Here is a 114,794-nt window from a genome sequence, read left to right on the forward strand (position 1 = left end):
AGACATCACAAGAAGAGTTGATGGCATGAAGTGACATCGAGGTGAAGATATGTAGGTCCAGCCGTGGCTGGATGAGAGCTGTTTAAAGATTAAACAGTAGCGTCATCAAGATGGCGTCAGATGGAAAAATGGTCTACATGAAAGTTGTGCGCGTCGTCGAGACGAACAACTTTTCTTTTGGAGTCATCTCAATCCGAGGTCGTATGCGGGCCCCACGGGCCAAATACTGACCGGGACAGAGGAGTCCGTGTTGGATTCGGATTCGGTTTAGGGTTGCGAATTTTCCCTTATAAATAGAGAGCATCCTAAGTAGGGTTTTAGCAAGGACGTGAGGGAACTCAAAACTTTGGATCTAGATCAATTCTTGGAGAGTTCTTGGATGCATGGTTGCATCTTTTGTAATCGATCGACATCGTTGCAATAAAGAGATTCATTGGCGGTGTCATCTCTGTTCTTCTCGGATCTTCGTGAAATCTTCGTGCTAGATCTTTCTAATACTTTGGTGCAGGTTTATCACAAGTTCATAATACTTTGCTGCAGGTTTATTACGAGATCAAGAGAAGATTGCGATTAATTCATCTTTCTTGTTATTCCTCGAAATTGGTTTTAGATTAATCCTCGTAACTTTCTGTCAGCTGTTACTATTTTGATCATATCTTTTGATTGGTAAGTCCGATTGAGCTGATTCTTGTTGCGTTGGTTAGATAATTTTAATACCTTTCTTTTCCATACTCTTACGTATTTTTTGGTTCATCCAATCAAAAGTTACGGCTATTTTACTATCACGGACAGAAAGGTGATTTAGGGTTTGAACTTTCGGGAAAAGTTTTAATTTTCTTCCACGCAATCATTCACCCCTCTCTGATTGCCTATCTCGATCTCACAAAGTCCGTTCCTCGTCTCCTCCGCCCCCTATCCGTTCAAATCCCGGTCTGGTCCTGGGCGCCCGCGGCTCGCCTGACCTCCGTGGCGGCCTTGTCTCATGGAGTGTGGCCGCGGGAAGGTCAGATTCGGGGCGGCGCCCCGGGAAGGTCGGCTTCGGGGCGGCGTATCGGCACCCCGCTCTGGCGTCTGGGGAGAGCGGGGGAGCGGGGGTGGGGAGGGAGGCGGCGGAGGAGAGCGGGGGTGAGGTAGAGACCGGGGGTGGGGAGGGAGGCGGCGGAGGAGAGCGGGGGTGGGGAGGAGACCGGGGGCGGCGGAGGGAGGCGGCGTAGGAGAGCGGGGCCGTCGGAGGAGACCGGGGGTGGGGAGGGAGGCAGCGGAGGAGACCGGGGGTGGGGAGGAGAGCGGGGCGGAGGAGAGAGGCGGCGCAGGAGAGCGGGGACGGCGGAGGAGAGCGGGGGTGGGGAGGGAGGCGGCGGAGGCGACGCGGGGAGAGCTAGAAAGGGGGAGGCGTGGAAGAAGCTTGACCGGGGGCGGGGGAGACGAGGGAGAAGCCTCCAAAAAGTGGTCACGGGTGGCAGCGTGGTCCTCCTCCAACGGTAAGAACTCCAACGGTAAGAACCTAGGGGCTAGCGTGCGTAGGCCTGCAAGTGGGCAGGTTGAACAGCAGAGGGCAGCTTTATGGGATTCCGCAAACACCCTCAGATATCAGAATTGCCGAGAAAATGATCTGGGCTGCGAATCGCGAGGAAGCATCCGACGGCTGCAGCTGTATCAACCGGGGAGGACGTCCATACTGGTACTTCTCACTATATATATTGCGCGACCGGCCGCGCGTACAATCTAGCTGGGCATGTCATCGTGCGACCTTGTACGTGTCGGTGAACAGCTGCACGTACGATCCAGCTGGGCCTCCAAGCAACGACTCATTTACTGATCCTAAAAGCGGGCTGCATCCTTTCTAACCTAACACAATAACGAGAACCTTTGCTAATTTGGGTTGGGCTGCATGGGACTAGGACTTTCTCTATTTTCACACATCTGCTTGGTTCTCTCACCAACAAATTAATAAAGGAATGGAGCAAAAAACTACATAAAAGTAATCAAGATGAGATCAAGAAATACATTTAAAAAACAAAGAAATAGCAGTAGAGAGGGCATAAAGTTAGCACTCAAATGCTCAGACCCCTAGCTTTTGACTTGTCCCTAAATCACTCGAAAATTTTACAAATTTTAAGGATCCGAGACAATTTCACATAGTTACCATAAGGCAATACTTGAAGCTACCACATGTTCAGGCTATGAAACATAAATTTGCCAATGATGTGGAATGCAAAGTTACCGTGACATGCACTACGAACCTACACTCCATGGGACACAAAGTTACCATATTAAACACAAAAGAAGTTACCATTCCAGCTTTGTGATTATCACATCAATAAGACCATAGTTAAATACGTTCATCCATTTATTTGCTTGCATCATAATTAAATTCGTAAAAATCATCATATGGTCTCAGTTCTAAAGAAAAGATAGCAAACATGTCAGTTTGATATGCCTCGTGCGAAAAGAAGAAAAAGAATACCACACAACTAAAAGTTAACGTGCTATCGAACGCAAAGTTTCCATGGCATGCACAAGGAAACTATAATTCCATGGAACACAAAGTTACCGTGCTGCGACACAACCTCCGGGGGAAGGGGGGGGGGGATGTGCAAAGTTACCATGGCATGCACTAGAAATCTACCATTCTATGGAACATGAAGTTACCATGCTGTGACACAACCTTCAGGGAAAAAAATACCGCACAGAAAAGTTACCATGCTATGGAACGCAAAGATAACATGGATTCACTAGAGAGTTACCATGACATGCACCAAAAAGCTACCATACTATGGAACACAAAGTTACCATGTTCTGACACACAAAGTTGCCATGCTTTAGAGTTTGATATGCCTCCGGGGAAAAGAATACCACAACCGAAAGTTACCATGCTATGGAATGCAAAGTTACCATGGCATGCACTAAAAAGCTGACATTCTATGGAACACAAAGTTACCATGCTATGGAGTTTGATATGCCTCGGGGGAAAAGTATACCACACAATTGAAAGTTAGCATCCTATGAAACACAAAGTTGACATGCTATGGAATGCAAAGTTACATGGCATGCAATAGGAAACTACAATGCTATGAAGCACAAAGATGGCATGCTATGGAGCGGGAAGTTACAATGACATGCACTAGGAAGTTACCATGCTATGAAACACAAAATTGCCATGGCATGCACTAGTAGGCTACCATTATGTGAAACACAAAGTTACCGTGCTAAACACCAAAAAGGTTACCATTCAAGGCTTTGTGTTAACTTATTACATTAATAGTATCATTTTTTACATGCCTTCATCCATTTAACAATTTTACTTACATCATAAATTCCTAAAAGCATCATATGGTCTATGTTGTGAAGAGAACATAGCACACATATCATTTTCGTATGACTCTGGAAAAAAAACACAATTGGAATTTATCATGCTATGAAACACAAAGTTGCCATACTATGTAACCAAAGTTACCATGGCATGTAATACCAAGCTACCATTCTGTGGAACACAAAGTTGCCATGCGATGGGAACCCAAAGTTACCATGGCATGTAATAGCAAGCTACACAGATATCAGTTTGATATGTTCAGTGAAAGAACAGCACAATCGAAAGTAACCATCCTGTAAAATACAAAGTTACCATGTAACATACTAAGAAGCTACCATTTTGTAACGGTGATATACATCAACAACCACAATTAACTACCATTCTGAACCAACCCAACCGGTCATGGATAATCAATCAACACTAAACATTTTGGCCACACAAAAATTTGCATCCATTCTAACCAAACCCTGCAACCACCTTACAACATTAGATGAGATCCACCAAAATTCCTGAACAAATCCACCCACAGCATCCAGTGCCTCCACCCCCAAATCCACTCAACGATTACCATAGCCATAACCCCTCCCTGTATGAATCTCCTAACAGAGAAATCACACGTGCTAATTATCGCATTGTTGCGGGAAAAAAAAAAGCAACAACATGAGCCATGTCACATTTGGAATCATCGCTATGACAAGATCATCCGTCACGTCGTCTACTCGATTCACCCCGGAAGCAAAAGAATCGTCTCATCCCCTCTCTGCTCACAGATACAACATCACACAAGACTGCCCCTCCATCCTAGCTACTTGTGGAACACGAGGACACTCCTCTGAACCCTATTCTTCCAACTAGGCGCCACCAGAAATTCCATTACCAGTGCCTCCAACCAGTGAATCAACATAATCCATGACTTTTCCTTTGCTCGGTCTCATAAATAAGTCTGACTGCACAACCATGGAATTAACCCATGTGTCCCTTCCCTCTCCCCCATCCAAATTCCACCAAAATTCATCCAAAATACCAACCCGAACGTCGGAGCACGGTCTCCGACACCGAGGATGCCGAGCACCCCCTTTTTGGTTCGGTGGAGGGCGAGGTGATCGCTCCGGCGATCGCCGGCGTGGCGATAGACACGAAGTGTAGACACGAGAGTTTATTGATCCGCGCTGAACGCCATGCAGCGCCCTATCTACTATACACGGTAGAAAAACCGGTTCGCAGGGTAGTCGCCCTAGCCTTGCTCAGCAAGACTAGGCCTGCCGATAAGACTCCTGTCAGTGCATTAAATGCACTGCGTCCGCCGTTTTGTCCTGTCTTCACTGTTCTGCGGGTCCCGCCTGCATGCCCGAGCACGGGTTGCTGGGGTGCCCCTCCTCGGCTAGCACACCCGGCTGGTTGCCGGGAGGCATTCCTTCAGCTTCCCGGGACCGGGGTTCCCGGGGGCTTCTTGTATTCGGCCCTTAGCTTCACCTTCACCAAGGGTCGTCTTCTCGAGGTAGGCTTCCCGGATTCATCGCTTCCCGGGAGGCCTTCCTGACTGGGCTTCGTCACTGGCGACCCACACGTCCCGTATCAGTGGGACCCCGTGGGCCACTGGTACGACAGTAGCCCCCGGGCGTGGGCCGGCAGCCTTGAAGTTCCTAGCAAGTGCTATCCTCGGTCGGTTGCCGGGCTACGCCCTATCCGACACGTGGGTCCCAAGGGGGGGAACCCCCTGGCACCCGGCCTCGCGAGCCGCATTTGTAGTTCCACTTCTCCGAGCGAAACGGTCGGGCGCACGATTTCGTGCCTTATCCCCCTTGATCACCAGATAGTTAAGGCCACGTCGCGCGCACCCCTCTTAATCTCCGATTCTTTAGGGCTCTTTATTGCCGATCGTGGGGGGTGTCCGTTGCAGTCCGCCATCTCCGATAGATACCCAAGGGCAGCGGCGGGCACCCCCCATTGTCTCTCGCTCCTGCCATTGCCTCCTCCCAAGCTCCCCGCTCCCCAACTCCAACCAAACCATCTCTCCACCTCCACCAGGGAAGAAAAAGATCGAGCACGAATGGCGCCGCGATTGGTGCTGGGTGCGCACAGACGAGCTCCAGGAGTTCCACGAGGAGCCCCTCGGGCCTCCGAAGGGCTCTGACGCCTGGCCGCTCCGCGACCAGAAGGACGAGGAGCTAGCCCCGATCTATGCGAAGATCAAGGCGCTCCGTGAGGCTGGGCTCACGGACACGGATGGGGCGCGCCACTTCATCGGGAGGCGCGTGGCCCCCCTGCAGCGGCGCTCGCATCCGGCATGGATGTACACTGGGGCCGGCGACCGGACAAGGCTGCAGCGCACGGACCTCCTCCCGGATGAGGTGCAGTTCTGGGTGAAGGGTATTACCGGCGAGGACGAACCTTACCGGCTGGCCCCCGCTTGGAGCACACCCGCTCCACGCTAGGATCCCGAACCCGTGAGTCTGGGATCTCCCACTCTGCGACGAGTAGAGGATCATGGAGTACCCCTCGGCGCAGCCCTCCCCCCCGCTGCCCAGGCCCCTTAAGGGCAAGGAACCAGCTGCCGACTCGGGGAAGGGGGGCCCAGGCCAGGCCTCCGCCCGGGCTGAGGGCTCAGACTCTGACGACTCCTCGCTGGGCGTCAGAGGGGACCTCAGCGACGACGACGACGACGACGCTCCCCCGGCAGCCAGCGGGGTCGCGCCGGAGGAGGACGACGAGGAAGACGACGTCCCCCTGGTGAGGCGGTCCGCGGCGGAGTGGGCTGGCAAGCGGGAGGCCAGCCCGCAGCCTTAGGACCCTCACGGCGAGCAGGGGCTGGGGCCTCCGGTGGCAGCGATGCGGCTGCAACAGCCACCCCGACCACCCCGGCGGCTCTGACAGCTCGCCCCGCACGAAGCAGCCCTCCAGCGAGGAGCATCCTGGCGGACAGGGTGCTCAAGCTCAAACCGGCGGGGTAAGTCCAATGTATCCAGGACACCTTTGATTTCACAAATTTTTCGTGTGTCTGACTAATTTGTTCTTGTGCTTTTCTGTTCGTCGAGGAAGAGGGGGTAGACCAGCACGTCGCCGACAACCCCGACCAAGAAGCCCCGCCCGGCATCGGGTGGCGGCGACCAAGATGCCGCTAACGCGGCGGTTGTGACAGCGGCAGCGGCCGCTAGGGACCCAAGGGTCGCAGGGCACCGGCCCGGCGGGAGGCACGTGCGAGTTCCAGCGTTTCTTCTATCTATTCGCGCCATTTCCCATGCTTGACGTAGGTGCTTCTTGTGCAGTTGACGGAGGGGTTCCGGCTGCGCCTGTGCCTACAGAGGTGCGGGTAATCGACGTCACTGGCGAGGTCGACGATGATGCTCCGGCGGAGGTTGCCTCCGTCGGAGCTCTCCAGCAATCGGTCACGGCGCCTGCCGGGGCTGTGACTGCTGCCACAGGCGACGCCATGCAAGGGGCGTTGTCTGAGGCGGGTGACACGGAGCAGCCTCCGCTGGCCGGAGCGGGCGGCGGTGCCCTGGAGAAGCCCCCGAGCCCCCAGCTCGCCCCTTTGAATGAGCAGGGAGCAGCGGGGCTCGGCCAGGCCGGGGGCGCGCCGTGAAATCCCGACGCACCCTCGGGATCACAGACGGTCGCAGCAGGGTCATCCTCCTCTGCCAGAGCCGCCTTCAGCCCGGGAGCAGGGGAGCTCGCCGGGCAGACTTGGGGTCTGATCACCTTCGACCCCAGCATGTTCCAGCAGGGACACCAAGTGATCAACAACATCTAGCAGCAGTAGTGGATGTTCGTCGATTTCTTCAACAACGTGCAGCAGCATCATGCCCGCGTAGTGGCGGAGCTGGGCGCAGCACGACAGGAAGCGGAGGAGCAGCGCACCGAGCTGCAGCGGCTCCAGGAGGAGTGCCAGCAGGCGCGGCAAGTCAGGGCGGCGCCTGCTGTGCAAGGGGTGCCGGAGGCGGAAGTTCTCCAGCAGCCGTGGGATCTCCAGCAAGAGCACCAGTGGGAGCTCGAGCTGGTGAAAGCCACACACGCCAAGAGCGAGGAAGAGCACCAGGCGGCTCTGGACTCGTTCCAGAGGCATCTCCGGGAGAATACGGACTTACCGTCTGGCTACTCCCTGGAGATCCAGCGTCTCCGTCATGAGGTCGGGGAGCTGGAGACGGCGGCTGCAACGGCAGCCGAAGCCTCAGCGTGCCGGGAGAAGGACCTGCAGGACCAGGCTCGCTCCCGGGAGCGCGAGCTTGCGGGGCAGCTCAAGCCGCCCAAGATGCCAGCTCGTCCCTTCAGGGTGAGCTCGACATGGTGCGGCAAGAACTTCTCAAATCGACGACGACAACACCAAGAAGGCTTCCGAGATCGGCAGGCTGAAGTCCGAGTGCCATGAGCACAAACTACAGGCCCAGGAGGCTCGTGGGGTGTGCACTGAGCTGCGGGCCCACGGGACAGGGGAGGTGGCCAGGCTGAAGAAGCTACCGACTCGGCGGTGGAGGCGGTGCAGGGATTCGACATCCCTGTGGCTTCCTTCGATGGAGCAGACATGGGGAGCTTCACTTCATTCTTCGCAGACTTCGTCGGCCGGCTGAGCGGCCTGCAAAGCTGTGTGATGGCCTTCAGGGACTGGCAAATTGGCCTTCGGCCAAGCAGGTCGCCGGCAAATTCTCACCCGGGTTCACTCCGCCCACCCTGACTTCCCGTTCGAGTCGGTCTTCGACGCCTGTTCGGACGAAGAAGAAGCAAAGACCCAACGGGAAGCGGTGCAGGGCGTCGTGGACGAGATGGTGGCGCGGATGCAGAGCAAGGTCGATGAAGACGAAGCCGCTGCTAAGGAGGTTGCCGGAGAAGCCCCCGATGCCGAGGATGCACCTGACACCGACGCAGCCGCCCCGGGAGCACCTCCCACATAGTTTCCTCTCTTCTTCTTTTTTTCCTGCAAGTGGCACGTGGCGCCTTAGAACTTTTTATGTCATCTTTCCCTTGTCAGTACCAGTGTTACTCATTAACTCGTTTTGCTCAAGCTTCAACATATATCCAATGCTACTTTTACTTGCTTCTTTGCCTAAGACTAGTTTGCCGGGGAGGGGCTCTGTCCTTCTCGTGTTTTAGCCTTGCGTACCCGGGGACTCGCCAACCACGTGCTTGGCCAGACTAGGGACCCGGGACGGACCCGCGGTGCCGACCTAGGACCAAACAGCAGCGGCTAATCACTCCGCCTGCGGATTCACTACCCCAGCACGCACGCCTCCGGGACGGACCCGTGAGCCACGTTTGGGGGCTGTCCTCACCCCGCAAGCATCCTTCCTATGCTCCGGCAACACGGGGACCGAGCTTACCCCAGCAAACCAGTGTTACTAAAAGGAAAAACCACTGGCCCAAACTGAGATACTTAGCTTCCCGTTCTTTTTGGACTCCTTGCACCTTGTTGAGAGCGGTGGCAGTGCGCCCTCCAGCAGCACCCTCGGAGCCGCGGAGGCATGCACCACCACCGCATCTTTACGACGCCTCTCGCTTGTCTCATCGCCATTTCTGGTGTCGTTTCGTAATAGATGTGGCAGGGCCGCAATGGTGGGAACACCCTTAGCGACAAGCGCAGAGGGATGCACCACCATCGCCTCTCTGCGACATCTCTTACCTTCTTGCCCGTTGCTGGTGCTGCACTTGCCCCGGTCTCTTTAAATAGCCAAAGCACAGCTCTTGCCTCCACACGCCCGGGACCACCAGTCGCCGCGTGGAGGCACTGGACCTGTCTCAGTTTCCTGCATCAAGCTTCGAAGTAATTGCCATATATGTACAACTTACTCGCAAGATGACGACACCCGTGACCACCCCACGAGCGTCACAGTGTGCCTTCGCCCCATCTTTACCCTGCATGTCAGATTTCTGCAGTGCCCAAGGTACATAGCAAAAAAAAATCGAAATGCACAAAAAACAGTATAAACTGGATAACCTCCTGCCTCCCAGCCCCCGGGCACAGAAGAGTCGACCTCAAACCTGGTTGCGAGGATCTTTACATTTCCATGGTGCCTCGCCGGCACGTAGCACGTTGCGGACGGGTCCACCAACTGCCGGGCCTCATTCCGGGGCGTCCTGGTAACGAGCTTGGTTTTCGGGGTTCCGGCAGTCCCCTGCTCACAACCAAGGATGAGGAGACAATTCTGTGCGCCTAGAGCAGGAGACAGAAACATTCATAAATAGCAAGGCACAATATCCACCACCAGAACACTTATCTTTATTCAACTTTGTGCTAGCGGATTACAATCGGGCCTTGCCCGGCTACACTAGCTTAAAGAGGCACGCTGCCGCAGCGTCACCCGTGGGTAAGGCACCACCGTTTCACGGGTAGAACTTGTGCAGGTAATCAATGTTCCAACTATTGGGCACCGGCAAGCCTTCTTCGGTTTCCAACCAGCCAGCCCCCGGTCGGGTCACCTGCACTACCCGGAAAGGGCCTTCCTAGAATGGAGCCAACTTGTTCCCGGCCTTCATTCCTTGTATCTGGCGCAAGACGAGGTCTCCAACCTCGAACCCCCGGGGATGGACTCTCCTGTCGTGATAACGATGGACTCCCTGCTGGTAGCTTGCAGCTCGTACAGCAGCCCGGCATCGAATCTCCTCGATGAAGGTAAGGTCATCAATCCTCTGCGTGTGTTGGCTCTTGTCGCTGTACGCACGTACCCGAGGTGACCCATACTTGAGCTCGAGGGGCAGCACGGCTTCTGCCCCGTAGACGAGGGCAAACGGAGTTTGACCCGTCGCTCGACTTGGTGTGGCTCACAGTGACCAGAGCACGGGCTGGAGTTCTTCAAAATAGTGTTTCCCGTGGCCTTTGAGCTTGTCAAAGGTTCTCGTCTTGAGCCACCGCAGCACTTCCACGTTGGCTCGCTCCACTTGCCCGTTGCTCCTCGAATGAGCGACTGAGGCAAAGTGAATCTTAGTGCCCATGTCCTCGCAGTAAGCTTGGAACACCGCACTAGTGAATTGCGTGCCGTTGTCGGTGAGGATGCCGTTAGGCACACCAAACTGGCACACAATGCCCTTGAAGAACTTGATGGCCGCCTGCGCTGTGACGGCTCGGACAGGCTCCACCTCGATACACTTCGAGAACTTGTCGATGGCCACGAGCAGGTACTCGTAGTTGCCAACTGCTCTCGGTAGCTTGCCGACAATGTTTGGCCCCTAGACTGCGAACGGCCACGAGGACGGGATGACTTGCAGGGCTTGCACTGGTTGGTTACTCTTCTTGGCGTGAAACTGGCATGCCTCACAGGTCTTGACTAATTGTTCGGCATCGGCTAGTGCTGTCGGCCAGTAGAAACCATGCCGGAACGCTTTCCCAGCTAGTGCCCTGGAGGCCACATGGTGTGAGCATGTGCCTCGATGTATATCTTCCAGCAACGTGCGCCCTTCCTCCTGGGGCACGCAGAGAAACATGACTCCGTTAGGACGCCTCCGGTAGAGTTCTCCATCCACCAGGGCGTACACCTTAGCTTGCCGGGCTACTTGCTCTGTGGCAACGCCTTCCTCCAGGAGGGTCCCGTCCCTGAGGTAGCGAATAATATCCGTCCCCCAGGGTGGTGGCTCCCAGCTAGTATATGCCACCAACTTGGCGGCATAGTCCCCTGCAGCTGCAGGGTCACCTCGAGTTGCCGAAGGGGCTTGCCCGGCAACTGTCTTGGGGTCGACAGAGGGCTTCGACTGCCTCTGCACGAACACCCCAGGAGGCACCTTGCTGCGTTCCGTTGCCCACTTGGACAGTTCATCCGCAACAAAGTTGTCCTTGCGCTTGATGTGCTCAAATCGAAGTCCTTTGAACTTGGACTCCAATTTCGCACTTCCTCCACGTACGCCGCCATCTGAGGGCAGTCGTAGTCCTTGTTTACCTGGTTGATCACGAGTTGGGAGTCTCCGCGATCAACCAAGCGCTTGATGTTGAGGGCGATCGCCGCGCGCAGCTCGGCAAGTAGCCCCTCGTACTCTGCCGTGTTGTTGGTGGAGTTGGCGAAGTCGAGCTATATCACGAACTTGAGCTGGTCCCCGGTGGGCGACTCGATCACCACTCCGGCACCGGCGCCGTGCAAACAGAAGGCGTCGTCGAAGTACATGACCCAGTACCCTTCGTCCAATCTACCGGGAAGGCTCACTTCCGGCTCTTCTTCCTCTATGCCTATCGACGTCCACTCCGCGACAAAATCAGTGAGAGCGGTGCTCTTGATGCTCTTGGTGTTTGCGAAACGCAGCCCGAACTCCGCTAGCTCCATTCTCCACTCGGCCACCCTTCCGGTGGCTTCACGGTTGGTGAGGGCCCTCTCCAAGCAGAACCCCGACACCACTGTGATGTTGTGCACATGAAAGTAATGGCGCAGCTTCCTTGAAGCGAGCAGGATCCCAAGCAAAAGCTTCTGGACCTGCGGGTACCGTACCCGGGCATTGCGCAGCACCGTGCTAACGAAGTACACGGGATGCTGCACTAGCCGCTTGCGGGGGGCAGTCTACGTGGGCTGTCCCTCGGTTCCAGGGGCAGAGGAGGTAGCCGGGGGTCCTTCGGCTCGCCGGGAGCCCCCGCCCCTTCCGTCTCAACCCCCGGGACTTGCTCTTCCCTCTCGGCAACGAGCACGGAGCTCACTACCTGGTCCGTCGCTGCTATGTACAGCAGCAACGGCTCGCCCGGCTTGGGGGCGATGAGGACCGGCGGTGACTTCAGGTACCTCTTCAAGTCCTGGAACACCGCTTCCGCCTTGGGGGTCCAATTGATTGGACCCTTCTTCTTCATCACCTTGAAGAAAGGCAGGGCTCGCTCGCCCAGCCTTGAGATGATACGCCCAAGCGCCGCAATGCACCCGTTGAGGCGTTGTACGTCTCTAATCTTGAGGGGTGCCTCCATCTTCTCGATCGCTTTGATCTTCTGTGGGTTGGCTTCGATTCCCCTGTGAGAGACCAAGAAGCCCGGCAAGTGTCCCGAGGCCACACCGAACGTGCACTTCTCGGGGTTAACCTTGAGCTTGATCCTGCGGAGGTTGTTAAACGTCTCCTGCAGGTCGCCGACGAGCGAGTCCCTACATTGCGACCTCACGACGGTATCTTCCATGTAGGCATCGATGTTCCGGCCTAGCTGGGGCCCCAGACACTCGCGCAGGGCGCGCGGAAATGTCGAGCCCGCGTTCTTCAACCCGAAAGGCATGCACGTGTAACACTAGCAGCCAATCGGGGTGATAAATGTTGTTTTCTCCTCGTCTTCGACTGCCATCTTGATCTGATGGTAGCCGGAGAAGGCATCCAGAGGCACAAAGACTCACAACCCATTGTATAATCTACTATTTGATTAATATGGGGTACAGGGAAGGGGTCCTTTGGACATGCACGGTTAAGGTCGGTAAAATCTACACAGATGCGCAATTTATTTCCAGCTTTAGGGACTACAACTGGGTTTGCTAACCAAGTAGGGTACAACACTTCCTTGATCGCCCCGGCATTCTTGAGCTTCTTCACTTCCTGCTGGATGAAGTCCTTGCGTTCTTGTGCTTGCCAGCGAACCTTTTGCTTGATGGGCGACGCGTCCGGCCGCACCGCCAGCCGATGCTCGATCACCTCCCTAGGGACTCCAGGAAGATCTAAAGGCTCCCAAGCGAACACGTCAGAGTTCTCCCAGAGGAAGGCGACGAGGGCATTTTCCTATTTGTCGCTGAGGCTCGCACCGATGGAGACAGTGCGTGCCTCGTTGCCAGCATGCAGGGGCACCTTCTTGACCTTGGTGCCCTCCTCCTTCAGCTTCGTGCCCTTGCTTACGCGCAGGCTGGAACTGGAGCGGCCCCCGGCATCCTGTCCGGGAGCGGCGCGCGCCTTCTTCCGTGTGGGTTGCTCACCGGCAAGTGGATCTTCGGTCCCGGCAACGTCGTAGTCGCCGGGATCCGCCATTGCGGAGGTCTTCACGACCTCGCCCACGCACCAAGCAGCGTCCTTCAGGTTGCACTTGATGGAGAGTACGCCGTATGTTGATGGCATCGTCATCATGCCGTAGGCGCAATGGGTTGCCGTCATGAACTTGATCAGCGCTGGCCGACCAATGATCCCGTTGTACAGCAACGGGGTGTGAGCCACATCGAAAACGATGTGCTCAGTCTGGTATGCTTCCCGGGAACTGAAGGTCACCGAGAGCGTGATTCGCCCCATGGGCTGCACCACTCCGGGGTTGATCCCTCAGAACGGGTCGGTGGGCTTTATCTGCTCCAGGGGCAGCTGAAGCTTTTCCACCAGCTTGGCGGACAACAGGTTGAGGCTTGCCCCGCTGTCCACCAGTACCTTGGTCACCGTCACATTGTTTATGATCGTGACACTACGAGGGGGAGCACCCCTGAACACAAGGGACGGATCGGGTGATCGTTCGAGTTGAAGGTGATCGGCACATGTGACCACCTCAACGGCTGCTGCGCCTCCACGCTGGGGAGGAGGGCGCAGACCTCACGCGTGAGCCGCTGCACTGCGGCGTGAGACGTGAGAGCATACGCTCCCCCGTGGATGCAGGCGACGTCGCGAGGCTCCTGGAAGCCGGGCTCGTCGACGTTGTCGTCGCTGTAGACATCCTCGCGCTGCTCAGCGCGAGGCTTGTCGCATCCCCGGGGAGACCGGTCCTTGCCGCCGCGGGCCTGACCGCGCCCCCCCGTGGGTTCTCCTTTGTTGCCGCCGGCTGTGCCCCGGCTGGCTCCACTGCGGGGGTTGTTCGGGTAGTCCCCGGAGAGGTGCCCGATGTCCCTGCAGTAGAAGCAAGCCCCGGCAGCGCGGCGTTCCTCGAGGCGCTGCTCGCGCTTCTCCTTGATGGTCTGGAGAGTGCGGCAGTCTTGCGCGTCGTGGGTGGCGTTGGTGTGGATGGGGCAGCACGCTGCCGCTGCCGACTTGCTACCCGATGCTCCCGCCGACGCCGCCTTCTTGGCGGGCCTCTGGGGAGCCCCCGGCTCTGTGGCAAGCACTTCCTTCCCGCCGCGTTTCTGGGGGGTTTGCTGTTGCTTTGGCGGCAAGCTCGGTCACCAAGCGCCCTTCCTCGACCATCGCGCACTTGTGCGCGAGAGCAAAGAGATCCCTTATGGTCCAGATCCGGTGCGTGTTGAGCTTCTCACGCATCTTCGGGTCTCGGACGTTGATGGCGTACGTGTTGATGACGGCGGCCGCTTCCGGCTCAGGGATGGAGTAGGAGAGGTTGGAGAACCTGTTGGTGAAGTCCCGCAACGTCTCCCCCGGTTTCTGCACGACCATGTGCAGTTCCGCCATGGTTTCTGGGTGCTTGTAGCCGCCCTGGAACGCATTCACGAACTGCTCGCGCAGGTCGGCCCAAGAGGCTATGGACACGGCGGGCAATTTTAGCAACCAAGTCCTCGTTGATCCTTTGAGGACCATCAGGAACCAGTTGGGTCTGACCTTGTCGTCGGCGCCAATGACGTGCATGCCCAACGTGTAGGTCAGGAGAAAATCCTTGGGGTTCACGATCCCGTCGTATGTCCCGAGCGTCGGCACTCGAAACTTGCGAGGCCACGTCACCCGGCGCAGCTCGCGAGTGAACGCGGCACAGCCATCCTCGGCGCCCATGGGAGCATCTTCCTGCTCCTCTGGGCGCTGACGTTCTGCTTCACGCCGACGCCGGCGCTCCAAGCGTCGGCGGAGGTCTTCCTGCTGGCGGGCGTTCAGGACGCCTCGCGCGTCAGCCCGTGTAACGGTCGGTGACGAATCCGAGGACCCCACGGGATCCTCGCCTCCTTGCCCTCCCGGCGGGGGAGGGTGGTTCTCCATGTCCTGAGACCGGGGCGCTACTCCGCGTCCCGGGTTCTGCCCCCGGCCTGAACCAGCCGAGGCGCCCTCGCTATCCGGCTTCTGGGCGGCGAGTGCGAGGAGCGCGTCCAGCTCCGCACTCCACGCTTCATGCACCAGCGTGCCTTGCGGTGGCTCGTAGCGCATCATGACACGTGCGGCTATAATGGCTTCCGCCGGGGTTTGGGCGGGAGGCTGCCGATTCTCCGACTGGCTGCCCTCCGCCCTGTCACCCGGTGCCCTCGGGTGATAGGGGCGAGACTCCTTCGGCATCGCACGCGACGCGTTGTGCTCGTGACGCAGCTGCCGCTGCGCGTCTTCGGCCCGCAGGCGGCCACACAGCTGCGCGCGCCGGCCAGCGTGTCCACAATTGGAATTTATCATTTTCGTATGACTCTGGAAAAAAAACACAATTGGAATTTATCATGCTATGAAACACAAAGTTGCCATACTATGTAACCAAAGTTACCATGGCATGTAATACCAAGCTACCATTCTGTGGAACACAAAGTTGCCATGCGATGGGAACCCAAAGTTACCATGGCATGTAATAGCAAGCTACACAGATATCAGTTTGATATGTTCAGTGAAAGAACAGCACAATCGAAAGTAACCATCCTGTAAAATACAAAGTTACCATGTAACATACTAAGAAGCTACCATTTTGTAACGGTGATATACATCAACAACCACAATTAACTACCATTCTGAACCAACCCAACCGGTCATGGATAATCAATCAACACTAAACATTTTGGCCACACAAAAATTTGCATCCATTCTAACCAAACCCTGCAACCACCTTACAACATTAGATGAGATCCACCAAAATTCCTGAACAAATCCACCCACAGCATCCAGTGCCTCCACCCCCAAATCCACTCAACGATTACCATAGCCATAACCCCTCCCTGTATGAATCTCCTAACAGAGAAATCACACGTGCTAATTATCGCATTGTTGCGGGAAAAAAAAAAGCAACAACATGAGCCATGTCACATTTGGAATCGTCGCTATGACAAGATCATCCGTCACGTCGTCTACTCGATTCACCCCGGAAGCAAAAGAATCGTCTCATCCCCTCTCTGCTCACAGATACAACATCACACAAGACTGCCCCTCCATCCTAGCTACTTGTGGAACACGAGGACACTCCTCTGAACCCTATTCTTCCAACTAGGCGCCACCAGAAATTCCATTACCAGTGCCTCCAACCAGTGAATCAACATAATCCATGACTTTTCCTTTGCTCGGTCTCATAAATAAGTCTGACTGCACAACCATGGAATTAACCCATGTGTCCCTTCCCTCTCCCCCATCCAAATTCCACCAAAATTCATCCAAAATACCAACCCGAACGTCGGAGCACGGTCTCCGACACCGAGGATGCCGAGCACCCCCTTTTTGGTTCGGTGGAGGGCGAGGTGATCGCTCCGGCGATCACCGGCGTGGCGATAGACACGAAGTGTAGACACGAGAGTTTATTGATCCGCGTTGAACGCCATGCAGCGCCCTATGTACTATACACGGTAGAAAAACCGGTTCGCAGGGTAGTCACCCTAGCCTTGCTCAGCAAGACTAGGCCTGCCGATAAGACTCCTGTCCGTGCATTAAATGCACTGCGTCCGCCGTCTTGTCCTGTCTTCACTGTTCTGTGGGTCCCGCCTGCATGCCCGAGCACGGGTTGCTGGGGTGCCCCTCCTCGGCTAGCACACCCGGCTGGTTGCCGGGAGGCATTCCTTCAGCTTCCCGGGACCGGGGTTCCCGAGGGCTTCTTGTATTCGGCCTTTAGTTTCACCTTCACCAAGGGTCGTCTCCTCGAGACAGGCTTTCCGGATTCATCGCTTGCCGGGAGACCTTCCTGACTGGGCTTCGTCACTGGCGACCCATGCGTCCCGTATCAGTGGGACCCCGTGGGCCACTGCTATGACAAAAACACGCCCCAATCGACCGTACCTCAAAAATCCGCAACCATGAAATCCACTGCTGCGCCGTTCCCCACTCCCCCACCTCAATCCCACCAAAATCACCCAGAGAAGAGATTCCGCGGACGGTCGCGGAAGGAAAGATGGTCGGCCGGGACGGCCGGCGAGGAGCTGGGTGCGTCGATGGTCACCAGGAAGGAGAGGAGCGAGCGCTCCAATGGTCCGCAAAAAGGATTGGCGAGGAGCCACAGGGAAGGCCAGGAACAGCGAGCGCGGATGCAGGCAACGGGAGTAGCAGCCGCAGAAATGGAATGGAGAGGAGTAACGGCAAGCTACAGTGGAGAGCAGCACATGAATAAAGAACTCCCTGTTCTGGCTCCCGTGTGAGAAGCCAGCCAAGAGGCAAAACAAACACGTGAACTGGACTCCACGCTGGCAGCTCGACCAACGAGAATAATGCGCTTGAAGCAACACAACACAATAAAAAACGTCAGCTCTTTGTAATTTGGGTATATATATACCTACAAGCTAAAGGAACCGGTTCCTGTTTAACTAAACAATAAACGATCTGAACTTTCTCGCCTACACGAGTGAACTTTCTTTGCTGCGGATGTGAACCTCCCCTCCGTGAGCTATACTCTTTACGCGCACGCATTACACGAGTGGTCCGTGCAGACGGTAATTTGAAAACTTCTCTTAAACCGTAAATAATTAGCAAAAACGTTATATACAAAAAAAGTGCGCCTGTATCATAACTTTCCAACGCCATATTACTTGCATCATTCCGACAACCGATTCAAAAACAATCGTAAAAATACCGTCTGTCCTTTTTAGATTGATCCGATTTTGGTATTTTTGAAATTATTCTTAAACCGTAAGGAATTTGGAAAAATATTACATATGGAAAAGCTGCGGATTTTCAGTAGCTTTCCAACGGTATATCGTTTGCGCAAATTCGAAAAAAGTTTGAGAAACGCGAAGAAAAATCAGTACATCCTACGCGGCAACACGGCATGCATGTTCTGAACTTTCATCGATACACGAGTGAACTTCTGTTTTATAAACTGTGAACTTTCTGACGGTCTCTGAACCTCCGTCGGCTGTAATATTTTGCCCACGCCGGAGAAGGAGGAGGTGTCCGGACGTGAATGTACTGAACTTTCCTGGTACAAGATTTTATAGACCGTGAACTTCCCTGGTACAAGATTTTTGGCGAGGAAGTTTTGTCAATCCAGATTAACAAGGGCATCTGAAGTTCGCAGTCTAAACAAGGGAACTCATGATGCCTTTGTTCTCCTCTCCTAACTTTCCCTAAATACATATTCATGTGGCTCTTGGTGGTCGAATAGAATACGAGCCCTCATGATGCCTTTGTTCTCCTCTCCTAACTTTCCTATGTAGCATGCACGGATCTGACGGGCGACATAATATTACTTCACATATGCAAGCTTTGGACGGCAACATGATTTTATTACCAAACTTGAACAGCATCCTATGTTGTTATAAGCTGTAACGTAACTTTCTTACGTCTCATGCAAGCACAGCGGACACTCGTCACAAATTATGCTCCCTGCCGCCTCAACGTAAACTTCTTACGGTGCATGCAGAGAAACCGAAGCAGATGTGCGCTCGGTGCTACTACGCCCTGGCGTGAATTTGTTACGTCACATGCAGATTAATATTGATGCTCGGTGCGGGGCGGGGTCGTGTGGCGCGGCGCGGGCGGGCAGCCTAGCAAGCCTGGCGCGGGTGCAGAATATTTGCAAGCCTGGCGTGGGTGCAGAATATTAGCACCCAGGGAGTCAATAAATATACCGCAAAATGCAATATTAATAAATATTAGCTACGTTAATATTCAGATTATTTCGGCTAATATTAGGGTATATGGTAAAATAAATATTTTAATATTATAATTATCTTTTTGCAGGATCTTTTAAGGCTGGTAAGGCCAACGGAGCTACCAATGGTTTGTGCAGTGGTGTATTAATTCTATTCAGTACTCACCGTATTTTTCACTATATTGCTTCAGGAGTAGCTAAGTTTATTTCCCTAGGTGTTCTTAGACAGGGTTATATGGGTAATTTCTTATCGTCTTCCCAGACAGTTCCACCCGAAGGAAACCCTTCTGTACAGTTACAAGATTCTCATTCAAACGCCATACGAGAGGTTTAACAGAGAACTGCAAGCAGAGGTTTCTCCTATAGGATCCCTAGCATAAGCACCCATCCGTATAAACACGCTAACAAGACCGAGGGAAATACTAAATTATTTCATTCCACAATATAGCTTACATACGGTTTTCTCTTTCGAGAAACCCCGAAGGGTTTACACAAAAATAAAGTAATTATCTTACTACCTTCCCGTCCTTATATTACACTGCCTTGATTATATTGGCTTTCTTACAGTGGGAAGATGTACTACTACTACTACTAGAGAGCAGATAGTTTGCTCGCTAGCTGCTCACTCTCTCTGCTACTGAAGGCTTGTGTTCTCAGAGATGTTGTGTGTCCTCCGTTGCAGCAAGAGGCTCCTTTTATAGACAATATGGTTGGCTCAAATAGTGATCCCATGCATTATTTACCTCTCGTATCTTCTTGGTCATGATGCATTTCTTTATAGGTCTTAGGCCTTTTTATAGCCTCTTGAGTGTATGCATGCATGAAGAAGACGAGGTTTTTTGGCTGCCACTTTAGTCTTTGGTTGCATACGAACGTGACTTCCTTCATCCTGAGAGTAGTTTTGCGCTGATAGTGTCCACGACACACTGTAGCTTTATTGTCTACTTCCTTTGCTATTCTTCGTCTGCATACCATAAATCATAAGATCTCATGCATTTGTGATCTTGTATGTTGATGATGGGTCTTATATGCCTAATACATGCTAACGATGGATCTTAAGATTTAATATTTTTCATAAATTATATATATATTATATGCCTAAACTCTATTAGGTACACAGGGTGGAGAATAGTTATTCTGTGCCCCGGTCAGTCTAACTAGCCACGCCCGGACTCCACCCGATCGAACCTGACGCGTAATTCATCTTTGTTTTGTTTACAACGACGGTTTTCTCCTGATTGAGCCCACCTTCCGCTCGAAGAAAAGCCCAAAATCGTGCGTGTGGTTCGGTCGGAATCGGGGTGGCGTTTCGGCGGCGACTGGCGAGCGGCTGCAGCTGGAATTGCGGCGAGCCTAGGTGGCAGCCGCGGCTGGGGAACGCGGCTGAGAGGGGCGCGAGAGCAGACGCTCGCCGGCGCCGGCGCCGGCGGTTGGGGAAGGCGCAGGCGGCGGCGGCTGGCTACCACCACATCACCGGCCACCACCCCAAGGTCCTCCGCTGCCAGAAACCAGCATCCTATCGACGATGTCTTCCCAGAACTGCAGCGACGAGATGGAGCTTAGAAGAGCTGGATTAGGGAGGGTTGTCATGGCTAGCTGCGGCTCTTGTTGGAGGTACCGTTCTCTTCCCCTTTGTGCTCTAAATCACCTCATCTTCCTCTTCTCCACTTCGTCTTCTTGCTCTGCATTTCTGTAAATTTTCTTCTCAACTCCTTCCTGCTGCCGCCACCTAGGGTTTCTCGCGCCGTCGCTGCTTGCTGCTATAGCTGCCGGCGCCTCTGCCGGCGCCGCTGCCGGTGCCGCCGTAGTCTAATCTTGCCGCGGCCACAAGCTCGAGGCCCACTACAGTACCTTAGGCGGCGCTGCCTTGGTCGGCGGGTGCGCCTTGCCCCGTGCGGTGTCATGCCCAATCGGGATGAACAACCAGAGATACAGAGAAAGGGGATGAGGAGCAGAGAAGTTTAGGTGAGGGTTCAGAATTCTTCCTTACATCGATAAGAAAAGACTGAGTAACCAGGGCTGGCTTATACAATGCCAGCTTCAGACTTAAAACTGGAGCCCAAACCTGGATGGATTACTCATCACCTGCTCCTCTTGACTTGGTGGAAGACGCCTTTTCTTCCGTTGCCTTCTCCTTGTGGCTGATACTTCTAGTAGCTGTATTTTCCGATGCCTTTTCTTTATGATTGAGTGCAGGTTCAGTTTCTTCAGAGTCCTGAGTGTTTGCTTCAGATTTAGATGCACTTTGTCGTCGCTCGGTGCTTCGACACCGGGGACGTGCAGCCACGTCCCTCTTTTAGGTTCGGTAGGAGCGTCTGGGGTGGAGACCAGATGACTGCCGGCACGGCCGATGAGGCCCTATGGGGCCGGCGAGGCAAAGTGCTAGGGGTACGCGCTAGTCCAAGAACAGACACATGCACGCTTTTTACCCAGGTTCGGGCCACCCGGAGGTGTAAAACCCTACGTCCTGCCTGTCTGAGCTGATATTGATTACGGATAAAATGTTTACAGGTTGCCGGGCAAGCTTCCGGGATTTCTCTCAGTGGCTAGGCGCTCCTCGCCACTCTCTGCTGGCTGCCTACTGGAGCCAGTAAGCATCCATCGAGCGAGCTTCGTCCGAACTAACTAACTGACCAACTGACTAACCTCCCAACTGTCTGACCCGTCAACCCTCTAAAAAACACCCTTTGACCGTTGGCATGGGTCCTCCTTTTATACACAAGGGGGTGCCACATGTGCCACGGTGCATGAGCTACAAGTGTCCAACGGGGAGGCACGCAACTCCCCCTGGTGAGCTGGTGGCATGCATGGGTGCCACCTCCGCTGCTAGGGGCCTAAGACCCTAGGGTAGGTGTGGACAACCACTGTTCCTTAGATCGGACGGGTAACTACCCGTCGGTCGGCTCGTTTACTGAGCCGCGCGCCTTACTCCTTGCCTTGGTGGGACCGCGCGTTCCGCGCCCGTGTGGTGCTGTCCAGTGGGCCCCACGACCCGAGGCGGGGCCACGCGTCCGGGAACCCCCAGTCCCCGCAAGTCGGCCCTGGAAGCACCCGGGAAGCTCCTCCCGGGAAGCAGCTTCCCGGGAGGTGCCTAAGCGGGAATATTCCCAGAAGCCCCGCGAGCCCCTTGCGGGCTGCCGGAAAGCTCGTTGGCGCTCCCCGGGATGAGACCTTCCCGGGAACCCGGGGGAGGGGGCCACGCGTCGCGCAGCGGTGGTACCCCGGGTGCCACTGGTGCGACAGTAGCCACCGGGCGTGGGCCGGCGTCACCTGTTCCCGGAAGGGTCTCTTCCTAGTCGGTTGCCGGGTTACGCCCTTAACCGACGCGTGGGCCCCCGATCAGTTGCGGGCCCGCGTCCCTTCGCTGCCCCGTGTACGGCGCTGCCAAAAGCGGAGTAGTGGGCGCAAGATTTCCGCCCTAACCCCCCCCTAAATAGGATCGTTAAGGCCACTCCGCGCATTACTCCCAGTGATTAGGAGTTATCCCTGCGCACCCGTACGGTACGGAACATGCCGTTACCAAACGACCGGGCGCCATAAAGCTTCCGCTGTTGGCAACGGGGAGCAACACTTCGCCTTTTTGCCTCCATCCTCTTCCGCATCTCGCATCCCTGCGCTCTTGCCAGCCTCCGACCTCGCCCCCCATGGCGCCCCCACCACCAGGAAGGGGAAGGAGGTCCAGTCTTCGAAGAAGCCCGCGACCAGCAAGACCGAGGCAGCACTCAAAGCGGCCGCCGCCAAGGACCAGAAGAGGCGGGAGATGCGCGCAAAAGTAGCCTTCTTCCGCCCCGGCTACAACGGCGAGGCGCTGGGGAAGCTCCGGCACGCCGTCGCCTCCAACTTCAATGAGCACGGGGAGACGCGGATCTTCCCGGCGGGTGTCGAACACCAGAATAACGACTTCCGGGTGTTCGCGTGCTTCCTCCTCTACGGCATGGTGCCGCCCTTCTCTCTGTTCCTCCATGCGCTGATGGAGTCTTATCAGTTGCGGGTGGCGCAGCTCCACCCCACCTCGCTCTTCCTCCTCGCCACCTTTCAGTTCCTCTGCGAGGCGTTCATGGGGGTGATGCCGTCGGTGGGGCTCTTCCACCATTACTTTTACCCGCGCATCGACAATGCGAAGGCGATGTCGTCGGGGGTGGTTTTCCGCGGCCGCGACCAGATGAAGTCGGAGTTCATCGTTCGGTCGGGGAAGAAGATCGAAAAAGAGTGGCGGGGCGACTGGTGCTGGGTCCGAGTGGAGGACCCCCAGGAGTTCATCCAGCCGCCGACGGAGCTGTCGGTGCCCCAGATCGGCTGGCAGGATAGGTACCACCGCGATGCCGACCTCCTCCCCATCGTGGAGAAGATCAAGGCGTTGCGGCTAGCGGGGCTCACAGATGTCGACGTGGCGCGCACCTTCGTCCATCGGCGCATAGCCCCGCTGCAGTTGCGTTCCCGGCCCGCGTGGATGTACACGGGCTCCGGGGACAGGACACGCCTCCAGGCGGACGGCATGGACTTGGAGTCCCTCAAGACGTGGGTGAAGGGGATCTCCGGCGAGGTCTTCCAGTCGATAGAGTTCCCGCCGGGGGTCTCCGCTCTCCATGCCGGTGTCAAGGCGCTCAGCGACATCGTCGGCGCCTTCCCGCCCTGCAACGAGTGAGGCTGATGGATGACACCCTCACCCGCGTCCCGCACGCTCCTCCGCAAGCACCCCGCGGGAAGCAGGTGCTCGAGGAGAGCGAGAGCAGGTCCGAGCCCAGCTGGCCCTCCCTCCGGTCGCTGGACGACGAGGCGGGCTAGGTGGCTGCGTCCCCAGAAGTCGTCGCCGCGGAGGACGACGACGAGGAATGCAGCAACAGTGTGCCCCTGATCCTGAGAAGGTCGAGGGCGTTCGCGGCGGCCGCAGCCACTTCCTCAACAGCGACGTCCGCCCCGGCAGCAGCCCCCAACCTGGCGGCGGCCGCCGCTCCTGGGGCGCCCGTTGGTACCACGACGGCATCCGCGGCAACAGGGGCCGCGAGTGCCTCGGCGGCGGCCCCTGTCTTGCTGGCGGCCGCCAGCTCCACGGCGGGAACCGGCCTCGGGGTGCTCGCCGGTACCCCGGCAACGTCAGCACCTGCGGGGGCCATCGGCACCCCGGCGACGGCCTACGCTCCGGTAGCGGGGGCCTCCGCGAGCTTGGCGCGCAGCGTCGCGGCGGCATCGCCGTTGACACCTGGAGCTCTCCGGATCACGACGACACCGCGGGCGCCCACGGCGCCGCCTGCTCGGGGGGTCTTCCGGGGCTTCGCGCTCCGGCGCAACCCTCCGAAGTCCTCCTCGCCGGCGGGCGCCAGCAAGAGGGCGAGGAGTGATTCCCCGCCCGGCTCGCCAAGCAAGAGGACGCGCGCGGACGCTGGCGACGCCACCGACCCCGCTGCCTCGGGGGCCAGCGTCGGCGCGGGCGCGCCCCTTGGCGACCCTGCCCAAGCGGAGACAGAGCTGGCACCAGGTATGTCTTCGTTGATTCTCTGCAACCGCAATTCCTGCTAGCCAAATTCACAAACATACCTTCTCTTTCTGCAGCGAACGGCAGCTCGCCCGCGGCAAGACCCTGGGACGCTCCCGCTGGCGTAGGCGAGGTAGTGGAGGCTGCACCGGCAAGCCTGACGGCCACACAAGGTAACCGCCCCGGTCGCCCTTATTCGCCTTCGATAGCACCAACCATCGCCGACCCTCACGCTTTTCCACGGGTGCCGGCACAAGTGCGCCCGCGCCCGAAACAGGCGCGGCCGTGGTCGACCCCGACTCGGTCGTCGGGACCGCGGGGGCGGAGGTGGAGTCGGAAACGGCTCCCGTGTCCGCCCCCGCCGCGATGGACACGGCGGCAGCAAAGGGGACCGCCGCCGCCGCCGTGGCACCCGGCGACGCGCCCAAAGCCGCGGACGTGGCCGGTCGGGCTCACCCGCCGTCCAGCAGGGGACGACCCCCGCCGGAAGTAGGGAGCCCTCTCCAACCCCGGTGTCCCGAGCCTGGGCGCGGGGGAAGTTGTCGGGGAAGGACGGCAAGACCCGCGGGAGCAAGTGGGCGACCTCGCGCCCAGCTCCACTTCGGCAGCTGGGGCTTCATCATCCTCGGGGGCCCTCCCCGGCACCGACCTCGGCACCCTCGCCGGGGTCGCTTGGAATCCTCTAACCTGGGATCCGAGCGTCTTCGAGCAGGGGCACCGGTTCCTGGACGCCGTCCAGGACCAACAGTTCGCCTTCGTCACCTCCTACAACGAGGTGAGGGAGCGTCACACCGCCGCCAAGAATCAACTCGGCGAGGTGCGGGAGGCTGTCGAGAGAGAGCGGCGCGAACTCTCCCGGCTGCGCGAGGAGGCGCGCCTTGCCGAAGAGGAGGGGCGGCTGGCCCGGCAAGCCCTGGAGGCTGCTCGGGAGCCGGTAGTCTCGGAGACTGAGCTCCGTCAGCAACTGGAGGTCAAGCGCACGGAGCTCCAAGGCAGGCTCGACGCAATGGCGGCAACCCTGGAAGCTTCCCGGAAGGAGCATGCCGAGGTGCTCGCAACGGCCCAAGCGCGGCTGGACGAGAAGAGCGAGCTGATCGCCAACTACCGCGGCGAAATCAAAGGCCTCCGCGTCTTGCTGGAGGTGCAGGTCAAGGCCGCCGAGGGCGCGGCGAGAGCGGCGACTCAGCACGAGGCCGAGCTCAACTCGGTCAAAGGCAAAGCGGCCGGGCTTGAGGACAAGTTGGCCGCTGTCCGGGAAGAGCTCGCCAAGGCCGGCGAGGCCAACGCGACCCAGGCCTTAGAGCTTGCGAAGCGGGAGGGCCGTGTCAGCAAGGCCAAGAAGGCCGTGCAAGACGCCCGACTCCATCACAGCACGCTGATCGGGCAGCGGCAGCTTGAGACGGAGAAGCTGGCGAAGATCGCCGAGTCGCTGCGCAGCCTGCTGCCCAAGTTCGAGCTGCAGGCGGCGGAGGTGGACGGCACGGACGTCACGACGCTGATCCCCTTCTTCTCCGACTTGTTGGGGAAGCTCGGGGCGCTCGACGTCTGGATCGCCAAGTATGGCGCCAACGAAGTCGCCAACTGCGCCCGGGAGGTTGCCGGGACAATGCTCCCGCGGATTCATCTCCGGGACCCGGAATTTCCCTTCGAGTCCCTGCTGGACGCTTGGTCCGACAGCGAGGACGAGCCCATGCACACCCAAGCAGTGCGCGAGTTCGTCGACGAGGTCGTCGAGCGGATGCAGATGAAGCCGGAGCCTGAACCCCCCGTCGACCCCCCGGCCGAAGACGGCGACAGCTCGCTGCCGCAGCCCCCAGCTATACTCGTTGCTTCCCCTGTACCTCCTTCTTATTTGCTTTTCCTGCAAGTGTGGCGCTTAGCGCCGTTTGGACAATGACCTTTTGATTAGTCCATGTAACCACTCGACACCTAGTCAATCAATCTTGTTAGTTTGCTCAATTTTTGTCCTTTATTCCCGAGGCCGCCTCGCGGGGTGGTTCCCTTAGCCTGTGCGTGTCTTGCCTTGTGTTGCGGGGGGGCTCGCGCATGCCTCACCCTTGACCAGACCAGGGACCCGGGATGGACCCGCAGTGCCGACCTGGGGCCAAGCGGTAGCGGGGAGTCACTCCGCTTGCGGGGTAACCACTCCAAGCTGTGTCCTCCCGGGGCGGACCCGGGAGCCACACGGGGAGCGCACTCCCCCCGCAAGCGTCCCTTCTAACACTCCGGCTACGCGCGGGATCCGGGGCCGCACCCAGCGGGGCAGTGCTCAGTTTCGTTCAGCTCTTAGCGAATTCAGCGTTCATGTTCAGATACTTAGCTTTTCCGTTTGGTCCAATGTTCCGCGATGCTCTGCGGTAGAGTGCAGACGGGGCGCTACCTTGGCAGGAAACCATCCGGGGTACCTGTTCAGGGGAAATGATCTCGGAGGGATGCGGCCGGAACGCGGGGGCAGGATCACCGCCGGCGGCAACCGCCGCCGACGATGCTACCACCACGCTCACGCGGCAATCCTCGCTCTCAGGGGCGGACCCTGGCCTTCAGGGACGAACCGAGACGGCTATAACGTCCTCGGCGTCGGCTTTGCCACACCTCGAACGGCGGGTACGGGTGACGAGGAAGTTATAGCCTTCAAGCGACAGCCCCCCGCAACTGGGGAGACCTGGGTTTTCTCTAGGGGGCTCGTCCCAAGGGATGCGACGACCCTTGTTACCCGGGAGCTAAACTGCTCGAGGGCCGCGGCAAGGACGCGGTGAGGGGGCCGGAACGAGCGAGGAGCGCCGGCACCGGCGCCATCACAGCGTCCTCGCAACAACCCGCGCCTGAAAAAGGCTCTCTCAAAGGGAATGCGGCCGGGTCTCTGTGATAGTGCACCCGCCGGCACAAGGCACGGATGGCACGCATTACCATAGAGTCTCCGCAGCCAACCCTGCTCCTTGCGGAGGTGTCCTACGGAGGGGGGTGACAAGGGCACTGTGGCAATGCACCCCGTCGGCGCCGGACGCGGACGGGATAACGACGGAGTCCCTGCTGGTAGCGCGCGGCTCGCACAGCAGCCCGGCACCGAAGCTCTTCGATGAAGTTTAGATCGTCGACCCTTTGCTCGTGTTGGCTGGTGTCGCCGTACGCGCGTACTCGGGGAGATCCGTACTTGAGCTCGAGGGGCAGCACCGCTTCTGCCCCATAGACAAGGGCGAAAGGAGTTTCGCCCGTTGCCCGACTAGGTGTGGTCCGGATGGACCACAGCACGGGCTGGAGTTCTTCGATCCAGTGCTTCCCGTGGCCTTTGAGCTTGTCAAAGGTTCTCGTCTTGAGCCCCTACAGAACCTCTGCGTTGGCTCGCTCCGCCTGTCCGTTGCTCCTCAGGTGAGCGACGGACGCGAAGCGCAGCTTAGTGCCCATGTCTTCGCAGTAGGCGTGAAACGCCGCGCTCGTGAATTGCGTGTCGTTGTCGGTGATGATGCTGTTAGGAACACCAAACCGGCACACAATGCCCTTAAAGAACTTGATGGCTGCCTGGGCGGTCACCTTGCGCACTGGTTCCACCTCCACCCATTTGGAGAACTTGTCGATGGCCACAAACAAGTATTCGTAACCGCCAACCGCCCTTGGTAGCTTGCCGACGATGTCCAGTCCCCAGACCGCGAACGGCCATGAGGACGGGATGACATGCAGGGCCTGGGCTGGTTGGTTGCTCTTCTTTGAGTGGAACTGGCACGCTTCGCACGTCCTCACCAGCCGCTCTGCGTCGGCCAGGGCCGTGGGCCAGTAGAAGCCATGCCGGAAAACTTTGCCGGCCAAAGCCCGGGAGGCCACATGGTGGAAACATGTGCCTCGATGTATGTCTTCCAACAGTGCACACCCTTCTTCCTGCGGCACACAGATGAGTTTGACACCATTTGCACGCCTGCGGTAGACGCTGCCGTCTATCACAGTGTACATCTTGGCTTGCCGCGCTACGCGCTCCGCGGCGACGTCATCCTCCGGGAGAGCCTCCCCTTTCAAATAGCGGGCGATCTCTTCCGCCCAGGGAGAAATTTCTCTGCCAATGCATGCCACCATACCAGCGGCATAGACCCCTGCTGCTGCAGGGGTTCCTTCGGTTGCCGGAGGGGCGTCCCCGGCAGCCGGCCGGGGGGCGACTGAAGGAGCCAGTTGCTTCTGACAGAACACCCCCGCCGGAGGCTTTCGACACTCTGCTGCCATCTTGGCCAGCTCGTCAGCAGCGAAGTTGTCCTTCCGCTTGACGTGCTCGAAGCGCAAACCCTTGAACTTCCGTTCCAGCTTGCGGACCTCTTCCACGTACAGCGCCATTTGAGGGCAATCGTAGTCCTTGTTCACCTGGTTGATCACAAGCTGGGAATCACCGCGAACAACCAGGCGCTTAATGTCGAGGGCGATCGCTGCACGCAGCCCGGCAAGCAGGCCTTCGTACTCCGCCGTGTTGTTGGTGGAGTTAGCGAAGTCGAGTTGGACGGCGAACCGCAGCTGGTCCCCTGTGGGTGATTTGATGACGACCCCAGCCCCTGCTCCCTGGAGACTGAACGCACCGTCGAAGTAGAGGACCCAGTGGTCCTCGTCCAGCTTGCCGGGAAGGCCGGTCTCCGACTCACTTTCTTCTACGCCCGTGGACGTCCACTCCGCGATGAAGTCCGCCAGGGCCGTGCTCTTGATGCTTTTGGAGTTGGCGAGGTGGAGGTCAATCTCCGACAGCTCCATCCTCCATTCGGCCACCCTCCTGGTGGCTTCACGGTGGGTGAGGGTCCTCTCGAGGTAGAACCCGGACACCACCGTGACGCGGTGCGCCTGGAAGTAGTGGCGCAACTTGCGGGACGCAAGGAGAATCCTCAGAAGGAGCTTCTGTACTTGCGGGTATCTTGTCTGCGCGTCACGCAACACCGTACTGACGAAGTACACCGGCTGCTGCACCAACCGCTTCCGCGGCGCCGAGGTTGCCGGCTCTAGGGTGGTCCCCGGGTCCGAGGTGGTTGCCGGAGGCTACTCAGCCCCCTGCCCCGCCGACCCAATCCCCGGGACGTCTTCCTCCCTCTCGGCAACCAGCACCGAGCTGACCACCTGGTCAGTCGCCGCTAAGTAGAGTAGCAACGGCTCGCCCAACCTGGGGCGACGAGGATGGGCGGTGACCTCAAGTATCGCTTGAGTTCCTGGAGCGCCGCGTCGGCCTCGGCAGTCCAGTCGACCGGACCCTTCTTCTTCATTACTCGGAAGAAAGGCAAGGCACGCTCGCCCAGCCTGGAGATGAAGCGTCCAAGCGCGGCAACGCAGCCGTTGAGGCGCTGGACATCTTTCACCTTGCGGGGGGCCTCCATATTCTCGATGGCTTCTATTTTGGTCGGGTCGGCCTGTATCCCCCGGTGTGAAACCAGAAACCCAGAAGCTGCCCAGAGTTGACACCGAAGGTGCACTTATCAGGGTTCAGCTTGAGCTTGATCTTGCGGAGGTTGTCAAATGTCTCCCGCAGGTCATCAATCAGCGAGCCCCTACGCTTCGATTTGATGACGATGTCATCCATGTAGGCCTCCACGTTGCGGCCTAGCTGGGGCCCCAAACATTCTCGCAGGGCACGCTGGAATGTGGAGCCCGCATTCTTCAACCCGAAAGGCATGCATGTATAGCAGTAGTAGCCAACCGGGGTGATAAACGTAGTCTTTTCCTCATCCTCGACCGCCATCTTGATTTGATGGTAGCTGGAGAAAGCATCCAGAAAACTCAACAGGTCACAACCAGAGGTAGAATCAACTATCTGGTCGATGCGGGGTACAAGGAAGGGATCCTTGGGGCATGCACGATTAAGATCGGTAAAATCTACGCACATGCAAAGCTTATTCCCCGCTTTGGGCACTACTACAGGGTTAGCCAGCCAAGTGGGGTACAAAACTTCCTTGATCGCCCCGGCAGCCCTGAACTTGCCCACCTCTTGCTTGATGAAATCTTTCCGCTCTTGTGCCTGCCGCCGGATCTTCTGCTTGACGGGGTGCGCGTCCGGGCGCACCGCGAGCCAATGCTCAATCACCTCCCTGGGGACTCCGGGAAGGTCTGATGGTTCCCAGGCGAACACGTCGGCGTTTTCCCGGAGGAAGGTGACGAGGGCGCTTTCCTATTCGGCGGTCAGGTTCGCACCGACGGTAACGGTGCGCTCCTTGTCGCCAGCTTGGAGGGGCAGCTTCTTCACTTTGGCGGCCTCCTCCCGGAGCTCGAGCCTGCGCCTCCTCCAGCTAGCCCTTGCGGGGTGGCGCGGGCCTTCTTCGTTGCCGGGGTGTCACCCGGCACGACGTCGTCCTCGACAATACCTTCGCCGCCGGCGTCAGCTACAGCAGCGGCCCGGACGACCTCGCCAACGCACTAAGCAGCGTCTTTGAGATCGCACCCGCCTCCGCCTCCGGGATAGAATAGGAGAGATTGGAGAAGCGGTTGACGAAGGCCCGCAACGTCTCTCCCAGTTTTTGCACGATGGTGTGCAGCTCCGCCATGGTTCCCGGGCGCTTATAGCCGCCCTGGAACGCGCTCACGAACTGCTCGCGCAGGTCTGCCCAGGTGGCGACGGATCCGGCGGGCAGGTTGAGCAACCAGGTTCGCGCTGATCCCTTCAGGACCATCGGGAACCAGTTCGCCCTGACCTTGTCGTCGGCGCCAATGGCATGCATGCCCAGCGTATAGGTCAGGAGAAAATCTTTGGGGTTAGCGGTCCCGTCGTACGTACCGAGCGCAAGCGCTCGGAACATACGGGGCCACACCACCCGTCGCAACTCGCGCGCGAACGCGGTGCAGCCGTCTTCTGGCCCAGGGGAGCGTCTTCTTGCTCCAGTGGGCGCTGGCGCTCCACCTCGCGCCTGCGCCGGTGCTCCAAGCGCTGGCGTAGATCCTCCTGTTGTCGGGCATTCAAGATGCCACGCGCATCGCCCATAGGGACGGTGGGCGATGAATTCAAGGACCCCTCCGGGCTCCCGTCTACCAAGCCCCGCTGAGGAGGGGGAGGGTTCTCCCCCTGTCACGAGGCGGGCGGCGCGCCTTCGCGCTCTGAGTTCGGCCCGTGGCCGGAGCCTACCGGGGCGCCCTCGCCTTGCGGCTGCTGTGCGGCCAGGGCGAGAAGCGCTTCCAACTCCTTGCCCCACATCTCGTGCGCCGGCGTGCCCTGCTGCGGCTCGTACCGCACCATGACGCGCACGGCGACGATGGCTTCAGCCGGGGTTCGCACGGGGGGCAACCGGTTTCCTGAACGGCTGCTTCCCGCCCTGGCCCCGGACGCCTCCGGGCGTCCAGGGTGCGAACCTTCAGGGGTCGCCCGTGACGCCGCGTGCTCCGGGTGCCGCTGCCGCGGGGCATCCTCGGGTCGCGACTCCACCCGTTGGCTGGCCCGGGCGACGCCATGCGTGCTCGCCCGACTGCCCCCAGCGCTGGGGGCAGCCGGTCCCCTCGGCCGATTGTAGGTCGACGGTCGGGGAGGCGGTGGAGGCAGCTGCGTTTGCTGCACCCTCGAGGGCTCGGGATTCTCTTGAGCTCCCGACTCGGGTCGCACGTCATGCGACCGCGTGTGCGCCGCTGGGGCCTCACGCCAGTCTATGCGTGAATCACCAGCCCGCTTGGGGGGCATGGTGACAAGGCTCGTCGATGAAGAAGAGTGAAGCCGATGCCGATGGGAACTTCTGCTGCCGGCGATCTCCGGCGCTGTCCACTCCCGCGCCCCCTACCTGGCGCGCCAGATGTCATCGCTCGGTGCTTCGACACCGGGGACGTGCAGCCACATCCCCCTTTTAGGTTCGGTAGGGGCATCTGGGGTGGAGACCAGATGACCGCCGGAACGGCCGATGAGGCCCTACGGGGCCGGCGAGGCAAAGTGCTAGGGGTACGCGCTAGTCCAAGAACAGACGCACGCACGCTTTTTACCCAGGTTCGGGCCACCCGGAGGTGTAAAACCCTACGTCCTGCCTGTCTGAGCTGATATTGATTACGGATCAAATGTTTACAGGTTGCCGGGCAAGCTCCCGGGCTTTCTCTTAGTGGCTAGGCGCTCCTCGCCGCTCTCTGCTGGCTGCCTACTGGAGCCAGTAAGCATCCATCGAGCGAGCTTCGTCCGAACTAACTAACCTCCCAACTGACTAACCTCCCAACTGTCTGACCCGTCAACCCTCTAAAAAACACCCTTTGACCGTTGGCATGGGTCCTCTTTTTAGACACAAGGGGGTGCCACATGTGCCACGGTGGATGAGCTACAAGTGTCCAACGGGGAGGCACGCAACTCTCCCTGGTGAGCTGGTGGCATGCATGGGTGCCACCTCCGCTGCTAGGGGCCTAAGACCTAGGGTAGGATTGGACAACCACTGTTCCTTAGATCGGACGGGTTATTACCCGTCGGTCGGCTCGTTTACTGAGCTGCACGCCTTACTCGCCTTGGTGGGACCGCGCGTTCCGCGCCCGTCACGCGCCCGTGTGGCGCTGTCCAGTGCGCCCCACGACCCGAGGCGGGGGCACGCGTCCGGGAACCCCCAGTCCCCGCAAGTCGGCCCTGGAAGCACCCGGGCCCAGCGCACCCGGGAAGCTCCTCCCGGGAAGCAGCTTCCCGGGAGGTGCCTAAGCGGGAATATTCCCAGAAGCCCTGCGAGCCCCTTGCGGGCTGGTAGCTTGCCGGGAAGCTCATTGGCGCTCCCCGGGATGAGACCTTCCTGGGAACCCGGGGAAAGGGGCCACGCGTCGCGTAGCGGTGGTATCCCGGGTGCCACTGGTGCGACATTTAGAGGTTCGTGCGCGAAGAAATCGGAACGGAATCGTGGGCGACTCGGAGTCGAGCGTGGCCGGTTTTCTCGGGAAGCAGTTGAGGAAGAAGATGACGCGCGGGTCCCACCGGTCAGTGAGAGAAGCCGGCGGTTCGGGCTGGGCCGGTCCGGTTCGGTCCGGTTTAACTGGTTCGGACGGTTTTTCCTTTTCTTTTATCTATTTTCTGTTTTTGAACCTCAAAATTGATTCGAAGCTCCAAATCACTCCAAATAAAATGCAACAAAAATTTTAAAATCATATTTTCATATGATCTAACTTTTGGAACAAGAATTTCCTCAAAATAAAATATTTAAAAATACATTTGTCTATAAAATGGCTTTTATGGTCCCTTAGGCTATCAAAACAAATTCTTTTTTAAAATAATTTCAAAAGCCAATTTTTGGGATAGCTCTATATATGCACTAAATCCCTTTTTATCGCAATACCCTCATGGGTTAAAATGCAAATACTCAAAAGAAGATCAAGGTCCAAAATCAAATAAAGGCATCTTTGCAAAAGAGTTTTCTGGGCAAATTTTATAGTTTTGAAAGTGATCAAATGCAAGGGTGACATGACGCTTATGATATGCAATGCATATGAAGAGTTTTGAAAATTGGGATGTTACAGCCCTTTTCTTCTCTTCGGCTTCCTTCTCAGCCTTCTTCTTCTGCAATTCAGCAGCTTTCTTCTCCTTCAAGGCAGCTTCTGCCTTCTCCTTCTCAACATGTTCCTTCTCATCACGGTCTTCTTCTTCTAACCGCCTGGCAACACGCAAACTGCGGTTCTGCTCCCATTCTTCAACCCGAGTCTTGGCAACAATCAGGCCTTCAACATGGCTCATGAGGGAATCCGGGAGTGTTCCTTCATTGAAAGCAGCAAGCAGAACTAGATGGAGTCTTGGCCTTGCCCTTGGAGTCTTCACTGGGCTTGTTGCGAGGCGCAAGAGGAGGCAGTGAAGAACCTCTAATCCTGGATGCTCCGGCAGGACCGCGCAATTCAACGGCAGGTTCAGACAGGAACACATCGCTGTCTTCAATATCTGAAGCCTTCTTGGACTTGGGCTTCTTTGAGAGGTCAACGTAGTTGATATCTCTGATGATCTGCAGAGCTCTTCTATTGAATTCCTCACGGTGAGGTCCGCCTTCCTTGCGGGCAATCTTGAAGTTTCCCAGCTTGGGAGCCGGAAAATACAGGTTGGCACTCTCCGCTTCCTTCGTTTTTCTCCGAATCTCAGCGGCTAACACACGAGAGTGCTTGCAGATTATGTGCTGGAGACGGTGCTTTCTCTTCATTCTAGTCTCCTCTTCCACATCTTCTTGTGAAGAATAGAAGACAAGGATTTCTTCAGCAGTGGGAGCAGGCACATCCTTGAACTTCTTCACCTTCTCCTTCTTCTCTGCCTTGGGCTTAGACGCCACTTTCTTTCCACGACTGGGCAATACTTCACCAGGCCGTGGGGAGTTGATGGCATACTTCAGGCGCACACCAGGAGAGGGTGTCACTCTCAGAGGCACAGGGTCTTCAATTTCTTCATCTGAGTCTTCAATGTTTACTCTGGGAGAAACCGGCGGTGAGGGCTCAGGCATTGAGTCAAACTGGTACCGTTCTTCTCTGTCAGAGTCATTGCTGGAGCGGGTTGAATCAGACATGGTGACACCTGTGAAGTAGAGGATACGAAGAATAGGCAAGAAGTACACAATTTCTCAGCAACAAAACGACTAACAAAAGTTTTTAGTTGAGGCAGATTTACTACGTTTGTGAAGAATGACAGCTCTATTCTTCAACGAGGACAGCTACACAGATCTAAACTGTAAAACTACTAAAGCTTCAATCTAGATCTGTTTAGCTAGAACTTCGGAAATAAGGAGCACATCAATCTACGCAAACATAGCAATCTACAGGAGTGAGAATTCATCTAATGAAGATTTGAAGTGTACCTAGGATGAGCTTGGTGAAGAACAGAGGAATCATCGAAACCCTAACCGCAAAGCCCTAACTCGGCGAGAGCGATCAATCTACTGCAGCAAACGAGGATTTTAGACGCGTTTGCTACGCGGAATCGATCTAAGAGGGGGAAAACGACGCTTGCCTGGAATTCCCGACTTGAATCAATGTAGAACAGCGACGGCGCTGAAGATCCAAGCTTGAAGATTGCGTCCGGGTGTAGGAGGTGGAACTCCTTATATAGGGAGAAAAAGGAGGATCTTACCGGTATCCTTTTATCCCAAAATTTCCGTTAGGATTTCCCCGTACGGTTTAAATTTCCTTAGGGATAAGATTTTACCGTTCGAAAAGATTCGTGAAGACTACGGCTAAAACGGAGATTCCGTTGAAGTTGTATTCTTCAGAACTTTGAAGACTGACGGTTTTACTAAAAACAAAACTCGTTTTTGAAGAATGAAAATTCTTGCATCACTGATAAAGATTTCGACGATACTGGAATTAAGATGAACAGACTTTGTGTACAGACAAGAAATAGATAAGATAGATAGGTTCTAAGGTGTCCTTAAGTTTCATTTTCATCTGTCAGCAAGAGATAACAGCAGTGAAGAACAACTGTGCAGATGAATTTGAAGAAAAAGGCAAATAACAGGCTTCTAAACCTACTGAAGACAAACGAAAAACGAAAAACAGATAGCACAAACTGAGGAATAGAAGAACTGAAGACAATGCAGGTGAAGTAAACATGAATGCAAGAGTATTCACAAGTATGCAAGTCTTCATGAGACATTCCGGGAATCCAAGATTTTTAATTCACTCCTCAGCTCACAGAATCTGATTTTGTCAAGTGGTTTGGTGAAGATATCTGCGAGTTGTTTGTCTGTCCTCACATGGTTTAGGGAAATTTCTCCTTTGGACACAGGATCTCTGAGAAAATGGTGTCGAGTGTCAATGTGCTTCGTGCGAGAATGTTGGACATGATTGTTGGCAATCTTTATGGCGCTCTTATTGTCACACAGAAGAGGAACGGCATCCACTGAGATACCAAAATCTTTAAGAGTTTGTCTCATCCAGAGAAGTTGGGCACAACAACTACCTGCTGAAACATATTCTGCTTTAGCCGTCAACAAAGCAACAGAGTTCTGCTTCTTTGAAAACCAACTTACTAAGGATCTTCCGAGGAATTGGCAAGTGCCGGAAGTGGATTTTCTGTCAACTTTGCAACCAGCATAATCTGAGTCAGAATAGCCAACAAAATCAATAGAAGCTCCTTTGGGATACCAGAGACCAAAGAATGGGGTGTGAACTAAATATCTGAGGATTCTCTTCACAGCCATGAGATGACATTTTCGGAGATCTGCTTGAAACCTTGCACACATGCAAACACTCAACATGATATCTAGCCTAGATGCACAAAGATAAAACAATGAGCCAATCATGGAACGAAAAACCTTTTGATCTACAGGTTTACCGGTGGTGTTGAGGTCTAGATGACCGTTTGTGGGCATTGGAGTTTCAATTTCCTTAGCAGATTCCATTCCAAATTTCTTCAGCATGTCTCTGATGTACTTCGTTCGAGAGATGAAGATTCCATTCTTCATTTGCTTGATTTGAAGACCGAGGAAAAACTTCAATTCTCCCATCATAGACATCTCAAACTTCTCCGTCATCATCTTTCCAAATTCTTCGCTGAAATCAAGGTTAGTGGAACCAAACACAATATCGTCCACATATATTTGACACACAAAGAGATCATCATTTAATTTCTTTGTAAAAAGTGTTGGGTCAATTTTACCAATTTTGAAACCCCTTTTGACTAAGAACTTTCTGAGGCATTCATAACAGGCTCGAGGTGCTTGCTTCAAGCCGTAGAGTGCCTTATCAAGTTTATAGACATGATTAGGATGTTCTGGATCTTCAAAACCAGGAGGTTGTTCAACATAAACAAGTTCTTCAATTTTACCATTTAAGAATGCACTTTTCACATCCATTTGATATAAACTTATGTCATGATGATTAGCATATGCAAGAACAATTCTAATGGATTCAAGACGTGCAACAGGGGCATAGGTTTCACCGAAATCCAAACCTTCAACCTGAGTGAAGCCCTGTGCAACCAATCGTGCTTTGTCCCTCACAACGATTCCGTCTTCATCTTGCTTATTCCTGAAAACCCACTTGGTGCCGATGACATTATGTCTTGGCCTTTCCACAAGGGTCCAGACTTCATTTCTCTTGAAATTGTTCCGTTCTTCATGCATAGCCATTACCCAATCCGGATCCGACAATGCTTCATCCGTCGTCTTCGGCTCAACTGAAGACACAAAAGAGAAGTGCTCACAAAAATTTGAAACACGTGAGCGAGTTTGAGTACCTCTTTTGCAGATCCTTCTGGATTCTTTTGCAGATCTTCGAATGAGGTACGTCACCACCAGCAGTGCTAGGTTGTGCTTCATTTGAAGCAGCAGGTCGTTCTTCAGATGGGGTGGAAGTTCCGTTTGGGTTGGGTTCTTCAGCTTGTGAAGCGCCTTTTTCATTGTTGTTTCCGGATTCACTTTGCTTGATTTCTTCTGGACGAATATCACCAATGGCCATCTTTTGTATATTTCCTGAAATTTCTTCAATATCTACAGACATTGGCAATTGCTCTTCTTGGGAGCCATTAGCTTCATCGAACTGCACATCCTTAGTAATTTCAACAACTTTGGTAGTGTTGTTGAAGACTCGATAAGCATGTGCATTCGAGGGATAACCCAAGAAGAAACCTTCGTCACATTTAGAATCAAACTTAGCTCGTCTATTCTTCTTGTTGAGGATGTAGCATTTGCTTCCGGAGACTCTGAAGTATGATGCATCGGGCTTGCGGTTGGAGATGAGCTCGTACGGAGTTTTCTTCAAAATTCGATGAAGATACAGCCGATTTGAAGCATGACAAGTGGTGTTGATGGCTTCAGCTCAGAATGGTCAGGAGTCTTGTACTCGTTCAACATCGTCCGGGCCATTTCGACCAACGTACGGTTCTTTCTCTCTACCACTTCATTCTGTTGAGGAACATGAGGTGCAGAGAACTCGTGCTTCACGCCGTACTCATCGAGAAATTCTTCCATTTGAAGGTTCTTGAATTCTGTTCCATTGTCACTACGCACGCCCTTGATGGATACTTCAAACTCATTTTGGGCTCTTCCTGCAAACTTCTTGAAGATCTCAACTACTGTTCTCTTATCATCCAAGAAGAACACCCAAGTGAAACGTGAATAATCATCAACAATCACAAAGCCATATGATTTACCTCCTATACTCATGTAAGTTGCAGGACCAAAAAGATCCATGTGAAGCAGCTTGAGAGGTCTTGAAGTAGACATGACGTTCTTCACGGGATGAGACGCTCTGATTTGCTTCCCAGCTTGGCACGCACTGCATAAACGATCTTTTTCAAAGGAAACGTTCTTCAAGCCTCGGATGTGGTCACCTTTGACAAGCTTGTTCAAATTCTTCATGCCCACATGACCGAGTCTTCTATGTCAGAGCCACCCTAGTGAGGATTTTGCAACTACACACGTAGGGGGTGAGTATGAGGAGTTTTCAAAATTTACAAGATAGAGGTTACCCTTTCTTTGCCCTCTGAAGACAAAGGAGTTGTTATTCTTTTCTGAAGTAACATACACATATGGTCTTGTGAAGCAAACGATTAGTCCATTATCACATAATTGAGCAACAGATAGAAGATTATATCCAAGTGATTCAACAAGAAGTACTTCATTGATAGACATGTCATTTTCCTTGGAAATAGCAATTTTGCCGAGGCCGATTACCTTTCCCTTACCATTGTCACCAAAAGTGATATTCTCATGATGTTGAGGACCAAGTTCTAAAGCGCTAAACATTTTCTTCTCCCCGGTCATGTGATCTGTACATCCGGAGTCCATGACCCATTCTTTTCCTCCGGATGCATATGCCTACGAAGAAAGTTAGGCTCGTTTAGGCACCCATGTCTTCATGGGTTCCTGCATGTTAGTAGAAATTGAAGAACACAAGGCATTACGGAAAAATGTAATGACAGATTTTGGCACCCAGATTTGAGGTTTTGCATGTTCTCCACGCATTATGGTTCCAGTGAAATTAGCTCTCACTTTATTATCCTTACCCATCTTCAGAATGTAAGATTCATTAACATGGAATATCAGGTAAGCACGTGAAGTATCGGAACGCTTTGAAGCATCCTTGCGGGGGTTTAGATTTCCCACAAATGGAGGAACCTCAGTATACTTCCCTCTTCCTTGGACAAACTTTGTAGCGGGATATTGCTCAGGGAGCCAAGCATCACCATTAACATTGTACTTCCTCTCAAAACCGATACCATCCTTGCGTCAGCGAGGAATTTGAAGACCAAAAATCTGGTTCAAGGTTTCAGTCCCTTGGTGACACTTGAGGATACCAGTCTCAATCTTCTTCTTCAACTTAGCATTTTCTTCAGCAAGTGAAAGATCACTCGGTGAAGGGTTAGTGACAACAAAGCAAGATTCACCAATGGTAGTAAAGCTAGAAGTAATATCAGGTGAATCAGGGAAATCAGTTTGATTCACAGCATGTGAAGTAGTGATTTGAGGAATGTTGTTCAATGAAGAATTGCATTTAGGGCATACTTCAGAAGAATCACCGTGTTGAGGTAAGTCAACTATCTTCGCATTGAAATCAAGATTCTCAGATTTGAGGTTCTCATGAGAAATCTTCAGATTTTCATGCTCGAGTTTAATCGAAACATAGTTAAGACTAATCTCAGCATCAGTTTTCTTTAGATCCTTATGAGCCTCTTCCATGGCCCAAAACTTAGACTTGAGTCTTTTGAATTCATTAGCCATGTTAGTGTTCTTCTTGATCTCAGTGATAAGCAGGTCTTCTTGCTTCTCAACGATGAACTGAAGTCTTTCATATGTCATGGGTTCAGATTCTTCATTATCAGTTTCATCATTATCACTAGAGTTTATTTCTTCACTAGGAGATGATACCTTAAAGGATTTTTCCATGAAGCATGATGGTGAGGAACGATCGTCTCCGGAGGCATCTTCTGATGAATCTGCAGAGTCAAACAGTGAAGTCTTCTCTTTGGCAGATGTAATAGCTATGGCCAATCCGGCAAAACCGTCTTCAGACTCAGAGTCAGATGATTCTTCAGATGATGAAGAATCTGAGTTCCATTCACCAACATGTGCTCTAGAGTAGTACTTGTCCTTCTTGTGAGCAGAGTCCTTCCAATCCTTCTTCTTGTGACGATCATGGTTCTTCTTGTGAGAGTGCTTCTTGAAGCTTTTCTTCTCCTTGTCTTCATCAGCTTTCTCGGGGCACTCAGCAATGAAGTGGCATTTCTTGCCACTGTTGAAGCAAGCTCTCTTGGCCATATCAGACTTCTTCCGATGAGCTGATTTTCGAAACTTGGAGGAGTTGGATTCACCTTGATACTTGAGTTTGTTTCCAAACTTACTTCCAAATTTCTTATTGAACCTCTTCACAAAAAGAGCAAGCTCGTCATTGGATTCTTCATCAGACGAAGACGATTCTTCAGATTCTTCACTGGAGCTGACAATCTTTTTGGACGATTTCTTGGCCTTGAGTGCAACATTGTTCTTCTTCGAACTGGATCCCGAACCATGGATCAATCTCTTCTCTTCTTGGTCAAGTTCATAGGAAACGATTCTTCCAAGAATCCAGGTGGGAGTTAATTCCTTGAAGTCTGGCCTATGCTTGATCAGCTCACAGACAGTAGTCTATTCCATGGGAAGAGCTCGAAGAAACCTTCTGTTTTGCATCAAGTCAGTGATATTGTGATCATCGAGAGTATTCAGCTCGTTCACGATGGTGCTCATGCGATCGTAGAGTGAAGAAACGGTCTCATTGGGCTCAAGCATGAGACGGTCAAACTGACTGATGAGGCGAGTAACTCTAGAATCTTTGATAGTGGTTGTCCCTTCGTGGACTTCAGCGAGAAGATCCCAAATCTTCTTTGCATCAGTAAGATTGCTAATCTTGTTGAACTCACCATCACTGACAGTTGATATGATGTGAGTCTTAATGCGATTTTTCCAAAAAGCATAATTGGTACTGCTAAGAACAGGTAACTTCCCTTCCTTAGTCATACTTCTTCCTCAGGTGGTTAAACCAAAACAAGAAAGCCTTGCTCTGATACCAAGTGAAAGATCGAGTATGTCATAGAGGGGGGGGTTGAATGTGACCAGTTTTAATTCTTTTTTCAAAATGAAGACTGAAGACTGAAGACAGTCACAGTACTTCAACAATTTTAGAGTTGCAGCGGAAAGAAGAAAGATGGACAGATTCATGGTAGCAGCAATGAAGACAGAACACAATGAATCAGTTATACTTCACAAAGTAAAAGTTGAGGAACGAAATCACCAAGACTGAAGACACAGGGATTTGTTTCCAAAGTTCAGATTGTTGGCACAATCCTACGTCTCCGTTGAGGGGGTTGAGTCACACAAGACTCGCGGACACACAAGTCCACCCAATCCTCCTGAGCTAAGACCAAAGTCTCGCCCAGTTACTCGTGGTAAATCTTGAGGTGATCTCCGAACCTTCACAGACTGATTGATGGCAAATCACAATCTTCGGTTGCTCTTCAACACTGACTCCTAGCTGTCTAGGTGATGCCAATCACCAAGAGTAACAAGTTTCAAGTGCTCGGCTAGAGAGGGGATCCCATTCTTCACGCTCAGTTCAGCTCTAAGGGTTTTATCAAGTGTTTTTCAAAACAACTCACTCGGCATCACCACCGAATTTTTTCGGGGTGGGTTGTCTTATATAGCCTTGGCCACGGCTGATCTAGCCGTTGTGACCCATTGGATAAAGTGAACTTTGAGCCTCCAGCTCACACTTTATCACTTCGTCTCACAACGGTTAGATTAGGTAGTTAAACACGAAAGCGTCAGATTTTCAAACACATTTGAACTCAGAGTGAAGACTTCACGTGGAAGTTTCTGTGAAGCCTGAAATGCTTCATTCTTCACTCCGACGAAAAACACACACAGAAAATGGTTTTCGCCTAAGCTGAACATGAAGAATAAGGTTTCACCTAAACCAGCTCCACACTTCAAACCCCCCATTAATAGGACGGCGTTCCTATACTCAAGTGAAAGAAAAAGCTACGGAAAGATCTATGAAGGCTATGCTTCACGTTCTTCACCGTTATTCACTGAGTTCTTCATACTTCACGCCAGTACCTGTACTTCAATTTTTAGGAGTCATCGATGCTGGTTAAACCAACTCTTCTGAGGAACTAAAACCTGAAACACTCAGTGTAACTCATTAGTTCCTCAACCATGTTGTCATCATTCATCAAAACCCATACAGGGGCAAGGTTTCCCTTTCAGCGTACAAATCCCTGGTGGTCCGGATCCGGTGCGTGTTCAACTTCTCACGCATCTTCAGCTCACGGACGTTGATGGCATATGTGTTGATGACAGCGGCCACTTCCACCTCTGGGATGGAGTAGGAGATGTTGGAGAACCTGTTGGTGAAGTCCCGCAACGTCTCGCCCGGCTTCTGCACCACCGTGTGCAGCTCTGCCATGGTTCCCGGCGCTTGTAGCCGCCCTGGAACACGTTCACGAACTGCTCGCGCAGGTCCGCCCAGGAGACAATGGACCCGGTGGGCAAATTCAGCAACCAAGTTCTCGCTGATCCTTTCAGGACCATCAGAAACCAGTTGGCCCTGACCTTGTCGTCGGCACCGATAGCATGCATGCCCGACGTGTAGGTCAGGAGGAAATTCTTGGGATTCACGGTCCCGTTGTACGTCCCGAGCGCTGGCGCTCGGAACTTGGGGGCCATGTCACCCGGCGCAGCTCGCGGGTAAACGCAGCGCAGCCGTCATCGGTGCCCACGGGAGCATCTTCCTGCTCCTTGGGGCACTTGCGCTCTCTCTCGTGCCAGCGCCGGCGCTGCAAGCGCTTGCGGACGTCTTCCTATTGGCTGGCGTTCAAGACGCCCCGCGCGTCACCTAGCATGACGGTTGGTGACGACTCCGAGTAATCCTCGGGGTCCTCACCATCTTGTCCCCCAGCGGGTGGAGGACGCTACCCTTGTTCCGAGGCGCGGGGAGCATCCCCGCGTCCCGGGTTCTGGCCTCGGCCTAAACCGACCGGGCCACCCTCACCCTGCGGTTGTTGGGCGGCGAGCGCGAGGAGCACGTCCAGCTCCCCGCTCCATGCTTCGTGTGCCGGCGTGCCCTGCGGTAGCTTGTAGCGCACCATGACACGCGTGGCGATAATAGCTTCTGCCGAGGTCTGGGCGGGAGGCTGCCGGTTCTCAGACCTGCTGCTGTCCCCCCGTTCACCCGGAGCCCTATGTTGAGATGGCCGAGAACCCACTGGCGTCATACGCGAAGCGCTCTGGTCGTGACGCGGCTGTTGTTGTCCGTCCTTAGCCCACGAGTGGCCTCGCTAGCTGGCATGTGCGACATTGAGGTCGCCCGTGCGGCTGGCTCCGGTGCTAGGCGTCGCAGGTCCCCTCGAACGGTTATCCGTCGACGCCCGAGGGGGTGGCGGTGGCAGCTGCGGTTGCTTCTGGTGTTGTTGACGCCGGGGGGACCCTTGGTCCCCGTGACCTCGCAACGCCCATGCGGCATCGCGGGATCGAGTGCGCATGGCGAGAGTGTCGCGCAAGTCGACTCAGGGCTCGTCTGCCTTCTTGGGCGGCATGGCGAGCTGACAAAGACAATGTTGTTGGTGACGAAGCTGATGACGCTGGCGGTCACCCGAAGTTCTCTGCACGTGCCCCAACCTGGCGCGCTAGATGTCGGAGCATGGGACTCCGGCACCGGGGATGTTGGACAACCCCTTTTTGGTTCGGTGGAGGGCGAGGAGATCGCTCCGGCGATCGCCGACGTGACTAAAGACACACGGTGTTGACAACGCAATTTACCCAGGTCCGGGCCACCCGGAGGTGTAACACACTACGTCCTGCTTGGAATTGTATTCACAAGTTTGAATGCGTACAGATCACCCAGGGGGTTCCCGGGTTGGCCGCTTGGATGAATGCTATGCTATGTTCTAATAACTGGAGTTGGAACACTTTGACCAGTGGCATTGTTCCTCCTTTTATAGCCAAGGGGATACCCCAGGTGCCAAGGGATGCAGCGTGACACGTTAACAACACGCATGTCATCGCCACAAGAATTTCCCTACTGTTGTTCCACGCTGGGCTACATGCAGCGCCCAGGCCACTGTATACGGTAAATAAAATGAACCCTAGGGTAGCCGCTCTAGACTTGTTGAGCAAGACTAGCCCTGCCGATGTGACTCCTGTTGGTGCATTAATTGCACTACGCCTGTTGTCTCGTCTTGTCTTCATTGTTCCGTCGGGCCCACCTGCAAGCCCAGGCTCTAGTACCCGGGAGGCATCCCAATACCGTTGCCTGGCTAGCTACGGGGGCAGCGAGCTGATAACCTGCCGGGATGGTGCTTCCCGGGTAGCCGTTGAGATGGTTGTCCTTCTTATCCTAGTCTCGGCCTTGATGCCACCAATGATATCAGTACCTCTATGGGACGGTTCTGCCGGCAAGCATCTCTCCATGTCCCCCCTTGGCTACTTCCTCGGGGCTGAGCTTCCCGGGTTTGCCCTTCCCGGGGAGCCAGACTAGCGAGGTCTCGTCGGTTGCGACCCACGCGTCCCGTATCAGTGGGGCCCCGTGGGCCACTAGTATGACACCCTACGTCCTGCTCTGAGATGTATTCACGGGTTTTAGTGTATACATGTTGCCGGGGGGTTCCCGAGCTTTGCTACTTGTCCCTCTAAGGACTTGTCTACTTAGGTGAATGCTGAGCTAAACTCTACTGGACTCGAACCCTTTGACCGGTGGCATTGGTCCTCCTTTTATAGTCAAGGGGATACCAGAGGTGCCGATGCATGCAACGTGACATGTTAACCACACGTGTGTCAACACCACAAGGTCTACTCCACTGTCGATCCTCGATGGGCTTCATGCAGCGCCCAGGCCACTGTACGTGGTAAATAAAATGAACCGTAGGGTAGCCGCTCTAGCCTTGCTGAGCAAGACTAGATCTGCCGATGTGACTCCTGTCAGTGCATTAAATGCACTGTCTTCACTGTTCTGCTGTCCCGACTTGTAGGCCCGAGCACGAGTTGCCGGGAGCATTCCAGCACTGGCACCTAGGTCGTTGCGGGGGTAGCGAGCTGTTACCTTGCCGAGACCAAGCTTCCCAGGTAGCCGTTGAGGTGGATATCTCTCCTACTCTGGATCTTGGCCTTGACGTTGTCAATGATGTCAGAGCTTTCAACCTCCAATGTGATGGTCTTGCCAGTGAGTGTCTTCTCACAACCCCGTTAGCTACTATCTCGTGGGTGGACTTCCTGGGTTCGCCCTTCCCGAGGAGCCGGCCTCGCGGGATCTCATTCGTTGCGACCCACGCGTCCCGCATCGGCGGGACCCTGTGGGCCACTGGTGCGACAGTAGCCCCCAGGCGTGGGCCGGAAACCTTGAGATCCCGGGTAGTGTTGTCCCCGGTCGGTTGCTGGGCTACGCCCTATCCAATGCATGGGTCCCAGGAGAAAGTCCTGGTACCCGGCCTTGTTGGCTGCATCCTTGGTTCCCCTCAACCGAGCAAAACGGTCGGGTGCACGATCTCCTGCCTCGTTCCCCATGATTAACAGGGAGTTAAGGCCACATCGCACACCCCGTCTTGATTTCTCCGAAACTTTATGGCACTTAATTGCCGATCGTGGGGGTGTCCATTGCAACCTGCCAGCCCCAGATAAATACCCAAGGCCAGCGGCGCCAGGGCACCCCCATTGCTCTCGCTTCTGCCATTGCCTTCCGAGCTCACCGCACCCCAACCCTTGCCAAGTTCGCTCCTCACCCCCACCAATGTCTTCCAAAGGCCAAAGTCGACCCAAGGGCAGCACCAGCAAAGGGGAGAAGAGCGAGAAGGCCTCCAAGAAGGAGCTGTCGGAAAGAGCGCGGAAGGACGAGGAAATGCGAGCCAAGTTCGCCTTCTTCTCCCCCGGGTACAACGGCGAGGGGGTGGAGAAGCTTACCTTGGCGCTAGCCACCAGGCACAACGAGTACGGGCCGACGCGGGTACTACCCGTCGGCGCGGAGCGCGACCCGCAGTACTTCCGGGTGTTCGCGAGGTTTGTTCTTACCGGGTTCGTGCCACCGCACTCCTTCTTTCTTTCTGCCATCATGGAGACATATGGGCTCATCCTGGCCCAGGTTCATCGTTCAGCGCATCCAAGAATCTCTCTCGACGCTTGGCATCCGTGTTAACCTCGTCCGGCGCATAGCGGGTGAGACTGTTGAACTGGTCGATGAACTCGACCACTGTGCGGCTTCTTCAGATTAAGCACCCCCGCCGAGATGTGGGCGGTGCGGAAGGCTTCTTGGAACATATCCCATGTGACATGCTCAATAGGGGTGGTGATCTGGTAGTTCTCCCACCAGGATGCTGCTGGTCCTTCCAATAAGTGAGCTGCAAACCGAACCTTTTCCTCCTCAGCGCAGTTGATAGTCACTAGGTTCTTATTTACAGAGCGGAGCCAGTCGTCTGCCATGATTGGCTCTGGTGAGCTGGAGAAGGTAGGTGGGCGCAAGCGCAGAAACCTTGTCAACATGTCCACTTGAGGTGGATGGTGCTGCTGCTTGTTGTTGGGGTTCTGCTGGTGGTTGGCATTGTTGTTGGCTAACTGCTGTGTAATCATCTGAAAGAATTGGGTCTGGGCAGCCAACAGTTGCTGCATGGTGGCAGCGTTTCCTTCAGCTTCGGCATTGTTAGCCTCAGCGTTGTTGGCGGGGTTCCGGCGTCTCGGAGGCATCTGTTTAGGGTAGCATAGATGAGGAAACAGATAGAATAGAGCTAAGGATAACTAAACCCTCAAAACAAGGTAGTAACTCAAACATATATCAATCATACACTCATCAAACATAAAAGGTTTTGAAAAAAAAAAATAGCAAAACACACTTGTTTATGGTGGGACATTGCCCATAAAGAAAAGAGTATGAGGAGAAAGCAATCGACCTGCATTGCCATACACATAGGTTGTATGGTCAATGACTAACTCGCACACTGATAACGATAAAAACTAATATAAGCTGGTAGGCATCAATAGATCTAAGGGAGTGTGGCTGTCGGTGCGATCCCGTTCGCCTTCATCTTGGAGCGGGTGTTTGTAGCAGGGGTGTCCATCTCGTGGACCTCCTGGGGCTCCTCCTCCTCAGTCGGCTCCTCCTCCTGAGGCTCCATCTCCTGATCCTGTGGTGGAGGTGGGACCTGGTCTGGTGCCGGTGCTGCAGCTGGTGCGGCTGCGGCTGCGGCTGCGATGAACGCCTAGAACTGCTCGCAGTAGTAGCGAGCCTGGTCCCTCTCATACTGCAGCTGCTCGATGGCGTCTCCCATGTTGAGGACAGTGTTCTCCAACACGGCCTTGTCCTCCAGCCACTGGGTCTTCTCTCCCATCAGGTTACCAACATGCTCCTCAGCTAGGTCGGCCCTTGTCATCTCGTGTTCAAGGCAAGACTCCAAGTCCACAGTGTTTATCTCCATGTTCTCGAAGTGGGTCGTCACTGGGGTTGCATCCTCGTCGTTGGTCGTAGCTACTGCCGAGCATGCAAGATTCCGCCTCCCAAAGAGGAGGAAGGGGGAATCCTCAGGGAACTCGTGCCGACAGTCCCGGCACACCTGTGCGAAGGCGCACTGCATGACGAACTGAAGGCCCTGCTCGAAGGTGGGGTAGCGGCCGATGAAGGTGATATCCGGCGTAGCTGGCGCGATCTCACGCCCCCGGATCTTCGCCTCGATCTCCCACCGTGGCTGCCATCCCTCGGGTGCGGCGGTCTCGACTCTGCCTCTGAACCTGGGTGGTCGCAGGTCGAGGAAGGCACACAGTGCTGCCAAAGGGGCACTGAACAGCTGGTCGTCGTCCATGGAGGGGTAGTAGACTCTGGTGAACGGCGGGACGTTGCCAAGGCTTCCCATCTATAGAAAATAAAGAAGGTAGATAAGGGAGTATCAGTGACATGATCAAATGGTCGAATGTAAATAAAATAAAAGTGGTAGGTTGGGAATCAAGTGATGAACAATAATATCAAGGGTGGAAATGTAAATATAAAATGGGATGCATAATAATATGTGAATAACATGGCAACATGATATAGTGATGGATGGTGTAATAGTAAAAGAATTAAATATGCATCTGTGGTATATTAAAAGAACATGCATATGTGGTATAAAGCATAGTATTTGGTGTATATGCGGAATAAAACAATAAACATGTCATGCATATGTGAGATATAAATGCAAAGATTTAGATGAATAGGGATAAGGAATAAAATGTATGTATATAGATATAGATCAGATAGGGATAAGAAATAATCCTAAGGTTTGGTCTTTGGTCTTGTCTTATCCTAATCCAAACTAGGGTCAAGTTCCTACAGGCAACACATTGCTCTGATACCATCTGAAGCGATCCCCCTTCACCAAGGGTTTGATCTCTGTGCTTACTTGTGCTAGTCTCTGGATCGACTCACTAGCACACACAGTTCAAGATGTAATACCAAGATACAAAGGTCAAAAGTACTTTATTACATCGTATCATCCAGAACTCAAATTGTACTTACAAACTTGCATGACCTCCTAGGCCAGCATAAACAAATAGTGTTCAAAACCATGATAACAACGTATCATGAAGCTGCAGCGGAAAGGTAGAGTAAAAGGGCCTCATCTACTCCGAGAGGAGAGAGCATGTTGGAATGACCCAAAGAAATATCGACGAACCTCACTCTTCGTCAGTTTCACCTGCATTATTAATTGCAGCCACTACGTGGTCAATACATTTGAATGTATTGGCAAGCTCACTAGAGTTATAAAGGACCTACCAAGTACATGCATAGTTTGGCTAAGTGGGGTTTGGCTATTTTGCATAAAAGCATCATTATTCAAATCCTATCATTTTTAGACAAATAGCTTTGAATTCTATTGGACACGGGGTAGAAACACCCATGCTCCTATTAGCCTAGGCACATTGAGTAGATACATCAATGCTCCTACCCAGTTCAATCCATTCGTTTTATTAGGAAATTGGAATGAGTGAGACTTTCCTTACAGCTCCAATATCTAGTTGCTCACAATTGTCCGTAACCGGGGACACGGCTAAGTACTTAGTTTGACACTCTCGAGAGGTGGTACACTTTACCCACAAGAATTCGACGTGTTAATCCCTTGCTGTCCTCCGGGTGGAGTAGCAACGGCATCGACTTCAAGAATTTTCAGAACATGTTCACCCAGACCACCTGAGGGACCCGTGCTCCCACCTACACAACTACCTCAGTACAATCCCTCGGATCTGGTAAACATTTCTTACTCCATCCAGGCAGAGCCCATATTACCATGTGGTTGTACTGGAAGCTACTAAACAGGAAACTAGTCTAGTCTCTGGTTATCCCGGGTGGCATCCCACATTGTGACGCAGGCGCTCCCCGAATCCACGGGAAAGACGTCCATGGACGATCCATTCCTGAATCCACAGGAACTCGACTCAGAGGGACCCATAGAACTGGACCTAACGTCACGACATCCGAATACTCAAAGCAGCCCACCCAGGACGGTTCATTGAATTACTTGTTTTGCCATACACTAGGAAAACTATGTTTGTAATTCAATAGTATCACATTGTAATAATACTACCCTCGTATATTATCATAGCATAGCATTTTACTACTACGATGGCAATTGGTGGTGAGGGTCATGACAAAGGTATCCTATACTACTAGGACATATCATAGCTAGCATAGATACAATAATAATCTTAACAATGCAACTAATAAAATCTAGTGCATAATAAAATAATAGGTAAATGATCAAAGTGAACTTGCCTTGATAGTAGTTGGAGTTCAAACACTCGTCACAATCGCAAGGTTCGCTCTCCGAGAATACTATACAATCAACAAACATATACACACACATAAACACACAATACAAACATGACCAAAAAATATGTATGCCATGATGCGATGCAAAACATATGACATGAGTGGGTTGGTTTTATTTGGGTGATCTACTGGTCCAAGGCATTGATAATTAAGCACATGCAATTAGGATTTTTAAATAAATTGCAATGGTTAGGGTTTAAACCCTAAAATGAGGTTTTATTGGTATCAGCCAGATAGATTAGTTCAAAATATTTATTTCTCTGTCCCATTGGACAGAGGACAAGAAAACAAAATTTTGGGCACTGGTTTCATTCAAAAAGGACTTCTAGATAATTAGTTATGATTTAAAAGGCATAAAACCCTAATCTGCAATTTGAATGTGATTCAAATATTCAAATTTGAAATTGGACAGTGCCAAAAGATTCTAAATTTCCCAAGGATTCCAAAAAGGTGTGGATCATTAAATTTGGCCAAACAGATTTAAAGTTATGATCATTTGAAGTTACAAGGGCTTTTCTGCAAAAGTGCCTTTTAATTATTCCGGGGAAATAAAATTACATTTTCATTTTATAACTCGGGTGCCACGTGGCGCATTATTATTGGACGGTACCGGTTCGGTTTATAAATAAATCTGAGCCGTTAGATCTAACTTATAAAGATCGGACGCTCCACAGTGCGTACCGGTTCGTTTTATAAGTGATCTAATCCTAGCCATCGATCTAGATCGGACGGACGAGGGGAGTTCTAGGGTTTTACCGGGCGGCGCGGGCTGCCAGAGTTGGAGGAGACGGCGGCGCAGGCACGGGCGTGGCGGCGCGGGGTGCTCCGGCATCGCGGGCGGCTCGGGGAAGTCACGGGGAGGCGCGGCGCGGCACGGAGCGCTCGGTGACGGGGTCGGCGCGACTTCGGGAGGGCTGAGGGCTCGCCTAGGACGCGCGAAGACGGCGGCGCGGTCACCGGACTCCGGCGAGGACGAGCGGGCGGCGTCCGGAGGCTGCACTGCACGGGGGCGAAGACGGAGCGCGTCAACCGAAGCGCACGGAGGAGTAGAGGAAGAGGGAAAAGAAGATGGCGGCGCTGAAGGGGCGCGTAGAGATAAACAAAAAAAATTCCTACGCGAACTCCCAAGATCTAGTCGAGGTAGAAGGCCACGAGGATTACCACTAGACGCGCAGTTGCGGATTATCGATGCGGCGCCTTGATGCAGTGTAGTCCCTCGATCCGATCCAGCCGATCCAATCCCGCGATCGTCGAAGTGCTGAACGTACAGCACCTCTGCCGGTATCCACACGTGCGAGGAGGAGCTCCGGCGGCGGACTGCTAGGTCCGGTGCGACGGTTGAACTGAATCGGGCTAGGGTTCTCAACGCATGAGAGTGGAAAAACCGTTGCCCTTTAGGCATCCCACGCCCCTGCTTATATATCGAGTGGAAGTGGGCTCCAAGCCTTGTGGCCCATCCACCCTGCGAGTCCAACTCGCATTGTCAGCCCAATTCCAGTTCGGGTCCAACCCGACCAAATACTTGCTCCCGCTCTTAAGTGTGTGACCCCGCAGGCTCATGGCGACTTGGACACGATTGGAGTCCGACTCACAATCGATCAATCGGTAGCGGCTCCTAGCAGAACGTGCCGACTCCCAAGTACCATCGAGTCATGATGACGTACCTTCCAATGTGACATACGTCTTAGTCCCTTTTGCCTCGCGATATACCTTGTCGAACTATAGGCGATTAATCGTCATCCCTTTAATAGTTCAACTCTCTTCTCGATCTGTGATATACGATTCATCCGACTAACTCTTAGTCGATCGACCCGGTTAACAGTTAACCAAGTCGCGCATGGCCATGCTTCCCGAATCATATCACTCGAGAGGGCCCAGAGAATATCTCTCCAGTCGTAGGGGCAAAATCCCATCTTGGTTATCCACATCACACAGCTTGATTCTCAGTCAACCCGAACTCTGCCTTTATAACTGCCCTGTTACGGAACAACGTTTGACAGAACCTAAGTTGGTGATCCACAACTCGGATTGTGCGATAACCTCAGGTCTAAGGATTACATTGATTGAGACATGCAAATGACGACCTACTCGTTGCATCTCAATATGGGTCAGTCCGACTCGCTAAACTCTTTAGCCGAGTCCGTGTAAGCTGGAATGACATCACCATGCCCATGACAAGTGGAACCGAGTCATCAGCCAACTTTCACATTAGTCTAGGTTATGTGTCCAGCACAACCTCAATGACTAAGGACAATTTAGTATGAACAACATGAATACATAGTTCCACAATCAAATCACATATTCAATGATACATATCAGATGTTCAAACAAGGACAACTTAATAATATTTATGAATACATTGGGAATTACATCATACATGATTGCCTCTAGGGCATATTCCCAACAGCGCTTACCCTTAGGGTTCACCGGAGACGGAGGAGAACGGCGGCGGCGCGGGCAAAGCTCCGGCGAGAAATTTCTCGAGCCTGGGGGCGCAATAGAGAGGGGAAAGAGGGGAAAGAGAGAGAGGGGCGCGTTGGCTTTATAGGGACGCGGGCACGGAGGCGCGGGAGGCACGGGATGCGGAGATCACGGCGGTGACGGTGCGCGGCGGCGAAGAAGGAAGGTGGCGCGCGTCGCGGGCGCCTTCCAAACGGGGAAGAAGCCGCTGACAGGTGGGCCCCACCTGTCAGCGGGTGCGGGCGCGCGCATGGAGCGGCCGGGCTGGCCGGGCCGGCGCGTGTCGCGGTCGGGCACGGTCGGACAGGGCCGGTTCGGCCCAAGGTGGTCGGGCCGGTCCGGTTTACCCCCTTTTTTTTCTTGCCTTTTCTTTTTCTGCTTTTCTTATTTCTTTGATATCTTTTGAGTTTGAACTCCAAATTGGTCCAAATAAAAACCAAAAAATTTGTAAAATCATGTCCTACCATGATACAACTTTTGGGAGTAGTTTCCCCTCAAAATAAAATATATAAAAATACATTTGCCCTGTAAATGCCTTTAGGGCTATATATCTATTTGAATAAAATACTTTTTTGACTCCAAATAATTAACCAAAAATTATGGGATAGCTTATATATGCATTAAACCCCTTTTATACATAAACCCTATTGGTTTGAAAATCCAAAGCTTAAATGGGTGTAAACAAAGTCTTTTAGAGCCCTTTTGAGATTCAAAATTTGAATTCAAATATGCAATTGTGGCATGATGCTCATGGATGCAATGCACATGTAAAAGTTTGAAATTTTGGGATGTTACAGCCGGGAGAGGGGAATGACCCAGACTGGGACTCCGCCAGGCCGGAGGACTCGGACTCCGGCGATGACTCTTCTCTTGGCGTCGGAGGAAACTCCGAGGACAACGACGACGCTCCCCGGGAAGCTGGCGGGGGTGCGCCGGAGGAGGACGATGACGACAAAGACGACGTCCCCCTTGTGAGACGGTCGGCTGCACAAACGGAAGCGAGCGGGAGGCAAGCCCACAGCCCCAAGCGTCTCTGCCGGATGCGGGGACCGCTGTTTCCGCCGGCGGAGGGGCTACTACGGAGGCCACCCCTGCTGCCCCGGCGGCTCCGCTGGTTCCGCCCGCACGGAAGAGCATCTTGGCGGATCGGGTGCTCAAGCTCAAGCCGCCGGGGTAATTTCACTTCCTATTTAAGCATTTTTGTTTCCTCGATTTCCACAGGTTTTGTCAATTTATTTCTGCGTTTCCACAGGTCTTCAAAGAAGAAGGAGCAGCCTAGCACTTCGCCGGCAGCCCCGGCCAAATAACCACGCCCGACAGCGGGTGGTGGTGATAAAGACGCCGTTGACGCGACGGGAACATCGGCATCTGCCGCTGGGGATACACAAATCCTCGACCTTGGTCGGCAGGGCACCGGCCCAGGAGCAGGTACCCCCGCAACCTGGTACCCCTCATTTTAGCTAGTCCCAGAATTTGTTTCTTATGCCAAGTCCCTTGCAGGGTCAGAGGCAGTCGGCGGGAGCCTCTCGGCAACCGGCGGCAACGTGGGCGACAGAGCCGCACACACAGCCGGGGACGGGACGCGGCAAGGTACTGCGTTGCTTCTTGCGATGACTTTCTATTTTGGATTACATTATTCCCCCAAGCTGACGCAAATGTTTTCATGCAGTCGCCGGGGACGCTCCATCTGCACCCGCAACAACTGAAATGTGGGTGATCGACCTCACCGGCGAGGTCGACGACGCCCCAGAGGACACCATCTGAGAAGCGTCGCTGTTAGAGAAGCAATGAGGGCCCATTGACTAAAGTTTTGATCAGGCTTCATAGGGGATATTTCAGCAGTAGGGTTACCATCATTTGTAAACATAATATTTCAGTGAGATGAGCAGCGGTAGTAAGACGAATAACAGTGTCGGGGTATCCTTTGTTTGACAAATTGCCACTGTGCTTGAACAAATTTTATGGTTTACAACATTACGTGACTTTTGTTTATGTAAATGTTTTATCATTGTATGTGTAAGCTAATAACTATGCCTGTTATGATGGATAGTTGTTGATTCTTTGTGCGCTTGTAAATTGTAATACACCTAATTGAGTTGAGATTAATTTTGACGTGCGTTGCACGTGCAATATTACTAGTGAATAAAAGGAGGGACTACGGTTGCAGGTGGAGTCATGTGATGTCAAGAAAGTAGAAGTGAAGCTCATGATTAATGTTTCAAGTCCAAGGTACACGAAGATTGGTGCATGACAGCTTCAAGGTGGCGAGAGACATATTCACCAAGGTGGAGTTTGTTGAGATATGTGCCGAATATGTGTTCGAGTAGATTATAGTTGGACTTGGAATTAGCGGAGGGTTAGGTGTTGGAGTCGAGCACGTGTAACCCGTGGCCTAATATATAAAAGCACCGCTAGATAGCCTAAAGAGACCATGACAACATAATAGCAATAGACTCGCAGGGGGAGCCGGTGACTTGTGCCGGTGTCCAGGGTGGCTGGTGTTGCGGTATTATGGGAGAGGAGCACACGTAGTCATGTCCTGAGGATATATGCTTCGGTCGAACCTCGTTAACAAATATCATGTCTTGGTGTCATCCTCGATCGTGGTCCGCCGGATTTCGTAACAAAAACATATCAGCTTTTATGAAAATGCAATTATAAATTTTTTAAATAAATCTAAAAGCAATCAGGAATGCATAGAATTTCTCGTACACTTCCTATCCTAATAAAAACTATAGGTTTTACATTGGTAGTCTAGCCACCTCTTGGCACCAAATATCGTGCTTATCTTGTATAAATATTCCGTGCTTACTTCAAGGAGGATGGGTGTGAAAGCTGCATAATCCACGCTTGGATGTCTCTTTAGCTATCTGCACAAGTTGTACCTAAATAATATTTACATGTTGTTATTATACAAAATAACTCACCATATTTGCCAATGAACCTTTTTATTTTTGACAACACTAGGACACCTCATGTTTTACTTGGGTTATTTATAGGGTTGGGTGCTTTGAGGTAAGCTCCCTGAGCTCTTGCCACCTTCCTTCCTTGTATAGCTACCATCCCCGTTATGTATGGTTCCTCCTAAATCTCCTCCCATTGCCCCTGCACTTGACCATTTAGCTTTCTGCCTCGAAGGCCGGTGCAAAATTTTAGGAGCCTCTGTGAGGTGTTTGGTGCTTGACACAAGAATTTGGAGGCCTTCAACAAGGTATGGTTCTTGTTTTGCTTTGTTTTTGGCAAGGAAAAAATTGGATCGTATGTTCAAATTCTCTGTGTTGAGAGATGAAAACAAAGATAAAGATGGTGCAGAAGAAACATACAATTTGTTTTTTATCAAGAAATATGATGAGATGGAATTTGTTCTTTCTCGGTTACATGCCCCCTTTATGTTATTTTTTCTCCGTCCAATGTTCAACATGATGCTTTTGTTGGCACAGGTTGATGATCTAAACGATAAGTTGTGAGATACGCAAGGAAGCAAATCAATCAATTATCAAATCAGAGAAAAAAGGAGAAGAGTTTGCAGCCCAGAGATGGGGCTGTCGATCTCATACCCACCAGATGACTACTTGCCAGCAATGGAGGATAACATGGGCAGGCTGTTCATCCGGTCTGTCAGCTTCAACGACATGGATGGCGCCGAGTCGCCGTCAGCATTGCTTCCCCCCGTCTTCGCCTCCCCGAAGTTGGTCACAGAAAGATCCCTGAGCTTCAATAGAAGAGAGTCTGACCGAGTTCAGACATCGGTGAGGACTCCCAAATCTGACAAGGAGCCTAGTATTAGTGCTGGGTCATCGAGATTCGGGCCGCTGACGGGAGAGTGCGCACCAGACTCTCCGGTGGTTGGAATGGAGAGCTCCAAGCACCAGGCCGCCGCAGTCAGGCTGCAGAAGGTGTACAAAAGCTTCAGGACAAGACGTCAGCTCGCGGATTGTGCCGTTCTTGTCGAGCAGCAATGGTAGGATTGTAATGTGCTCCTTTTTGCATTGGATGCTAGTTTTTGACAAAAATTGGATGCTGAATTCAGGTGGAAGTTGCTTGATTTTGCACTGCTCAAGCGGAATTCGGTATCCTTCTTCGACATAGAGAAGCCGGAGACGGCTGTTTCAAGATGGTCTCGGGCTAGAATCAAGGCTGCCAAGGTAGCGCTCTTATTGTTCAGGTTATGTGATAGCATCATTACTGTAATCTTGGCACAAAGTTATAGGTTATACGTGTCTGAACCCGTACCATCGCGACCTTTGTATCACCAGTCATCTTGAATATGATGCATTGTTGACACTATCACATTTAGGTTGGTAAAGGACTGTCCAAGGATGAAAAGGCCCAGAAACTTGCTCTTCAGCATTGGCTTGAGGCTGTACGTGCCGCAAAATACCACGTCTCCACACTATCTTATGATGGCATTTTTGTAGTGAAAACTGAATTTCATCTCATGTCTGTTGTCAGATCGACCCACGCCATCGGTATGGCCACAATCTGCATTTCTACTACCACCGGTGGCTCCATTGTGAAAGCCAGCAGCCATTCTTCTACTGGTAAAAACTCTGAATACTATTCTGGTCTGGTGTAGTCTAGTCTGTCTTTGAGCAAAATAGGAAAGCAAAGCAAAGCAAACGTCACGGACAACTCATGTGTTTTTATCAGGTTGGATGTAGGCGACGGAAAAGATGTCACCTTAGAAGAGCATTGTTCCAGACGGAAGCTGCACAAGCAATGCATCAAGTACCTTGGTCCTGTAAGTTCCACAATTTTCTCTTCTGATCCCAAGATCTGAACCAACCATTTGGAAGCTTCCTTCTAACAGGACACATGCTGCTGGAATTCTGCAGAAAGAGAGGGAGCCCTACGAAGTGATTGTCGTTGACGCGAGGCTGATGTACAAGGTAAGCCATCAGATCGTCGACACCACCAGAGGCCCCAAGGGAACAAAATGGATCTTTGTGCTGAGCACATGCAAGGCCCTGTATATCGGTCAGGTCAATGACTACTTGACTCACTTCTATCGACGAATTTATTCAACCTTGGGAATATTCCAGTAACTAATGAGAAACTGAAGTTTCCAACATCATTGCAGAAGAAGAAGGGCACATTCCAGCACTCCAGCTTCCTTGCAGGGGGAGCCACATCTGCTGCAGGGAGATTAGTGGTAGAGAATGGAACTATGAAGGTATCAAGGGGACTGTATCTTTTCTTAAGTATATTAACACAGAAATTGTTATTCCCTGACTTGGGGGATTGCTCATTTCAGGCTGTCTGGCCTCATAGCGGACATTACCGGCCAACTCAGCAAAATTTTCAGGAGTTCGTCAACTTTCTCAAGGAGAGAAGTGTGGATCTTACAGACGTCAAGGTGAGGAGCAAAATGTGAACAATAAGTAACATCTGATCTGCCCATGATTGATCAGAAAAGATGCTGACAGAGTTCACTCCAACTGATATTTGTTGCCAGTTGAGCCCATCAGAAGGCGAAGGCGAAGGCGAAGGCGATGCTGAGTTCAGCTTCAAGAGTAGCAACTCCCAGGTGGACTTGACCGAACTCAGCCAACCAGAAAATAAAGTAGACGAGGCACAAGTGGCACCATGCAATGGCACCGGCGAAACCGAGATAAGCAATGGCAGCATGCCCACCACTGCGATATCCAATGAACTCAGAGCAAGCACACCAAGGATCGTGGAGTCCTCCACAACCAATAGGCTGCAAGGGAAGCGGCCATCCAGGCTGCTCATAAATTCTTCTAACAGAATTCTACCCACTACACAGGATAATAGAAGGACATCACCGGACGCCAAGGACATCAATGAGGATTCTGCCATGTTCAGCGAGTGCCTAGACTTCTGCAAGAAGAACCTATTTGCAGAGGTCGAGGAGGAGGAGGAGGCGGGTGAGCTAGTGGAGGTGCCGGAGGAGCTGATCCTGCGCCGCATAACCTCCAAGAAGGGCATGAGATCATGCCAACTGGGGAAGCAACTGTCCTTCCAATGGAGCACCGGGGCAGGGCCTCGGATCGGGTGTGTCCGTGACTACCCACCGGAGCTCCAGTTTCGGGCATTGGAGGAGGTCAGCCTGTCACCGCGAAGCAGTAGGCCAATGAGGTTTTCATCGCCAAGGCCAAGCATGCTGACACAAAATACTGCAAAGGTCGGTGGTACTCCTATTTTCCAAGGTGGCGGCATCCACATGATACCCAAGTCTAGGCAGAGGAGTGTCACTTGGACTGCTTTTTGATGGTCATGCGACTGAAATAAACTGTACATAGTGAGAGGCAAAGGTGAGAGAAAATGATTACTAGGTTACATTTCTTCGGTAGGTTCGGTAGAGAAAATACATCAAAAGGATGTATCTAGTACCAAAGTTGCAAGTCTTGTCAGTTGACAAACTAACAGGATGATTCAGAAACTGTGTTTTTGGATTGAAACATATGCTCAGAAGCTGTAGAACACAACAATCTCAAAAATCAAAACATCACCTCCAAAGAGGACAAGGATTCACTATGAGATTAATCAGTCAATTCATTTTACCCTGATGTGAAGGAACATGATCAATATCACAACAGGTGCACTTAATTTCGGCAACAGACCAAAACTAAACCAGGAAAGTACCTCATTAAATATCCAACCCCAAGCCGAGGCCTAAGACATAACCAGTGTCCAAGAACTTGATTGGAAAGCAGTACACTAAAGAAGGCAACAACCCAACATTTTACTTATCCGAGGTTGTTAAGTACATTACAGATGAATTGGGAGGGTACATTCTGGGCACAATCTAACAATACCTGAAATGACATCTTAATATCTTATCAGTCGTTGAGAAGCAATTTCAGAATTCAACTGTTTTCTTTACAGAAATTGTTGCAACCACTGATGTTTTTCTCTAGTGAAATTCGCAAGATCTCTCGAGTTGGTTGGTCTACCAGCCGATAATGTTATAGTATAATTTTTTTGATAATCTTATAATACAATAACAAATCTCTTCAGTCTACCATTCTAGTATTTTGCGCCAACTAGCATGCTGTATAAGCAAGGATTCGACTCCTAAGCAGGGGTCACGAGCTCCGTCAAGGACAACTGGCAGCTTCACACATCAGAAATCCTGGTGTCTCAGGTACCTGATTGTAGCTCACGATTGATTCCCCGTCTCAATGTCTCGATTCACATTATCTGATCGCTGTGCAGGAGATGAGTCGCCCTGTATACAGCAAGCGGGTGAACCAGCCTACAGAGTAATTCAACAAGGGCATAGGTGCATAGTGTCAGAATACTACAGCTCATCATACCATCCCAAAGTCTTCAGATTCACCAAGGCAGTTAGGTGTTTCAGCATTTGCAGTTCCTGGCTCTGGAGATGGCAAGGCAGAATGCTGCAAGCATGGGTGGGAATTCACTTTGTCAACATGGGCATAGAGCTCCAGAAAGATTGTAGCACGCTTGAGAATTACCAGAATCAGATGGGACTTGCCTTAAGGAGCACTGGGCTTTGTACTTCTTTTCTGACTGTGCCAATTTCCAACTTATATTCTACATTTACAGTGGTTGTAGAAGTGATAAAAAAGAGCATCATGATTGTACACAATTCATATTTCATAAATGAAGCATGTCATGCACATCTGAAACATCAACGGGCGGTGGTACATATATGACTTGATTAATTTACATGATGCTATTCTCAGGATAATATACCAAACAACTGATTATATCATTGGAAACAACGTAGCCAATTGCTTTGATGGACTATACGCAGAATGTTCCACTTGGCATAAAGGAAGTTGAGAAATGTGAGCGGAAGTGCAGCATTACCAGATGGACAATATTGTTCAATTCACAGCCATGTGTTGACTTACATTCTAAGCCATCTTTAATACCATATGTAGTTACATAAAAAAATATCTTAGAAAGTTTCTGTGAAAAAATTTCCATGGCGCTCTTTAAGAGTTGATGAATTACCTGCTTCATCAATTACAGGTACCATCTTATGCCCATTACGTGGATCACCTTCACTACCTGGAATACTATTTGTTTCGCAATCCAATATTAACAGCATGATAAGGTTATGCTGTTATTGCAAATTCCAAATTTTGAATGAAGCTCTCACCTTTCTAACTCTTTGCTCACATTATCTTGTATTTCCTGACTCTCAGAGACCGGTGAAAACCTTTTTGCTCCCTAGTATATAATTAGGAGAAGTGGCTAAGAACTGCAATGCTGGTAACAAGAAATGCATAAACGAGTAAATAACATTTGTGTCTTGCCTGATGTCCAATATTGCTGATTATGTCTTGAAAATTCCGTAAAGCAATTTCCATGTTGTGAAGCTCCATAAGCATTGCCTGGATGAAGAAGAACAGACAAGATCAATCTGACTTTCTGTAGTTTCAGAGACAATAGGACATGTATGACATCATAATAGAATGACCTGCTTATCTTTAGTCAGCCTCTCAATGATCTCATCCTTCACCAGCAGGGCTTTCGTAAGGTAACAACGTTAATGAAAAACAACAAAGCATGGCATTGGTATGAATAGAAAGTAAGAATGAATACGTGCAATGCTTTTCACATCGTAATGGATATTTCTTCTAGTTGTGGGTGAAAATTGTTGTTAAGCTTCTCAGCATCAAGTTGTCCCTTCAATTCATATATGATTCTCGCTCGATTTCGAAGTTCAAGTTGGTAACTAGTTATTTTGTCTCCCAAGAAACTAAGTTTCTCTACATAAATGAATAACCAGAATCAGAAAAACGAATAAAAATAGATTGTCCACATACATGGTAACCATAATTGCTGTAACATTACAATTTGAGACTAATGAAGCCATATTACAAGAAGCAAACATACCAACAAAATCTTTCTCGAGTACAGAAATCCTTTGGACCTTACCCTTCAAATCAGAGACTGAAATAATAATGTGCGGAGAATTAGTGCAAAAATAATAAAATATATTGGTTGATGTTATAGCCATAAAGTTCTATTTGTGTCCATACCTATATTTTCCTTCTCACAAACTAGACATTCCACATCACCTAGTGCTTGTTTCACTGCAGCAACTTCCTTTCCTACTGAACTGAACAATGCCAGATGAGAATTTAGCTTTTCTGAAATTACAGCAATCTGTTTATCCTTCAACTGGATTGTCCATTGCAGAGAACAAGCAGAGTCCTGCCTATCAAACACGGTATAGCCAAACATCAGTTTTGCTAACATACACAGTTTAGAACTCAAGGCTATGTAGCATATACTATTCATACAAACAAAAATAATGTGGCATCGGCAAAACGAAATGGTATTAAATCTTTAGAAGTTCCTGCATGCTACAAACCAATGAATGCTTCATGTCAAGATTATAAATACCCAAAGGCAGAGAAGGAGATGACAGACAGTACACAATGTACACAAGACAAGATCGCAGCTGGTAACGAAAATCAAAGAAAGTGGTACACTATGATCTCACACTCCTAGAGTTGTCCATTTTTATATCATGATGATGTAAAAAAAATTAACAGATAGATGAAGGGAGCCTTGCAGGAATATGCGACTACCACAGAGACGTGAAAACGGGACAGACATAAAAGCAGAAACATGCCTCATAATGTTTCATGAAAGTCTCCCTTGATTGAAGCAGCCTCTCCATGCTTTCTTTCAAATCCTTTTCGTTTCTCCCAAGCAGCTCGTTTTCATTTTCAAGGCACTTTACCTGTACAGTAAGAAAACAACTGTGATGACTCTCCCCGTGCAAATAAATGATCCCACACAAGGGGAAGATTCGAGAATTGGCTAGCCGCTATTGCATCATGGAAAATTCGAAACAGTATTGCTTGTGTCAGATCAGCTTTACACCAGGATATAAACCAATGTCATGATTCAACAAATCTAAACTTTATAGACATATGTAATCTAAATTCTAAAATGCCGCAAACCAGGGGTCTACGTGAATTGAAACACAGCATGCAGACGCCAGGAGGGTAAAACTGAACAATTCCAATACATGCCACGAGAACAGCTACTAGCTAAAGGCCGAACCGGGGAGAATGGAGGCAAGAACTAAGGAGCACGAACCCTGGACTCGAGCCTCCGCAGTGCTTCATCCCTGGCTGACACCTCCGTTCGCAACTCCCGCGTCTCCCGCTGTTGTTCCTCCTCTGCCTCCTTCCATCTCTGCACCATCCATCCGATTCCACCCAAAACCCCGTTAGAAAAACATGAATCATTAAATTACAAAAACCATGAGAACGACAGCACCAATCGAAGCCTACGCGAGCCGCAGAGACCTGGCTTGCTGCGTGGATTTCCTCGCGGGCGGCCCGCTCCCGCTCCTACGAAGTTTGGGGAGGGAGAGAGGGAAAGGAAGGGAGGGTTAGGACCTGAGAGATTCTAGACGGTTCTAGAGAGTGGTGGGGTGACTCACGCGGGTGAGGCGGAGATCCGAGACGAGGGCGAGAAGTTGGAGCTGCAGTTCCGACATCGCCGCCGCCGCCGCCTGCCCCTCCATTGCGCCGGGGCGAAAGACCGTTTCCTTCCGTTCAGCTACTCTGCTGATCCAACGCCACTTGCATTGATCTGCAAACAAGACCGTTTTTCAAAGGAGTATTTTTCTTAAGCAACTAATTAGTTTATGTCCTAATATTTTAAAATGCGCATCGAAGAATCAATTCTATTTTTCTCAAAAAAAGAGTATAATTCTATATATATTTCCTCCGTCCAACAAAGGATGTCTTAATTTTTACTAAATTTGAATGCATCTATACACTAAGTCATGTTTAAATACATCCAAATTTTAACAAACTTGAGACATCTTTTATTGGACGGAGGAAGTATTCGATTTTGGCAGGATTTTCCGGTTGTCACATTTTACAAAAAGAACCTTGTCAAAAGGTTTTTTCTTGACTCTTGCTCTCGCTGCTCCTTTGTTTCTTCTCTGGTTCTTCTCAACCATAACTAGCGCTCTGAATAGATCCGTAGGCTCGTCAGCAATGAAGTGAGGGGAGAAGACAAATCAGCTGCGATAGCGCTAATGCGTCATTAGTAGCGTCTCCTCCGGTGGTGCATATCCCACTGGGTTATTGCCTCTAGTAGGGTTCCTAGGCTTAACAACGGCATTGACACCAACATTTTGCCGTACTAGGGCCACCTAGCTAGACGGAGCCCCACATATTGATTAATCTTTGTCCGTTGTCTGTCGCCTAGCTGTCTCGCCGGACTGCTCACCCCTTCGTTCGCGTCTCGCAGCCACCTCGGCGTTGCAGGGACAATGAAGAAGGAGACTAGGATGTCGAATGGGAAAGCAGGGAGGTTTGTGCAAAATTTCCATTCAACAAATTATTTAATGTGTGCGAGCGTACCGACATGGCAAAAGTCAACATGCCACATCAGTTGGTCAGACGAGGTCAAACGAATCTAGGATAGTTAACCAGTAAACAAATAAATTGGGACTTGGATGTGCATTCTGAAAGGCTTAGGACAGAGTTGGCTCTTTTCTTAAAAAACTAGGATCCCAACACATTTACACTTTTTAAAAAGTGGAGATGAAAATGATTCAAACCAAATCCTCTTTTTTTAGCTCCGGCGTAAACTTGTGAATGAAAGTGAATCACTTTTGTATCATTGATCGAGACATGATCTATTTATACAGGGTTTAGGGATGTCTAAGAGGTGCCTTTGTAGAAAGAAGACGTACGATGCTCGTAAGGCCTGTACATAATGGTAATCCTAACCGCTAACTTTAACAATCTCTTTTTTCTCTTGAGAATTCCTTGTATAATTTTGACAAACTTGTTACAGTAACCTTGAGGATCTCCTAGAAAACACTGTAGGAAAAATATAAGGAGAAATATAGAAATTTTAATGTATCACTGAAAACTCCTGGAGAAAATGATAAAACATATTTATGACATCTAATCCCTTCCACTAAAAGATTACAGTAAAAGAAGGCGCGTTACTTTTTTTCTCCTTGATGTTCTTGATTTACCATTAGTCAAGTTTACAGAAAAATCTACAGACATATACAACTCCACATTAGTTTTATTAAATCCGTCGTGATATATATCTTTATTGTATATTTCGACTTACCCATGCAAAATCTATAAAGGCATGTTTAGAAGTTTTTTTTTTAAAGGAATATCATATGTTGGAGGTGTGATGCAAATGTGCAAAACAGATTGGTATCAATTTTATATGATCACTCACAGCACTACTGTAGTCAAATTTCACCTTGTATGGCATGTATCTTTCATAGCACCATACTACTGTAGTACTCCCTTTGACTCATAATTCTTGTCGTGTATTATCATGTTTTTCATGTAGTAACGAGGTACCATACTACTATAATACTCCCTCCGTCTCATAATTCTTGTCGTGTATTATCATGTACCATACTACTTGAACTAAAATAGCGACAAGAATTATTGGACCGAGGGAGGGAGCACAATATAGCGTGTATTATCATGTTTTTCCCGAGTTATGGCCTGGGCAAATGTGCCATGGATTGATGGATTTAGGTTGGATTTTTGCTCTTTGAGAACTAGTCACTAACATACTACTGGCAGAATTGTCAATAATTTTTTCCCACACCGTCTAGATTCTATAACTATATCGGCTACGATGAAGGCTGCATTTTGTGATTTTTGCTTGAGAATCAGATTTCTGTAACTTATTATGCCTTGGTAATACTGAACCTAAAATTGTTTCTCGTGCAGGGAGAAAAAGAGTACACACCAGCTCCTATGCTATAACGAATGGTTCTAAAAAGATTGACAGCTTTAGATGTGTCGCACTTCATATTTTCATTCGGCTTTAGCTTTTTTTTATTAGTGCTTGCAACGCTTCAAACATTCAGTTATGATTTACACAACTAACGTCAAAATGTTCTTTCTTTGGCAAGTGCACTTTGAAAAGGCTTAATGCAAAGTAATGTCACTTGCTTATATCCAATCAAGAATTATGAGAATCTCACTATATAACAATATTTGTCTTCATTCAAATTTAACCTTTGTTTATATTGTCTTGTGCCAATTTTTATCATTCTATTGTTAAAATAGACGGGTGCGACAACGCACGCCATCATGATCTAGTAATCAGCGCAAAAGAGCAGGCTTACTCTCCGATCCATGGCAAGCATTAAGTACTTTTAACAGAAAAAGGTAACGGAGAGTCAACGTCAGTGGTATAAAATCAGAGCAATAATGGTTGTTCATGTAGTAATGGCGGGACATAGCCATTGTAGAAGCAAATACGGAGTACTCCATACATGAGGGTTTTTACGGTACCCCTATGCTGCCAGGGAGGAGGCAGTACAGAGTCTATCTAGCCGTCGATTTTTTTTTTAGCATTTTAGATTTTCACCCGTTTCGTTTCCTTGTTTTCTAATTAAGTCCATAATACTTCTAAATAGCTGTATAGCACCAAACGTAGGAGGCAGGACGTCGTTCCTCGCCGGCCGGGAGATGAGGCGGCTTGGTGGCGGCTAGGGCACGGCGCGGGACGAGAGAGATTTGTTTTTCAGGTTTTGGCCTCCGATCCCACCCAACTGTTCAATTGAACTATCTCCTGCAATCCCGTTGTAGCGTTGCTGGTGCACTCGTCCGCACCGGACGCCATCGATCAGTGTATTGGTCAACTCTACGAAGAGGAATGACACAAAACCATCCAGTGCTCAAATCTTCCAATGATCATGGAGTCGAAGCATGAAGGATTGGGCACGACTGCAAGAAACATGCCGATCGACTGAATATGAGAGGAGTTCGAGCTTGTCCAACGCCGTGCTATGCTGCTTCATGCGAGTATTGGGATTCATGGCCCTCGTCTTGTCGCAGTTACAGAGCCGCCGGCGAACCGCCATCTGCTTCCGTGCCCATCTTGACGGAGTGGCCGAACGGCCCGAGATGAACCTACACGGCTGCGCGGTGCTTGCCGGCCACGGAGCGGACGAGAGGTGGTAAAGACATCTGCGATACAAATTTACTATCTAGACCGTGGTCAAAGTGGGAATTATTTTTCTGCCTCGCCGATTTTTGCCTGCCTCGCCGATTTTCGTGGAGCAATATCCGTGAATACTGGTCATACTCCTAGAGCAGTATACGGGGATCTAGACCATTAGATTGTTGGCAATGAACGGTTAATATTCATCCCAGTGTACCATAGAAGAACTCTTTTTCTCATTAGTTAACAGAAAGACATAGTCGGCGGATTGTACATTACTATGTGTATGTAGCCGGCCGGCCGGCCCGTGCTAGCATGCTCCTGGAGACCTGGACATATATACATCGGTACATACACAAACATTGAGTCACAGACAAAACGGAGAAATAAACCTTGGCAAACAAGGTTGCCACCAGTGACCAAACGCAACACACTTCATATATGAGCTGTTGTTTCAACTTGCGGTTTAGGCCTTGCCGGACTCCTCGCAGCCAGGTGGCTTGAAAGCGATGAAGCTGATGCACTGTACTTGCCTGGTGTTGTCGAAGCCGATGATGCGGACATAGGCGCCAGGGTATTCCTTCTTGACCTCCTCCAACTCCTTGAGCACCTGCGTGGCGTCAGTGCACCCGAACATGGGAAGCTTCCACATTGTCCAGTACCTCCCGTCCTAGTACCCTGGGGAGTTGCCGTGCTCACGGAAGACGAAACCGACCTTGCTGAACTCGAGGCAAGGAACCCATTTGGAGCGGATGAGATACTCGATCTGCTTCAGGAGGGACTCCACGGTGAGAGGTGGCAGGTAGGAAAGGGTCTCGAACTTCTTGATGCCCTCAATTGGCCACACCTGCAATTAGATTAAAATTAGCACACAAAGTGTGATTTGAGACACATATCGATGGAGTATTTCACTTCACACATATCGGTATGATGATATACATACCTGCATGCTCGTGATCCTGCCACCGTTGGAGACGCTGCCGAGGCCAGCGCCGGCAGAGCGGCGGCTGACGGGGAGCCCGGCGGTGGACTTGAGGCCCCGGAAAGGAGCAACAGCGGTAGCCGCCGCCGACATCACTGTCGGACCCATAGCATCCACCCTTGTATCACTAGAGTATATCTACTTAGCTAATATGCTAAGTTTGGCACGGAGAGAGGAGGTCGAGTGGACTTCATTCCTGGTCACAAGGGTTTATATATACCATATAACATACGAGCAATTTGTGATTAATTTGTTGTCGTTCTAGGAGATGTGGAAAGGGTGGATGCCGTTCGTTGGTTGCCTTATCCGTTCTAGAGAAGGGATGGATGACCGACGCTCGCTCAGCCGTCTCCTTCGTCCATCGTTGCCAATCTTTCTAGCTATAATTGGAAGTTCCAAAGGAACATACGGTTTCATGCCTACTTCCATCGGCCTATCATGTACCAATCCAATAAAAGGACATCGTTCAACCATCAATCCATGTGTGTGTAGTAAGTGATTGGCTACGAACCTTCAGCTGACTTGCTTTATTGGATATTTCTGTAAAGCGAGTCCACGGTGTGTGGGTTTAAAATCTCGTGGCGGCAACTGTTGACGGGTGCAAATATCAGTAGCCTTAAAACAATAAACTTTACTCCGTCCCTTCCGAAATGCAAGAATGTCCTAAGTCAAACTTCTTATGCTGCAGGACCATAGTTTTTGAGGTGTTCTTCTCACGAGTCCACGAAGAACGGGAATTTTTTGGTGTCGGGTAAGGGCGGGGGAATATATAGATGCTAGCATCAGCATGACGGGCTAACGGGTCAGGTAGGATTTTGGACGACGTAGCACCTGACATGTGGGGGCCACATGTAAGAAAACCTGTCAAAATGTCATAACCCTCTGTTTTGGTCAACTTGATACAATCTGATACAAAACGTGTGGTTTTCCTGACAAATTAGCAAATTTTGTGTCTCTGTGAGAAGCACGCCCCAAAAACTGTGGTTCCGTGAAATTTATTCACTAGTTACACTTTATCTACAAACATCTACGATTCTAAAATAGTTTGGTATATATTTTCCGTAATATAATTATTTGATATTCTAAATTCGGGGATTTGTTCTTATAAACTTGGTCGAAGTTTAAAAAGTTTGACTTCGGACAAAGTTACGACTTTTTACATTTAGGAATGAAGGGAATACATTTTAGTAAAGCAATTGAGGAATTGACAGAATTAAATATCTTAAATTATACTGGTCCATCGTGTACTCATGGCAACAAAATAAATTTATAGTCGAAAAGTTGGACCATGAAAACTTAAAACGTGATACATTAAAATTGTTGAATCACTCTACATCTTGTAATTTTCTCTTGCAACCTTCTGGCGCGCTACTCATTCCACATTTGGTACTATATGTATAAATGTATATATATACCGCATTAGGAGCCTCTATTACTGTTTTAGTATAAATAGCAGTTTCCATCGACTATGCACTTCATTAACTTTTTCTTCACGAGATAACTTGCTTATCGATTTTCTTTAATTATCCAGATGGCTTCTACTAGTTTGTTTCCTTGCTTACTGGGATTTCCGCAGACTTTACGGTTAGGTATTATTGTCGTGTGGACAACACGGTGGCCGGATGTTGAGATGATGATGTCCTTTATCTCCGTGTTGCTTCTGAGGACTGCGGATCCGAGGCTAGTGGCGGTATGGGATGCCTCTCTACCTCTTGATCAGGTCAATCCGGCTCAGCAAGAGGCGGATCGATGGTGGCCGGTGTGACTAGAAGCGGGGAGGTATATATGAAACGTTTCTTGCTTCCAGCATCTCTTCTAGCGGTATATATGTCGTCAGCTGGTTGAGGGATTGATGGCAATCGATCATGGCTACGATGACATGTATACGCGCCGGTAGGAACACATATCAGGCAATGTCGATGCACCTGCATTGGGCCCTTGCTGAAGGTGGTGGTGCGTATGGCAGTCTAAAGATTTAAGACACAAATTTAGACTTAAAACTTAAATAATCAATTTGTGCCAGCGGGAAACACACAAACACGTACCGGTAAATTATCATAATCAGAATTTGTCGACGAATTTGATATTCTTTTACAAAATATACTTATCTTAATATGTATAACCGGAGTTTATATTACATGCCCCTCTCCCAACGATAGTTGTAGTACTCTTATAATAGTAGTACTCATGAATACAGTTAATCCGGGTTGTTGGGAGAGATCACATGCATAAATACAACATGAAACAAACGTGTGAAAAAGGTACATAAAATCGGTGTGACCCGTTCTTGTATTATAAGAAATCAACTTGCTTAGGCCTTGCCGGACTCCTCACAACCCGGTGGCTTGAAGGCGATGAAGCTGATGCACTGCACTTGCCTGGTGTTGTCGAAGCCGATGATGCGGACATAGGCGTCAGGGTACTCCTTCTTCACCTCCTCCAGCTCCTTTAGCACCTGCGTGGCGTCGGTGCACCCGAACATGGGAAGCTTCCACATTGTCCAGTACCTGCCGTCGTAGTACCCGGGAGAGTTGCCGTGCTCACGGAAGACGAAACCGACCTTGCTGAACTCGAGGCAAGGAACCCACTTGGAGCGGATGAGATACTCGATCTGCTTCAAGAGGGACTCCACGGTGAGAGGCGGCAGGTAGGAAAGGGTTTCGAACTTCTTGATGCCCTCAATTGGCCACACCTACAATTAGATTAATAATTAGCACCGAAAGTATAATTTGAGACACATATCAGTATTTCACTTCAACATATGTACATGATGACATACATACCTGCATGCACCTGATCCTTCCACCGTTGGAGACGCTGCCGAGACCAGCGCTGGCTGAGCGGCGGCCGATGGGGAGCCCGGCGGTGGACTTGAGGCCCTGGAAAGGAGCAACGGCAGTAGCCGCTGACGACATCACTGTGGGAGCCATCGTACACGTACGTAGATAGCTAACAAGAGGAGGCAGGCTTGCTTGAGTGCTCTCTAGCTACAGCGGCTTATATAACTGTAGGCTCCCCACCCATCCAATATCAGCACAAGATCTAGGAGGGGTGGCTGCAGTTCGCCGCGCGGATTTGCCCAGGCCACGCTGGCATCCTACGGATCAGGTCGGGCGCCACATGGCCGCACGAAATGGCGCGCGTTATCCTCTGGACGGATACAATTGGCTGCAACGCACTCTGCAAATCATGCCATGAAGTGACCAATTTTCACCTATCAGGATAGATCCAATGTGCCACGGCATGCACTCAAAAACAGAACTTGCTAATCCCTCCAATCCATAAAAAATCTCGCCCACTTATTAGAAAATTTGTAATGAGTTAATGCAAAATGAGCAGCACTTTTTATGAACTAGAGGAACAACAAATTAAGAGAAACTCTTCTAAGATCTTATCGAGAACGAAGCTTGCCCCCGCGTCGCTCAGTCTGGGGCGACACGGGCGGCAACCACACCAGCCCCGGCAGCAGCCTCTCCCCGTCCTCTCCTCCCCCTCGCCGCCGCCGGGCAAAGCCCGCACGGGGACGGCGGCGGCGGGGCTGTTTTTCTTGGCGGGGGTGTCCTAGAGCTCTTGGCTGAGGCGTTTGAGGTGCTGCCTCATCGTGGTCGCGGCGTCTCCGGCCCGATCCGGCAGGCTATGCCTCGTCTTCGGCTAGATCCGGCCGGCTTCCTCCCGGATCCGGTGTTTCCCCTCGTTCTTCCTCTCCCTGGTGCTCGGTCTGCTCGTGGCTGCGCGGCTTCACGGCGGCGCTCTTCGGCCGGATCTAGCTACTCGTTGGCCAGATCCGTCATCTCCTCCGGCTGATCCGGCATGTCCCAGGTCTCTTCGTTTCCATCATTTTTCCTCTCAGTTTGGTGAGGCGGCTGATTGAACTTCACCGGCGGCAGATGGGCTGCTGCTGCGGCCATACATGGTCCAAGTCGGTCCTTTTCGATGCCATGGTGGCGTGGTTTTCATTTTCGGTCGCGTCTTCGGCTGCTGCCCGTGTGCGAGGTATGGACGTCGGCTCCGGTGTTTGGAGTGTTGCTCTGGATGAAAACTGCCCGTGTGCGAGGTATGCCGAAGACAACGATGTTGTAGCGCCGTTTTCCTTCTTGGAGGTGTCGTCGAAGAGCTTCACTTTCCCTCACTTTGATGTTTGGTGTCTTCGGGTGAAAACCTAAGATTTGGCTATGGCCAGATCGGGCGACAACGGCGTTTTTACGTCGATTTCCTCCTTGGGGGCGTTGTCATGGAGACAACGACTCTTGGTGGCATCGGGTGGTGTGGTCCGTCTATGGTGGAGCTTGTTGTCTCGAGTTGTTGAAGGTTTGGTGGTGTCTCTTCTTGTGTCATGTGTTAGCTTAGGCTGTCGGTTTGTGTCCGGCGAGAACGTGCGTTTCTTATCCTTTGGTGCGGTTTCGGCATGTGATGCCTTTCGTCTTCACTATCGTCACGTAGGTGTCGTGTTGTATTCTCGGTGGTGTGTGGTCTTTCGGCTTAGCCAACGGCAAGTGGAGGTATGATCTCGGTTGTGTATTGCCCTTCGACTTCATCGGCGGCACATCGGCGTCGCGGTGGGTCTCAGTGACGCGCAGCCCTTCGACTCTGCCGGCTACGTAGGTGTCATGGTGCGGCCTTGACCCTGTGCTTCCCTTCAGCTACGGCGACGACATAGTGTCTGGGTGGGCTCGTCAGATCGACGCCTTTCGACTACATCAACTATGCTCTTCATTGTGCATTTATTTTGCCATTGACATGTTTCAAGAGTCTAGGTTTTTTCCTTGTGTTTCTTTTAGCAAATGCTGTTCTGCAGGCTGGCTTTTGCCCACCCGATCAGAAAAGAAAAACAAATTAAAGGCTAAAATCAAGCGATGTTATATTCCCTTAGCTATTACAAATATGGATGATAAGAGTTATTTATCCTTTTTCAACGAGTAACCCTTTACTTGGAAGTTCCATGTGCATGGCGCTGCAAGAAAACAAACATCATAATGGGGCAAGACTTTTTTTTTTATAAACATCCAATTTGGGTTAAAGTCTGAAAGAATTTGGCTATCTGAACTTTCAGTTTCCACATTCTTTTACCTACTCAATTCTTCAGCCAACAGGATCAATGGCGACCTACTAACACCAACCAGAACACATGGGTCACAAACACGAAAAAGGGCTAGAAGGCTACTTATACACACTCATGTGTACTGCGAGCAAAAGAACATAATGTACAAAACTTTACAAAATCTAGGGAATTAAGACCTTCCCGTATGCTGTTGCTGCCGCTGCTGCTTCATGCTGGCTCTCCTGGCAACATCCCATGGTTTGTGAGGCACACCTACACCTTGCTGGGATGCGAAGAACGACTCGTATCCCGGGGAGTCGAAAGCAAAACCAGTGTGCTTGGAGTTCTCTCGAGGGAGCATGGAGATCGCATAGCTTCTTGCTTCTTCTGGGCTCAAATGGCTCCTCTCAGGCAGATGTATCATGCTGTATTCGTGGGGGTCATCCTTGTGCATCTCCTGGATTACTTGGTAGTCATAGGGAAAGAGCCATCTTTGGAGCCTGAGAAAGCACACAGCATCAAAGACAACAATTGATTCAGCTACTTCAGTATGTACAATGGAAGGAATAACAAACGGATGGCATTAACAAACATATAATTTTGCAAAAGAGCTGGTATCTTACGATAGATACAGGAAATCACCAAAGAGAGCGATGACTGGAGCAAGCATTAGTGTGAGGTAGAAGAAAAAGGTACTCATCAGAACATAAATCACAAAATATACATTTTCCTGCACAAGGTACACAGCATTAAGTCAATGCATTTGTAGCAAGTAATCGTCATCAGCAGTGTAATAGCTACATTATTCACCCACCTGTCGGTCAAATGATGTCATTATCGCAGAATATATGAAGATAAACAGAAACCAGGCCGCTATACTGCCAGCTACGCTGAAATAATGCCATCTCGTGATAGAATTGCACGACATGAGGAGACGTAGATTAACAGTCACCACAACACAAGTAAAGGCCATCGTGCTAACATCCCATTGACCAAGAATCTTGCCAGATGAACCGTGACCATGCTGACTTGCAGCTGCAGTAAAGTAATAGAACACTATTGACTGGTAGAAGGCAAAGAAACCCCACACCGCAATCACTTTCCACCGGAAGAATGTGTTCCTAATTCCTTCTTGGTAAAGTTGTGGGTATTTTTTTGATAGAGATGCACTCACATCCTGAAAGGGTTCAGTTTAGTGAATGTAGCAAGGAGCGTCACTCCAGAACAAGAAAAGTAGAACAAATACAAGCAACCATACCTTATCAAACAACCCAACCATAATTACAGGTAGTGCCGTGAAAATGACATTATACAGAGACTGGAACCAGTCATCATAAAATCGCTGACCAGAAAAGCCAGTTTGGAAAGTGAACCAGAACTGAGTTAGTGTAAAAGTCAGATTCTTGTAGAAGAAGTATGTGATAACCTGAAACAGAAAGTGTCAATGTTAAAAAAATTAAACTACACAGATTGGCAGCTACAAGCTAAGGGACCAAAGCATACCTTGCACAATCTCAAGTATGACCACCGCCCATGTACAAGAAGTAAATCCGTAAGATATCGAAACTGAGCAATGGCAAAATCACTCGCCATAACAGCTTGCATTCCTTCTTGTCCGCTGATGCCAATACCAACATGAGCAGCTTGAATCATACTCACATCATTAGCACCATCACCAATACTGAGAGTTATCTTACGTGCACCTTTCCTAACTAAACTTGCAACCTACAAATGTGTCAACATTACATGTTTTGGCATCATTCGAACCCAACAGGTTATTAGGAAATAAATCCAAAAATAAGAGACTTTGAGATTGCTGATGGGATGGGTAACAACCAAATAAGCACATATACAATAAGTTAATTAATACTACCTTTGTTTCAAAATATTATACCAAAACGTCTTATATTTTGAAACAGAGATAGTACTTATAGTACAAGAGTGTACAGGACATTTAGTTAAGAGGCCAAAACTAGAATAGCAAAAGCAACCAATGCACAGTGGTTAATAATGATCTTGTGAATCATGCACAAACTATTTTGTTGTCAAGGTACAAAATTGGATCCTTTAAAATGTAATAATATCAATATCCCCCGTTTATTGCCCAAGCATCCTGAAAGGCATGCAGCTGAGAGCTGCAGACCATACTGCTAATTATTTCATGGGAAAAGGCAAGGCATGCATGATAAGAACGCTAAAAGCGAGAATTGATATTTACCTGTGCCTTTTGCAGTGGAGAAACTCGACAACATACAACTGATTGGCAAATTAAACTCAAACCAAGAAGATTCACACGCAGAGCTGGGTCTAGAGCGTACATCAAGCATCGTCCATCAATAATGAAAGCCAACTTTCGTCCTGGCGTGCTCCTCAAAGAACGGTGGGCTTCCTCAAGGTAACTTCTCAGACTCTGTTTTACCGAGTCTTTGATAACACGTGCAATTTCCACAGGGTCTCCCTGAAAATGACTGGAACATTATTCATGGCAAAGATATGTGCATAAGTTGATTTACATCAATCAGATACAAATGCTAAATTGCTAATTATGGTTGATCAAACTGCAAAACACACGAGATATCCAAAAGGCTATATAAACATGATGGAGAGGCTAAAGCACTGAAACAACAGAATCAACATAAAGTATTTTGTACTATTATGCAACTAAGCCTTTTGTCCCAAGCAAGTTGGGGCAGGCTAGATATGAAACCCAAACAGAAACTAAAGCAAAGTGCAGGTAACAAAAGAGCAAGAGAGTAAATCAAGGTTCAGGCACATGGACTGCTGATTTCCATGCAGCCCTATCAAAAGCAAAATCTCTAGATACATTCCAGTCCTTCAAGTCCCTTTAACTGCCTCCTACCAAAAGCAAATATCATAGTAATCCACCAACCAAAGTAACAAGGGAACTACTTGTAACTTCTTAGTTCACAAGTACATACCAGTTGAGCTATCCAATTATTCTAAATAATATGGTTTGATACCTTTACCAAAGTCTCAACTTGTATTCATTTTAAAGCTTATACAAGATATTATATGTTATGGCTTAACAGTCTCCATGACACAATATGGCTTGACTTCACAGTTTAATTCTATAGGATTATCTTACCCTGTCTTCAGCATCTCTAATTGCATCTGTCTCAGAAGTGATGATGAATTGTTTTGTATCGTTATTCACCAGGCTGCACGCTGCAGAGCAAAAACTAAATAACTTCAGAAGCTTTTCTATGTCAGGTGAAAGAGAGAGAAAAAGACCGCCCGCCCCCCACCAATAATCCAAAACTGAGCTTCTATTAGACCCCTTAAGAACGAAACAAGCATGCAAATTGATCTATATATAATTAAAACCTCACCATATGCTATATTAATTGCTGTTTCCATTTTATCTCCAGTTAGCACCCAAATTTTTATGCCAGCTGCAGAAAGAGTTTCAATGCAGGCTGGAACCCCTTCTTGCAGTTTGTCTTCTATTGCAGTGCACCCTATCAATATAAGGTCCTTTTCAATCAACTCAGCCACCTACAGGGGAAGAAACAGAAGGAAATTATATGGCAATGTCCCAGCAATATCTTAAATCAGAATATACATTAAGTCTATTACTTCAAATTCCTTTTTCCTAGAAATCACAGTGAACTTAGTACATGAAAGAATGAAAGGATAATGCTTTTCTAATGGGGATTTGAAAAAACATCATAAAAATAATAATATAAAGTACTGTATGTTCTTGTTCTAGATAAATTACAAATATCTTTTGCTCATGATCCTCTTTCCTGACTAAAAAATATATATTATTATGTAAAATACTAATGTTCTATGGCAGTACAAGATAATAAATTAGCACAAAAAACTATTAAACTGCAAATGTCAGCTGTTAGGGATGGATGACATGACTCCTGTAGTTTTGGGGGGAGAGAGAGAGGAGACACACTGAACAAATTACTTCCTTCGTCTCCAAAGATTGCCATGCCACATTCTATTCGGTCAGTCAACCTTTTACAACTTCAAAATTAACAATTATAAGTGAATTGAATTACTACATGAAAAATAACAGCACTCAATTTGCTTGCATAATAATTTGTACGCAAAACTTTTGCTTGTATATTAGCATAGAAATCATAGCCAGAGTTTTATGTTGGGAGAATATAAAATTAAAAAATGGCCTACATTTGTCAGGTACATTCAGTTAATTGTTTCCAAAACCAAATTAATTTTCATACATAAATACCAAACGGATCAATAGCATGCTCAACAGTGCACATGAGACTCGAGTTCAGTACTGGATGACAGAAAGTAAAAAAAATCAGGCAAGCACTAGAAGGTGGAGGGGAAGTAATCGAAATTCAAATCACAGGGACTGTTCAGCCTGTATACTCAACAGAAGAGGATGGTACACATACCTCATCAAGCTTCTTATCACGATCTCGTAAAGAAGATTTAGCTTGAACAAACTTCTCATTCCAGCTTTCGTACTGCTCCCTGCTTAGATCTCGATAAGCAAGGCAAAGCGTGCGCAAGCCAGCAGAGCCAAATTGTTCTAGATGTTCTCTGCTTGTCTTTTTAATGTCATGATTTCCATCAGCTAACCGTTCAAAAATGACATTATCAGCGCCCTGTTACACAACATTTGTATAAGGTTAGTGCATCAATCTACAAAGTGATAGCTACATAAAGATTCTTTTTTCTTGTATTACCTTGCAATACAGAACAAGTTTTCCATTTGGGAAACGGCAAACCACAGATTGGCGCTTTCTTGTACTGTGAGTGCAGTAAAGTGTGAAGTGCAGAACAATGATTTCATCTTGTCAAATTTAAATTGAAAACAGATAAACCAGACCTGTTGAATTCCAAAACATTCAGAATTTCATATGCAACATCTTGTATACTCCCCATCCTCTCAACATGTGATTCCCGAACCAAGACTGTGGTTGGCGTACGTCTACAAGACAGGCACAAAATGTCAACCACCGGCATTGCCATTCACAATAAAAATGCCACATGAAATAATTTGCAACAAAAATCATAAGAACTTAGATGAGTTCATGTTCACAGCACTTGCTTTAACACTTGTCTTAATTTACAACGGCAATTTTTTGTTGATGGGCTAATAGTTTATTTATGCTTCTTAGTATGTACATTCAGTCCTTCATACAACAAACTATATAAGCAATAACCTGGGTGAGTGACTCTTTTATGCACATTTTCCTTGGGACCATAGCATAGTTTTTTAAGATACCTTGTTTGCAACAAACTGATAAGAGGAATCTATAACTGTATTTAAAGGCAAGGTAAGACATGCCTATAAAAGAAGAAACCAAAATTCTTCGCAGCAGCGACAAGCGCGGCCTCGTCGGGAGAGGCAGCTTGATAAGTAATCTTTTCCGGTGTCTCCTCACCCTCAGGAAGAACTGTATGACAGATTGCAAGGCATCTGCAGAATTGCTATAGAGCAAATAACAAAGTTGTTACACAACTAGCACATTAACAAGGGAAAATGTGAAAAAGGAAAATAGGTTCCAAATTTTATTAGTAAGGGCATATATCGTGATATGTGAATAATTTGTGTCAACTAAATCAAAACTGATTATGACCAAAGGGGAACCAATCGAACTATTCCACAGGTAGTCCCGTATTTACCACGCAAGCATCAGGATTAGGTTCATTTCTCCATGCACCACGCATTATTCTAGCATCATCAAAGTTGAATCCTTTCTCATGAACTGCAGTGGCTGATCTTTTACCCTAAAAAAGGCAAGTAAACTGGATATTAAATCAGTTGTGCATTAAATTTTTCATCATATACCACCACACTTCAATAGCGTAAACAACAAAGAAAATGTTGTAGACCTCATCATCATCAATCTTGACTCCGGCTCGCTCGGCTCCTCCTTTTTCAATCTCTGTGATGCCAGTTCCATATATTTCCCCTCCAATCGAACATTTAAAGAATTCCATCAAGTTTCTTGTAAGTGTTCCAGTTTTGTCAGAAAATATATACTCAACCTGAACCATTAGTGGGGCAAAAAAAATTTGGCAGAAATGTCAAATTATTTGCAAGTGTTAAGTGCATTTTAGTACCACTCGGCATTTGTTCAGTCATATAAGCATTTCTGGGGATCTAGAACAGTTTTTCGGTGGGAGTAAGTCACTTAATATTAGTGAAATGAGACTGTTCCCCAAGTGCTTATAATTGATCCCACTTTCTGGAATGAGTCGGTGCAGTGAGGTCATTCTATCCATTAACCAAACCCAGCCATATAGGTCAAATAAGTAAATAACCCCATTTCAGCAACAAACAAAGGGGCTTTCATCAAACTAAACAGAATGCTAAGGAACAAAAAAAAAACTGATATTACCTGCCCAAGCTCCTCATTCAGATTAGAAGTCCGAGCCAAAGCTGGGGTGTTGCTCTCGGCATGATACATATTCAGATCATTGTTAATAAACTTTGCACACTGAATGAATTTGATCATCTGCCAGCCAAAATAAACATAAGGTCCAATCCAAATACAGGGTACACTAAATGATAAATTGGTCAATATACCTCAATGGATACATAAAGAGAAATGGGGATGATCGTTGAGTATAGAGTTATTAGAGTAAACATAGTTAAAATGGTCACCTGCAAAAGTACAAACCTATGATATAAGGCCACTTAGAGAATATTCTCTACAATAAATTAACTAAAATAATATATACCACAAATCTGTTCTTGGGATTAAACTGGTCCTCGACACGCCCACGCAATCCAAGATAGAAGTATTTCTCATTAATAAACACGCCACTGTTCACAAAAGCCAAGTATGATGAGTCCATTGGTAGAGTTTTAGGTTTCTAAAGAACGTGCAAGCTAAGCAGTCATAGTTACCAAAATCTATATGCTGAACAGAGCACTTCCATTTCTGACCATCTAGAAAGTGCCCTATTATGTACCTCCCACATAAAACCACTAAGAAAAAAGATAAGGCTATTAAGACCTAGTCATGTGCTCATCTATACTGCTCCTATGCCACAATAAAAAAATAACTTCCCCAAACAAGCTCCTGACAACTCATGTCATAATGTTTAAAGTTTATCTCTCTATTAACAGTTGTTTTTTCATGATCAATTAAATTGTGAAAAATGATTGTGCAAGCATAAGCCTCCACAACATCAACCTAACCGATATAACTCATGTTCAGAGAATATACATGTAAACAATAATACAAGATAGATAAGTCAAATAAATGAAGTGGGCCAAATAAAACACTGACCTTCCAATAGCACCAATGACACACATCGTAAAGAGGGTTGCAAATAGAGCAAGAATAAGCTTGTCTAGTTTCTTCTCCAATGTACTTCTTTTAGAGGGAACATTCATAGAATTCATCATAACCTGCAATAGTGTCCCACTGCAGTAAATCTCAAAACTAGAAGCACATCTAACCTACAAGTTGAATATATAGGGACACAAAATTGCACATACTTTCGTCTCATGGCCCGTGAATATAACAGCCGCGACAATGTACTCTGTATTACGAAGGCTGCATCCCTGTGGCAAAGTGGTAATAAGAGGTTGCATGTGTGCCACATAAAGAGAGAGAATTAAGTGTCATGCAAGACACCGTTCAGTCTGGTGAAAGTAAACATTTCTTTTGCACTTTACAAACATTGCTTCAACCCTTCACCACTTATCCTACATATGGGACTAGAGAAGAAATGGAAGTTGTTTATATGAATGTTAAACATTTCCAAATTGTTTATATCATAGCTATCCTTGTTTGCAAACCAATAAGAACAATATTATTATAGAGGTGTTTTATGATGAAAATTTCTGCTGGTGACATTTGGGTGTCGTCAATATTGGTATTTGGAGGAGATGTTGGTGATCAAAGTTAAAGGCCGAGTAAAGGCATCACGCTATGATGTTATTTTTTACCTGAGGGATTTTCTTAACAAACTCATGCTAAATCTAGAACATGCAAACAACTTTGCAGGTGGACAATCTTGTAAAGAAATTTCAAGGGCATGTTTGTGTGAGGGGTATTACTTTGGTACGTGTTGGTAACTACATACCTAATTGTTACAAGAAAAATCTCATCCAAACAAGCCCTAAGGACATTATGGACCTTGCTACTGCAAAGTTGGTAAGTCGAAAATACGACAGGATGTCTGATTGATATGTAGGACCTGGACCCACATGTCATTCTCACAGCGAGTCGCACTATTTCAAATGTCAACTTTGTGGTGGCATGGTTTCAATTTTCCCAATAAGAAACTAGATACAAATAGCATAGATGAACAGCACTTACCCTTAGTAGTATTTGATTTGGTGAAATTGGTATAGTTTGCTTGTCCACAATAAGGTTCCCGGTAAATGTATAAAGTGAATTGTTTGGCTGTTCGCATTGTATTTCACCTGTAAGCCATGAAACATACAGATAATGTGAAGTTAAGAAAATGTAGAATAGTTAAGTGAAGTTCAGAAAAGGAGCAATGCTTCCTACACCAACTACCGAAAAATGTCTGCAACATGGAACAAGAATAGATAAAAACCTTTGAATTCAGAAGCCTTTTCAGGAATTACGCAGTCCCAGGTTTTCTCCAAAGCCTTCCTTATTTTCAGGTTAGTTTCCCCATCAAGATTTGCTGTCTAAGGTAAATAGAAGTATGATACACTTCAATTAAAACAGAGTTTCTCTAAATCATTCAATAATTTCAATTTGGACAAAAGATGGAGAAGGTAAGAATGAATATATTGACCTCTATGTAGCAGACACCATCAGGGTTCGTACTTGATAGGAAGAGCAAGTCAGAAGGAAAGTAAGTGTCTTGCTTGATCTGCTCTAAAGAAGTGCCATCACTATTAGTCTTTTTGGATATGTGTATCGAGCTGAAGATTAAATTTGCACAGCACAAAAGATCAAGTGCATTAATTTGTGGAAGCAACAGATCAATTGAATTGATCATCAAATTGCTATCAGGAAAGATGAAGACATTACCCTCACAATATCTCCAACCTGCAGTCTTTTCCAAGGGGCACTTTCCCATTTTTGACCTTGCAATACATCGACGTGCGCATTATTAATTGACATGTCATTCTGGAAACGTTTCTGTATAATGGGAGGCAAACAAAAAGGGAAGAATATCAGATAACATTAAGAATAGCAATAAAATAGTGGAGCAACAGAGCATGAGAGCAATACTAACCCAGTCCTCAAAAGCTTCCTTGATGAGTGAAACCAAAAGCACTAAACTAAGTGGAACCACATTGGTGACAGGGTGGACTGGACTGCGAAGATACAAGCATGTATGAACTAAGATTTCTAGAAGTAAAGGTGAAGGAAAGCAAAGGATGACTGAATCAACTGATGGACTTGATATGCTAAGAAGTGTCTAGCTGTAACATGAGAATTCCATAGGGTGCATGCATGAGAGAGAGAGAGAGACCTAATTGGTGTAGTCGACAAGATTGAAATCATAAGAAAGTAAAGATTTGCCACCCGTCTGAACTGTCAAAGCAAAAAAAAAAACAAATGAATTACAAAAGGTTCCTATGGTCAAATTGCGATAATACAGAAAGGGAACATCTAAATCGGTGTTACAGCTACCATTGCAAAGTTTCTTTATTCGATATGGAAAAATGCATTACATGTTTAATGTATGAAGCCATTGAAATACTTTAATGTACCTTACGTAAAAAACAGTGGATAATGAAATTGCCAGAATTATGGTATCGCATAAAATGAAGGTTACATTGAGCGAAAAGCATGATCAGGGCTTTACCAAATAACAAAATCATACTTCTCCTTTTCTCAATATATGGCATTTTAGGTTTCATTGAAGACAAGTCTTTGAAAAGGATTTACTTTGTGTTGTTTTTAAGGCATGAAATTTATATCACTAGATTCATCCTCAAAAGTACTTAATGTGGATTCATATCATATAAATCACATATTAATGAAGTAATTCTTGGTCAAAGTCTTGTATTAACGAAACCTAATATGTCCTGTATTGACAAAATGAGGGAGTATATTATCTAACAGTGCATGTATACAGGCACGATACTGGTAGCGCGTATTACAAGCAAGGTATCTTAAAAACATTGCAACACAGTGCCAGACCAGGTAAGCAACTAAGCATCTCATGTATCCACTATTTTAAGGGAAGTTGATCCAGAGTGAGGAAATAAACATTTTTAAGGAGATATATCAATTTGCAATGTGAAAATGATACGGAGTAGTATAATCATTTCACTGTGATAACAAATACTCCCTCCGTTCTAAATACTTGTCGCTGTTTTAGTGCAAACTAAAACAGCGACAAGTATTTAGGAACAGAGGGAGTAACTTCCATTTACCGTTAGACATGATACAAAATAATATGTTGAAAAAAAATCTAGCCAAAAACTAAAAAACAAACAGAAAATCTGCATTAAACGATGACAAACCCAGCAGGTATGTTGATTAACAAAATATGTATGAACAAAAAACAACGCATCAATACCTGTTCAAACAATCCTTTAGGTAGAAATGTCAGCACACTGTACTTTGTAGTCGACACAGAATTTCCCTGGAAATGTAGAATGAGAATGTTAAAGAACTAATTCTAGCAGAAAAACAAAGTAGCGCTCTGCATTAGAATCGCGATGGTCTGATACCCAACATGAGGGAGATTCTGAAACTAAACAGAAGAGCTAATTGCAACTAGAAGCATGAAAAAAGTATAGCTTGATCTTTTTACAACATCAAGTCTGAATACATTCAAGCATTTACACTAACTTGGAACAAAATGTGGGTGTCAAAGAAAATGCATGAATACACCTACTTACAATAAAGCACCAATTTTGCAGTGATTGGACAAACTATGGTTAAAATACTTAATAATAGAGTTCTACGTATTTGGAGGCATAAAACGCATTGCAGTTGGAGCAGTGGCATTATCATGTTAGTCAGTCTAACATGGCAGTGAATGACGTGAATTTTTTGCTAGTTTAGACCTCTGGCCAGCGCAATTGACAAAAATGCCCCCCTCTCAAAACTAATGCCAAAAATGGTCTGGCAGAAGGCCCGAAAGGCGCCACATTTCATTTTTCGCCATCTGAGCTGCGCATGCAAACATTCCGACAACCTGAAAGGCGGAAAGGCCGTTCCGCCTACTGCATTTGATGAATGCACCTGACAAGGGCGGAAGGTGAACTGGGCCCTGCAGATGGAAGCAATTTCCACATTTGTTACAGACCTGGAATCTTTTTTTTTGTTGGAGTCGACGGACCATGTATGTGCGGATGCATAGGAATCGGCAAGCAGCCTAGCTGCTAGTTCACGGGCACGTTTTACATTTTCTTTCCTCAGGTTTGGCTAGTGCTACCACGTTGATACTAATCAACGCTTCTTGTGAATGGGCTTAGTTGCTTCTACTAGTCGTGCGAGCGTTAATCTTTTCTCTGTGCGCCTGCATGTGCGGGCGTGGGAATCGGGTCAGGTCCCTGCAGACAGCACGCCTGGCTGCACTGGGCCTGCTTCAGCTTCCGCCCCTGAAAATTCACTTTCGTCCATTTCAACTGGAAACAAGTAGGCTCCACCTGTCCTGTTGGCGGAAAGTTCATTCCTCCTACCCAGTGGCCACTGGGTCAGTTGCTGGGCTTTCCACCACGTCATTTTTCAAATTATATTTCAGATGGAGCTATTTTTGCCAATTCCGTTTGACAAGGGGCTACAAGAGCAAAGAAATTGAATGACATAGCAAGCAATCAATTTCCCCTTATAGGTAAATAATAAACAGCTTTGCTTCAGCTTACTGTCATCAGCTGGTGGCTGACTGCCCTGACCAAACACAAGTTCAGTAATCTACACAGCAAGCGGCACACAGGTGCAGCTAAGCACATGGATGAACAGAATATTCCAGCCATTGAGGCTCAGCTCTCGAAGCTTAATGCCAGGTGGCATCTACATTGTATTGCAGCCCGTAGCACCCTGATTGACTAGTAACCCAACAATGAGACAAGCTCTAATCCACCCAATGACCTCACAGTTGGCAAGAAATGCAGCCCTTAGTGACACGCACCACCCTACATAACTTTCTCGTGGACTAATCAGTATGAATCATATAAACCCTCTGCAAGCTGCAGTGAAATAAAACTACTACTACTGAACTAGCTATTGTCCCAGATGGCCATCTCCAACCCAACCGCCCAAGCATGAAACAAGGGGCCAGTTACGAGATCTAGGCCTACAGACCCCTAGACCTTGAGACAACCGACCTGTTGATCATCCGAATTAGAGGAGGAGGTGCACACCCGTACCTTGTACCCGACCGGCGCGTTGGCTTCGCGGTCGTTGCAGTAGATGGTGCGCACGGTGGGTGCCTGCGGCTGCGGCTGCCGTCGGAGGCTGCCGCCCCCGCCGCCGAGACGCGCCGTCCTGGACGCCTCAGCGCGGCCGGCCTGAGAGGTCCCCCCCCGCGGCGACTGCTCGCCGCCCAGCCGCGCGGTGGCAACCCGCATCATCTCCTTTATGCGCGAGCTCATCCTGCCCCCCTCAGCGCCAAACCCAGCGCTGGAGGAGCCGGCGGGAGATCTGGGGAAACCTCACGGTGGATCGGAGGGGAGACCTAGTCGGATTTGCGCGGCTTTCTGGTGGATTTCAGTGCCTCGCTGAGGAGGGGATTCGATTTGGGTCACGCGTTCCCGTATGTGCGTATTTTTTCCGTGTAATTTTTTTGTTTTGCCTTTTTCTTTTCCTTTGGCTCCGGGAGAAGAGAAGACAGGAGGGGAAGGAAAAGCGAAGGTCGCGACTTCGCGAGGAAGAAAATGAAGGGATTACTGCAGATCACACCCTTGATTATTTTCGAATATGGAAAGCTCCAGTAACTGAAGTTTGAAATTCCAGCCGCGTTTGTCTTTTCCTTCTTCGAGCAAACAACCGTGTTCTTGACTTGTTCTATGTTTTTGCTGTCCGGAGGACTACCCGATTTGCAAGTAAATAATGGCATTAATTTCATATAAGCACTTTAGGACACCACACTTGACATGGTTTTCTACTGACGACGACTATATGGTGGCTTTGATGTTCCATGAATAGATCTTTTTAGCGGTGTTTCAAGTTCAGGTGTTATAACAAAGCATTACTCTTGACCTATCTTCCCTTGCGACCATGCTTTTTGAATCGCCAAGTCGAGTCGAATCGCCCCCCAACAGACTTGGAGGTTAGTATGATTAGTCAGAAACTAGTCTCGACTAATCAACCCAAGTCGAGCCTAGTGATCAGTGAGGTTTAGGGAGCTCTAGCAGGGAGCATTAGAGGAAAGGAGTGAATTGCAGTAGAGGGGAAGCACGAGGGAACAGTTTTTGTGGTGCTGGAGCTTGAAGAAGAGGTTCATGGCGGCTAGGATCTAGGAGTCGATAAACTTAGAACGCCCGTGTTGAGGCAAACGCGTTGAGGAAGACGACTTCAAAGGTGGTTGGCTCATTATCAGGATAGGTGCGTGCCTGGCAGCCCATAAAGGCCTATTAGAAAACCCTAACTCCCCCCTCCCCCCCCCCCCCACACACACATTGCCTTCTTCTACACCACACACGCACCAATGGCGGCCATCTTCTTCCCCTTCCCTGCTGCTCCCCATGCCTTCTCTCCCTCCCCGAAAAGAAATATCTTCCGAAAATTCTTCTCTTCGAGTCAAGTTGAGGGGCTCGCGGCGTTCCTAGTCACGGCGGCTAGTCGGAGAAGTCGCGGTTCTAGCTGACGAGTCGCGCGACTTGCTCTGCTAGTCGAGTCGCGGCTGCAAGCCGCCATCATTGTGCTGGCTCGGCGACTAGTTGGCGATTCAAAAACCATGCTTGCGTCTTATAATTTTGTTTCCTCTTAGATTTTTTTCAATTATGTATGGAACTCTTTTAAGCTTGGCTAACATATTGGGTCAATTTGTCTCCCATTGAAAAAAAAACAATTTCCTATAAAAAATAAAGTATCCACAAAACAATATGCATAGCGCAGTTGTTTTCAAAGTTGTGGATGAAACTTTGTGTTGTACAGGCAACCACTTAATAACTTGTTCGGTTGTAGAATTCCCCGCATGTATTGAAGAGGATTAAGAGAGATCTAAGGAAAATTGATCTGCAATTCGATCATTCCCTCTTAATCCCCATCGGAGTGGAATCAACCGAACGGGGCTAATGTGGACCATATCACCTTGAGGACTCCATTCTTCTTTTATGGCAACGTTGCATGGACCTTGATATGAACGCACGTGCCTGCAATCTCTATTATTTTTTCGTAAATAGCAACTGTCCTTTCTGTATCTTGTAATATGTTTTCTACAATTTTATTTGGGATATTTCGTCAAGAACCCAAATCGATTACATTTTCCACTTTGGCGAATGAGTCAAGATTCTCCATGTGTTCCAGCGAGGCAACTGCGAGCTACACATGTATGGTGAAACAAGCCTCGCAACTTCGTAAGTAACTCCAAAACTACATCAGCACGTCTCTTGAACTTTGGAAACACACAGACGTGTTCCACGACCGTGAGGCGACGGAGTTAACGGGGCAGCGTTGCCGGAAAGACAAGAGTACCGTAACAAGGCCCAGACTGGGCTGCATCGGCGTTCTGCCTCTATTACAAGCGAGAGATGTTGAACCGGCCAAGGTTAGGCAAGGCAGTCAGCGGGAGGATTTTTTTTTTTTTGTTGTTGGTTTTGAAGAGGCGCGGGAGGAGAAGAACTTGCTTGACCAGCCCACAAGATCGTGAACCGGTATGACATTGACATTTTATTTAGGGCCAGTAACGTGTAATTAGAAGTACTAGCTTACATCTCTTCCTTTTTGAACCGTCAGATCTGCAACCATATCATCTCTCCCCTTTGTCCTCTTCGCTATGCCGATTTTAGTGAAACGCCGCTGCCAAATCTTCACAGGATTGTGAACCGGCAGCAGCTTCGACCCTTCAATATTATTATTACAGCTAAATAAAAGACTGAAATTATAGGTGAGGTCCTTTGTTCTAATCGCCCAAGCGAGCAGAAGCCAAGAGATTACGTGCAAGCATAGCATGGCCATGTTCGCCAACTCATGACATAGTGGCACAGGGACTAACCACCTGGATTACATGGCTAGCTTCCATATATGTGCAACAAAATATTGGTACCAGGCAGCCATCTGTGCCACCAACCATAAACTCCCTGATCCCAAAAAATACAAAATACCAAGAGTTTCCACCCACATCAGTACAAGTGCACAACAGTTTAAGAGACAAGCCAAGGATCATTCCCAGTTTGTGGGAATAAATAAGAGTCCGCAGCAAACAGAAAACTCAAAATCGCTGGCAAAGTTAGGATGTGGAAAAAAGAAAGGCTTAAAATGATCTAGCCATGGCGTCAGAATCTATTATCAATGTTTCTCTCTCAAGGATTTCCCTTCTATATAAAGTATAATATTACAAAGGGGCTGCTTAAATATCATGGACTCCTGGAATGTAAAGAGGGTAATAATCAACACTACATGAGCCTCCTTTTTCCTGAGGCTGCTTCCTAAGACTGACTGACTGCTTCCCCGAGGATCCACATACACCCTCCCCTCTCCTCAAGTTCCACCTCCCACCATGGAAGTTAAACCCCCACCATGGATCCGATGCTAACCAACTGTACGCGACCTGGAGAAAGTCAGTCAGCTTGGTGGTTCAATCAAGACAGAGCATCACGATATTGCCCAAATGGTATAATTGGCAGGATCAATAAGTAGTTTATGCTCGCAGCAAGATCCAAAAGAACCAATCTACCATGACTAATGTATGACAAGAATGATGTCTTATGTCTACTTTCAGATACACTATGGTCCAGGTGAAACAATATTTTAAAGTTTAGTAATTACTGGCAGTAGTAGACAGACCACAGAAGTGTAAAGATATTTGCACACATGACCTTTTAATCCAAGGCTAACCCAACCTTGTAAGCTACGTGCTGTTTGTGCTAACGCTGCTGCTTGAATGCAATTAGACAGTGGTGATGTCCTTGTTAGTCTGTTACATACCTAAGGCATCACCTCCTGATTCTAGGTTTGCACCGGAACTCTGCTAAGAGCGCTATGTGATCTGATGACCATTCAGGTGAAGGAAGAGCAGTGTCTTTTCTTAAGCTCTCCTCATCCAGAAGTTCCAACAAAGACTCCACGGTCAACGAATCCGCTGAAACAATAAAGGAAACATGATCAACTGACCATAATCAAACATATCACAATACTACAAGCTGATTCTGAAGCAATTCCCAGAAGTCTAAATACAGCATACAGGTCAGGTACCTACCTGTGTAAAATATATAATCAACAGTTCCAGTGAAATCCCTTGTGCAATTTGTGAAAAGTGGTTCATTTGTTCCTGGATCCATCCTCCTTCGCTGGTGCTCTAAATCATAGCCAACACCTACCATTCTTGCAAATGAAGAATATGCACTGACCTGCAAACAAGTAAACATTGGTCAGAATTTTAAAGGAAGAACAAGATAGACAAGCTTGATAGTTTTACTGTACCAGAGGAAGCTGGTGCGTCAACTTGCTCACGGGGCGTAAAATTGAAAGTGGGTCTATGGCCAGATCTGGATGCAATTGATCAACTTTGCCCACCGCAAGAAGCCCATGTGGAGTACTGAAAGACAAAAGGAAGCACTTAGAGATTTAAAGTTAGAAAAAACAAGTAAACCTGAAAAATATTGCTCCAATAGAATCTTGACATGCACCTCCCCGGGATTGAATTGAAATCCCCACAGACCAACATTGGAATGTCTGCACTGTTGGCTATTTTCTCCAATCCTTTTAGTAGTGTTTGAACCTGCAAAAAACATACTTACTTTCGATCTGAATTTTTCAGATGTTGCAGAATGCTAGCCTACAGAGAATGTGACAATACTGACCTCCCATAGTTTCACATCTTTGAGGTCTTGGTGGACATTTACATGTGTATTGGCCTGAAATTTGAGATCATTTAAAAGAATGAGACCTCCATGACTCCAAGTAGCATAAGCCTAGGCCGTATGAACAATGGGAAATCTGTAGTAAAGTTGGCCTCAAAATCTAGAGTCTAGAGAGCCAAGTCCCAATCATCCGCCATTAACATATAGATGTTTCCGTGCATCTTATGCTACTAAGGTCATCCTACACAGATATATGTTTCACTTCATTCCTAAATGTTGTGAGCAAAGAAGGAAAAGAATCCATATGTTGTTCTGCACTATGCTGCTAGCAGTTCAATAGCTAAACATACGGGAAAGTCCACTTTTGGCCCCTTAACTATTGCCTCAGATCAAAATCATCTAATTTGCACCCTCAACTATCAAAAGCATCCAAGTTACATCTGAAGGCAATATTTGTTAGAGGCTTTGTGTGATGTGGCATCCATGTCAACGTGTTTTGCCACATCAATCGCTGCTGGGCAGTAGGGCCCACATATCATGGCTGCCGTGCCCCTTCTTTCTTTATAATTCTTCCTCCTTAGCCATGCCATGGCCTCCTCTGTAGGCTATAGCTTCCACTGCTGCTGCTACAGATAACCCATGTTTGACGTTGCATAACATCTTCTGATTTAGAGAGGGGTATCCTGACAGACATGTACCAGTCTCCGCAAACCGCTGCACGGCTGCATCCTGAGGGGAATGGACAAAGAGAGGATTAGAGAGGAAGGCTGAGGAGGGAGGCGTTTAGGGCGACTCCAACACGGCCACCCAAATCGGACACAAAAAGTGTGTCCGTTTGGGTCTGCTGGTGCCCCTAACACGGTCACCCATTTGGTCCGTTTTATTATTTAGTATTGGCCACGGATAGGCGGGCCAGGGCAAGGACAAGGGAGGACAAGCGCAGTGTCCACCCGCTGTCCGCCCAGACACAAACCCGGTCAGATTTGGGTCGGCAATGGGTTGAGCTGGACAGAAAAGCAGACAGCCGCCACACCGGACGAAATGGGTCGCCGCGTTGGAGTCACCCTTAATGCTAAGCTGGGAAAGAGGAAGGGAACAGAAATAAGAGGATGAGGACAAGGGAGGGAGAAAAGGGTGCTTCCAAAAAATCAATCCCAGGCATGTGGGGCCTACTGCCCAGTGGAGAATGAGATGTCAAAGTTGCTGATTTGGCGGCTACATACAGAATATCACTCATGAAACCAGCTTCTGGTCCTATCGAACGGTTTCATGAGTTGATGGTTCAATTTAGACCAGGCAAAAGTTGAGGGATCATAATTAGGCTTTTCCAAACATAAATGAATGTCATGCTGTAAAAGTAGTGTTCGTCATCCAGTAAACTGGTTCGAATATCCAACAAGCGCACAACTACTTTATACACATCTAAAGAAAGAACAGCTATTTACATACCACACAAAGGAGCTGCCTTTTACCAGGAGTTTCAGTTCCTTGGTTGCCAAATTTTGCTTCTAAAACCGCAATCAGCGCAATATTATCCTTCAAAGCAAATAGAACGTGTGATAAATAACATCACTTTTTTTTGCGAAAAGTGATAAATAACATCACTGTAGCATACATTATTTCTTTTGAAGTTAATCTTACTTTAATCAGTCGACTTAAAGCCACTCTTTTCTGGGAAGCTGGAATAATAGCTTCTGTTAAAGACTGTGCAGCCTTATTGAACTCAACCTACACAAGCAAGTACAAGTATTAGATAGCTGCAAATATCAAGCTGCTGCAAACCTGCAGTACAGGTACCTCGTATTTTTTGACATGTGAAAATCTATCTCTACGGAAGAAAGTAGCACAGCCATCAATGGCATTAGGAACTCCAGCATACACCTGTGACAACAGTAAAGTAAAATCAAACAAGAGACAAAAGGTATTAAACCAAAATATGAAGGAAAAAATCAACCCAAAGATACCTCTGTTGTCCGTTTCTTGTAAAGCGCCTGATACCCATGTTTATCAAACTCAGGAGCAAAAAAATCCTCAAAGTGGTTCAATTGTACCTGAAAACAGTAGGACTTGGCTTAATTCCCTCCTGTTACAATCTTCGGTCACTCTTCGTTTTTATTGTAAGCCGCTTCAGTAAACTCTTCATAATATATATGCAGACAATATTCGTGAAAGTTTAAACAGCAAGCAAACTATCATAAATTCATAATCCAACATCACTGAAAAGTGAAAACAATCAAACAAAGTGATGGCACAAATATGGAAACGAACAGCCCAGCAGTATATGAAAGATTGTAGGTTGATGAACAGGGTTCCGGCATTAAAGTTTACCGAGTCGCAAAAATTATATGATCAACCAAATGAGACATGCTCGGTTCCTAAAACAAATATATGAGATGAAAAGCTGAAAATAGGTCACCAAAATAAATAAATTCAGAAGATAGCAAACATATGATACCTCCTGAAGACATATAATATCAGCATGATAACCAATAATTTCGCGCATCAAATTTTGTCTTCTGTAAGTCCATGAAAGTGCCCACGTTGGGCAGTAGCTATATGCATCAGATGTAGCATATGCATCAGCAAGAATATTATAGGACAGCACCGTGAATGTCCCAAAAGAAGAAGTCTGGCTGTCTATATCTGAGTGACCCAAAACATCTCCATTCACTTGGATAAGGCGGCGTGGAGTAGGAGTTGGTGCTGGAATCACACGTGATGTCATAATTGAAGTTGGAGACCCCGCAGGTACTTTCTTTTCCGTATCCACCGCTGCACATTCAAATCTTAGAACATGCCCAATATCATCAGCAGTTGGTGTATACGTCTGCGAGCGTCCCACTTCAAACCATGTTTCACCCGAGTTCTTATCAGTGCCTGAGGGATACAAGGGAACAGGTCCATTATTAACTCCAGGGCTCTGTCCAAGATTTGACATTGAGCCAGACCCAGAACTTAGAATCCCAGAACTACCGCTGCCAAATCTACCAAATAGCTCCTCCTCTTCAGCTCCATTTTCATTTAAAGCACTACTAGCTCGCTCATGCAAAACCCTGTGGTGCTGCCATGCATCAGAGAAGCACTTAGCAGAACAATGGTAGCTCTTAGCAGCAGGTATTTTTGACTTGAGACAACCTAAGCACTGAATTGTTGCTTGCTCCATCGGATGTACACTGCAGATAGTAACTTTTCGATCACTCTGTATGCGATACCTTCGAGCGAAAAGTCAAATCAGTATAACCATGTGCTACTAGATACAGAAAAAGTTTAGAAGAACATGATTGAATATAGTAACTACAAGAAAGGACACCTAAATTGCCAATGTTTTAGCATGTATGAGATCCAGGAAAACTTGCTATCAGCATCTTGGAAGTCCATTATTCAGAGACATTAGACTCACAACACTTCCATTATAAGCATAGTATGAATAAGGCAAAATGAAGCAGGTTGCCAAGATGTCGCAAAAAAAAAGAAGCAAATTACAAGTTTGCTTGTCATGAGTTGCTGCTGCTGTTGTTTTTTCTTGATTTTAGTCCCTCAACCGGCTAACTCGTGATCATTCATCTCTTGCTTTCTTTACCAGATCAACCATGCAACTGATTTCTTTAGCGGACCAGGCAATATATGTAATAAGCAAAATTCTACAGTTTAGATCAGAGATTCAGAGGACTATTGCAGGCTCTCATATATCATCATTAGGGCATGACGACCAGACAAGGAAGTTGCTGTGTATATTATTATTCCTAGAAGAAAAACATTTAAGTACTGTTCAAGGAGGCGACCAACTATAGCCCAGTGCCCACCCCATCAATCGATTAGTGTCTTTCAGAACACTTCATTTCAACAATGTGTCTATAAATGGCCACACTTACTATACTCAAACCTCAAACCTTAAAAGTGAATAAAGATGCACATATCACATGAGATTCTATCAAGCTAATGACTGAAAAGCAACACAATGAAAATATAAAAAACTATAGAATTGAAGGACCAAAACCAATGAAACTGCATGAGTGTTAGTGGGACCAAGCACCACCATTTCGAAAAGTTCTAAGGTCTAAAGTCTCAGCAATAAATGCTATTTAAACCTACATGACATTAAAAAAACGGATGTGATAAAACAAATAAATATTCACGAACATGATCAATCATTCAGAGCGGGATTCTAAAATTGATCACTGAAATTGTTCGGCCACCCAGCTATTAGTGATTATACAGCCGAGCTAGCTCATTGCAGTGGGTGGCATAACCAGCGGTTACAAGTTCTTTTCTCTCATATTTGCCTCTCCATTTTTCATTTTTTTATTTCCAAATAGATCTACAATGTTATTTGAATTTTAAAAATAATAGGTAGGGCACTCCTTACATACATGACCTCCTAGGCCATTTAAAACAAATATGCATTGTTTGGGGTTTTTTATATAACATAAAGTAAGTTAACTATGACACACTGCCAAAATATTTTTGCATAAAAAACATTAAATTTGATATAGCACAGAAAGAACGTGGATATCCAGCAAGAGATTAAAGAAGGCAAAGTGGGGCAGGCAGTCAGCAAAACAAAACTAGTGGATCACGAGTTTCAAACTTTTACTAGCTTTAAGCAACTGAAATAACTTGCCACTGAACCTAGTGAGCCAACAACTCTAACGTGTAATAGCAAACAAGTAATAATTCTTTTGAAGCTCCAGAATAATCAAAACTGAGTCTAGAATCAAGCTAGAATGCCCATTTGAGTTCACTGGTGATGTTAGAGTGATACTTAGTTCAAGGAGTATATCCAGATACCCCAATCAAAAAAATCATCTGAAGCCATGCGAACAAACTGATGGCACTTCTAGAATAGTGTCTTTCCACAAAATTAGTTAGATAAGCCTATGTAATCCCAAAATTTATAAAATGCTCCCGTTCCATCCAAGATGAACGTAAACATTCCTGCACAACGATTGGCAACAATCCTCAACCCAACAGCCTTCATCACCATCCTATGATGCTATCTAACACTCAATAGTTCTAGCAAAACCAAAATCAGATGGTCTGTTTTGCTCAATGAATTACTTATTATCATTACCAACCCGTGTGGCAGGTTGATATGGCATAGACTAAATAGTATGATTCATAAACAGGCTTAAAATAATGCAATACTGAGTTCTTTACCAAATCAAGCATTGGCATTTCATGTTCCCTGGGTTTCCATTCGTTCCAAAAACAAACAACTGTCTTGCTAGAGAAAATCATGCTCAGAATTCATATAGTTGTGCTTCATTTATGCAAGAATCAAGACGATTCATGAGTTTAGCAAGTAGTTAAGCATCTAGCAAACTGATTGATACTTAAAGCCCCCATTTTCTTTTTTTCTTTTTTGTCAAAATTCACTTGTAGCAACGCACAAGCGGAACTAAGCATTCGAAAGTGTATATCCTATTGAACCAAAAGTTGCAATCACGAGCTGCTCACTCACCATCTGTATCGCATGAAGTGGCCATCAACAGGCGCGGCCTCAGGCACGTCGTCGGTGGAGATTACACCGTTGGGCAGCCGCAGCAGCACGTACGGGGTGATTTCGCACCCCACGATCGGGATCTCCGACGGCAGGTGCACCCGCACCACGCTCAGCATCCTCCACTCCTGCTCCCCTCCCCTGCTCTCCTCTGCCCAGCCCAGGGGCGGATCTAGATGGTGTGCCGGGTGGGCACCGGCACACCCAAAATTTGTGGACGCTGCGAGGACGGCGGAAGGCCAGGGCGACGTCGGGAGAGGAGGGGAGCGCCGCCGTCAAGGGGACCGGGAGAGCGAGACAGGGTTAGGGTTGGTTGCCTGAGGGTATTTTTGGGCATTTCGAAAATCTAGAGTTGTGTCCAGCGCATTTTTTTTCTAAACTAGTATTGCGTAAGCGGGACGGAGTGGTAATGTTTGTGCAAGACAAGAGAGAGCCGGAGAGGATGACATGTTTTTTTTAACGATAATATTAAAAACTAGTCAAATGTCCATGGGACAAACTCATATGCGATACTCACCGCATTTGTAGTTATAGATTAATACCTTTTCATAGCAGTTTGCAGAGATGGAACCATGAAAGGCGTTGCAGACGTATAATTCACTCGCTAAAAAATCCATATTGAGAAAATAATTATGTACTTGATAGACTCGGTCTCACGAAGTTCTGGTAAGAAGCCGGTTCGGAGGGACAAAGTTCCAGAAAGATGGCCGCAATGTCACGCACGACCAGGCGAATTTGTGATAGTTTTTTTGTTATGAAAAAGCAAAGTATATGTGATCGGCATGCGACCTTGTGGATTGGGGTTGAAAGTGTTGGACTGCAGTGTATACCTTCAACCCACCACGTCTTGATTTAAAGGCCAAATCAACGTAGGATTCGGACTCCTTAACTAAATACGATTAGGATTCCCTATCTATGTCGGATTTGGTCTCCTATTCTGTGATTGGCAATTGGGAATTTAGACATTAATCCATAGCTTCTCCAACTCTTTAGTGATTGAACGTAACGGTTGGTACAAGCTAGGCTGGGCGCGATGGGCTGAGGCTGAGGCAAACCAACCATGGACCTCGTACCGTTTAGATTGAAAAAAGGACATGTTTTTTTTTGTTTATCGATCAGGACGGACAGGCGCACGCACGAGGGTGAGTTGGAGGTTCAGATCGGTTGGGCTTAGTGGAAGTTTTAATGAAAAAGGCCTACGGACGTTCGCCATCACCACCGATTGTAATATAATAGACATTGTAGATTAGTTATGATTTGGACCACCGGGCACCGGAACCCAAGCTGCTCAATTTTGGCAAAATTTGCAGAAAGCAAACTCAAACCCGATGGCTCCTATGTAGATGGGAGTGAACTCAGAGTATTCTCATCGTGTTGCTACAAAGCTTTTCTTTGATGATGTTCCCTCCGTTGTGTTTCCCTTGCGTGCTCAAGGACACAATGTTGTGATTGAGGAAATTGTTGATGACCCTAGCTCTGCCATCTTCCGTCCGTAAGTGAGGGCACAAGCAGCGCGTTGCTACTCCAGAAGTAACTTCAGGTCTGTGCCATAGTTCATGCTCTACCATGTTTAGAGGATTCAAGTCCTAGCTTGTTTCTGATGTGCAGAAGAAACAGTCCAAGTGTCGATGTTATACATTGTCAGAATATGATTCGGGATAGCACACGACCAAGGATTACTACTACTCTTGATGGCAACAGTCTACGTGTTTATCATTTGTTGGAACTCCAAGCACAAAGTGATGTAACAAAGGGTGTTTTCCCCCACAAGTGTTTTACCCCCAACAAGCACCACAATGGTTGTCAATCACAATGATCACTATACAGAATCACTTATTTCTGACGCGTTAAAAAACTTCTAGTCTGACGCAAATGGGACGTGTCACTAATCAAGTGTCAAAGATGACTCGGGAACTTCTGACGTGTCAACAAGCGTCAGAAGTAGGAAACCCTAATGACGCTTCTTGTCGATTGTTATTAGAGACAAGTATCCTCATGTCGGGTGAAGGCCATGTTTGTTTGAGCTTCTGCTTCAGCTTTTGGTGGTTCTAGCTCTCTAAAAAGCACTGCTTCCGTTTACACATGAAGCTGAGAAGCACGTCGTGAGGTGCTTCCCTCCAGAAGCTGCAGGAAGCACCTCCAGACGTGCTTCTCAGCTTCATGTGTAAACGGGAGAAATGCTTTTTAGAGGGCTAGAAGCAGCAAAAGCTGAAGAAAAAGAAAAAGCCCAAACAAACAGGGCCGAAGATGAGTAAGAAGATAGAGGGGCCTCACGGTGATATCTACTCGTGTAAGATAGAGAACTCGGCGAAAGACAAGGGTTTATACCGGTTTGACTTGCTCCTTTTCGTGAAAGCAAGCCTACGTCATGTTGGTAATCTAATATTTGTGTATGATATTACAAGGTGTGTTCTGCCCATCGAGGGCGCCTAGCCCGCTTTATATAGTCAAACAACTAGGGTTTCGGGTAGAGCCGGGTACAACTTTTACATGGACTGTACCTTCCTAAACTAGTTAGGATTCTTCCTTTACAAGATATCTACAACTAGTATTTCCTATTACCTGAACTAGGCTTCCTTCTTCAATACGACAACTTCCTTGACCGAGTGATAGGGGATGTCTGGCTTGTGCGCTGAGTCGACTTTCTCTGTTCAGTCGTCTCTCAGCTACCCGGCTAGAATATCCTCGTCATTAGCCCCGAGTACAATGTGGATAGGGGGGAGCTGAATAATGCCATCGTCGTCAATCTCGAATCTTTCTCGTTTCATGTGCTTTTCTTGAGTTGCTTCTTCTTGATTTTATTCCGACCTCAAATCCACAATGTACTTCTCTATGACAGCTTGAGGTTCGAGCTCATGGCTTCTTATGCATAAAGTTCAGCTATAAGAGCAAACCAGCTTCTATGTGGCATGTGTTAGCATTGCAGCGATATTAGCTCCTGTTTTGATTTGTGTTTTTTCCTTAGCTGTAGCGTTGCTTTGAATTAATTAGCAACTACGTCGTGCATGTAAAAAAAAGTGAGTTCCAACAAATCTCTGACGTGCGCTAGAACAAGAGGTCAGTGAGCATCAAAAGTATACTGACGTGGCGACACAAGGAAGAGCTAGGAAATTCCTCGTGAACAAAGTTGACGCTTCCACAAAGGAAAGAGTCACATCAGCTAGAATCTCCTTCGACGCTTACGAAGTAAGGAAGCGTCAGTAGAAATGAAGAGTCAGAAGTGTGGAAGTTCTCCTACGCTTCTCCGAGGTAGGTGTCAGAAATATCTTATTGACGCTGCCTCGTGGATGCTACCTATGACAGTCCTTATAAGGAGCCGCAGAGATAAGGATTTGCGCTGACGCTTTTTAGTTTTGTGTCAGTGGGGAGCTTGCAAGAGTAAAGTCTATAGTAGTGAGTGTAAGGCTAAACTTTAAATAAACAAATAATAACTTTAAGTAAACTAATGCAAAACAATAATTTAAACTAACTAGAAGATGCAATAACTATATAATAAATACTACTACTTATTATGCAACTAAATAACCAAGAGAGAATGTTTAAATGGCTTTTTACAAGATATCTAAAAAAAAGCAATTAAATAAATGCAAAATAATTGTAACAGAGGTGTTTCTTATGATATTAAAGAGGACCAGGATACTCTTTGCGGCATGAATATAGCACATAGGACAAGTTCATTTACTTTGCAATGTTTTTATGAAGTGAATGATAAGCATTCATATGGACATCACGTCCTAATATTGAGAATATGCAAAATATCTCACTAATGCTCCCTTGGTAAGTGACTCATCAAACTAGATTATTGCTTTAGGTACTTTGACATGATGTTGAACTTTAATGCAACTTTGAGCAAGCAAGACCACCATTGTTGTCATTTGGTAGCATAATGCGTATTCATTTATCCCTAGCGGGTCAAATCACTGAAAGGTGAAAATCATAGTGGTTCCCAAAATTTTTGTCACTATCCGGTTGCCACTACCAATTGCTCTATCTAATACACACATCCCCACACATGCACATGTAAACTAGTATGATTAGTACAAGTAAGCAAGAAGGGATAGACATATGCATCTATCAATACATCAAAACACAATCCAAACATTGCAAACTCATGACTCATCTCATAACAAAAGGTTCACCAATAAAAAATATAACGATGATCATAATCATGATAGGAAACTCGTATGATTCTATTACAACCCATAGCCCAGCGAGGACTACTCCCTCATCATATTGGTGATGATAGAGAATATGTTCAAGGAGAAGGAGAGGCGACCGATGGTATTTTCCCTTCTAATCTTGGATCAATCTGATGTTGTTTTTTTTCTTTCCGAGTCGTTGTGCTATGCAAGCGCAAAGCACGGGGTATTAATAAATGGTTTTAGGTCAAGACGAATCTTCGGGTGAAAGAATGCACTTGCGGGCGGCCACTCGGGATAAAAAACAACCATGGTGAATTATGATAATCTAGTTTTTTCGACTACTACCTCTGATCCTAAATTGTTGTCGTGGTTTTACTTCAAATTTGTACTAAAACCACGACAAGAATTAAGGATCCGAGAGGTAGTTTTTACCTATTTTTCAATTCGGCTTACCTATTATTTTCTAATTTTCTTTGTATGTTTTGACAAATTCAGCACACTTCAGCAACCCAAACTGAACATTAGTCCCGTACAGGATTCCAGAGTGCGTTGTACGCATGTGTTAGTATATTCCTAAGCAAGCAAGAAAAAAATAAAAAGAAGCAAATAGTAGCAACTATCGGTTGATCCCGGCCCTGGGCCAGGACAAGAAGGGCGACAGCCCGGGCCCGCCCAATCCAGGGGACCAGATCATATGTGTATACGCTAGTAGAGATACATGTCCAAATATTGATTAGCATAAAAGAAAGAGGAAAAAAGCTAGAGGCCCAGCAGATTGCTCCGCTCCTGGCCAACCCAGGACGTATCAACGTGCTCGAAAATTCCCCTTGGCACCCGGTATCCAGGCCTATGTGTATCTCAGCCGACCAATTTTCCATCCTACGGCTCCATCCTGCAGCTCCTGTCGTCCGGCCCGTTTAAGTATACAATTTGCTATTCTCCCGTACAGGCGGTATTTGCACCGGTTGGCCTGACACATCCTTTTTTATATTGCGTTTCCCAGGCTGGCTGGCCCAAGTCCCACCTCGCGCATTGCTGGGTGAGCACAAGTCCTTTTCTCCCGCTGCATACCGTGGCACAGGTCTGCCCTTGAGACATCGCATTAAATTTCCATCAGTCCCATTTTTTTGGCCCAAGATTTCTGGGCAGGCACAGGTCCACGCCATTGGGGGGGCGGTGGCGCGGCTGGCGAGGCCGACGTCGCGGCTGTCGAGGGTGCCTGCCACGGGCGATGAGTCACCGAGTCAGGCTTCGGTGCCCAGAGCTGAAAAGCGTGCCGCGGTAGACGATGTTGGGCGCCTTAATGCCGTGCTCGGACACGATTCGGTCGGGGACGAAGCTGTCAGTTCCCGCGCATAGCTCATCAAGGCTGTACTCTGTGATCATCGGCACAGCACTGTCGTCTTCCCCAGTTTCCCCATTCTCTATTTCTCTACACAGGGAAAGCAAACAGCAAGGGGAAGAGCATCCATCCTGTAAAGCAACGAGCTGCCGGCGATGGCCTTCTCCACGACCGCGGAGCAACGCAGCGCCGTCCCCGTGCCTTCGCTGGATGCCCGCTCGCAGCTCCGTGATGGACCGCTTCCGCACGAGCACCGCCCGCCCGAACGGGTCGTGCGCGTCGGCAAGCGCGAGGGCCGAGGGACACGTTGAGGTGGCCAAAGGCCGGGTCGCTAGGGAAGAACTCCGAGCTGCAGACCGGGGGCGCGGGGCAGGGACGGATGTTCGGGCATCGGCCGGACCTCCTCCGTTGGCAGCTTCCGCAGGCGAGGAAAACTTGAGGGGCAACGGCAGATATTTGGGATTTGACGTGGGTATTGGTGCTCCGATCTTTCCATCAGATTGATAACTCTCGATTTGGGTTGAAGATGACGTTTGACGATCCGACTACGGTCTAAAAGACAGCGCCTTAGTAATCAATACACCAACTACAGAGAGTTATTGATCACGCGGGGCACGATCAACCTGACCACGAAGGTTTTTATTCCTGCAAGCAATCGAAAAACAAGCAAGACCAAGATAAATAGTGGATGCAATCTGAAATTGCGAATATACTATATCAAACCAATGTCTCAATGAGACGATAAGTTGGGATTTCGAAAGTGGTAAAGCAGGTGGTCTAGCCGACATAGACGATTACACGAAGTTGTAGCGATGGCTAACTTTTAACTAAACAAAACCCAAGTCTCCATAGGGAGGCTAGTGGGGTATATAAAAGAGGAGGGAGAGAGATTTTCGCCCACCTTGAGTAAGGAGGCCGAAATCCAAATCTATTTCTAACTTTTCTAACAAACTATAACTCTTTAGGAAACAAAAAAACAGATCCGTCATCTTGTTTTGTCTGCCACGGCCAGCACGCGTCGAATCTCCTTGTGGGGTCAAATCTGTTGGAAAGGTCTTGTAATTACCTTTCCAACAAGTACTTGTTTGCTTGATTTGGACTCTGAATGCGGTCTGGGTGATTAAAACAAATTCGGATCTCCTGACAGCTCGGACCCGAATCGGATTCAACTTTAATTCGTGATATCTTTCACTAGCAAGCTCCGAACCATGTGCCGTTCGATTTGTTGGAAAGTAGACTTGATAGGCTTCACCTTGCATCTCCCGTTGCATGCTATCGCACCTCATCTTCACTTTGGATTTGAAAAGCTCGACCAAATATCTACATAATAAAATGATACAAGATAGTAGCTCTGCCTCTTCATGCATATGGCATTGAAAACAAATAGTACTTGACTTCACCTGATTATAAAATGTTATCGAATACTCTAGAACTGAGGGTGCCAAAGGTTGTATCTATGGTTAGCATGTCCATATCATCTTCCCTTTCTTGAAACAAAAGCCGTCCTCGGTGTCGTTTGTGCTGAAAAGAGACTGACAAAACAGACAAAGTGTGTGCATGGGTATATGTACATGTCATCCATCTTTATACATCTCCTTTCTTGCACAATTAATGTTTTATAAAAAAATCTCATGAGATAAGTAGTCAAACAATCATCATGAATTACATTCCAGCAAGAAGATTGACAATATGTTTTGCATATATAAGTGAAACAATATCTTATACTAGTAAAAAGCCCGTGCTTTGCTACGGAAGAAGACTTTCTTTTAAAAACATGCTATAGGTTAATTTTCAAATAGTCGGCTGACTTGGGCTTGCGGGGCTGCGGCTTGGGCTGAAAGGTGGAGATGGGGTTGGTGGGCCTGAAGGGGGCTCGGGGTTGCTGGGTTGCTGTGGGATCGAGGCAGCGGGGAGGTTGAAGGCACGGGAGCAAGGGGAGGCAGTGCCGGCGAGGTGGACGATGGGAGCAGCACGCGAGGGTGCTGGGCTGCCACGGTGACTGGAGCTTGGCGACAACGTTGGCGGATTGCAGCAGCGAGGGAGAGGAGAAGAGGGCGCAACGAGTAATGAAGGCAGGAGCGCCAGAGAGAGGAGGCGGCTAGACAGAGGAGATCGGGAGGGAGAAAGGAGCTCGAGGGGAAAGATGAAGGAGCATAGGGGATATCGGGGAGGACCGGCTGCCTGGTTGGGTGGACGGGCAGGACAAGAAAAGGGGACGAGAGCGAGAGGGATAGGGTTCGAGGAAGCCCGCAGAGGTTAGGGCTCGGGGGTCAGACGGATGTTTTTCGGGACTGGGGATATGCAGTGGCATATTGAGCGTAATTTTAATGGAGTGACGTACCGCGACACCTGTACCATCACCACCAACTCCAATTTAATATATTTGTATAGATTTAGTTTGCACCGCTCACCATTATACCATCCCAACACTGGAGAATAATAATTAATGGTACCCAAATTAGTTACTACAAGATGCTGAAATTTAGAGCAAGTCAAAGCAGTAATATTCAAACAATCGTGTAAACAACTATTTGGCAAATAATCAACACCAATATTGGAGATCATATCAAAATAGTTAAGCATATGCAAGAATTTATTTTCTCCCAAGATAGTAAAATTATCACAAGTAATACAAATTTCATGTACCAAAAAGTTATTATTCACATCATGTTCTCCAATTAGTTGAATAGTGGATCCATGAACATTAGGAAAAGATTTTGAAATTGTTAACTTGGACACTTTTTCCATTGCATATGATAAATACATATGTGTATCAAGTGTAATATAACACAAAGAATTAATAGGTGGATCCTTATGAATCACTCCATGTCTAATTAACTCGACACAACCTAAGCCAAATTTATCTATCTCACATGTTTCTCCCAAAGCATTAGTTCTGTCCTGACATGATTCATGCTCATCAATATCAAAATTAATATGTGCACTAAAATCATTAGAAAAATTAATTTCAGCACTAGGTGTACTCAAATCAGCATGTAAATCAACAATTTCACATGGTGCAGAAAATTCACCGAGTATCTCATTTATTTCATCACATGTCATATTTAGTTCAGGAACACAATCATCTTTACCATTACCTTGTGGTCTCGACTCATTTGTAGTAGACCTTCACTGTAATTTCCTCTCAACTTCACGAGCAAGATTAAGCAAACACAAAAAAGAGTCGTATTTTCCATATTCAATTATGTAAGAAATATCAAAGTTAAGCCCACAATAAAACCTATCCATTTTTGTTTGTTCGGTTTCATCTAAACCAGATCGCAAGGTTAGAATTTGGAACTCCTGATAGTAATCATCAACAGTTTTATCATCTTGTTTCAAACGTCGTACTTTTGCACGCAAGTTACAAGCATAACTAAAAGGGACATATTTTTCTCTCATGATTTTCTTCATATCAACCCAAGTGTGAGGAATTTTCTTTTCTCTAACTATCTCACTCCACCAAGATAAAGCAGCAAAAGTAAATTTACTACTAGCAATTTGGAACTTGCGACTATCAAGTACATGGAAGCATGTGAATTGTTCAGTTAAAGCTATCTCCCAATCTATATACGTTTCAGCATCATTTTCCCCCTTAAAGAAAGGTACACACAATTTAATTGTATTGGAAGGATTGTTTCGTACCGTTGCCGTCGCATTGTCAACAAAAGACGTGGAGGATGGCCATGGTGAAAAGCACTCATCGCGGTCACGGGATTGCATCGGTCTAGTTCCCATGCTTCGTGTAAGTCCTGTCATTGTTAGTAGAAAACAAGAAACAAATCACAGTAATATGTTCCTATCAACTAATAGGATGTGGCTACAAGTCGTTCAACTCTCAAGCTAAAAATCAAGTTCTTACAAGTTCTTACCATGCAACAAGAAGGTGATGGCCAGCGGCTTGACCAAGCCCCTCCGAGGATTAAATGTATCAATGCCTCGGTAACAAACCAACCTAGGTGTAGAATCTGTGTAGCTTGGAAGCTTTTGTGAGTAGCAAGGAATAGCAAATAATCAAACAGCAATGCAAAGTTGAAAATATGCTAAATAATGCTAGTCCTAACTGCTGGAGTCGATAATAACGAATTACAGAAATAATCTAAGCCTAGATAGTGAAGAAGGTAGGATAGAAAGATCAAAATAAAGGTAAAACAACTAAATCTCTAGGATTTTTCTTTTCTTTTATTTATTTATTTATTTATTTTTGTGGCCTTCTGTTTGGCTTCTTATTCTTTTCTTCTTTTTTTATTTTTTTAATCCCAGAAACTCATGCAAAAGAAGTAAAGACCGGAAAACTGCACGTCGGTCTGTCGAAGAACAGCAAAGGGTGCTGTAAGAAAATGTCAGAAAAATATGGAAAAATATAGGTTAGGAGCGTATCGAAACAAGCTTTCCAGGAAGTGCAAGATCACTCAAATCGGAGGCCGGACGATGGAGATAACGTAAAAACACCGGCCTGCAGCGATGCCGGAAACCGGATGCAGAAACTTGGAAGCTCTGAAAGTCCACCTTACAAACCGAGTTTGAGGGTCAAGGAGTCAGTGCGATGCCCTGGATATTTTCTCGTGCGCTTCGTCATGAGCTTTCCAGAAAGTACTAGAAGGTCCAAATCTGAGTTGGTGACCGTTTTACTGAACACGGGTCAAACCCACTCGAAACTATAATTCTCCTGAACGTGGATCTGAAACTGATTCTTTTTCTCTCTCTTTTTTTTCATTTTTTTTCCTTTTTTTTCCTTCCTTTTCTTTGCTTTTTTTTCACAACTTTCCGAACAACTTGATCTCTAAACAAAATTCGATCTATTATGAAACACTTTCCAAAAGCACTCTCGATTGGACTCGGACTCGAACCCGGAGAAGGACTCGGTGTATGACTCGATGGAAGATTATGGCGTGGCGGTGGTGTGGCAGGGAGTTTGGCGGCAGAAAATTGAGGAAGGAAACCTGCGTCACACGAAGAACAAGAAAACCAAAAGCAAGTTCGATCTAGTAGAAAAAGTCTGAAAAACGATCCAATCTAATCCAGCAACTCGACACGATTAATGCAGCAAAGGTTCAACAATGCAAATACTAATGTGAAAATTGCAAGGCTCAGATTGGTTTTTGGGACGAAGGTAAGTAATCTCTACTTTTTTATTGTCTTTTTCTGGACTATAGGTAAAACATATCTAAACTATGGAAAAATACCACGTGATGTGGGTCGGGGTGGCCCGATATTTCGATGAGATTGATAACTCTCGATTTGGGTAGGAGGTGACGTTGACGATCCGACTACGGCCTTGAAAGCAGCGTCTTAGCAATCGATACACCAACTCCAGAGGGTTATTGATCACGCGGGGGCACGATCAACCTGACCACAAAGGTCTTTGTTCCTACAAGCAAACGAAGAACAAGCAAGAACAAGATAAATATCGGATGCAATCTGAAATTGCGAATATACTATATCAAACCAATGTCTCAACGAGACGATAAGTTGGGGTTCCGAAAGCGGTAAAGCAGGTGGTCTAGCCGACACACGCGATTACACGAAGTTGTAGCGATGGCTAACTTTTAACTAAACAAACCCAAGTCTTCATAGGGGGGCTAGTGGGGTATATAAAGGAGGAGGGAGAGAGATTTTCGTCCACCTTGAGTAAGGAGGCCGAAATCCAACTGTATCTCTAACTTTCCTAACAAACTACAACTCTTTAGGAAACGGAAAAACAGATCCGTCAGCTTGTTTTGTCCGCCACGGCCAGCACGCGTCGAATCTCTTGTGGGGCCAGATCTTTTGGAAAGTTCTTGTAATTACCTTTCCAACAAGTACTTGTTTGCTTGATTTGAACTCCGAATGCGGCCTGGGTTATTAAAACAAATTCGGGTCTCCTGACAGCTCGGACCCGAATCGGATTCAACTTTAATTCGTGATATCTTTCTCTAGCAAGGTCCGAATCATGTGCTGTTCGATTTGTTGGAAAGTAGACTTGATAGGCTTCACCTTGCATCTCCCGTTGCATGCTATCGCACCTCATCTTCACTTTGGACTGGAAAAGCTCGATCAAATACTTACATAATAAAATGATACAAGATAGTAGCTTTGCCTCTTCATGCATATGACATTGGAAACAAATAGTACTTGACTTCACCTGATTATAAATATTATCGAATACTCTAGAATTGAGGGTGCCAAAGGTCGTATCCATGGTTAGCATGTACATACCAGGCTTGCAGTACGATGCCCGGAGCTGGGGGAGATGGCGCTGCACATGTCGTATCTGAAGGAGGCGGCGATTGAGGTGAAGAAGACGGTGGGGGATGAGACGGTGACAGATGGGGAAGAGAGGTAGATGAGGGCGATGAAGGGAATATGCCCTAGAGGCAATAATATTGTATTATTATATTCCCAAGTTTGTAATTGATGTTTATATTTCTATGCTATAATTGCAATGGTTCTTGAACGTGAGATTCGGAGGAAAACTCATTTGCATGTGTGGAAACATAAACCCTAATTTAAAGGTCCCTAGTCACGCCTCTTTGACTAGCTTATATATAATTGATGATTCTGTTTTCCTGATCATGAGCATACGATGCTGGTTATATATGAGAGCACATTGTTGGTTGAACAATGGTGTTGGATTGACCCAACTAATGATATACCGAGAGATCACATCGATTACTTGTTATCGGTATTATTGTTATTGTTGTAATTATCATTATCCTTAGACCATGAAAATATCGTATGATATTTATATCGGAAGGATAATTTGGGTGTTACTTATTGTTTCCCGTAATAGGGTTATCATGACGGTGATTTCCGGGTACTCCGGAAAGTACGAATTGATTCGATAGTTCAAGATTGGGATTTGCTCCTCTATCGGTGGAGAGATACACTAGGGCCCACTCGGTACGAAGATATCTATCACCGTCTGGCCAGACACAAGAATGATATGATCATTGAGATATCGGAGTACGGAATGAGTTAAAAGTACAAAACCGGTAACGGGGATAGCTAGGTACAAGTGGAACAAGGGTTGGTTCACGGGCGTACCGGAAGTCTCACCCCGGGTTTTGTAAACGTATCGTGAAGCAAAGGGAAATGGTTTTTAGTAACAAATGGTTCACTTGAAAGTCTTCGTGTATGTGTAGTAATTATTGAGAGTGTCCAGGCTCTTTAAATAATTATTGACTGGGTCATAGCTACACATTTCCCAACCTAGGCGGTCAGACGCTTAACGACGAATGGTTATTTGAAGGTCTAAAGTTTGGAATTTGGTCAAGAGTTGAATACTGAAGTTGTTCAGAATGACGAGACATATTTTATGGAGGTCCTAAATGTGATTTAGGAGTTACAGAAATATTCGGAGTAATCATGAGTGCTTCCGGAAGGTTTTAGAAGCCTCTAGAAGGATCCGATGGAAATTCCGGAAGGTCAAATGGCAAAAGGTCAAAAGTCAAAGGTGGGTCAAACCCTGGTCAAAGGTTGACCATGGGGGCCAGCCATCTTGGTTTGGAGAAGGGGTTATAAGACTCCTATTAGGAGTTCATATCTATTCCTATTAGAGGTAGGCGTGCTACTCTTTTTGGAGGAGGACTCTTTTCGTCCTTTGGCCGGACGCCCTCCTATATAAGGAGGGGAGGGGTGGCCGGTTATAGGGGCACTCTCGCTAGTTGTCCTTTGCCCGTCAAGTTCGAGCTCTCTCATCTAAAGTTTAGACGTCTAATTAGTAAATCGTCTACTTTCCGATCTAGTTTCTTCCAGCGGTTCTTCGTACTGGACGTGAAAGTGCTGCTGAACTATTCCTCCGGGACGTGTGGATACGTGTGGAGAGATCGCCCACTTCGATCTTGCAGGCGGATCGCTGTTCGTCTACTTCAAGCTTTCAGGCGCAGCAGATCGTGCGAGGAATATTCTCACGGCTGGGCGGTATAACCTAACTGCGGGAATCTGCTACAGGCTTCAACGACAATCTATTTCCGCTATGGTTTTTTGGTAGATGATCAATCTATCGCATCCGCATAGTGATCTTGATTGGTTCGTTCGTAGGAAAATTTTAATTTTCTGCCTACGTTCCCTTTCAGGCGAATGGAGGCGGTGGAGGGACCCGAGACGTGGGGTGGGCGGCCTGCTGTGCGTATTTTATTTATTTTCTTTACTACTACTACTACTTAAGCCACAGTTATGTCCGTGGTTTACCGTAAGTCCTCCCACCCCCCACAGAAAAAAAAGTCCTGAAAAAATCCGGTCCCCCCACCCCTTCTGAGGAAACATTCGCCCAGAAGGAAATATTCAATCAACCATCAATTGATTGAGTTCAAAAGATGACCCAACGCATTAGGCAACTCTTGGAGAGATTTCAGGAGAGTATGGAAAGATTGTTAGGAGTTGGCCGAGTTGTGGGAGTGATTTCAGGAAAGGACATCTTGGTTAGTTGCACGTATAGCGTGAGTTTAGGGGCTAACGGTCTGAGATTGGCTGTTATTTATGGCATGCTTTGTAATCTTGTTTTTGGAAACAGAAAGAGGAATAGGAAAGGAGAAAATCTCGGGCTGTGAGAGGCAGCCTCGAGGCCCAAACCTTGCCTTCCTTATGTTCGTGGTGTTGCCAAGAAAAGAGATATCGTGAGAGAGGGAGCTGCAGCGACAGAGAAGAAGAACTGGAGTTGCAGATTCCTGCCGCGGCAGGAAATATTCTGCCGCGGAAGAAAATCTGCAGGCTGGAGCTGCGTGAGGTAGACGGGGAAGAAGAAGGGGAGCAGCAGCGGCTAGCTGCTCCAACATAGCCTTATCAGTTGCCGGGTATTAACTGGACAATTCCTAATCATGCTTCATGAAACGGTGCTAAAACATTGTCCTGTGTCGCAAGTCCCAACAATCCTAATGGATTTCATTCTGCCGAGTCATTAAAGGTCTGTGCTTGTTACTCCTAATTCTGATCATAGTTATTGTAACGTGCTTCTATCTAGAAGCCGATGTACACCTATCATGTTTGTCAGTTATAACTTTGTATGCTTTAAGAAGATCTATTTTGTACTTTGGGCTAGGTATTTTCTACTTCGTATGCTTCAAGGAAGGTAACTGACTGAGATGAGATGCATAGTTGTTGCCAGAGAGAAGGGACGTTAGCACGTGGCAAACGTGGTTAGCAATAAAAATGCAATCAGAGAGAAGGGAAGTTGGAGAATGAAACAAATATTTATTGTGATAGGTTAAAAGTTATACACAATTAGTGTACATATTTATTTTTATTTATTTATTATTTTTCGTTGCAACGCACGGGTACTTTGGCTAGTATATTTATTTGGAGAACATCCGTATTTTATTTGGTGGGCGATGGAACAAGACAGACATGTACCATGCCTTCTTGGTTTTGAGTTGGTCCAGAAACATCTCACAAATGGTCCAACAACCCAACACAAATGACCTAGTATTACTCACTGTTCTATACCAATAGTGGGCCAAAAAGCGGAAATTCCATTTGGGTCCTGGGACCCCCTCCCTATCTCCATCATTCCGCCGATGTTTGATGTTTGCTTTTAGACCCTGTTTGTTTGGGCCCTGATGGTCGCCCTTTGCGTATTTGTGAAATCATAGGTGATGTGTAACATTGGTAAGTATTTTAGATGAAACATTGATGTGGATACTTTGGCTAATATGGATTGACGAAGATGTAACTTCGACAATGTCCATATTGATGGACTTGTATCAAGGAAAGAGGAGTGTGTGTTGGCGAACTCGTCGGCTAACAAGGACACAGGGGACACGATTTACCCAGGTTCAGAGCCCTCGATGAGGTAATACCCCTACGTCCTGCTTGTCGGATCTGTATTGATGAGTCGATTACAATAGGGTGCCGCAGAGTCTAGACGCACCGAGTCGTCGAGTGCGTCCAGGCGACTTGTATCTAAGCTCGGGGGGTGTCCTCTTGGCTCCCCCTCCTGGTCCTTTATATATGCAGGAACTCACATCCGAGGTAGAGTCCAAGTAGGTTACAATGAAAAGACATACTCTAATTATTCTTCCTTATCTTGAGTCGCAAGATTTGGCATGTAAACTCCTGGAGTCGAAGTAGGCTTCCTTGTGGGCCCCTAGCTGGGCTGTATCGGGTATACTCGAGTCGAGTACGTGGTTAGTCATAACCACGTCATGGATACTTATGTGATGACATGTATCTTGTTTGGACTTAGTGGTTTGCTATTGGTGTGTTGATCCATTAGTTTCTTATGTAAAAACATGGCGTGAGTTGTGTTGAAACTTACCTTGAGTGAAGTCGTGGACTTGTGCTCGTACTGGTTATTTGTGTGTTCACTTTCAGGTGTTGCCGGAGCTAGAAGAACATGGTCGGTGATGGGATCGAGGGACGAAGCTTGGGAGAAGCTGAGGTCAAGGGATCAAAGTCATGCGAGACGTTCATGTGAAGGAACAATGGAAGTGAAATATACGATGATTCGGGAGGGCACCGGTTTGTCGTATGTTGTTTATACCGGAGATGTATGGTATTGTAGATATTTGACACGTGATGGTCGAGTTTTGAAGACATCACAAGAAGAGTCAAGGAGTCCAAACAAGACCAGATGTTCCCTATTGTTATCGGGAACGAGACTAAATGTTCGGCCTTAATGAGATGGACCTTGATTCCTCTCCGGCCAGGAAAAGATGCGGCTCCTCTTTGTTTTGTTCTACTACCTTCATCCTCGGGTGAAGCCGGTTGGCTCACCAAACAAGAGGCCTACTGTTAAATCATTGGTAACCATGCCTAACGGTCGGTCCTCTAAGCTATCGGCCAAGGCAAGTGAGAGCTGTTCAAGAGTTGGGGGCATATCTTTAGCTCGAGTAGCATTCGCTCCCAAAATGTGTGGCATCGACGTGAAGACATGTAGGTCCAGCCGTGGCTGGATGAGAGCTGTTTAAAGACTAAACAATAGTGTCATGAATATGGCGTCCGATGGAAAAGTGGTCCATATGGAAGTTGTGCGCGTCGTGACGCTGTGTGAATGCTTTCTTTTGGCCTACGGGCTCCTACCTCCACATCGCGTGCTTCGTGACGCTGTGTGAATGCTTTCTTGGAATAAATCCCCATATGGGTCTTTGGAAGAGAATGTTCACCATCAAGCGCCAAGGCAAGGATGCGATTGGATGGGTGAATATTCAAACTCATGCGGATGCCAAATTCTTCAACCTCCGAGAGAGGGCATCATCTTCTCGATGGAAATCGAGGTGGTTCTTTGTCATGGATGTGCCGGCCGAAGGACGCGACTTCAGTCTTCCCGAATTCTCCGTGACCACGTCGGTGAAGAAGACGATGGCCTGGAGTCATAAATTGGGAGGAACAGAGGGTGAAGAAGCCGAGACTCTATTGGCCCGAGTTCTGTCTCTCATGGAGACTCCTCAGTTGAAGGTGACTAGAATTCACCTCATTGCCGCTTTTATCCGGAGAAGAATTCAGCCTCTGCAGGCTCGTGCTCATCCCATGTGGGCATATCGGGGGGGTTCATGACTCGACCCGATTTAGTACCGAGGAATTTCGTTCGACTGAAGTGTGTCGACGAGTTCGGCGACTTACTAACTTGGACGAGTCGGAGCCCTGCGAGATTGACCCTCCAGTGGCTCCCTATGGGCCTGACAGGTCCCTAGAAAAGATGACCACCGAAGCGTCTGACAAGCCCTGCTGTTTTTTGGCATGAATTATTTCTGATCATGGTTTTGATTTTAGGGACCCGATAATGATCTAAGCGGCGCTTCCCCACCGGCAAAGAAGCGCGGCAGAGGAAAATGACTTGTCGGTACAGACCCAAATGATAAGCTTGAGGGACCCGAACGTCGGGCCGTCAGTGTCTGTACCTGCGCTCAAGAGAACCAAGTCCGACGGGCCAATCGCGACTCTCGCTTTGGTCTTTTTGCATGACTCAACCGTGCCAGGTGAATCTTTTAGCCATCTTACTTCAGTATCCTAGAGATTTTGACTGAACCTCTAAAAACTTCTTGATTAGCCATACTAGTGGCTCAGTTGAGAGCAAAAAGGCTCCCTGGACTCAATCGACTGGTCAGGACTTGAAAGGGTCGGACCAGCCGACTAAACAAAAGACAGCCCATACCAAGGAGGCTTCGGCGGCTAATCCGAGCAGAGGAAGTCGACCAGATGAGTCGAGCGTTCCTCAGGCGACGGTTCCTGCGTCGAGTCGACACGTGAGCAAATTTGTCATTTGCTATTACCTGCCTCCCGGTGGGAGTGACACTCAAGAAATGACTTGAGATTGCTTTTTTGTTTGTAGCCAATCATCCGCTCCATGGCAACTCTTATTGAAGAGTTTGAGGAGACGAAAGCAGATCGGGAGCGACTTCGAGAAGAGCTGAGTCAATGAAGCGATCCTCCCCCTTACAAGGGTTCGATCTCTGTGCTTACCGTGCTAGTCCCTGGATCGACTCACTAGCACACACAGTTTCATGATGAAATATACAGAAACAAAGGTCAAAAGTACTTTATTACATCGCATCATTCAGAATTTAAATAGTACTTACAACCTCGCATGACCTCTTGGCCAGCATAAAACAAATACTGTTTCATCATCATAAAACAATGTTTCAAAACTGCAGCGGAAAAGGGTAGAACAAAAGGGCCTCAACTACTCCAAGGTGAGAGCATGTTGGAATGTAAGCACATGACCCATGACAAAACGACGAACCTCACTCATCGTCGGATCCACCTGCATTGTAATTGCAGCCACTACGTGGTCAATACATTTGAATGTATTGGCAAGTTCACCAGAGTTATAAAGGACCTACCAAGTATATGCATAATTTGGCTAGGTGGAGTTTGGCTGTTTGCATAAAAGCATCATAGTTCAATCCTATCATTTTTAAACAATTAGTTTTGAATTCTATTGGACACGGGATAGAAACACCCATGCTCCTATTAACCTAGGCACATTGAGTAGAAACATCAATGCTCCTACCCAGTTCAAACCATTCTTTTTATTAGGAAATTGGAATGAGTGAGACCTTTCTTACAGCCCCAATATCTAGTTGCTCATAATTGTCCGTAACCGGGGACACGGCTAAGTACTTAGTTTGACACTCTCGAGAGGTTGTACACATTCCCCACAAGAAATCGACGTGTTAATCCCTTGCTGTCCTCAGGGTAGAGTAGCAACGGCATCGACTACAGGATTTTTCAGAACATAATCTCCCAGACCACCTGATGGACGCGCCCCCACCTACACTGCTACATACCGATGTCACCTCGGATCCGGGTTCATATTTCTTACATCCATCCTGGCAGAGCCCATAATACCATGTGGTTGTACTGGAATCTACTAAACAAGAAACTAGTCCAGTCTCTGGTTACCCCGGGTGGCATTCCTCAGTTGCAACGCAGGCGCTCCCATAGAAATGGTGAGACGACTCATAGAAATGGACCCATAGAAATGGACCTGACGTCGCATACATCTCCACTTCCTCAAAGCAGCCCACCCAGGACGGTTTATTGAATTACTTGTTTTGCCGTACACTAGGAAAACCATATTGTAATTCAATAGTATCACATTGTAATAATACCACCCTCGTATATTATCATATCCTAGCATTTTACTACCACGATGGCAATTGGTGGTGGGAACATGGCAAAGGTATTCTACACTATTAGGAGAATCATAGCATAGCATAGATACAATAATAATCCTAACAATGCAACTAATAAAATCTAGTGCATAATAAAGTAATACGTGAATGATCAAAGTGAACTTGCCTTGATAGTAGTTGGTATTCAAACACTCTTCGCAATCACACAGTTCGTTCTCCAAGAAAACTAATCAAATACAAACATTGCATACATAAGCACACAATACAATCAAGAGTAAAAAAGTATGCCATGATGCAATGTAAAACATGTGACATGAGCTTGGTTTATTTTATTTGAGTGATCTACTGATCCTAAGCATAAGTAATTAAAACAAATGCATTAGCGTTTTAAATAGAAAGGCAAAGGCTAGGGTTTAAACCCTGAAATAAGGTTTTATTTGCGTCTGCAAAGAAATTTAATTCAAAATATTTATTTCTCTGTCTTTATGGACAGAGGATAATAAAATAAAATTTTGGGCACTGGTTTCATTCAAAAAGGACTTCTAAATAATTAGTTATGATTTAAATAGTATTATACCTTATTCTGTAATTTGAATGTGATTCAAATTTTCAAATTTAAAAATGGACAGTGCCAAAAGATTCTACACTTCCTAAGGATTTCAAAAAGGTGTGGATCATCAAATTTGGCCAAACAGATTAAAAGATATGATCATTTGAAGTTAGAGGGGCTTTTCTGCAAAAGTGCCATTTCTAATTATTCCGGGAATTAAAATTAGATTTTCGTTTTATAAAATAGGTGCCACATGTCACGTTCTCATTGGTGCGTACCGGTTCGGTTAAAAATAAACACGGGATCTAATCCTAGCCCTCGGATCTGGATCGGACGGACGGGGCGGGCTAGGGTTTACCTCCGTGGCGGCGGCGGTCGCCGGAGACGAGGGAGACGGCGGCGCGGGCACGGGCGGGCGGCTCCTCCGGTGAAGTTGACGGCGCGGGGAGGTGCTGGG

At 48.2% G+C, this 114,794-nt stretch overlaps 6 protein-coding genes, 3 long non-coding RNA genes and 1 pseudogene across 12 annotated transcripts; 5 read left to right on the plus strand and 5 right to left on the minus strand.

Annotated features, from left to right (window-relative positions):
• Nucleotides 1-19,950: 19,950 nt before the first annotated feature.
• Nucleotides 19,951-21,058, plus strand: LOC112271525. Its single transcript, XR_002964608.1, has 2 exons — nt 19,951-20,462; nt 20,582-21,058. It is a non-coding gene; the product is annotated as an uncharacterized LOC112271525 (long non-coding RNA).
• Nucleotides 21,059-45,927: 24,869 nt separating this feature from the next.
• On the plus strand, nt 45,928-54,594 carry LOC104583645. The gene is made up of 5 exons (XM_014900497.2): nt 45,928-46,275; nt 53,244-53,619; nt 53,699-53,874; nt 53,947-54,036; nt 54,116-54,594. Exons 1-5 carry the CDS (start codon nt 45,928-45,930, stop codon nt 54,161-54,163), a joined length of 1,038 nt encoding a protein of 345 aa, XP_014755983.1. The 3' UTR covers nt 54,164-54,594.
• Nucleotides 54,595-55,355: 761 nt separating this feature from the next.
• LOC100845210 (IQ domain-containing protein IQM3) lies at nt 55,356-58,944 on the plus strand. The gene is made up of 10 exons (XM_024460768.1): nt 55,356-55,657; nt 55,887-56,407; nt 56,477-56,591; nt 56,744-56,809; nt 56,899-56,987; nt 57,097-57,187; nt 57,282-57,428; nt 57,527-57,619; nt 57,701-57,802; nt 57,902-58,944. The coding sequence occupies exons 2-10, from the start codon at nt 55,983-55,985 to the stop codon at nt 58,676-58,678; spliced, it is 1,905 nt and encodes a 634-aa protein (XP_024316536.1). The 5' UTR covers nt 55,356-55,657; nt 55,887-55,982; the 3' UTR covers nt 58,679-58,944.
• A 184-nt stretch (nt 58,945-59,128) lies between these two features.
• LOC100831746 lies at nt 59,129-62,996 on the minus strand. The gene is made up of 14 exons (XM_003571727.3): nt 62,849-62,996; nt 62,712-62,756; nt 62,500-62,598; nt 62,027-62,137; nt 61,428-61,602; nt 61,282-61,338; nt 61,018-61,154; nt 60,863-60,922; nt 60,699-60,776; nt 60,542-60,612; nt 60,394-60,458; nt 59,909-59,967; nt 59,727-59,810; nt 59,129-59,638 (listed from the first exon to the last, which is right to left on the minus strand). Exons 1-14 carry the CDS (start codon nt 62,930-62,932, stop codon nt 59,570-59,572), a joined length of 1,194 nt encoding a protein of 397 aa, XP_003571775.2. The 5' UTR covers nt 62,933-62,996; the 3' UTR covers nt 59,129-59,569.
• A 3,575-nt stretch (nt 62,997-66,571) lies between these two features.
• Nucleotides 66,572-67,615, minus strand: LOC100846121 (annotated as a pseudogene).
• A 1,766-nt stretch (nt 67,616-69,381) lies between these two features.
• LOC100845819 (ribulose bisphosphate carboxylase small chain PW9, chloroplastic) lies at nt 69,382-70,321 on the minus strand. The gene is made up of 2 exons (XM_003573862.3): nt 70,123-70,321; nt 69,382-70,031 (listed from the first exon to the last, which is right to left on the minus strand). Exons 1-2 carry the CDS (start codon nt 70,267-70,269, stop codon nt 69,651-69,653), a joined length of 528 nt encoding a protein of 175 aa, XP_003573910.1. The 5' UTR covers nt 70,270-70,321; the 3' UTR covers nt 69,382-69,650.
• Nucleotides 70,322-70,378: 57 nt separating this feature from the next.
• LOC112271524 lies at nt 70,379-72,252 on the plus strand. Its single transcript, XR_002964607.1, has 2 exons — nt 70,379-71,158; nt 71,227-72,252. It is a non-coding gene; the product is annotated as an uncharacterized LOC112271524 (long non-coding RNA).
• Nucleotides 72,253-72,313: 61 nt separating this feature from the next.
• On the minus strand, nt 72,314-85,110 carry LOC100846736 (phospholipid-transporting ATPase 3). 4 transcript variants are annotated; one of them, XM_024460765.1, is made up of 28 exons: nt 84,655-85,110; nt 82,857-82,922; nt 81,801-81,862; nt 81,561-81,642; nt 81,353-81,463; nt 81,114-81,191; nt 80,907-81,003; nt 80,663-80,769; nt 79,837-79,902; nt 79,625-79,746; nt 79,240-79,320; nt 79,071-79,155; nt 78,916-78,993; nt 78,728-78,844; nt 78,219-78,374; nt 78,009-78,113; nt 77,671-77,813; nt 77,209-77,310; nt 77,066-77,129; nt 76,772-76,984; nt 75,728-75,893; nt 75,484-75,563; nt 74,596-74,835; nt 73,881-74,102; nt 73,636-73,803; nt 73,192-73,554; nt 73,001-73,107; nt 72,314-72,877 (listed from the first exon to the last, which is right to left on the minus strand). In XM_024460765.1, the coding sequence occupies exons 1-28, from the start codon at nt 84,877-84,879 to the stop codon at nt 72,568-72,570; spliced, it is 3,816 nt and encodes a 1,271-aa protein (XP_024316533.1). In that variant the 5' UTR covers nt 84,880-85,110; the 3' UTR covers nt 72,314-72,567. The 4 variants fall into 4 exon arrangements, with proteins under 4 accessions (XP_024316533.1, XP_003573913.1, XP_024316534.1 ...); XM_003573865.4 differs by lacking the exon at nt 79,240-79,320 and having other exon boundaries at nt 84,655-85,109; XM_024460766.1 differs by lacking the exon at nt 84,655-85,110 and having other exon boundaries at nt 81,801-81,857; nt 82,857-82,914.
• On the plus strand, nt 81,871-87,865 carry LOC112271526. Its single transcript, XR_002964609.1, has 2 exons — nt 81,871-82,477; nt 86,756-87,865. It is a non-coding gene; the product is annotated as an uncharacterized LOC112271526 (long non-coding RNA).
• Nucleotides 87,699-95,113, minus strand: LOC100820928 (carbon catabolite repressor protein 4 homolog 1). Its single transcript, XM_003573866.4, has 12 exons — nt 94,712-95,113; nt 91,706-92,462; nt 91,215-91,301; nt 91,048-91,131; nt 90,892-90,978; nt 90,700-90,786; nt 89,251-89,304; nt 89,077-89,168; nt 88,871-88,985; nt 88,647-88,797; nt 88,376-88,529; nt 87,699-87,998 (listed from the first exon to the last, which is right to left on the minus strand). Exons 1-11 carry the CDS (start codon nt 94,867-94,869, stop codon nt 88,384-88,386), a joined length of 1,818 nt encoding a protein of 605 aa, XP_003573914.1. The 5' UTR covers nt 94,870-95,113; the 3' UTR covers nt 87,699-87,998; nt 88,376-88,383.
• Between the last annotated feature and the right edge of the window lie 19,681 nt (nt 95,114-114,794).

This window comes from Brachypodium distachyon, chromosome 3 (assembly GCF_000005505.3).
Source record: "Brachypodium distachyon strain Bd21 chromosome 3, Brachypodium_distachyon_v3.0, whole genome shotgun sequence".
Taxonomy (NCBI): domain Eukaryota; kingdom Viridiplantae; phylum Streptophyta; class Magnoliopsida; order Poales; family Poaceae; genus Brachypodium; species Brachypodium distachyon.

Coding starts and splice junctions, on each gene's coding strand:
- LOC104583645 (XM_014900497.2), top strand. CDS start 45,928: ATGTCTTCCAAAGGCCAAAGTCGACCCAAGGGCAGCACCAGCAAAGGG. Junction 53,620..53,698: donor CTCAAGCTCAAGCCGCCGGG/GTAATTTCACTT, acceptor GCGTTTCCACAG/GTCTTCAAAGAAGAAGGAGC. Junction 54,037..54,115: donor CGGGGACGGGACGCGGCAAG/GTACTGCGTTGC, acceptor GTTTTCATGCAG/TCGCCGGGGACGCTCCATCT.
- LOC100845210 (XM_024460768.1), top strand. CDS start 55,983: ATGGGGCTGTCGATCTCATACCCACCAGATGACTACTTGCCAGCAATG. Junction 56,810..56,898: donor TTCAGCATTGGCTTGAGGCT/GTACGTGCCGCA, acceptor GTCTGTTGTCAG/ATCGACCCACGCCATCGGTA. Junction 57,188..57,281: donor GCATCAAGTACCTTGGTCCT/GTAAGTTCCACA, acceptor GGAATTCTGCAG/AAAGAGAGGGAGCCCTACGA.
- LOC100831746 (XM_003571727.3), bottom strand. CDS start 62,932: ATGGAGGGGCAGGCGGCGGCGGCGGCGATGTCGGAACTGCAGCTCCAA. Junction 61,603..62,026: donor CTTTCATGAAACATTATGAG/GCATGTTTCTGC, acceptor TTTGATAGGCAG/GACTCTGCTTGTTCTCTGCA. Junction 60,613..60,698: donor TCAGCAATATTGGACATCAG/GCAAGACACAAA, acceptor ATTATATACTAG/GGAGCAAAAAGGTTTTCACC.
- LOC100845819 (XM_003573862.3), bottom strand. CDS start 70,269: ATGGCTCCCACAGTGATGTCGTCAGCGGCTACTGCCGTTGCTCCTTTC. Junction 70,032..70,122: donor GAAGGATCAGGTGCATGCAG/GTATGTATGTCA, acceptor ATCTAATTGTAG/GTGTGGCCAATTGAGGGCAT.
- LOC100846736 (XM_024460765.1), bottom strand. CDS start 84,879: ATGAGCTCGCGCATAAAGGAGATGATGCGGGTTGCCACCGCGCGGCTG. Junction 78,994..79,070: donor ATCCCAAGAACAGATTTGTG/GTATATATTATT, acceptor GTACTTTTGCAG/GTGACCATTTTAACTATGTT. Junction 76,985..77,065: donor AACTTGTTCTGTATTGCAAG/GTAATACAAGAA, acceptor GTTGTGTAACAG/GGCGCTGATAATGTCATTTT.
- LOC100820928 (XM_003573866.4), bottom strand. CDS start 94,869: ATGCTGAGCGTGGTGCGGGTGCACCTGCCGTCGGAGATCCCGATCGTG. Junction 91,132..91,214: donor ACAAGAAACGGACAACAGAG/GTATCTTTGGGT, acceptor CTGTTGTCACAG/GTGTATGCTGGAGTTCCTAA. Junction 89,305..90,699: donor AAAGGCAGCTCCTTTGTGTG/GTATGTAAATAG, acceptor CTCAAATTTCAG/GCCAATACACATGTAAATGT.